The sequence below is a fragment of the Myotis daubentonii genome, chromosome 10 (genome assembly GCF_963259705.1).
Source record: "Myotis daubentonii chromosome 10, mMyoDau2.1, whole genome shotgun sequence".
NCBI classification, from domain to species: Eukaryota; Metazoa; Chordata; class Mammalia; order Chiroptera; family Vespertilionidae; genus Myotis; species Myotis daubentonii.
The window spans coordinates 16224942-16348573 of record NC_081849.1 but is presented as its reverse complement, the minus strand read 5'-3'; the positions used below and the strand labels follow the sequence as shown (position 1 = coordinate 16348573).

Genomic DNA, 123632 nt, shown 5'->3' with positions numbered 1-123632 from the left:
CCATTGTAAGCTGGTGAAAGGAGTCCAAATCTGTGAATTTTGAATAGAGGCTGGGTTTGGATAAACTTTAACAAGAAAGTATTCTAGGGGGTTTCTCTGAGGGTGCTGCTTTGGGAAATCCTTTAAGCCAGTGGTTCTCAACCTTGGCTGCACATGAAAATCACCCGAGAATGTTTTTAAAATCCTGATTTCTGGGCCTCATCCTCCGGAAATTCTGTTTCTTTGTTAGGGGGTGGGGTCACAACATTAGTAACAAAGAAACAGAATTTCCGGAGGATGGGGCCCAGAAATTAGGATTTTAAAAAGATTCCCGGGTGATTCTAATGTGCAGCCAAGGTTGAGAACCACTGCTTTAAGCAATAGTATGGTGTGCACAGGTGAATGTAGTATAGGATGTAAGCTTATGGCTTGGGAGGGAGATAATGTGGTCTGAGTTTTCTTAGGGTTTTGCTGCTGCCAGGAGGTTCCTGCTTCAGTGGTTGCCTGAATGACTTAAAGGTGCTTGCTGTATAGCGCCACAGAAGTAGCGGGCCGAGAGCTGGGCTGTTTTAGCACTGAATAGGAGAGAGGATGGTAGCATCGGTTCCTTTCTACACCCCACAGCTCAAACAAAGTTCTGACTGTGTTCCATGTTCTCCCCGCCTCCATTTGGCCACGTGCTCCAGAGGAGAGCTGCTCCAGGCACAGGGAGTATCACCTGATTGTTTTAGACCAGTCACAACAGACCCATACTCCTTGCCAGTAATTGGCGCATACCTGAGTATGTAGGTGATGGGGTTCCAGCTAATGAATCATAAGGAATAGCCTGCTGTAATACTTCTGGGAAAAGTTTCCTTGATTCTATGAGAGATCCACAGAAAGGATGAGTTTCTTCTAGAAGAAGTAGCAGCCGGATGCAATGGCTGGGTTTGCACAGCCATCTTGTGATCAGGAGGAGGTAGCCCAAGGACATTAGCTGACACATTGCGTATATCAGAAGAGCAAAGTAGAGAAAGACCGATTCCCTCATGCTATTGTTGAATGGGTGAATTGTTACTTTGGAACTATTGTTATGTAAAATAATGTATTTATTTATATCCTTATTGTTGTGGCACTTTGAGTTGAATTTTCTAGGGTTGCCTGAATTAGCCAATAAAAATCTAGGATGTGCAGTTAAATTTGAATTTCCAATAAATATAAATAAATTTTTAGTACATGTGTGTCCAATGTGGTACTTTTCCCATGCAATATTTGGGACATCTTGTATCAAAACAGTACTTGTTGTTTATCTGAATTTCTAATGTTACTGGGAATCCTGTATTTTGTTTGCCAACCTTAAGCCTGTAGTTGAGAGAAGTCTGCCTAATTCAGTGATAAAAGACTTTTCTCAGATCCCATTGGGTGTACACTTTGAGAAATAAAAGGTAAAATTAGATTTACCAATCATAGTTTGAGTATACATATTTAAAATCCAGCCTCATATTCTCAAGAACTAATAAATATTCCTTAGAATATTTTTTCTTTTTGAGGTTTGTCAATGACTCCCCACCCAGATTTGAAATATTATTTTAATGCAGGTTAACATAGCAAGGAGTCAGGCACATCTTATAATCTGTGTCTTTACTTGCTATCTGTATGACCCTGGAGAAATCAAGTGAATCTCAGTATCTCACTGTGCGTTTATGATAAATAAACAAGGTACATTATGAGAAGCATCTAGCATGTCAGACACATATTACTTGCTCAAAACACATTATGCCTTGTTTCTGCATTGATTGTGGAGAAGTGTCTTCAGTGTACTGTAATGGGTATTACACTGAGAAAAAAATAGAAACTCATTCATTCTACCAAATCCCTATGCTGCTCCTCCCCTCTGCACAACTTGAGCAGAGTGAGTGGAATAACATATGGACAAATCAGTTGCCTCGTGGAGTGAGGAACTTATATTACCTTAGTGCATAGCTGAGTTTTATTTCTGACTCTGGGACTGACACATCTGAGATTGTTCCTAAGTAGTAACTGTTATCATCTAAACTGAAAGGAATAGTTTTGCCTTTTCTTGGAGGATAGGGACCCATCTTATTCTCAGTATCTTAGTATTCTTAGTAGGTGCCCCACAGTCAAAGGGTATTTAATGGAGCGCACTTAGCTACAGAATTGAATTTCTGCCTCAGGGGCAATGAATAGACCACACAGTCTTCCTAATGTGTTAGTCTACATTCAGATTGTCATGCCCATGTCGGGATTTTTCTACCCTCCTTTTTGTGTACAGAAAAAGATGTTATTCTCACAGAATAAACTATGAGCCCATAAAATGACAGCTGTGATGGCAAGTCGTACTGTGCTTCTGTAATTCTGGCGAAGACAGGAATTGGAGAGGGAGGGCAGAGCAGCTGCCCTCAAGGAGTTGAAGGGCTGCAGATGGGAGAAGGATTGCTCAAGCTCTGGACTCCAAAAGGCAGAACTCGAGTTGAGGGGCAGGAGTTGAAGGGAGGCGTGGTCAGGTTGAAAGAATCATGGCTGCCCAGTCCTGCAGTGTCCCCAATGTGGTGCCATCTCCTCTACTGAAATTTTGACTCATACCAGTATACTCTGATATCGGTTTATCAGGAATATTATAGCAGAAACTGGAGCTCTGTTTTCTTAACTTGTAAAATGAGGATATTAATTTTAATTTATCAACTCACAAGTGAAGGATTGGCTCCAGCTAAACCTGAAGAGACCCCTTTGCTAGTTTTCTGGCATCTGTAAGGCGTTAGTTGCAGTGATTTTCAGCCTTTGCTGCAGATTAGAATTAACTTGGGAACTCTGAAAATCCTGGATGTCTAGATCACATCTGCAGAGACGCTGGCTTGACTGGTGTGGGGTATGGCTTAAGTGTTAGAATTTTTTCAGAACTTCCCAAGTGACTCTAATAGACTGCAGTTTTGAGAACCACTGAACTCACGTGCTGTTAGAGAGTATGATTCTGAATTTTAGTTTGGGATCTGATTTAACTATAGATATAATGTTGAGCAACTCCTTTAACTTCTATGGTTCCATGTTATTTATTTACTAAAAAAGGGGGGGCATACATACTTCCAAAGCAACTTCCTCTAAAATTGTATTATTTAGAGCCCTTAAGAGTTTATGAATTATGCCCGGCTGGTTTGGCTTAGTGGTTGAGTGTTGACCTATGAACCAGGAGGTCATGGTTGGATTCTCAGTCAGGGCACATGGCCAGGTTTCAGACTTGATCCCCAGTGGGGGACATGCAGGAAGCAGCCGATCAATGATTGTCTCATCATTGATGTTTTTATCGCTCTCTCCCTTCCTCTCTGAAATGAATAAAAAATATATTAAAAAGTTTATGAATTATGGAAGGCACTGGCTGCGTCCCAGAATTAGAAGAGGATCTCTGTTCAGTGCCATGGGAGTTTTTGTGCTCTTTTTGTCAGTTTTGATGCTAGTCATAGACTGCTAATGTGGGGGTGTTTCTATCTCTGAGGAACGGGCGGTTTCAATAGTGTTCAGGTGATGGGCTGTCTCGGCAGCTCTCTCATTTGAGCGGAAACTGATGGCGGATAAAAGTGGGTTTCTTTGCTCTTCTCCATGTTTCCAGAAGATACTTTGCTGCTAGAGTCAGAGTCACCTAACGGATGCCTGGACACTTTTCTTGGTGTTTTGTGTAGATGGCTGTCTTTGAGCTCTTTGGGGCTTGCTGCCTCACATTCAGCTTAGTGAAAGATTGTGCTAACTCTAACCCAGAACACGGGTTCTCCTGTAGTCGTGATTTTATTTCTACCCAAATGAGTGTATGTCTCATTGTCACTTTGGTTGTGCAGCAACTGACCATCGACAGACAATGACACAGGATTCTATCCACCTCACCCCCCGCCCTTAGAGCAATGTAAGTAGGATCCCCATTATTAGGTTTTCTCAAAGATGTTACTTGCAAAACAAAAAGACAACCTACGGGATAGGAGAACATATTCGCCAATGATATTTCTGGTAAGGGGTTAATTTCCAAAATTTATAAGGAAGTCATTCAACTCAACACCAAAAAGCAAACAATCCAATTTAAAAATTGGCCAAATGACCTGAATAGACACTTCTCCAAAGAGGACATACAGATGGCCAATAGACATACAAAAAGATGCTCAACATCACTAATCATCAGAGAAATGCAAATTAAAACCTCAAAGATACGTCACCTCACATCTGTCACAATGGCTACCATCAATAAATCAATAACAGTAAGTGTGGGTGAGGATGTGAAGAGAAGAGAACCCTTGTGTACTGTTCGTTGGTGGAAATGCAAATTGGTGCAGCCACTATGGACAACATATGAAGTGTCCTCAAAACATTAAAAATGAAACTGCCTTAGGACCCAACAATTCGACTTCTGGGGATATATCCGAAGAAAATTGAAACATGAATTCAAAAGAATATGTGCTCCCCTAGGTTCATTGCAGTGTTATTTACAATAGCCAAGATATGAAGCAACTCAAGTGCCATCAGCAGACAAATAGATAAAAAGTGGTGGTATATCTGGACAATGGAATATTACTCAGCCATAAAAAAGATGGAAATCTTACCATTTGTGACAGCATGGATGGCCCTAGAGAGTATTGTGCTAAGTGAAATAAGTCAGTCAGAGGAAGACAAATACCATATCACATTGTAACGACCATGTAAGGTGCCTGGTAGATCCTGAAAATATGAAGGGGGGAGCACTTTGTGAAGTGTGATTGTCTGACCACTGTGCTGTGCACCTGAAACTAATACAAAATAGCATTGCATATAAACTGTTATAAAATAAAATATAATAAGATGTGTAACTGCCATTCTCCAGCACATGTCCTCAATTCGCTGAGATTTTGCTTCCTGATAATTGCTGTCAGTTTGGCTCAAATAAATTCCTCTATTTCTCTAAAAAATGTTTTTTTAAAAAATTTCTGGGAATTCAGATTTGTTAGTGTCAGATTTATTTGCCACACAATGTGCATAAAAATAATTATAGAAATGTGGGCTATCACGAGGCATAAAATATCAGATTTTTAGATGGAGATATGATGGAGTGATTTTTATGTGTGAAACTTCTTACTCCCCAAAGAAACTTTTAAGAAGAAGGATAGTTTCCCATTACTATTTTAATACTCCCTGAATCTCTAGCTTAAAAAAAAAAATCCAAGTCCATTAGTATGTACACAATTCAAGGTAAATCACCCACTTAAAACTCCATCTTATTGGGAGAAAACCTTGAAGTCTTTGGATTACCTGTGAAAGAGTTAAAAATATTTTCTTCCTATGCTGGATGTCAGACCTGGACACGTTTACTCCTGTTTCCTAGTGCATGTGCATTATGGAAGTAGGAAAGAACTGGTTGTGTGTGTGTGTGTGTGTGTGTGTGTGTGTGTGTGTGTGTGTGTGTGTGTGTGGTTTAACCTGGGAGGCAACAAAGCAATCAAAAGGATCACAGGGCACCACGTTAGTGACAAATCACAGGAGGCTGTTCCCAAAAGGTTGTGAAAACTGGTTTCTCCTTGCAGGAATTGGGTTGGTCCACTCTTTCACCCCCCTTCTCAAACACAAATATTTTCATATAATAAGAGCCTGCTTCCCTATGGCTATAGCCTCCCCTCCCCTCCTCCGGCACCACCATTTTCAAGGGGCTCACTGCGTGGACGTCCCCCAAATCCCTGGCTTTGGCTCCTGGACGGTGTCTCGCAGAGGTGAGGCGTCCCTTAAGGGGCTCACTCGGGGTGACGGGACAAGCAACACCCACTAGGATCCGACCCGGGCCGGCGGCCGGAGCATGCGCCGAGGGTTTGTGCAGCCAGCCCTGGCTGCCGCCGCTGCCTCGTCCGGACTTGGCGAGGACTTGGGAGGGACAGCGGCGCTGGGAGGTGGCTTAGCAGAGACTTTCCAGCAACTGCTGCCCAGGACTCTTTTTTTTTTTTTTTTCTTTTTCCCAGGAGGCGGCGACGGCGGCGGCGGGCGGAGAGGAAGAGAGGGAAGCGTCTCCAGCTCCAGCCGATGCAGCCCTTCGGCTCCGCGGGGGGAGCGCCCCTGCCCCGATGAGCCCCCTCGGTGCGTCCCCGACAGACGAGCGGCGGGAGCGCGGAGCGCGGCCGGGCGCGGCCGGTGAGTGGCCGCCCGTCTGCCGTCCTTCCTGCCCGCGGTCCCGCCAGCGCGCCGGCAGCTGCCCGGGCGCCGGGTGCGAAAGTACTTAGGGGGCTGCGCTGGCGGGTCCCCGGGCCGCGCTGCCCCCCGCGCCCGGCCGGGGGCGCGCGCACGCGGTGGCGGGCGGGGGGCCGCGCGGCTTTGTGCTCCCTCGGCGGCTGGGAGCGCGGGGTCGCGGCCGCGGCCGGGGCCGGGGGAGGGGACGGGAGTGACGAACCCGGTGCCTGCACAGCTGCGCGGGCCCCGATTCCCCTGCGCCCTGCCCCGCCCCCGCCCCCGGCTGGTCCATCACTCCGGCCGAGACAGCGTTTCTCACGTTCCCCGCCAGAAACTCCAGTCGCCGGGCGGAATCCCCACTCGGCGCTGCGCCCCCTTCGGGGCCGCGCGTTCCCACTGGAGCTGCGGGATGGGGCGGGAGGTGCGGAGTTTGGGGCCCCAGGAATTGTCCTAACGAGAGGTACCTTCCCACCCTCCGACCCGCCGGCGGCGCCTGGGATGACTCCTGCGGGCAGTTTGGGTTTGAGCGGACCTGTCCCCCGGGAGGGGCGCGGAGGGAGGGAGGTTTTCCCGAGCGTCTCATCAGAATCCCGCAGACAGCGCCGCGGGTCCCCTGGGAACCGGGGTTGACTCTGCGCCTTCATTCGTCCGGGAGTCACCCCTTTTCTCTGCTCAGCAGGTGGTATCTGCAGGCGGTTGGGACTTGGCGGAGGGGGTAGGTTACTATCAGAACTTTCACAAGTGCTTGTTGAGGAAGCGGTGTCTGGAATGAACCTGACTCCGGACCCAGCCGAGGGCTGGCAGAGAAGGGATGCGCTGGGGGTGCGGAGCGCGGGGGTCAGTCCTGTTCTCCCCTGCCCGCTGCAGGTCGCTGCTGTCTTGCCCTTGGGGATAGGATGTGGTGAGAGAATGGGGCTGCTCCCTCCCGGGGGTCACCATGGCCAGAGAAGACTCCGTCAGGTGCCTGCGCTGTCTGCTCTACGCCCTCAACCTGCTCTTTTGGGTAAGTCAGTGCCAGGGCACCGCCAGGTGGAGATGGCTGGACGGGGTTTCCTGCCCACAGCCGCCACAGAATGCGCCCAAGGGCATGGCGACGCATGAATTCATTTCACGGGATCACACCCTCTGTTTTGCAGAGAAGTACATTTTGACCTTAAAATGTCTTTGATCTAGCTCAAGTTCCATTTCAAAAAAGAAATCCACCCTGGATACTCAGTGGCAGTAAAATTAGACGTGAAGTTAATCTGGGGATATAAATAAATGCACGTGCCTGTGCTTGTAGATAAGAAAATGATGACCTGCTACTTAGGGAGCTGCTTGTTTTCAGGAATTTCAGATAACTGTGCAAGCCACGAATTGTTTCCCTATGTCATCCTAGCCTAAAAGCCTGGTTGTGGCTAGCCAGTCTTACTTACATTCTAAAGGCTTGGCGGATTTTTCCAGAAGATTCCAATCAGTCTGAAAAGGTGGTTTTTCATGTAAGGGTTCCTAAATTGGGGAAGTTTAAAGGAATTTTGTGTATCCTTTTGGAAAATCCCATACCCATTTAATAAAATAAAATACACTAACTGTAACCAGCTCATGGAAATCTTTATGCCCCATGAGCTAGTGACTTTTTATGCTTTGCACTCAGACACAAATTTTCATTTAGTGTTACTCATATTCACATTATTATTTATAAAACTTTTGAGGAGAATATAAAAATTAAAACTTTGCTGTTTTAGGAAACGATCATGCTTAAGCAGGTACATTTTGGGGCAATTTTGTATTCTATGAATAACATATTCAAAAGGTTCTGTTGGAAACTGTCATGTGTAACTTATTTATTTGGCTGACTGGCTGTCACTGACCAGCCTTTCTTCATAGAGCTATTACATGTGGTCTCTAGAGCATGACATTTTTGTTGAACTATTCCTTATGGATGGCTCTATTTTAAGGTGACAAATCAAGCCTTACTTCAGTGAGTAATCTGAAAGATAGCTAAACTGATAACTTTCCCCCCTCAACATGAAAATTAAAGCATTGAGTAGTTAAACTCACCACTTGAAACTGTACAATTCCTACTTAATCTTATTGCGGTTTTTCAGTCTAAAAATGTATAATTTTAAGTGGCTCATTAAGTTACCATTGTCTTTAAAATGTTAATAATTATCACTCCCATTTGCTAGCTTTTCACTTTTCTCCTTTGTACTTGTTAATAATAGAATCATCACACTGTTATATCTAAAAAGGTATTTAAGGGTGACCAGGTTGAACTTCCTCACTTTGTGGATGAGAAAACTTAAGTGGAGGTTATTAACTAGCCAAAGGTAAAATAGCCCAAAGATGACAGTGCCAGGAGCAAGACTCAGCTTTCTTTCCTCTACACCAAGCATGTCAAACATAATTATTAATAACGAACTGCAACGTTCGCTAATGACTGGTTACTATAATGGTGTTGCATTCAGTTCCCTTACACACCTACGCGCAGGCGCACCATTTCTCTCCACTAATACTAGCAGCGAATATTTTAGCAGCCGATTGCCACGGCATTAGTCTTGTACTGACTTGTTTGTGGTGCGCAACAAGAAATATTTCGCTTTCGGAGAACAAGTTTTTTTTGTGGCCCACATAAACTTAAACCTTGTTTATTTGGCCCTTGTCAGCCTTTGAGTTAACTGCTTACCTTTACATGGATGAGTATGGGTTTTTAACCTTGGAATTAGTAGGGGTTTTTGGTGTTGTTGTTGAACAAAGAATAAATGCTTTGGAAATTTTCTCCATAATTTGTATTACCTGGGGGAAAAGCCCAAATCATTTAACAAAAATATGGCTCTTTTGAGTAATGAAGTTTTCTTGAAAATACCTGTTCCTTAAACTCCTGTAGCGCTCCTAGTGTCCCCAAAGCAGGGGTTCTCAAACTTTTTAAACAGGGGGCCAGTTCACTGTCCCTCAGACCGTTGGAGGGCCGGACTATAGTTTAAAAAAAAACTATGAACAAATTCCTATGCACACTGCACATATCTTATTTTGAAGTAAAAAAAAAACAAAATGGGAACAAATACAATATTTGTATTTGCATGTGGCTCGCAGGCCGTAGTTTGAGGACCCCTGCTCTAAAGAATGTGAAATGTTGTCTTTGTTTTTATTCTATACTTCAGCTTTCTCACTTTGTGTGTGTTTTTATTATTGAGATTGCTTCCTCCTTTCTCCAGCCCTCCTTGTCTCTCAAAAATCACTTTCCTCCACCAAAATAATCCATGCGAACTGTCTAGTGTGGGTCCTTCTGTTTTTCTTTATTTCATACAAAGATATATTTACTCATACATGTCCATGTATTCCCATTCATGAACATTCAGATGTACATTCTTGATATTTTATTAATTTTTTTTTTCTCTTGGGTTAGAATTGCTGTCAGAGGATATGTAACAACAGCAGCAAAAGAGCTAATCCTATATAATAAAAGGCTAATATGCAAATCAACCGAACAGCTGAATGACCGGTAGCTATGATGCGCACTGACCACCAGGAGGCAGACGCTCAATGCAGAAGCTGTCCCCTGGTGGTCAGTGTGCTCCCATAGGGGAGAACGCTGCTCAACCAGAAGCCAGGCTCTCAGTTGGCAAGCGCAGCGGCGGCTTAGAGAGCTGGCCTAAGATCTCAGTCGGACATCCCCCAAGGGCTCCCAGACTGTGAGAGGGCACAGGCCGGGCTGAGAGGCCTCCCCCCGCCCCCCCGCCCAAGTGCACAAATTTCATGCATTGGGCCTCTAGTATCAGTATAAGTTCTTATGTTTGCTAGGCACATTTATGCCTCAATTTCCTAGTCTGAAATAGGAATGATAGTTTCTGTTTTTTAGAGTTATTGTGAGGATTAGAGTTACTATATGTAAAGTGCTTGAACAGTGATACTTAAGTACTATCTCTATCTCTGTAGCAGTAGTAGTACTTACAGTTGTTACTACTGGCACTATTACAATACTGATCTCCTGTAAGTAGATTACCAGGAGGTGGGTTGCTGAGTCAAAGGAATCTTATAGTAGTAATGGTGGTAATTGTAATTGTGATTAACACTGCTGCTAGTGTTAGCACTATGACACGCCTTAGATGTAGCAGTCCTGTCCTGGGAACCCAGCGCCTAGGAATAAGAGCACTACTACACCCCATTATGTGGATGAAGATATTTGTTGCCATCTTGTTGGTTATGGTATATATATATATATATATATATATATATATATATATATATATATATATATTATATATATATATATATATACTAGAGGCCCGGTGCACAAAAATTTGTGCACTCGGGGTTGGGAGAGGAGGTCCCTCAGCCTGGCCTGTGCCCTCTCACAGTCTGGGACCCATCAGGAGATAAGGACCTGCTGGTTTAGGCCTGCTCCCGGGTGGCAGAGGGCAGGCCTAATCCTAGGTGTAACCCCTGGTCGGGCTCAGAGCAGGGCCCATTGGGGAGTTGGGGCCCCGCCTCCTGTCATGCACAGAGCAGGGCGGATTGGGAGGTTGCCATGCCACCCTCAGTCATGCTCAGGGTAGGGCCGATTGGGGGGTTGGGGCACCACCCCCTGTCACACTCAAGGCAGGGTCCATAGGGAGGTTGCAGCGCCACTCCTGTCATGCACAGAGCAGGGCCAATCAGAGGGTTGGGGCTCCGCACCCTGTCACACTGATCCCGGTGCTGGGAAGCCTCGCTGCTCCGCTGATCCCAGGGCCAGGACGCCTCTCGGCTCCCCTGATCCCTGGCCCGGAGGCCTCTCCGCTCCGCTGATCACCGGGGTGGGAGGCCTCTCGGCTCCGCTGATCACCGGGGCCGGGAGGCCTCTCGGCTCCGCTGATCACCGGGGCCGGGAGGCCTCTCGGCTCCGCTGATCACCGGGGCCGGGAGGCCTCTCGGCTCCGCTGATCACCGGGGCCGGGAGGCCTCTCGGCTCCGCTGATCACCGGGGCCGGGAGGCCTCTCGGCTCCGCTGATCACCGGGGCCGGGAGGCCTCTCGGCTCCGCTGATCACCGGGGCCGGGAGGCCTCTCGGCTCCGCTGATCACCGGGGCCGGGAGGCCTCTCGGCTCCGCTGATCACCGGGGCCGGGAGGCCTCTCGGCTGATCACCAGGCCGGGAGGCCTCTCGACTCCGCTGATCACCGGGGCCGGGAGGCCTCTCGGCTGATCACCGGGCCGGGAGGCCTCTCGACTCCGCTGATCACCGGGGCCGGGAGGCCTCTCGGCTGATCACCGGGCCGGGAGGCCTCTCGACTCCGCTGATCACCGGGGCCGGGAGGCCTCTCGACTCCGCTGATCACCGGGGCCGGGAGGCCTCTCGACTCCGCTGATCCCAGGCCCTGAGGCCTCTCTGCCCTGCTGCTTCAGGGCTGTTTGGCTTCGCTCTGCTTGGAGCCTGAGTATGCAAATTAACCGCCATCTTTTAGCTTCTATAATTGAAACATTGTATCTTTTGGAGTTGTTGCTTCAGGAGCTCAGAGCCCCGCAGCTGCGGGGATCCTTGACTTTCTCCATCGCTGGGGCAACCAAGCCTCCTATTCTCAGCTGCCTGGCTGCCAGCTGCCATCTTGGCTGACAGTTAATTTGCATATCTCACTGATTAGCCAATGAAAAAGGTATCGGTTGTACGCCAATTACCATTTTTCTCTTTTATTAGTATAGGATATATATATATATATATATATATATATATATATATATATTTTATTTTTTTACAGAGAGGAAGGGAGAGGGATAGAGAGTTAGAAACATCGATGAGAGAGAAACATCGATCAGCTGCCTCTTGCACACCCACCCTGTGGATGTGCCTGCAACCAAGGTACATGCCCTTAACCGGAATCGAACCTGGGACCCTTGAGTCCACAGGCCGATGCTCTATCCACTGAGCCAAACCGGTCAGGGCTGATTATGGTACTTTTTAATTTTTGCCATTCTGAAAAGTTTAAAGCAGTGATGATCAACCTTTTTCATCTCATGGCACACATAAACTAATTATTAAAATCCTGCAACACACCAAAAACTATGATATATTTTTTGCCTATCTGACAAAACATAGGTATAGTTTTGATTCATTCACACCGGATGCCTATTGTGTTGGCTGTTGTCATTTTTAAATTTGACAATCTAAGGGAAAAGACGTCAGTGTCCTTGAATAAATAGTAAGGTATTGCATGCTTTAAAAATTCTTGAAGCACATAGGTTGAAAATCACTGGTTTAAAGTTTTATCTCACTGTTACTTTACTTTTTACTTCCTCCACCATCAGTGAGCAGAGCATCAATTTACATATACATACATATTTATATATATATATTACTTCATTTCATAATTAATATTAAATATTTTATATTTAAATTTCAGTTTGCGCTATTTTTCATTTCATTTATGTTATCTGTTGCTGCATTAAAAACAAAATTTTCTGTGTTTTTAATAGAATTTTTCTGTAGAATTTTATGCATTCTTTCATGTTCTGTTCTTTTAAAGCACTTGCCTTTTTTGTGTTGGTTAAAGATTTCTTTTTACATACTCATTTTAAGATTGCTGTATACAATTAAAAATAACTATGGGAGTTTTGTTGGAATTGTATGAAATGTATCGGCCAGCTTTGGGTTAATTGCCCTTATTCTCTCAATGTTAAATTTGTGTCTGCTGATCCTTGATTTCCTATCGCTACTGAAACAGAAGCAAGCAGTTTTCTGCCTTGGGCTGGGCACATACCTGGCCATCCTTACACCACTCTCTCCTCTCATTCTCATCACAGCTAGGGAAGATAGTTTTTTGTTTTTGTTTTTTTGCTAGGGGAAGTTACTCAGAGGAGTTCTGTAACTTGCTAGTAGATAACAGAACAGGGATGCAAAGTTCCAATTTTTTTTCTCTCCAAGTGCCAGGGGAGTTGTACTTCTGGACACAGTGGGGAATTTATTTGCAGCAAAGAAGTAAACAGCCTTAGTCGGAAGGGATTAGCTGTCCACTGCTCACTCCAAGTCCTCTACGTGCGGACAATCACCTGGGCCTCGTGTGTTAAAAGCAGATTCTGATTCAGTGTGTGTGGAGTTAGGTCTGAGATTCTGCATTTCTAAAAAGCTCCTTTGTGATGCTGAGGCTGCTGGTGTGAGGGCCACATTTTGAGGAGTGAGGCTTTGTCCTTGCCTTTGGTTCTCATTGGAACTGGAAGTAGAACAAACCAGTGCGGCTTATGAATCCCACTTCTTAACCCAGACTTCACATCCTGAGTATGGATTGGACAATGGTTCTTCCCTCTTGATCAAGAGCTATAGTCTTTTGCTCTCAATTGGCATTTTAAATGGACTTTTTCCAGCCTGTATCTTCTATACTGGTACCCTCCCCACTTCTCTACCCCACAAGGATTTTAGAGAGAGAGAAAAAAGGAATCTTAATTGGGAAAACACTGGGAACCTATATACAATTTTGTTTTGCTGTTCTCATAGTTGAAAATCACACTGAGTGATTTTTTTTTTTTTTTAGTAAAAAAAAAGGTACATCTTAAGTACTTAATTTTTGGAGGCGTGAGGCATAGACAAATCTAAGAGGAAATAATCCCCAGCACATTTCGGACTGAAAATGCACTGCGTTCACATTGCTATGTGTCCAGGCACCTTGCTTTGCCCTCTGTGGAGCGGCTTTCCCTCTTTACACAGAAGCATGGTCCCCCTACAGCTGCACAGGGTTTGCCAGACACATACTGGGCCTTGTAGGTTTGTCAGGAGTGTGTAGTGGGTTTGTAATGGGACACGGTGCACGGGAGGAAACCACCCCTAAAATCTCTTTTGAGACCATGATTCACAATCTGGCCAAGATGAAGCAAGGAACTGGATTTTCTTTACTTTACATTTATCCTATTTTTACTATTTAGGTGGCATATGATTGAAGTAAATGAAAACTTTTCTCCATTTTAAAGACAACTTCTGTGGATTTATGATCTGAGTGCCAATGAATATTTTCTGCTATTACAAATATGGACAAATATGGTTCTCTTTGAAAGTTCCTGAAATTGGTGAACATGGAATATTCCTCAAATATGTTTATTATTTTCTAAAAGTATAATCATATTTGTAGTTTTTAAAAAATTTTTAATTGATTTCAGAGAGGAAGGGAGAGAGATGGAAGCATCAATAATGATCAAGAATTATTGATCAGCTGCCTCCTGCATGCCTCCTACTGGAGATTAAGCCCGCAGCCTGGGCATGTGCCCCTGACCAGAATCAAACCTGGGACCCTTTAGTCCACAGGCCAACACTCTATCCACTGAGCCAAACCAGTAGTTTTTTTTTTTACACAGCAATATGTATATTTATTTATTTATTTATTTAAAAAAAATTTTTTTTTATTGCTTAAAGTATTACAAAGGGTATTACATATGTGTCCATTTTTCCCCCCCGCCCTAGACAGTACCCTAGCCTCCCCTATCCCCCAGTGTCTTATGTCCATTGGTTATGCTTATATGCATGCATACAAGTCCTTTGGTTGATCTCTTACCCCCCTACCTCCTGCCCCCCAACCCTCCCCGGCCTTCCCGCTGCAGTTTGACAATCTGTTTGAGGCAACTCTGCCTCTGTATCTATTATTGTTCAAAAGTTTATAATGGTCTCTATTATCCATGAATGAGTGAGATCATGTGGTATTTTTCCTTCATTGACTGGCTTATTTCACTTAGCATAATGCTCTCCAGTTCCATCCATGCCGTTGCAAATGGTAAGAGTTCCTTCCTTTATAGAGCAGCATAGTATTTCATCGTGTAGATGTACCACAGTTTTCTAATCCATTCATCTACTGATGGGCACTTAGGCTGTTTCCAGATCTTAGCTATGGTGAATTGTGCTGCTATGAACATAGGGGTGCATATATCCTTTCTGATTGGTCAAACCAGTAGTTTTAAGCTCCTATTTCTTGTTAGTAGGTAAGAGCCATTGTTTAATAGCAATGGCTCTTAAACTTCCTTGATGAAAAGAAACATATAAAAGAGAGACTAGAAAGTAGACAGGGCATCTAGTTCATGCTTTTTTGTCTTATAGATATTCTTTTTAAAAAATATATATATTTTATTGATTTTAGAGAAGAAGGGAGGAGAGAGAGATAGAAACACCAATGATGAGAGAGAATCATTGATTGGCTACCTCCTGCATGCCCCACACTGGGGATCGAGCCTGCAAATTGGGCATGTGCTCTGACTGGGAATCTAACCGTGACCTCCTGATTCATAGGTCGACACTTAACCACTGAGCTATGCTGGCCTAGCTAGTTCACACTTCTGGAATATATGAAAGGTAGGTGAAACAAACAAAATGATGTTCTGTCCCCCCTTCTTATGCCCCTCATAACCCCTCCCCCATCTGTAGTGAGCCTTGGGTGTTTGACCCATGCATACCCTAAAGGGGTTCTTGGTGAGTGGACGTTTGCATCCCCACAGCACTTATATGTAGTCACATTCAAGTATTGCTTGCTAAATGAATGCCCCCAACTTTACTCTATGCAGGCTTCCAGTTTCCTTTAACTCTTCCTAAAGAGTAGTGGAGAGCCCTCAAACAAATATTAGTGCTTTATAAAAATAGACTTTAAATAAACTTTAGTCTCAGGGGCAAAGCTGATTATATATATACTAGAGGCCCGGTGCACAAAAATTCATGCACTCGGGTGGGGTGGTCCTTCAGCCCGGCCTGTGGCCACTAGCAGTCTGGGAGCCCTCAGGGGATGTCCGACTAAGCCGCAATCTGGCCTCCCTCTGTGGGAGGCAACTGGAAGGGCAGATCAGGGGACAGAGCTGGCCAGCGAACAGCTGGCCCCGTCCCCTGCTGCTGCAGCCACTGCCACCACCACCACCACCACCACCACCACCACCACCACCATCACCACCACCACCACTGGTGGCCTCCCTCTGTGGGAGGTGACAGGCGGGTGATCTGGGGATGGTGCCCCCCCATCGCCCCTTCCCCGTTGCCCCCTCCCTCTGCCTGCTGGCATGTGCCTTGGCTGGTCTGGTGCCGCCACCTGCTTGCCAGACAGTTGTTCCACCAGTTGGGTTGATTTGCATATTATGCTCTTATTATATAGGATATATATATATTATAGTGTGCTCAGCAGGGCAATGATGGGCAAACCGAATGCTTCTTAAGGAATGTCTTTTGAGGAGAAGGACAGGGAGGATTCTTTGGAGCACAGACTGGGGTGGTAGCCCCTCACTCATTTGTTCCCTCTGACAATAATCACAAGCTGGGCCATTGAGGAAGTGAAGGTGGAGTTTACTCAAATTGGTCTGCACAGGAACTGCGGTGCAGAATGAGGCATCTGACCCTTCTGTGACCTGCAGTCTCTATAGGGTGATCATGTAACTTGTCCTGGGAACCAGGGAAGGGAAGGGGATGTTCCTACTCATAATTACGACAGGACAACAGAGGCTTCCAGCCTGGCCAGAGTAGGCCGGACGGTCTCCCCATCTACAGGGCAGCATGATGATCTATAAAAATTATTAGTCAAAGCAGCTCCAGGGTGCTATTGATTTGTTCAGCTCCAATTAATAGATGTCGACGCTCAAATCATACCCACAAGTAATCTCCGGAATTCATTTCGGATATAATTTACAGGGCCTTTTCCCCCACAGCATTCTCAGATGGTGTTACCTCTTTGCTCTCTTTCTGCTGCTCATCCCTTGGTGGAAGGGAAACTGATTAGGTACCGACTGACCAAAAGGCAGAGGGAGGCAGGCAAGAAACAGACACATTACCGGGAAGTACTGGCATTGGGCTGCCAGCCCCCAAATCATCAAGACCTGACTTACCTTTATGCCGGGAGCCGGTCCATGCTTGCTGTTTCAAGGGACCTGGCATATATGGCATACTTTTCTTAATATGTTTGCTCACCTTCTTGGCACTATGTGTTTTAACCAAGGTCACCTCTGAGAAAGGTTGTTTCCCCAGGTAGGGATTTTCCCCTGAAGTTAGGGAGGGAATAAAACCCCTTAACTAAGTGCCAGACAGGTAATTAATCACTTTAACTACGAACAATCATGCTTAAGCTACATAATCTTTACTCCCTGGAATGGAGATAAGAAACGCCCTAACCTTTGGAATAGAGATTGATGGGATTGAATCAACTGGTATAAATACAGATGTAACAAGACAGAAAGAGACAGAGCTTAGAACAGAATTCAGAAGACAGAACCTACACGGAGCCTGGAGACAGAAGAACTTCGCTGGAGAGAACATGGCAAAAGATCCTGGACTGAACCTGACTATAGAACATGGCAAGAGAACCTGACTAGAACATGGTGACTGAACCTGGCTGGAGATCTCGGACAGAACCTGGCTGGAGATCCTAAGCAGAACCTCTCTGGAGATCGAGACCAGAACTTGGCTGGAGATCCTGGCTAGGCTGCTGATCAACTGAACGCTGTCTCCGTGTCATTCCTTCTTCGCCGACTCTGTCCACGCCTTTGGGGACCCCTGGACCTGCTGGGGTTGGACCCCAGCACCTTTACATTTCAATAAATAACTATTTGAGGTCTTTTTTTTTTTTTTTTTTTAAGAAAAAAGGGAGTTTAAAAGCCTCTAGTGACTAGAGCGGCCGTGGGCAAACTACAGCCCGCAGGCCGAAATGAATAAAACTAAAAAAAAAAAAAAAAAAAAAAAAAAAAAGACCGTACCCTTTTATGTAATGATGTTTACTTTGAATTTATATTAGTTCACACAAACACTCCATCCATGCTTTTGTTCCGGCCCTCCGGTCCAGTTTAAGAACCCATTGTGGCCCTCGAGTCAAAAAGTTTGCCCACCCCTGGGCTAGGCCATCTTCTCCTTTTTAAGACGAGCAAGCAGCAGTTCAGAGCGTTTGTGTCGCTTCTCCAAGCTCTCTGCAGACAGAGCTGTAACTAGTCCCCATCGCTTTTGCATTCTGCTCCTTTCTAATGATCTGACAGAAAAGGAAAAGTTCAAGGAGGTGGTTTCAGACATCCGTCAGCCTGGACCAGAAATGATTGGTGTCACTGTCACCTTATACGAGACTATATATATTTTTTTATGGCAGACAGTGGGAGGATTTAAAAATCTGTTTTTTGACTGTGATCTTACTATTTGGTGGAAACTATAGATATACATTTCATAATAAATCTAGGGAATATGAATACACATAAAATTCTGATTTAGAAAACAACTTGATTCAGTACTTGTTTTTACATAATTAGATTCAAACAGAACCAGAATATATCTCCTACATGGGAAATTTCATACTTACAAATATTTATTGAGAGCTAGCATTTTCTAAATGTTTTGCAAGACAGAATGTGGCAAATGTCCTGCCAAGGAGTATATTAAATATAGCTTTTTAGAGTAATATTTGTATTATTTGCTAAATATTCCTTTGAACTACAAATAATATTTTGCAATATGGGAGAAAATGCAAGGAGCTATAAGTCTAGTTACATAGGGTAACTACAGTGTTTCTAGTAATTTAATCATGAAACAGTTTAAGAATTATTTTAGTTTAATTTGGAAAACTAGTAGAAAATACTATGATTAGTAAGGAGTCCGGAATTAGCTGCATAATTTGTTTTTCTGGATTTAACACATCAGGATTACTTGTCAAGGTGAATGCGTCTCATTATAACTTAGCTTGCTATGGCTTGCACTATCTTTGTTGTTACTGTTATTATTTTCTCAACCCTAGTGAATAAAATCACTCTTTGAGGATGAAACTGCTCTTAGACATTTAATGTGGATGGAAATAATGTCACCATAAAAAGCAATTTATTCTCAGAGTTGCTTGTTTACTATAAAATAAGGCTTTGGGTTGATGTCATTTATGCTGATTAATGTTCTGTGCACAGCTACGGTGCTTGGGCAACTGCTGTGAGAAATACAGTGGGGCCAAGTAGGACACAAGGTTTGTAGTTTAAAGGACACTTGAGAACACTAAGCCAGCTTCTGACCTGATATGTAAATCTTCGATCTTAGAATTCAGCAAGCATCTCTCTACTGGAAAACTTCCAGTGATAGGAAGCTTCATTTTGCTTAAAGTGTCTCCTAATTTCGCTAAAATTCCCTGAGAGCTTGTTTAGCGGTTGAAATCATCTCCCTTTACTTTTTTCTCATTCACTCATCTAATATGTATTAGGCCGCACTATGGGGCCGGGCCCTCTTGCTATGTGATGGAGCTGTAAGTAGTGGTCTGTGTCCTCTAGGGGAGTCAGGTGGGTAAAGATAGGAAGCTAGATAGCTGCTCTGGGAAGTCTGAACTAGCACCCTGACCGGGGAGAACGTCTTCACACTCTAGCTGATATCTGAGCTGGTCTTTCAGGCTGGAAAGGCTGGGGCAGGATAGCATTGCAGGCAGAGAAAACTGGGCAAAGACATGGAGGCTTTGGAGATGTGCATGGTGCATCTTACACATGTGTGAGCAGTTTTTTTTTTTTTGGTCATCTGTGTGCAGAATGTGTGTGGGTAGGAGCTGGCAGGAAACAGGTTCAAGAGATAAGTCAAAGGGTGACTGAAGCTTAAACTTTATTCTCTACGAGAGCATTGGGGGAAGTAGAAATGAGAGTTGGGGAGGAGCTACAAGGGGCAGTATTAGGGCTTTAAAGCAGAAGAACTTGATCTCTGTTTTATAAAGCTAATGGAAGGGTGAATTTGAGGTGCAATCTGTGAGCTGTAGAGTTCTCTTGGAAGGTGATTGTAATTGCCTGGCAAGGGATTGAGGGCCTGAACTAGGCAGAAGTGGCAGGAAAGAGGGAGGGATTCACCAGAGGCATCCCGGGAACCATCGGTAGGACTTGCAGGTAATTAGTTGTAGGACTGAGGAAGAAGGAGAAACCTCTTCCTCAGGCTGCCTGCCCAGCTGTCAGTTTATGCGATTGAAGCATCGATTATACCATTTACTGAGGTAGGAAAAATGGTGGGAGGTGCATGTAGGTTTTCAGAGGAATGGAAATTAGTTCCGTTTTAGAGATGTCAAAAGTGAGAATGGCCCCGGGAGTGCTATAGGTAGCTATGCCACCCTGCTTCTGCCCTTACCCACTTGGTAGACTTTCAAATATATGATGATTTCATTTCTGGACTGATTTTGCAATTGACTTGTCTCTTAAGCTGACGGAGAAAGACTCAGAGAAAGCCCTGAGGTCAAAAGTGACTTGAGATAGATTAAATGACAACCCAAAGCTCTATAGTGAAAAGGAGAAGAGCTGGAATTCAAACCAAGGTGATTTTTGTTTGTTTGTTTGTTTGTTTTAGATAATGGCTTCTCATTGTCCTTATGGTCAAGTTCATACGCCTTGAAATGACTTCTGTGATCTGATCCTGATCTCTGCCTGGCTTTCTGTTCTTAACCAGGTGCCAATTTCCCTTCCTTGAACATATCATGATGCCTTCTACCCTGGGACCTTTCTGTTTTTTGTTTTTTTTTACTGGGATGTTCTTTTTAGCCTTCCTCTCCCCAATGAACTTGATAATTATCCTCAGACCTCAGGTCTCTTAGACAAGTTCCCTTTGACCCCTTGGAATAGGCCAGAAACCCCAAAAGGAGTTCTTAAAGCAACTTGTATCATGCCTCCCCAGTACTTATCACAGTTTGCAGTTATGCATTTATATCTCTGATAAGTTCATTGATATATGTGTGTCCTCTTCACTTAGCAAATTTCACCGTAGAATAGTGTTGGCATCTGTTATTTTGCCCGTCAGCATATCTCCACCACATCACACAGGACCTGGCAAAGAACAGCTGATCAACACATACTTTTCTAGATGGAAGAATGACTTCAAAATCCATGGTCTTAACCATTCTGTCCAAATATTTTGGAATATTCCATTTATAATAAATACACTTTTTTGTTATAAATAGAAGAACTGTATATTAACAACCACTGACCATATATTATACAGAATGAAGACGCTGATAATTTTTTGACACCTTAGAGCTGTAATACTGAAAATTTGGCCTGAACTAGCCTGTAAAATATTAGAGGGTAGGGAAACCAAGGCCAGAATAATAAAGAGAGGAGAATTACTGATAACTATAAGAGAATATGAGGAAATTAAATGAAATAGCACATTATAGAATTTTTTGTTGCCATGAAACTTACAAGGTGTTTAAAGGCCCACACATATAGCCAAGTGGAGAGAGAACGCATAGCCTCAGAGGGAATTAGGTAGTCCACAGTCCTCGGTTAGCCCTGTGTGTTTCAAGAGGTTGTATTATTATTTAGCGATGGTAAGGCCAACATGTCAGGAGATGACTGGCATTGAAAAGGTAGTTCATTATACTCACAGATCCCAAGAGAGTACATATCTCATCATAGTGGGCTGAGATGGGGAAGCACAGGGATCCACCACAAGGCAGAGAGGTGGCGGGATCAGGCCAGTGCTTCTATTGTGGCTTCTTTGAGAAGGACCAGGCAAGGCAGGGTAAGCAGGTTTTGGATTGGCCACTTGGAATAATTTCAGCGTTTTGGAAGTAGGGACTGCCTCTAGTCGTCTGGCACTGGATCTTGCAGTGGTTAGGGCAGGTGTAGAGTAGCCCAGACCGAGGGAGCTCATAAGGGAAGGGGCTTTGGATGGTTTAGTTTGTATTTCAAAATGAAAAGCTTGTCCCAGGAGGACTCTTCCCCAAGGTGGTGGACAGCAGGTGGCCGAGACACGCTAACTCAGGCATATTATCAGTTTCTCAGACTAAGGCATGTCCAGCATAAGCATGCAGAACAGATGTCAAAGCATCAAGTTGACAGAAGCTAGGAGCATGGTTAATACACTGTGGCTGATTCACTGAGTAGCCTTTGTTAGGTTTGCAATCTGTTCTTCATTCCCAACAGAAATGAGGAGGGTACTAACTGGCCGAATTCTCCTCTGAACTGGTGTCCCAAGGCTCCTAACCTGTGTTGGGCCATAGGCCCCTGAGCTCCTGTTCACCAATGAATATAGTTTAGACATGTGGACTGAGCGTGACCATTGTACACTGCCCCCCCTCCTCTCCCTTCTCCTCACCCCTTTTGAAAAGGAAGCTTGAGCAGGCAGGTCTCCTCACTGTCTGTGGAATTTCTCACGCTTGTCTCTAATTGGGAAGGTAATTACTGTGGGTAAAACCCCAAAGGCCTGGATTTGAATCCCAGCCCTGCTACTTAGTCTGTAAGACCTTGAACAGGCTACCTCACTTTTGTGTGTCTCATGGTACTTTTACAGTCTGTAATCACCTGATTTGTATGTTTATTTTTGTGCCCCACAAGAGGCTCCTTAAAGTCTGGCGTCTTGCTTGTCTTACTTATTGTTGGGTCTCTGAATCTAGCACAGACAGCACAAAGCAGGCAGTATGCGCTGAGTAAATATTTGCAGCTGAGTGAAGGACAAGTGAATTCACTAATGGATTTTCCAAGCAGGTGTCCATACGTCACTGTCCAAGAGGCACAGGGCTCTACATGTGATACTCACCTAGAGCCTTTTTCCAGAAACCATGTTTCATGGCCACGGCTTGAATCAGCACAGACACATTCCATCTTGTATTTTCATCATTTCTTTTAGCATTTAAGGCTAAATCTATAACACATAATGGTAATTGATATATTTATAATGTGCCAGAAATTATTAAAAATCAAATGAAGTAGAATTTCACTATACTGTGCTTTAAGAGCCAAATATAAGGTACATTTTAGAAATATTTCCATCAAAATAGGAAAGACCTTCAGAACTGAAGGGTTGACTTCAGCTTTTGGATTGTTTATTTAACCATTCGGCATCTATCTCTAAAAGATAAGGATCTATTTTATAAAAAAAACACACCTCAATACCATTACTGTACCTAAAATAAAAAACAAGAATTTCTTCATATTTTCAAATATCTAGTCATCTTAAAATATCCCCTGTTGTCTCATAAATGTCTCTTTGTTATTGATTTGTTTGAATAAGAATTCATACCAGGTCAACATGTTGCATTGAGTAACCTCTTAAATCTCTTTTAATTTCTAATGGTCCCCCCCCACCCTTGGCCAATTTTTAAAATTAAATAAATCAGATCATTTGTCCTGTAAATTTCTCATATTCTCGATTTTGCTGGTTGCAAAATCATGGTGGCATTTAACGAATTTAAATCTATTCCCTGTATTTCCTATAAACTTATACATCTAGGGGCTTGATTAGATTCAGGTTTGACTTTTTGGTAAAAATACTTCACAGGTATCTCGGTGTACTTCTCATTGCATTGTGTTGGGAAACATATCTGATTGTCTCTTTTTGTGATACTAAGATTGATCAGTGGGGTCTGCCTGCTCTCTCTATTCTAAACTTTCGCGTAATGCAGTGGTTCTTAGCCCTGACTACATGTTAGAACATCTGTGGAGTGTTTACACATTTCTGGTGCCCAGCCCCGACTCTCAACAATTAATTGGTCCAGGGTAGATCAGGCTCCGTAATTTTTTTTAGAGTCCTAGGTGATTTTGATGTACAGACTGGATTCAGAACTACTATCCTGATCATTTTGGCCTCTATTGAGGATCCTTGCCTAGAAATTCATTATTTCAGAAGGAGTTGATAAATAGTGATACTTTGTCATGCTTTCTTCACATATTACCAGAAATTCGTCTGTAAAAGCTTTCATTAAGTCTTTGGTTCTTTAGTTTTTATAGAAAAGGTTGGATAAATATTGGATTCTTAACAGTTTTCTGAATAATGATTTGAGTATCCAACATTCTACAAAGGTGACCAGTGAGTTTTGTTTAAGTGTGATTATGAATTTACACAATTTTAGCATATTTGATGTTTCAAACTATTGTGTTGATTATTGTTATTATTGCTATTATTTTGATGCCCACATTGCTTGAAATTTAGCCAGTGGAAGCTCTTCCAAGTTAGCTCCTTGGACTTTTATTTTTTGATAACATCAATAGTATTTTATTGCTTCCTTGCTTTTACATTTGACATATTTTAGGCCTATCTTGTGCATTTCATAATTTAATTGTCCTGTGGCCTCTTGATCTTGTGCAATTCCCCTTCTGGACCTGGAATCAGTCATTAAATAGTTTAGCTATGTGTGTCCTATTTGGTGACTTTCTATTTAGTGGCTATGTCATGATTACAAAATGGAATGGCAGATATATAAAGTAAAAGTAAATCTCAACAGGAAATTAGGGAAAAGCATAATGGTTATGTAAGGTAATATCCTTATTTTTTTTTAATTTTTTTACTGTTAATCTGGCAGAGAATGTTGCATGAATTCTTTGTAACCTTTGTAATTTTTCTTTCCAGTTAATGTCCATCAGCGTGTTGGCAGTTTCTGCTTGGATGAGGGACTACCTGAATAATGTTCTGACTTTAACTGCAGAAACAAGGTAGGCTTTACAAGTAATGATTGATGTCTTTGATAAGGTTTCCTCAGGCGCTAGTTTCTAGGTAACTTTGCCCTCAGCTGTTTAGAGGGTATTGCTGCTAAGTTCATTTGGGAAGTTTTCCCTGCCCGTGGCAACCTTTGTTACTGTTGTCTGCATTTTCCTAGCATTCTCATTAAGGCCCTGAGAGATCATTCCTGTCTTCCTGACAGTGTGTCAGCTCTGTCATATTTGCATATAAAGGACAGCAGAGCCACTTTTTTTCTACAAAAATCATCCCCAACCTTGTTGCCTTCGTATTCCTGAGCTCAGGAAAACCAAACCCACTCAATGCCATTTCTTCTCAAATTTCAAAGGTTGGTCCGCTAACCTCGAGCAAATTACTCAACTTCTCCTAGCCGCAAAAATTTATTTTTCATCTCTGAATGGGGAATGTAATATATTCCACTCTGAAATGTCCTAAGGATTCACTAAGATATTTTTGTAAAGTCCTTAACACAATGGAGTGTTGTTAGGGTAATTTTTGTTATTCCCATTATTCTTCCTATTATGGCTGTAGTCAATGATTTTTCCCCCCCATAATTTTCTAGCAAAAATCATCTCTCCCCCTTCCTTTTTCTTTTAAATGGAGCCCCAGATCCATGAGGAGGAGGGAGAAGACTCCTCAGCTGGGAAAGATCGAAGGGTACAGTGTGATCCCCCAGGCTGAGGCTTCAGAGCTCACAGTAGATGGACTGCTTGTTAAGGATCTCTAGCTCATCGTATCTTTTAAATGAGTTGAAGTCGGAATGTACCACTTGTATAAAAAAACTAAAACAAAACAAAGCAAAAATAAAACCAGCAAGCACATTGCTGAGATAGCACCGTGATTTTGAAAATAGCAATGCAGCTGTTGTCTTTGCGCATGATGATTTAAAGGTTATTAAGGCAAATCACAGTTGGGTCTTGTACCATGTCTTGGGTGCCTTGTCATCACATTTTCTTTGTAATGTGACACATGCTTGTTCTTTCTCAGGGTAGAGGAGGCCGTCATCTTGACTTACTTTCCCGTGGTTCATCCAGTCATGATTGCCGTTTGCTGTTTCCTCATCATCGTGGGGATGCTAGGATACTGCGGAACAGTGAAGAGAAATCTGTTGCTTCTTGCCTGGGTATGGTGTTTCTATCTTCTCTTTATTGTGGTTAAAAAGACCAACCGGTAACGGACTATTTTTTCATCAGTGCCCAAGACTCTGTGCTTAGGGAACTGTGACAGCAGTGCTCTTACCCGGGGTAATTGTTCCACAGCCTGTGCGGAGGGAAGCTTTTTCCAGGAGAGATGACTTGAACCCAAGTCTTTGCATTACTCAAACGATGCGGAATGGAAATATGTGCTCTACTTAATTGTTTCACTCAGGCTATGTGCCGACCTTCTCATTCAAAATTATGAGTTTTCTCTAGAGTCGTGGACCTTATGACCACTCTGACAGGTCCCTGAGACGTCAGAATGGAATGCGCTTTCTTTCTCTCTTCTTTTTAAAACCGATCTGCCATATAAGCTTGTGTGGAAGTTCAGGTGGTCAGGTAGTGGACGGACATTACCGTCCTGGCACTGCCTTTACATGAGTTAGCACATGTAAGTGAGTCTCAGTGTCTATGATCTTAGTGGTTTTTTATTTTTAAATCTGAAAGTCTTTTCTAGATTATTTCTTTAAGTCCCTTCAGCACTCAAATTCTGTGGTCCCAAAATTTGTGCTTAAACTTTTAATGAAAAAATTAGCAAACTCTCTTTCAACATTAAAAATCTGAGTCAATTAAAAGTACAGCTTGTATAAAAATTAAATAAATTTTTTTTGCTAATCCTCACTTGAAGATACATTTCCTCTTTGCTTTTGAGACAGAGTGGAAGGGAGGGAGGGATGGGGATAGGGAGAGGAAGAGGGAGAGAGAGAGAGAGATACATTGATGTGAGAGAGACACATCAACAGGTTGCCTCCCACATGTGCCCTTGACTGGAAATCGAACCTGAGATTCTTCGGTACATGGGCCAACACTCTAACCACTGAACACACTGGCCAGTGCTGTAAAGATTTTTTGAAGTGCATTGAGTGTATAAAATATTACATGTTAGTGGCACCAGGTATTGCGGCTGCTAATATAATTGCAGATATATCAGATGCCCCCCAGACTTAATTCATTGAGTATATTCATTTCTGTGCAGTAGTTTTCAAGACTAGTTACGCATTAATTCCTTGTAGGGAACATAATAAATCCTGTGTGCTGATATGCTGGATGTCCGGGCAGAAAAGAAGGCCCTGATTTGTAGCGTTTGCGGGTTTCTGTGAGGTAAATACTCCCAGCATGGTGGATTTTAGGTCACCAACATGGTTTCACTGAACGCAGAACTGGGGAGAGATGAGTGCAGATTGGCTCTGAGGAGCCAGCTGGGCACACCAGTGCTTGATTGGGTCCCTCCCGAGCCCATTGAGCAGAGCCTTAGTGAGAAGCTGCACGGAGCCGCTGAGTTTCCCAGGGACAGCCTGTGCTACCGTATTTCTTGGCTTCTCGGAGGAAACCTCTTCGGGCCCACGGTTAGAAAACAGAATATGCCGCAGACAGTACCCCACACCCAGAGGAGGGGAACGTGCCCGGGGGCTCACTTCTCCCCACAGTGCTGGGAAGCATGGGGGAGGCTTTGGAACCTTATTTTGCCCTTTAAGATATTTGGATAGTAATTTAAACATAAACGAAAGGACTTACTTTAAATGAAACTGATAGTTTAAAGCATGGGTGAAGTATTTTAAATGGAAAAAACTCAGAATCCTTATTTATTTATTTGTTTGTTTGTTAATCTTCACCTGAAGATATTTTTCCATTGTTTTTTTTTGGTGTTTTTTTGTGTGTTTTTTTTTACTGAGGGAGGAGGGAGTGAGGGAGCGAGAGAGGGAGGTGGGGGGAAGAGAGAGATGTAAACATCAATGTGAGAGACACATTAATTGGTTGCCTCCCAACTCAGCCCAGGGATCCGAACCTGCAACCCTTCAGTGCGTGGTCTGACACTCTAACCACTGAGCACACTGGCCAGGGCTCCGAATCCTTTTTAAACCCATACTCTCACAATGATGATTTATTTACACCAATTTAAGTGTGACCGCTATTCTCCCCTCCCCCCAGCTCGTATGACTGGATGGTCCCTGGACAGTGGGCTGGTGTGGGTGGCATAGCATATTTCATGAACCTAAAGGCTTTAGGAAAACATTTCAAAACCACTTATACATCACATTAGTCTACTCAAATGCTGGTAAGTCAAGTGGACAAGAAGAGTGTAATTTGGTCTCTACTTGAGGCAGGATGAGTCATAAAGACTTGTGCCCGAGAGGCTAGTGTGTGAGGCTGGAAAGAGCCTTACGATGCAAAGGTGGTGTGTTGACTGAGGTTCTAAGGGCCATTCACTTGTTCATTTATGCATTCTTCAAATATTTATTGAGAATATAGGCACTACTAATCTCTGCCAGTGCATATGATGGACAAACAGTCCCACTATTCAATGGTAAGATCTTGAATAGGGTTTTCACCAGGTGCTCTGAGGTGGAGCGGAAGACCTCCAAGCTCAGCCTCAAGGGCTCAGTACCTGCTCCAGGAGGTTGATCGGCCTAAATTGATATGTTTTATCCCACTCTCTTTACTTGGCTCACTCCTTTTCAGTGTAGCTTTTGGTGCATTGCCGTTCAGTGTGTGCACGGTGGATGCTCCTTCCCATGGACTGCCTGGGGGCATTTCATTCCCATCGGGCTGCTTATCTTATCAAAGCTGGCTTCCAGGCCTTAGTTTGTCTAGACCCAACACAGCTTTTCCCTTGCTAAGGAATGATCGGTGATCTCAATTCCCAGTTACCTGCCACCCAAAGCCAATCTGCCTCTGATCTGCTGCTCAGGTATTCTTCCCTGGTTTCCTCTCCAGAGCCTCCTCCTCTAAGCACTTGCCAAGTCCTGTAAGTTCTGGATCTACCACCCAGGAACCTGTCCCCTCTTCTCTACTCTTATTCGTAATGCCCAGATTCAGGCTCTCCTGACTTCTACTGACACAGTGCAGAGCCCCTAACGGAACTCCTGCCTCTGTTTCCTTCTGACTTACCCCAGACTAATGCCACCAGGTTAATATAGTGCAACAGTAGTCTTGTTACCCCTCTGTTCTGAAACCTTGAGGGAGTTCCGGTTGGGTAATGAAGTATTTAGTGATGCCTCGATCTTGCCTCAGTTTCGTCTGTAATCCAGTCTTTATCCTCCATCTTTAGCTTGCTTACCTACTTTATTATTCTCTGGTCAAACTGTATCTTCTGAGCCTTGAACAAACTCTTTGCTCCATTGTTCCCTGCTGTTATTCTTGCTGTCCCCTTAGCTGGGAATTTCTTCTTAATACTTTTGTTTTAATACTTCCAGTCCATGAAGACTTGTCTAACATCCTATCTCCAGAAATCATAATAATGACAAAGATGATGGTGATAATTAAAGTAGTGAACATTTCTCAGGTGCTTACAGATGCTGCAGAGGTTTACCTGAATGTTGTATATGAAGAATTTTACATGAATTAATCAGTGTTGTCCTCTCCAAAATTCTAATGAGATAGACACTATTTTTATTACCATACGATAGATAAGGAAATGAGGCACAGATTGGTAAAGTGATTTGCCTAAGTTTGCATAGCTAGGAAATGGAGAACCTGGTATGCAAACATGGCAATCCAGTTCCAACAACATATTTGTAACAATATCACTCCTTTATTCTATAATTGCTCCCTTTTCCTATGTGCTTATAAACATATCTGACAGTGTATAAAACATTTTCCCTATGATCTTTCATTTTAAACCTGACAATAATAATCTAATAAAGATAATTATAAATGAGATTCAGAGAAGTTCCAAGGTCACAGAGCAATAATGGTAGAGTTTTGATTCAGGCGTTAATGTTTCTGACTCCCAAGCCCATTCTCATTGGGCCTTTACTGATGTCTCTAATAGATGCTCCTCAACCTTTGTGGTCCAGTGCATTTCCCTTTTTATAAATTTCATTTTTTTTATAACCAGATCAAACTCCCAGACTACAAACAACTTGATAATACAAACCATTCACCTTGCCTATTGCTTTTTAAAAAATACATTTTTATTGATTTCAGAGAGGAAGGGAGAGGGAGAGAGAGATAGAAACATCAGTGATGAGAAACATTGATCAGCTGTCTCCTGCATGCCCCCTACTGGGGATCGAGCTCACAACCTGGGCATGTGCCCTTGACCGGAATCCAACCTGGGATCCTTTAGTCCATGGCCTGACACTCTATTCACTGAGCCAAACCAGCTAGGGCTTGCCTATTGCTTTAATAAGTGTTCACTAAATTGAATAATGGACAAAATTAGAACAGTGGGAGTAGGAGTGACTACACATCAGGTGGGGGATGGTGCCTGGAAGGCAGTGAGGAGAGTGAGAATTTAAAGGAGGAGCCTGGCAGCTAGGTAGGGTTAGACCACGAAGGGAATGGCTTGTTAAGGGAGCGCAACAAAAATATGACATGATGTTGTTGCTCTTTGGCAAATATTTGCAAGGCAGCTCTCATGGTTTCTTCCTTTGTGCCCTTTAGCTTTCATCCTAAGTTAGAAAAAATTAAGGAAGATCCTTATTTTAATGTATTTTTCAAATTAAAGAAAAAGTTTCTTTAGAAAGCCGTAGAGGTAGAAGAAGTGAGCTGTGGAAGAAGTGAGCCAGCTGAGCTGCATGGGTTCAGGGAACAAGTTACAGAGGAAAAAGAAGGGATCTTGGAGCTTAGGAGAAAGGCAAGGAAGATGGACTTGAGGGGAAGGGAGTGGGGAAAGGCATGGTTTATTCCATAGAGCAGTGGTTCTCAACCTGTGGGTCACGACCTTTTTGGGGGTCGAATGACCCTTTCATAAGGGTTGCCTAAGACCATCGGAAAACACATATATAATTACATATTGTTTTTGTGATTAATCACTATGCTTTAATTATGTTCAATTTGTAACAATGAAAATACATCCTGCATATCAGATATTTACATTTTGATTCATAACAGTAGCAAAATTACAATTATGAAGTAGCAACGCAAATAATTTTATGGATTTTATGGTTGGGGGTCACCACAACATGAGGAACTGTATTAAAGGGTCGCGGCATTAGGAAGGTTGAGAACCACTGTCTTAGATGATCCCTGAAAAAGGAGCTGGCAACTGGGCTATGGTGGTGTTCCAGCAGAAATCAAAATGCCATTATTCCCCAGAGTGATCAAGAAAAAGTGAGAAAACCTCAAAACAAGCTTTATAACCAGCCTGCCTGTCCACCCACCGTCACTCCCAAAAAACAACTCTTCAGGCTCAGAGGGGACACCCATAGGAAAACACTTCCAGTGAACCTTGGTCATGAATTTGACCATCTGTTGAATTATAGGTACAATTTAAAAATAACCTAACTTAAGGTTCCCAAATAATGTTTAGGATATCCATTTAAACTTGAATCCCAGATAAAGAAAGAAGAATATTTTAGTGTAAGTATATCCCATGCAATATTAAGCTGTAATGTACTAAAACATTCTTCATTGTTAATCTGCAACTCAAATTTAAATGAGCATCCTGTATTTTTATTTGCTGAATTTGGCAACCCTACTCTGACTACATTTGTTCTTAATAAATGTGAAACTGTCATAGGAGAGAAACGTTTTTATACTTATATGAAGAGATTGGGAATAATTAAATTCTAATTATATTGGGAAAGCAATCCAAAAATGACTAGGAAAACAAACTTGATTATACCGTGACTTTCAAAGTAATTTCAGTAGCAGAAATTCCTTCTCTTTAAAAGAGAAATCGAAGCTAAATGGGAATTGGTTTTAAGCCTATATGGGTACTTCTCAAGGCTTTTAGCTGTAGACCAAATGAAATTCATTTATTATTGCAGTTCTACCTTGCTGTTCACATAGGCAGTAGGGGAGCTGGGCCAGCTCAGGGGGATTGTAAACAGATTGAACAGACATGGTTACAATATTGACAACAGCTGAATGCCGCTGTCAGGAGATGTCCTTTGTCAGAGATGCTAATGTATGCTCAGCTGCCAGCAAACCACAACTAGCCAAGCACTGGTCAAAAATGAAGTTGGAGGCATGTCACATGTTTCAGAGCAATACTTTGTGGTTTAAAGGTAAACATTTCCTCTCCCCCCCCCCCAATTTTATTTTCAGGAGAATTTTCATATGGCCATTGATTGTATGGAAGCTTTTCTAAAGCTTTCTTATACTAGTAATATATGGTGATTGAACCAGATTTGAAATGATTTCTCTTAAAGGAAATCAAATCAATTTTTTTGTTGTTAATCCTCACCCCAGGATATTTTTACATTGATTTCTAGAGAGAGTGGGAGGAGGGGGAGAGACAAAGAGAGAGAAACATTGATGTGAGAGAGAGACATCGATTGGTTGCCTCCCACACGCCCACCCTGACCAGGGCCAGGCAGGGATCAAGCCTGCAACTGAGGTACATGCCCTTGACTGGAATCCAAGCCAGGACCCTTCATTCGAGGGCCAGTGCTCTATCCACTGAGCCAAACTGGCTAGGGCAAAATCAAATTAATTTTTAATGATCATGGAGAAATTTCCATCCTCAATATTTTTGTTGTTTAAAAGCCTATATAATAAAGAGCTAATATGCTAATTAGACCAAACAACAGAATGACCGCCTGGAGACGACCTTCCGGAAGAAGGGGGGTGGGGCCTGCAAGGGCCGAGCCCCTTGCATGAATTTTGTGCGTGGACCTCTAGTCATAATATAAAACTGGGTAATCTTTCTAAATAGTAATTTTTCTACAAGCTCTGTTTAAGGTCTTTTCATAAGTAGTTATACATTTTGTATATATAGTTAAAATTAAACTATTACATTTAATATCTTTATTATTTTCTATTTTTAATATTGGTTGATGGTTAGCAACCTTCTTTATTTTTTAAATATATTTTTATTGATTTCAGAGAGGAAGGGAGAAGGAAAAAGATATAGAAACATCAATGATGAGAGAGAATCATTGATCAGCTGCCTCCTGGACACCCCACACTGGGGATAGAGCCTGCAACCCGGGCATGTGCCTTGACTGGGAATCAAACTGTTACTTCCTGGTTCATAGGACGATGCTCAACCACTGAGCCATGCCAGCCGGGCTTAGCAACTTTATTTCTAAATCAAGGTCCATCGTATCATTGGCTGCTTGTTCAGCATGTGCCCAGTGTTTTAACCTTGTTTTCTGAGAAAATACTTTTAGGACGTATTTCACAGATGAAGGGAAGTAGGATGCCCAAGGATACATAGCTGCTAGTTGCTATAGTTACTATCAGTAATGTGCAAACACTGTCTTATGCTCAAAGCCCGTGCATGTTTCACCCACCACACTGCTATGATTAATTATTTCTGTACGACTTAGACTTTGTTTATAATTCCAAGGCAATTAGTAGTCATTTAACTTTTAAAATATAATCTTTTAATGCCCTTATTATAAGAGGAACTCTAAAAGTTCTGCCCTGGTTCTCTCTCATCCTGTCAAGGAATAAATGGTTTTTCCTTTCCTGTCTACATTCTTCCCTCCCATTCCCCTTCTTTTCCTCCCCCCTCCCCGCCCCCTTAAACATTTATTGAGTACACAGTCTGTGTTAGACACTGGGGGGGCAAAGATGAAAGGGGAGAATGCAAAGGAAATAACAAAGGAAAATACAATATTAAAGTAATAAATAGATTGCTGTGGGAACACAAAATAAGAAGCAATTGGAGGCTTCTGGCAGGTTTTTATAGGACAGTTACTTGAGCCAGAGACTGAAAATGTGTAAGAGCTTTCAGGTAGAGAAGGAAAGGGGCTTTAGAGCAACATGATTATGTGCAAAGACATAAAGACGTGGAGGAGTAAAGGAACTTGGCAGGTTTAGGCCAAACTTAGGAATTCAGTGTAGCTGTGGTGTCGGTGCACAGTGAGAAGTAGTCCAATTGTGAAGGCTTTCCTAAGAGAGTGTGATGTTATGTGTGGGTGTTTCCGGCAGCGGATGAGATGATAACGTTTAGGGCAGGAGGCAGTGGGAAGCCCTGTTAGAGGTCACACCATAGTTATCAGAAGCCATGGATGGAACTAAGATTTGGGGGAACTGAGAAGGACAGCTGAATTCTGCAGACCTTGCTAGAATAGAAATATGGAGAAAGAATTGCATATGATAGTAATGTTGGTGACAGTGAAAAAGGCACCAGCTGTCAGACTGGATCTTGGTTCAGCAATCTCAGTACTTGGGTTCTGGCTAAGAAAGACTTCAAAGGCAAGACTCAAACTATAAGAGAAAGTTTATTTAGAAAGTCAAAGAGGTAGAAGTGAGCTGTAGAAGAAATGAACTCAGGAAACAAGTTACAAAGGCAAAAGAAGGGCCCTTGGAGCGGAGGAGAAACAGAGAGGCCAGGGAAATGTGCCTGAGAGGAAGGTGTGGGTGTGCTCCAGAGGGGACCGCGGTGGGTCTGGAGGCTATTTACCTGGAGGTCTCAGGGGAGGGTCTCAGTAGAATATTCATCAGCTTTCCAGATGTGCCCTTTCAGGGTCCTCGTCTGCACTTGATTGTCACACCTGGTCTGCACTGATGGTCACACCAGGTCATTAGTTGATGAAGCTGGTCCTGATGTCAGCCAAGGCATCACTTGTCTGGTTTTGCTGCTTTTCTGAATCCGGGGCTGAAACACAACTGAGGTGTAGATGTTATCTCTAGGGCAGGGGTGGGCAAACTTTTTGACTTGAGGGCCACAATGGGTTCTTAAACTGGACCGGAGGGCTGGAACAAAAGCATGGATGGAGTGTTTGTGTGAACTAATATAAATTCAAAGTAAACATCATTACATAAAAGGGTACGGTCTTTTTTTTTTTTTTTTTTTTTTTAGTTTTATTCATTTCAAATGGCAGGATCCGGCCCGCGGGCCGTAGTTTGCCCACGGCTGCTCTAGGGGTAAATGCTTAAGGCAGTGGTGGCGCAAGGGCCTGCATGGGAGTCCCATGAGGCCACTCTTCAATCCCTTGTTTCTCTTCCCAAGGAATTTACCGAATGACTAGCAACATGCCCTGGGAGGAAAGGTCAGGGGAGGGTCTGAACTGCATGACCAGGGATATGAAAGGTCAAGGTCCAAACTGCATGACCAGGGATATGAAAGGTCAAGGTCCAAACTGCATGACCAGGGATGTGCTAGTGGAGGAAAGATTACCCTGGGGGTGAATTCCTGTTTTCCCAGTTTTGCCTGTTGCTAGGCACCCTGGGCTTTCTGCCCTGGTGACCTTCTATACCTGACCCAACGTCCTTTCTCTGCACATACCTGTCTAACTGCCTACCATGGTAATGTTTATATTACTTGACATCTGGAAATAAAGTATTCAATATTTATGCATTTTTTAATATAACAGAAACATATCCTTTTAATGTTGACTAGAATTTTCTAAAAACCACAGTTGTTAACTATCGTTGTCAAACTCACAAAAACCTCAAGCAGAGGAGTCTGAAGGTGATTTCGGCATTCCTGGATAAAGAAGCCGTTTGTATATTTCATTTCTGTAGGCACTAGAGCCTCAACCGAGCTCCTGGACCACACCTGCTGCTTCAGTGGTGTTTGTTCGAATGCGTCTAATTACGCCCTTGAAAAGCATGTGCGCTGAGGTCTTTAACAGTAAATATCATGCCAGTAACCTGGACCCAGGACAACCGTGTGAAATTTGTGGCCTTAGTGTTGGGTCTTTGTGACAGGACTTGAGTGCTCATGAGACTTTTTGCCTACTTCAGAATTTGAAGTATGAATGGGTCAGGTATTTGTGTTTCTGTCATTTGCATAATGTGGTGTACTCTGTCGTAGGAAGCATTTTAAGCTTTATTACATAGTGTTTCTTCATGTACTCATTTGCGATAACTTTGGTTACATGTAAGCCATGTTCATCTATATCCATTGACTGGGTGACGGTCCTGAGTCCATGCAGAGTTCAAAGCCAGGTAGTTCTCTATCAGCACATGCTATTGAAAGGCTGTCCAGCCATGAAAGCTGCTCACCAGTTCAAATGCTACCTGGAGGCAAATCTAGCAATTGGGCACTGTTTTTGTATTCTCATCTGCTTCCACATTGTCGGTCTATTGACTCCCTTGGTCAAACACAGAACATAAACATTCGTTTAAAATCATAGAGTTGTCTAGATGACTCAGGATCCAGTGTCCCTAAATGAACAGAGTTAAAATAAGAGGACAGATAACACATGTAAAAGAAGAGAGAATTAAGTTATTTAGGCCCATGTGGAAAGTAACTTTCAGAGAAATATTTTAGAAAAATGATGTTTAATATTTATGTGCAGTGTCTAATGAAGTTGATGACTAAACAGTAGCTTGTGAGTTAAAGTTAAACTTTATTTGCATGACATTTTACAAATTTAATAACCTTACATTTTCAAAACTGTCATCCATATAGCTTTTCCCTTTTTAAGATAAACAATAACAGGCCCTGGTTCTGTACTCAGATTCAGATGCATATATCAACACTAATAAAAGAGAAAAATGGTAATTGGCGTACGAGCTACCCTTTTCATTGGCTAATCAGGGCTATATGCAAATTAACTGCCAACTAAGATTGGCAGTTAACTGCCAACAAGATGGCGGTTAATTTGCATATGTAGGCACAATGCAGGGAGGCGAAAGGGAAAGCAGGAAGAAGCCCCCTGCCACTGACAGTGATCAGAAACCCAGGGGGGAGCTAAGAGCTGGGGGGCTGGGCAAAGGCGGCCCTGGGGCCGCCTTTGCCCTGCCCCCCAGCCATGATTGGAGAATCAGGCGCCTTTTCCGCCCTGGCCAGTGATAGCAGGAAGTTGGGGTGGAGCCAGCAATGGGAGCTGGGCACGGTTGAAGCTGGCAGTCCCAGGAGCTAGGAGTCCCTTGCCTGGGCCTAAAGTGAAGCCCACGATCGCGGGGCCACTGCAGCTGCAGGTCCCCGCTGCCCCAGCCGGACGCCTAGGCCAGAGGTGTCAGGCCTGGGCAAGGGGCCGATCCTGCGATTGGAGGGTGATGGGGGTCAACGCCTGAGGGCTCCCAGTATGTGAGAGGGGGCAGGTGGGGCTGAGGGACACTCCCCCCCCCACCCAGTGCACGAATTTCGTGCACTGGATCCCTAGTATATATATATATATATATATATATATATATATATATATATATATATATTAGCTCAGATGACAGAAACACTAATTTAAATTTTATTTAAAATGTATAAACAATGTAGTTGTATCACTTAGTATTCTTGTTAAGCAATGCATTTGAATTTTAAAATAAGTGTTTATTTACAAATTTTCTTTAGGTTACCATTGTTTTAGTTTCAAAACTTTAAAATGTGAAAACTGAAAATTTCCTTAAAATGATTACAACTAGCAAGACATTTTAGAAACATTGCCTTTAAAAATATAGGAATTTTATCAGGTGATACTTGCCAATGAAATTATTATTTTTAATTAAGTACAAATATGATTTTTTGGTGTTTATTATATGAAAGAAGAATTTAAATGTTTTAAAATCCCAAGTTCTGTGCAGGGTTTGCACAGCTAGCCGAAGACATGGACTAGTAACTTTTAAATGAGACCGTGAGAGGTTTGCCTTTTATAATGAAAATATTTTAATTTTAAAAGTCTTCTCAGGGTTATTGAAGTTACTTTAAATGAACTCTAAGGAACAATAGCCTTGCTCCGGAGAGAACCTTTAATGAAGGGACAGGAGACGTGTTTGAGCTGAGATGTGAGGGGGGAGGGCAGAGTGCAGAAGGTTGGTGCCTTGTGGTAGGGAGTAGGGCGTGGCTCACAGAAGAGCCCTGCTGGGTGAGCAAGGTGCTTTTGAGGAATTGAAAGGCTAGTGGAGGAAAATTAGTGATAATACTCGGAAGCTCAGGGTGTGTTTGGAGAAGGGCATGTGTAGGTCAAAGGTAGATGTGTGCCAAGTGAGCAGGGCTGACAGTTGGCTCTGTGACCGAGGGCCAGATAGGGAGAGTCTTAGTATTGTGCATATGTACTCTGCCGTTTGAAGTGTTGTGAGCTGAAGAGTGATGTGATCTTCTTTTGCTATGTACCCCTAGGACAGTGGTTCTCAACCTTCTGGCCCTTTAAATACAGTTCCTCATGTTGTGACCCAACCATAAAATTATTTTCGTTGCTACTTCATAACTGTAATGTTGCTACTGTTATGAATCGTAATGTAAATATCCGATACGCAGGGTGTTCTTAGGCGACTCCTGTGAAAGGGTCGTTCGACCGCCAAAGGGGTCGCAACCCACAGGTTGAGAACCGCTGCCCTAGTAGCTGTGTCTGTTCCTGCTTGCTCCTGAGCCTTTTGCTTATTTATCTTGGAGAAAATAGCTACCTGGTCTTGCCACTCTGGGCTAAGGTGCCTTCCCATTTGGAGAACCGTTTTAGGTTGTTTTTTTAAAATATATTTTTATTGATTTCAGAAAGGAAAGGAGAAGGAGAGAGAGAGATAGAAACATTAATGATAAGAGATAATAATTGATCAGCTGCCTCTTGCACGCCCCACACTGGGGATCAAGCCCGCAACCCGGGCATGTGCTCTGACCAGGAATCGAACCTGGGGCCCTTCAGTCCACAGGCGAACGCTCTATCCACTGAGCCAAACTGGTTAGTGCGGAGAACCTTTTTTTTTTTTTTTAATAATAATAGAAGAGAGAATTGAAGACATACTTTTATTCTCTAACAATGTGCCTTTTCTGATGAAGGAATAAAGGTACTCAGGTGGGGAAGTCTAATGTTTTAGAATGTTTTCCAAATGTACATTATAAATGCAATTCTGTTGACTTGGGTGTGTTTAGTTCAGGTTTCAGAGCAAAAAATATTATTATCAAGCTAAAGTAGTCATGGGAGACTGGCTGCTGGACTAAGATGCCCTTAGAGAAACAAGCCAGCGTCAGACTCTTGCGGAAGGGCAAGGACAGGAGCAGTTCATTGGAACGCTGCAGCAATTTCCAGACTCTCTCTCTCTGTGTGTGTGTGTGTGTGTGTGTGTGTGTGTGTGTGTGTGTGTGTGTGTCGGGGGGAGGCCCATAAACAATTCATTAGTATCAGAGGATCGTTAGAGAACTGCTTAACTTGATTGAGAACAAACTGATAGTGGATGTGGTGCCTTCAAGACATCATTGATCTGTTTACAAAAGCAGGTCTTCAAGGGCCTCTACTTCTCAACAACATTATAACTCAGATATTTGTTGTAGCAAAAGTGCATTTCTTTAAAGTCATTTCGTGATCTATTCTGTTGAATTCAAAATGTTTCTTCTATCAATTAGCCTGAATTACTGATGTTTGGGTGAAGCAGGTGAGAATTTAATGCTTTTATCATTATTCGCACAAGTTGTTCTTTCTCTGAACATTAAGCATAACTGTGAATCAGGTTGTGCTCTTATACTTTCTTCTTTTAAGAAGAAAATTCATTTTTTGGTTCAGGGAGAAAGTGTTTTTGCTTGAATCGATTTATCAAAATGACAAAAAAAAAGAGAATAAATATTTGTATGCATGGATTTTTAAAATTTAAAGGAAATATTTTTCCTTTAATTTGTTCAACTAACAGGTGTGTGGTTATCCTGGAGAATATGCAAACATAAGTTCAAATGTAGATCTTGTCTGAAAAATAAAGGCAAAATAAAAGAACATGATTTAGAAGAAGATAGTTTTAGAGACACAGAGCCATAGATAGATGCAAAAGTTATTGGCAGGTATTAAAGAATGAGCTCCTGATCTAACTAATAAAACATCTTTTAGCCCTAGCAGGTTTGGCTCAGTGGATAGAGTGTTGGCCTGTGGACTAAGGGGTTCCAGGTTCGATTCCAGTCAAGGGCACATGCCTGGGCTTGATCCCCAGTAGGGGCATGCAGGAGGCAGCCATCAATGATTCTCTCTCATCATTGATGTTTCTGACTCTCTCTCCCTCTCCTTTCCTCTCTGAAATCAATAAATATATATATTTAAAAAAACCCAAAGCATCATCTTTTAAAATTGTCAATTTCCTAACATTTTTGTCTTTTAAAAGGTGGCATAACGGTGCCTGCCGTAAACTCCTGGCCTCTTTTGTTTGGAAGGGATCTGGCCATATTTGTCCGGGTCTGAGTGAGAGACATGATCTGGATCAGAATTAAGTCTGGTGTTACTCTGGCAGTGTTTCTAGGGTATTTCCAAGGTTCCTTTCTATTGGCACTTTCCTGCCCAGGTTCTGGTGATGAAGATCCCTGTCTTGCATTCTGAGGAATGGCCCAATAATATGTAGAGACAGCCTCTTCAGAGACTGGTAGCGGCTTGTAAATCTTTTGAGCTGGGGCTAAGCATGCAGACCTAGCTTACAAAGCAACAGAGATTATGCAGTGACCTGTCTAATGTGTCCAGCTACTTTATTGCCTCAGTCTTAATGCTTTATCTCCTGTGATAAAGACCACGGACTCTGGCGACTCGGAGCACTTGACCAAGCCCCTCACAACCTGGTGTAACACAGTTCTCTGTCGAAAGGTTTGAGCAGCACATGAAGCAGTCACATAGTCACGTGAGCTTCCCCAGCATCTTTGATCAAGAAGTTGGCTCAGCAATAACCAGTGGAAATAAAATTGAAAAGGGGAGTAAATTAAGACACATTTTAGACATAGTCGTCTGTATTTATTCAAATATAAGCATGAACAACGGACCACAGCAGACCAGTACTTTCTTCCTTTAGCTTGACTTGTTGCATGGGCTCAGGAATTACAAGGCTTTGTTTCTTCAAAAACTGGTTCATAGTTCTAGCTTTTTCTCAGTTAGACGGATATTTAATGTTGCCTTTTCTTTTTAAACTGTGTATACTGGCCTTGAGAAAGTACCAAGCCTGTGTCTGCTCTGACATCATTTCAAGAGGAGACTAAAACAGAGGCATGTGTAGGTGTGTTTTAAGCAGCGAGGGCTCTTGGACTGTTAGTTTAGTCCCAGTGGATTCTTAACAGAATGTCGGCTGTTCCATTATCTTGTACAAATATTTGGCACTGGAATTCTCTTATTTACTAACTATAAGTAATACAATATTTTTAAACCCCCAATCACTGGGAAAGGCAAAATAAACAACTGACATAGACCTACTTAGCACTGAAAGCTTGCAGGGTTTAGTGTTTGACAGGGGAGAGCCTGGAGTTTACCATTTATCACTTAGTGAGTGCAGGCCTTTCATCAAACTTTTTGTTTATCAAAAGTGTTGGTTATGTAGCATGTAGCTAGGAGTCAAAAGGCACCATGTTTTAAAAATACTAAAATATACAGTAAAGTATGTTATATTTTGAAATAGTTTTTATTTGGGGGAGTTGAATCTCAGACTACTAATTTTCAAGGATAAGCTAATCTGACTTCTGCAGTTTCAAAATATGTTGAATGTTAGTTATGAAAAAAGGATCTATGTTTTTAGTTATAAATTAAGAGAGTAGCAGGTTAAAACCACCTTCTAGTATTTATAGTTTTTACGCTTCTGCCAGTGAAATATGTTCTCAGTGAGGCAGTTCTGTGACACTTGGTTGATTATCTTCTTGCTTACACAGAAAAACATGTGAATGTTCAAGAAAGACGTTACATCTTTGTTTTAATATAAAAATTCTTTCCTAGCTGGCATTTATATAGAAAAACAGTTTAAAAATAACTGTTTTGTCTATTTGTGGGAGGAAACTGGATAGAATGAGGCTCAGTTTAAGGCTTACTAAATAAGAGTATTTTTTCTTATATTTGTCCACTGTTTACTAAGTTTAATATTCTCAACAAATGTACACCCTCAGTAAACTAAGTGGCTTTTTAAGGGCAGATTTATTTATTTTTGTTTCCTTTAGATTGATGTTAGAAATGAAAATTTAAAAATAATCTATCTTCCCAAAAGTGAAAATTATTTGAAATATTTTTTGCAAAATCAAATATTACTTTCTTAGAAATGTTTTTAATGTCAATTAGTAACAGTAAAGAAGTGAAAATGTAAAAAGAAAATAAATCACTTTAACTTATTAGTGCTTTTATCAAAGTTCAGTTTAATAAACTGGTAAGCACTCATTGGCTACATGGTACTATATACTTCATTAAAAATACTGTAAAATGCCCCTGGCTGGCATGGCTCAGTGTTTGAGCATTGACCTATGAACCAGGAGGTCAACCATTCGATTCCTGGGATTTTCCGGTTGCAGGCTCGATCCCCAGTGTGGGGTGTGCCAGAGACAGCCGATCAATGATTCTCTCTAATCATTGATGTTTATTTTTCTCTCTCTCCCACTCCTTCCTCTCTGAAATCAATAAAAATATATTTTATAAAAACCTAAAATGTGAATAAGAACAAAAATTAATTTTTTAATCAATGTTAATAGAAGCTGTTCTGACTCAATATAAGTTCAAAATCTAAGAACAAAAGATGGAATTGTTGATATAATTTATTGAGGATTCTGACATAGCAATTAAAGCAGCATTTGTGCCTTTATCTAGCCATATTAGGAGGAAGGAAAAAATAAAGGAATATTTTTGGCCATCCTTAAATTTTTGATATTATTGGAAGTTTTTCTTTTTTTTCTCCTGGAAAATATCAAAGATGGGAATATAGGGGTTTTAGGTCATTCCTCCTTAGTTCAAAGACAAGAAAGGTTTTGTATATACATGCGTGAACATGTATTGCATGTGTGCCCAGAAGATGGGGGTGTACGTGATGAATTGTGAGGTATTGTTAACACCACCACCAACATCCCTAACATAATATGTGCTATGTGCTAGCCAATATTATGTGCGCTCTAATGTATTGACTCATTAACTTCTCCCAACTATCCTGTGAAGTTGGCACTTTGTTGTCCTTATTTTATGGATAGGACACAGGAAGGTGAAGGGGTTGGTGAGCTATGAAGTGGTAGAGCTGGAATCCAAATCCCAGATGTTTGGTTCCCAAACCTGTGCTCTGAACAACTTAGTGTTCTGTTGTCTCTCAATTATGGATGGAAGCACCTAGCTCCGCTTTCTCTTGTAACAAAATAGAATTTATGATATTTTGTTTTAATTTTTTATTTATTATTTTTTTTAATAATTTTTATTTCTTAAAGTATTCCTTTTCCCCCCCTTTGACATTCCCCGGCCTCCCCTACCCACCAGTTTCTTGTGTCCATTGGTTATTCTTATATGCATGCATGTAAGTCCTTCGGTTGATCTCTTAACCCTGGCCCCCCAAACCCTCCCCAGGCTTCCCACTGTAGTTTGACAGTCTGTTCAATGCTGCTCTGCCTCTGCATCTCTATTTTTGTTCGTCAGTTTATATTGGACTTTGTTATCCATTTCAACCTCACCAGGGCCGTCCCAACCTCACTGGGGCCATCCAGACCTCACTGGGGCTGTCTCTACCTCACCGGGGCCGTTTCAACCTCACCGGGGCCGTCCCGACCTCACCGGGGCAACACGAAGTTTGGCATTCTGTCTTTTTTGGGCGGCTCTTTGCTGGACAAAATCTCCAGGCGTTCTTGGTGGCTGAATATCTGTATGCTTGCTTGGATTTCGTTTTCTACTAAGTGCACAGACTGCCTGTCTGCCGTCTCCCAGCGTCCCATGTGAGACTGGAACCAGTGGACGTGCTTGTGCGTTTGCTGGTACAGCGGTTCCATGTCGCCGGCCCAGCCGGGTCCGGCTCCGGCTTCCTCTGAACCCGATTCTGCTTCTTGATTGTGTCCCTTTTGGATGCGAGGAGTTGAAATCTGCAGTTTGTTGGGTTGGGCTCTGTACTTGGTGTCTCTGCACATCCTACTCAGTCTCAATGCTCTTCTTTCTTTCCTTCCAGTTGTAGAGCTTCCACTGGGCCATCTTTCCCATGGTTTCATATGATAGCTGCTTGTCCTATAGTTGGTAGTTTCGATGTTGTTGTGGGAGGCAGCTCGCACAGGTCTACACCCTACACCGCCATCTTGGTTCTCCTCTTTATGATATTTTTGTAATATATTTTGAGTAAAGTATATAATATATGTAAATCTCTTGCACAATAAATTATTTGGGCATCCATACCTGTGTGTATTCACTTGTACACACAATTGAATTTACATTTATATACATACTAGAGCAGCCGTGGGCAAACTATAGCCCGCGGGCCGGATCCTGCCATTTGAAATGAATAAAACTAAAAAAAAAAAAAGACCGTACCCTTTTATGTAATGATGTTTACTTTGAATTTATATTAGTTCATACAAACACTCCATCCATGCTTTTGTTCCGGCCCTCTGGTCCAGTTTAAGAACCCATTGTGGCCCTTGAGTCAAAAAGTTTGCCCACCCCTGTACTAGAGGCTTGGTGCACAGGATTCGTGCACTGGTGGGGCGCGTGGCCTGTGGGAATCGGCCTGCTGTGGGAGCGCAGTGACCACCAGGGGGAAACTCCTGTGTTGAGTGTCTGCCCCCTGGTGGTCAGTGTGCATCATAGCGACTGGTCAACAGGTCGTTCTGCCATTCGGTTGCTGGGCTTTTACTAGTATTATATAGGATAAGTATATTGATATTTTACATAACTTTAAATTTTATATAGTCACTAGAGTCCCGGTGCACAAAAATTTGTGCACTTGGGGGGGTCCCTCAGCCCGGCCTGTGCCCTCTCGCAGTTTGGGACCCCTCTGGGGATGTCCACCTGCCGGCTTAGGCCCACTCCCTGGGGGGAACGGGCCTAAGCTGGCAGTCAGATATCCCTCTGGCAGCCCGGGAGCCCTTGGGGATGTCCACTTGCCAGTGGGGAGAAGGCCTAAGCTGCAGTCGGACATCCTTAGCGCTGCTAGGAGGCTGGAGAGACTCCTGCCACCACCGCTGTGCTGGCAGCCATCAGCCTGGCTTGTGGCTGAGCACACTGACCACTCGGGGAAGCTCCTGCATTGAGCGTCTGCCCCCTGGTGGTCAGTGTGTGTCATAATGACCAGTCATTCCCAGTCGTTCTGCTGTTATGGTCAATTTGCATATTACCCTTTTATTATATAGGATAATGCTTGATTACATACAGATGGGGCAAAAGTAGGTTAACAATTGTGAATATATGAAATGTAGAGTTTATTCTTGTATTATTATTTATTTACTAGGGGCCCGGTGCACGAAATTCATGCACTGGGTGTGTGTGTGGGGGGAGTGTCCCTCAGCCCAGCCTGCCCGCTCTCACATACTGGGAGCCCTCAGGCGTTGACCCCCATCACCCTCCAATCGCAGGATTGGCCCCTTGCCCAGGCGTGACACCTCTGGCCTAGGCCTCCAGCCCGGGCAGCGGGGATCCGCAGCTGCAGTGGCCCCACAATCGTGGGCTTCGCTTTAGGCCCAGGCAAGGGACCCCTAGCTCCTGGGACTGCCAGCTTCGACCGTGCCCAGCTCCCATTGCTGGCTCCACCCCTACTTCCTGCTATCACTGGCCAGGGCGGAAAAGGCGCCTGATTCTCCGATCATGGCTGGGGGGCCGCCTTTGCCCTGCCCCCCAGCTCTTAGCTCCCCCCTGGGTTTCTGATCACTGTCAGTGGCAGGGGGCTTCTTCCTGCTTTCCCTTTCACCTCCCTGCATTGTGCCTACATATGCAAATTAACCGCCATCTTGTTGGCAGTTAATTTGCATATAGCCCTGATTAGCCAATGAAAAGGGTAGCTCGTACGCCAATTACCATTTTTCTCTTTTATTAGTGTTGATTACTAGTGGCCCGGTGCATGGAATTTGTGCACAGGGGGAGGGGGTTGTCCCTCAGCCTGGCCTGCACCCTCTCCAATCTGGGACCCCTTGGGGATGTCCAACTGTCGGTTTAGGCCCGATCCCCGACTGTTGGTTAAATCGGCAGTCAGACATCCCTCTCACAATCTGGGACTGCTGGCTCCTAACCGCTTGTCTGCCTGCCTGCCTGATTGCCCCTAAGAGCTTTTACCTGCCAGCTTGACCACCCCCTAACTGCTCCCCTGCTGGCTTGATTGATGCCTAACTACCCCCCTGCTGGCCTGATTGCCCCTAACTGCTCTTCCCTGCCAGCCCAATCACACTCAACTGCCCTCCCATGCCAGCCTGATTGCCCCCAACTGCCCTCCCCTGCTGGCCCGGTCGCCCCTAACTGCCCTCCCCTGCTGGCCATCTTGTGGCAGCCATCTTGTGATGACCTCGTGTGTGATGCCACCTAGGCTTTTATTATATAAGATTGTATTATTTTCCATACAAACAACAATAACCTTACTTTTGCCTCACCCTTGATCATACAGATCTCTTTTCCGCAAATAAATTTCAGGTCTTCATCATTGCACAACACTGCCTGTAAGATAAAATTCTAAGTTCAAATTTTTAAAAAAATATGTTTTTATTGATTTTCAGAGAAAGGAAGGGAGGGAGAGAGATAGAACATCAACAATGAGAGAGAATTATCGATCGTAAGCTTCATAATTTTGTGATTTAAATTAACTATCCTGGGAAATAATTCACCCCACAGTGATTTGAGCAGACTGTATGTGTGGTTTTAATAAGCAACATTGCAGGAGAGATCCAAATTTCCAAACAGGGTCTGGTGAAAGAGACCTCTGGGATGGTCTATAAATTACAGTTAAATATACACTTGTTTATTTCATTATACCACTCCTATTTTGAGCTTCTAAAAGAACGTTTAGCCAAAGGATGATGGTTTCTAAGCATATAGTTTCCAGTTGTCATCCACCCACTTTAGTCCTAATAATCATGAAGCATAATTGGGCTACTTACAATTTTTAGCCATTTTTGAATAACTTTTTCTACGTAAAACATATATAACTTCCTTTGGCTGCCAACCTTTTTTCTTTGGTGTGAAGGCATCAGGGAGGCTATTGTTTGTTTTAGTATTTTTTGTTTCACTTTTATCAGAGTGCTTCATACACATAATTTAGAGTTAATTTCATTCTAAAAATCTTATGAAAAATACTAGTCCTTCACCCCTAACAGTACCACTCCTAAGACACAGCCACTTTCAATTTTTATTTTAGCAGATTCCCTCTAAAGCACATATTTATGTAACTCTTCTCATTCAATTAATTTTCAGTTTTAAGCACTATGTGCTGACTTCACATGAAGATGAAGAACTGGCCTCCTTCCTGCCTTTATTCCCCCCCCCCGCCCCAGGCATACTTCTTATCTCACCTCAACACGGACAATTCATAATTTTGTTCGGATCAGTGTTTACATCATCATGACTATGTCAATGCTGTTCACAGCTGGGCTAGGCAAAGGACTGGTTATAATTTTTTTCTGAAATAATACTTTCTTTTTCTTGGTATTAACATTCCTGTTTTCTATGTATTTCTGTTTAACTAAACTCTTAAACTCCCCCAGTGTAAGTCTCATCCTTATATTTTCATATATTTGGGGCATTTTATTGATGATTTTTTAAAGAGCTCCCTCTCCCAGAGCGTTTTAGACCTGTTCCCGTCTAGACCTGCTGAAGAGTTGCTGCATGGGCTATTCCTTTACTACCTCGGGCTGCAAAGGGACACTAGAAGGTTACTGGCAGGATCTTGGCTCAGCAACCTCTGTGCTTGAGTTCAGGCTAAGAAAGAATTGAAAGTCAAGACTCAAACTATAACAGAAAGCTTATTTAGAGAGACACAGAGGTAGAAAAAGTGAGTCATTGAAGAAATGGGCTTAGAAAAAAAGTTACAAAGGCAAAAGAAAGGCCCTTGGAGCTTCGGAGAAACAGAGAGGCCAGGAAAACGGGCCTGGGGGAGGGTGTGGAGAAAGATGTGGGCATGGTCCTGTGTCTTGAAGCTATTTACCTGGAGGTCTCAGGGGGAGGGTCTCAGTAGAATATTCATCAGCTTTCCAGATGTGTCCTTTCAGGGTCCTGGCCTGCAGGGATGGTCACGCCAGAGCAGCAAGCAGGTCATTAGTTGATGAAGCTGGTCCTGATGTCAGCCCAGGCATCACTTGTCTGGTTTTACTGCTTTTTCTCTGCCAGTATGACTGAGGTGTAGAAACGTCTACACCCTAGGGATTAATGCTGAAGGTGTAATGGCAAAAATCAGGTCATCGAGAAGCTACAAATCATACGCACTCGCACTCGGAGGTTCAGAAAAGGACGGTTTATTCGCACTGGGGCTGGCCCAGCGGAGTCATCTCCAAAGGCTGAGTTCCGGACAGTGGGGTTTGGCCTTATATACTGCTAGGCTCTTTGTCTCCCAGATACAGCACACATACACATTCGAGACATTCATTCTAGGCTACATGCTAAGCTTCTGGGTATTTCTTGGGCTTTCCACACCCGGCACAGTTCACGCTGAAGGCCTGTTGCCTAGGCTACAGACGGAGGACTGGGTTCCTTATTTGCGCCTAGACAGTGGTCGGCAAACTCATTAGTCAACAGAGCCAAATATCAATAGTACAATGATTGAAATTTCTTTTGAGAGCCAAATTTTTTAAACTTACACTATATAGGGAGGTACATTGTTATTAACTTAATTAGGGTACTCCCAAGGCTTAGGGAGAGCCACACTCAAGTTGCCAAAGAGCCGCAGTTTGCCGACCACGGGCCTAGGGGAAAGTTCTGGACCAAGGAGAAAGAGTGCTAGGTGCGTGTGCACGTAGATCTCCCCTGCTTCTCACTGTCAATCTGCCAAGAAGCGAGCCAACTGCGGGCATGGTTACGGTGGTGCAGCCAAGAGGGGGATTTATCTGCTCTCGACTTGCCTTCTCAAAGGGAGTGGTGCAAAGGCCTGCATGGGAGTCCCATGAGGCCAATCTTCAGTCCCTTGTTCCTCTTCCAATAGATTTTCCGAGTGACTAGCAACATGCCCTGGGAGGAAAGGTCAGGGGAGGGTCCGAACTGCATGACCAGCGATATGAAAGGTCAGGGTCCAAACTGCCTGACCAGGGGTGTACTAGTGGAGGAAAGTTACCCTGGGGGTGAATTCTTGTTTTCCCAGTTTTGCTTGTTGCTAGGCTCCTGGTGCTTTTGCCCTGGTGACCTCTGCAAGTGGCCTATCCTCCTTGCTCTGCTCCTGTCAGTAGAGCTGCCCATCACACTATTATTCTGGGATTTTCTTTTGGCCTCATTCCTATTTTAGGTCCCAGGTTTCCTGGTATCGAAGCCATTATCCTTCTCTGTTTAGTCTCTCATTTTAGGGAGACATCTTCCAGTAGTTTCCTGAAAAAGCAAATAGAGGAGATAGATTTTTTTTAAAAAAGCCTGTATGCCCAAGAATGGCTTTAGATAGCCTTATGTGTTCATATTGATGGCTATAGAATTACAGGTCAGAAATCATTTTTTTCCCTCAGAATACTGAAGAACCTCTTTCACTGTCTTTTAACTTCCAATATTTTGGTTGAGAAACCCAATGCTATTTTATATTTTAGTATGATTTGAGTTTTGAACCTCTGTGGAAAAGGTATGTAAATTTGAACTTCAATTCTCCGTACTTTATCCTCCATTGTACCTTCTGTCCCCAATCCTGAGACTCGGTTTTACAGTTCCCATAAGACAATGACCCCTCCAACTTCTATGTTGGTGGGGGTGGGTAGTCACTCAGTTGCATAGCATGGGGAGGGACCTGCGGGTTCTAACTTCTTCCAAAACAGATTTTCAATAAGTCATCCTCTTTTTAGCCATACCTTCCAGAAGTATCTGGGATTGCCAAAACCTGAGCATTTGAGGGCTGTGTAGTGTGAATAAGGTTGTTCCAAACTTTCCCCACTACTGGTTAAGCATTCAGCTTTTGAAGGACTGCTGAACAATTTGCTAGTTTTCCATCTTCTTTGCACCTTCCAAAATATATTTGCTGTTGTTCTTTTCCTTTATCTCTGGGTTATACCTTTTAAATATGTTTTTATTGATTTCATAGAGAGGAAGGGAAATGGAGTGTGAGAGAAACATCAATGATGAGAGAGAATCATGAATCAGCTGCCTCGTGCACACCCCCTACTGGGGATCGATCCCACAACCCAGGCATGTACCTCTACTGGGAATCAAACTGTGACCTCCTGGTTTATGGGTTGATGCCCAACCACTGAGCCACACCGGCCTGGCAGGTTTATACCTTTTAAAATATCACTTTATTGTTTTTCCAGTGAAATTTCAAGAGGGAGAGGGATAAGTGCAGATGTTTAATCTGCTTTCTCTGTTAGAAAATCCTGGGGAGTGGGAGTGACAGGGAACCCAACCATTTTGATAAATAAACTTTTCTTTAAGAAAGGACTTCCAAATAGAAAAAAAGATTTACTATTTTGTCTGTACACATATAATGAGATGAAACATTCAAAGGGGGGATGAATTTCCTTTATTTCTATTGGGGGATGAATTTACCTACAAGTCACAAGGGGCTTAAATGGGAAAGTGAGATTTTTATGCCCCTCTCTTTCTCCTCAAATACTTTCAGGGGACAAAGACACTGGTAGCCTTTGCCATTCTTGCCACTCTTTGGTCAACTTTAGTTTAAAATAACAGACAAGTTGATTTCAATATTTTAATAAAAGAAGTTGGATTCCACACCCTCCACACCCTTCCTGCTTTAGTTTCCCAATAAAGATGTTTTGAAAAATACCAGCTATGTTTGCTCTGGACAGGGATTTCCCTTGTGCTTCAGTGAGAATGACGCTGATAGTCTTAGGTGGAGATAAAGAGTTTCTTCACCACCTCCAAGCCTAGTTACATCTATTCAGGAAATGTGCATTGGGTGTGTGCCCTATGTCAGGCAGTGAGGTAAGCATTTAAAGCATTATATGACACCTCTTGTCCTCATGGAGTTTATATTCTAACAGATACTGTGATCTGGTTAATAACGGTTATCTTTAGGTAGTGCTCACCCTGCGTGAGACAGCACCTGACCTGCCTGAATCCGTAGCACAACACTGCAAGGCAATTTTAGCATTCTCATTTTACATGGAGGAAGCAGAGGCTTCGTGGTTTGCTCAAGGCCATCCAATTGGTATGTAAGGAGCCAGAATCTGAAGCCAGGTCTCTTTTATTTCAGAGCCCGTGTTCTTCCATTTGTGTAGTTAAAAAAAAATCAACAAAGCAATTTCACATACGGTGTTTTATAAAATCTATTATCTAACCCAGTGAGGGCACTCTTTTTATTTTTATTTTTTATCCTTACCTGAGGATACGTTTTTATTGATTTGAGAGAGAAAAAAGGGAGGGACAGAGTCAGAGAGAGAGAGAAAGAAAGAAACATCAATCATTGCCTCCCTCCCATAAGCATCCCAACTAGGGATTGAACCCGCCACCTTTTGGTGTATGGGATGAAGATCCAACTAACTGAACCACTTGGCCAGAGTAAGGGCCCTCACATTTTAACTAAAAGTAATTATCCTCAGCTTGAGAGATTCGATGAAAAACAATCACAAATTAATTACATCATTTTGGGGCTGTGTCCTATTATCAGCTTGCCTGACTTGATTACATTTATTTATTTATTTATTTATTTATTTATTTATTTATTTGTTTATTTATTTATTTATTTATTTTGCTTAAAGTATTACAAAGGGTATTACATATGTATCCATTTTATCCCCCCGCCCTAGACAGTCCCCTAGCCTCCCCTATCCCCCAGTGTCTTATGTCCATTGGTTATGCTTATATGCATGCATACAAGTCCTTTAGTTGATCTCTTACCCCCCTACCTCCTGCCCCTCAACCCTCCCCGGCCTTCCTGCTGCAGTTTGACAATCTGTTTGAGGCAGCTCTGCCTCTGTATCTATTATTGTTCAAAAGTTTATAATGGTCTCTATTGTCCATGAATGAGTGAGATCATGTGGTATTTTTCCTTTATTGACTGGCTTATTTCACTTAGCATAATGCTCTCCAGTTCCATCCATGACGTTGCAAATGGTAAGAGTTCCTTCCTTTTTACAGCAGCATAGTATTCCATCGTGTAGATGTACCACAGTTTTCTAATCCATTCATCTACTGATGGGCACTTAGGCTGTTTCCAGATCTTAGCTATGGTGAATTGTGCTGCTATGAACATAGGGGTGCATATATCCTTTCTGATTGGTGTTTCCGGTTTCTTGGGATATATTCCTAGAAGTGGGATCACAGGGTCAAATGGGAGTTCCATTTTCAGTTTTTTAAGGAAACTCCATACTGTCTTCCATAGTGGCTGCACCAGTCTGCATTCCCACTAGAAGTGCACAAGTGTTCCTTTTTCTCCACATCCTCTCCAGCACTTGTCGTTTGTTGATTTGTTGATGATAGCCAGTCTGGCAGGTGTGAGATGGTACCTCATTGCTGTTTTGATTTGCATCTCTCGGATGATTAGTGACTTTGAGCATGTTTTCATATGTCTCTTGGCTTTCTGAATGTCCTCTTTTGAAAGGTGTCTATTTAGGTCCTTTGCCCATTTTTTGATTGGATTGTTTATCTTCCTTTTGTTAAGTTGTATGAGTTCCCTATAAATTTTGGAGATTAGGCCCTTTTCAGATATGACATTGGCAAATATGTTTTCCCACACAGTGGGTTTTCTCGTTGTTTTGTTGATGGTTTCTTTTGCTGTGCAGAAGCTTTTTATTTTGATGTAGTCCCATTTGTTCATTTTTTCTTTAGTTTCAAGTGCCCTAGGAGCTGTATCAGTGAAGAAATTGCTTCGGCATATGTCTGAGATTTTGTTGCCTTTGGATTCTTCTAGAATTTTTATGGTTTCCCGTCGTACATTTAAGTCCTTTATCCATTTTGAGTTTATTTTTGTGTATGGTGTAAGTTGGTGGTCTAGTTTCATTTTCTTGCATATATCTGTCCAATTTTCCCAACACCATTTATTGAAGAGACTATCTTGGCTCCATTGTATGTTCTTGCCTCCTTTGTCAAATATTAATTGAGCATATTGGTTTGGGCCAATTTCTGGGCTCTCTATTCTATTCCATTGATCTATATGCCTATTCTTGTGCCAGTACCAGGCAGTTTTGAGAACAGTGGCTTTGTAATACAACTTGATATCTGGTATTGAGATCCCACCTACTTTGTTCTTTTTCAGGATTGTTGCAGCTATTCGGGGTCTTTTTTTATTCCAGATGAATTTTTGGAAAGTTCGTTCTAGATCTCTGAAGTATGCCGTTGGTATTTTAATGGGAAGTGCGTTGAATTTATAGATTGCTTTGGGTAGTATGGACATTTTGATGATGTTGATTCTACCAATCCATGAACACGGTATGTTCTTCCCTCTGTTTATGTCTTCCTCTATATCTTTTTTCAACATCCTGTAGTTTTCTGAGTAGAGGTCTTTTACCTCTTTAGTTAAGTTTATTCCTAGGTAGCTTAATTTTTTTGGTGCAATGGTAAACGGGATTGTTTTTATAATCTCTCTTTCTGAAAGTTCACTATTGGTGTATAGAAATGCCTCAGATTTCTTGGGGTTAATTTTGTATCCTGCTACATTGCCAAATTCATGTATTAAGTCTAGTAGCTTTTTGATGGAATCTCTAGGGTTTTGTATGTATAATATCATGTCATCTGCAAATAAGGACAGTTTTACTTCCTCTTTTCCAATTTGGATGCCTTTTATTTCTTCTTCTTGCCGAATTGCAATGGCTAACACTTCCAGTACTATGTTGAACAGGAGTGGTGAGAGGGGGCATCCCTGTCTTGTTCCTGTTCTTAGGGGAAATGGTGTTAGTTTTTGTCCGTTGAGTATGATGTTGGCTGTGGGCTTGTCATATATGGCTTTTATTATGTTGAGGTATGATCCTTCTACTCCCACCTTGCTGAGAGTTTTTATCAAAATTGGGTGTTGAATTTTGTCAAATGCTTTTTCTGCATCAATTGATATGACCATGTGGTTTTTTTCTTTCAATTTGTTTATGTGATGTATCACGTTTATTGATTTGCGGATATTGTACCATCCTTGCATCCCTGGGATAAATCCTATTTGGTCATGGTGTATGATCTTTCTGATGTACTGCTGGATCCAATTTGCTAAGATTTTGTTGAGGATTTTGGCATCTATGTTCATGAGGGATATTGGCCTGTAATTCTCTTTCATTGTGTTGTCTTTACCTGGTTTTGGTATTAGGGTGATGCTGGCTTCATAGAATGAGCTTGGAAGTGTTCCTTCCTCTTGAATTTTTTATAGTAGTCTGAGGAGGATAGGTTTTAGTTCTTCCTTGAATGTTTGGTAAAACTCCCCTGTGAAGCCGTCTGGTCCTGGGCTTTTGTTTGCTGGAAGCTTTTTGATGACTGCTTCAATTTCTTCCATAATTATTGGCCTGTTGAGATTTTTAGATTCTTCCTGATTGAGTTTTGGAATGTTGTATTTTTTTAGGAATTTGTCCATTTCCTCCAGGTTGTCTAGTTTGTTGGAGTAGAGCTGTCCATAGTATTTTTTAACAATCATTTGTATTTCTGTGGGGTCTGTTGTTATTTCGCCTCTATCGTTTCTGATTTTATTTATTTGGGTCCTCTCTCTCTGCTGCTTGGTGAGTCTGGCTAGAGGTTTGTCAATCTTGTTTATCCTTTCAAAGAACCAGCTCTTGGTTTCATTGATTTTCTGTATTGTTTTTTTGGTCTCTATGTCATTTATTTCTGCTCTAATCTTTATTATCTCCTTCCTTCTGCTCACTCTGGGGTTTTCTTGTTGCTCTCTTTCTAATTCTTTGAGTTGTAGAGTTAGATGATTTACTACCATTTTTTCTTGTTTTTTGAGGTAGGCCTGTAGAGCTATAAACTTCCCTCTCAGGACTGCTTTCATTGTGTCCCATAGGTTTTGGATTGTTGTGTTTTCATTGTCATTAGTTTCCAGGATGTTTTTAATTTCTTCTTTGATCTCATTGGTAACCCAATCAATATTTAATAGCATGCTATTCAGCTTCCAGGTGTTTGAGTATTTTGGGTTGTTTTTATTGTAGTTTATTTCTACAATTATGCCATCGTGGTCTGCGAAGACGCTTTTTATGATTTCAATCTTCTTGAATTTGGAGATACTTTGCTTGTGACCCAATATATGGTCTATTTTTGAATATGTCTTATGAGCATTTGAGTAGAATGTATATTCCCTGGCTTTGGGGTGAAGTGTTCTGAAGATGTCTATTAAGTCCATCTGATTTAGTGAGTCATTTAGGATTGCTGTACCTTTGCTGATTGTTTGTTTAGAGGGCTTATCCAGTGCTGTCAGTGGTGTATTAAAGTCTCCTACTATGATTGTATTGTTGTCGATCTCTCCTTTGATATCTTCCAGGAGTTTTTTAATGAATTTGGGTGCTCCTGCATTGGGTGCATATATGTTTACCAGGGTTATATCTTCTTGTTGTATTGATCCCTTTAGTATTATGAAGTGGCTTTCCTTATCTCTTGTTATGGCCTTCACTTTGAGGTCTATTTTGTCCGATATAAGTATTGCTACCCCAGCTTTCTTTTCCTTTCCATTTGCCTGAAAGATATTTTTCCATCCTTTCACTTTCAGTCTGTGTGAGTCCCTTCTAATGAGGTGGGTTTCTTGTAGACAGCAGATGTATGGGTCATGTTTTTTTATCCATTCAGCCACTCGATGTCTTTTGTTTGGAGCATTTAGTCCGTTTACGTTTAAAGTTATTATTGAAAGGTACTTGTTTGTAGCCATTTCTTTTTTTGTGTGGCTGTTTTCTACATTTTTTTTTTTTAATGAACATTATGTTTAGGAATAAAACTTCTTTGTATAACACAAATTTTACTTTAATTACAGTAGGAGAACTTAGCTATTTTAAGGAACTCTGTATTGAATAATATTTAAAGCAAATAAAATAGTTTATCATGCAAATAATTGCATTCTCATTTCCTTGTCTCAGCACACACTTTCCCAGTCTTCATTTGTTTAAAATGTTTAGATAATAGTAACCCAGGAAATATGGGGAGAATCTGTATATTGTTTCTTTTCTTTAGCCTTGTAAATTGTCTTAAATGCTTAAAGGCATACTAATTTATCATAGTATAATCCACATGAAAGACACATAATAAAACAGAGGCAATATTTAAAATAGAAGTGTGTAAGCAGAAGTCAAGGGGAGTCAAATGTTAACCAGAAACTCTCTTTAGAGAAACTCAAGGAAATCTGAAAAAACATTTTTTTCAGTTGGTGAGCTGACCATTATTTCCACTGACATGTATTGAATACCTGCGGTGTGACAGCTACTGTTAGACGCTGGGGATGAAATGATGTTTAAGGATAGGCTCTCTGCCAGTCAGAACTGGTGGTCTGGCAGATCAGCGAGCGCTGAGACTTGTGGGGGAGGCAGCCAGCTGGCTTAAACGCTGAAGCCTCTGAGGATTGATGTGCAGCCGACAGAGAAACCCTGATACATGGAAGATGGAATAAAGTAAAATGGTAAAGAACAGGAGATGAAATACTGGGAAATAATGATGAGGAAGAAACTGGGGCACACTGCTGGAAATTAAGGCTATGTCAGGGAGAAATGGACAAGTCAATATTGGATTGTGTTTCACAAACTAGTTCAGAATAGTGTTGAAATAATACTTCACAACTTTGAAATTTAAAAGTTTTCAGCCCTAGTGGGTTTGATAGAGCGTCAGCCCACAGACCGAAGGGTCCCAGATTCGATTCTGGTCAAGGACACATACCTTGGTTGCAGGCTCCTCCCTGGCCCAGGTCCTGGTTAGGGCTCATGCAGGAGGCAATCAATCGAGTGATATTTCTCTCTGTCTTTTCCTTTCTCTTCCACGCTCTCTTTAAAAAATAAAATCAATGGAAAAATATCCTTGGTTGAGGATTACATTTTTTCAAAGCACTTTCCCATTTATCAAATCAACCTTGATAGCAGTAAAAAAAAAGCTTTATTTTTAATTTCACTATACAGACGAACAAACTGATGCCAGAGCAGTATAATGATTTTGCCAGAAGGTCACAGAATGTTTCAGAGCTGTATTTGAACTTTAGTCTGTTGATTCTGAATTCAGAGCTCTTTACACCATTCTAGAAAGATAGCATTAAGGAGAAGAAAGAAGAGACTAGATCTTCAAACTAGGTTGGTACAGATCATCTCATGAAACCACGCGTGCTGGGAAAGTAAGAAACACGAGAGACACGTGCTGACACTGTTACCAGAGATGTGTATACATGTTCCCAATACTGCTGAGGACAGCAGATGGTTGTAGTGAAATATGACACAGAAGTACTCTTCCAACCATAACAAAGCTGAGCAGAGTTCTTGCTTAATTCTTGGTTAGTTTTGTTTTATTGAAACGATGGATTAGTACCGTGCCTAACAGATGCCTCAATTAGATCCAGCCCTTAAACTAATTAATGGCAGAGTGATTCTTTGCGCAAAAACCAACATGAGGATGCCTTTATCTAGGACTCAGAGCTCACTGAGAAAGAAAATGCAGCCCTAGCTGAGTAGCTCAGTTGGTTAGAGCGCCATCTTGATACGCCAAGGTTGCAGGTTCATTCAATCCCCGGTCAGGGCTCACTCAGGCAAGAGTCAACCAATGAATGCATAAATAAGTAGAACAACAGGCTAATGTTTTTCTCTCTCCCTCCCCCTTCCTCTCTCTCTAATCAAACAAACAAAGAAACAAGAAAATGTAAGAATAAATGCAGTTGATCTGCGTATGCTATAGTAAAAGTTTCCCTTGGAATTAGAAGATGGGGTGTTTGAGACGAATGCAGTGGCAATGAAGCAGAGACCGCTGACCATGAAGCTGCAGCATCATTTACCAAAAAAAAAAATATTTTCTTTGAATTACATTTTAGATTTAATTTGTTGTAAGGTCAAGTAAATCTGTGCCCTGTACCTCTCCCATCCCCTCTGTGCTCCAGGTACCTCTGAGTTCTTAATTGACTAGCTCACCCTGTAAGGTGGCCTTGCTTTTGATATTGCCTCTACCTGGTTGCTTTTCCACACACTTTCACAGTATCACCTTCTCCTTGCCATCACGGATCCACCTTAAAGATTCCCTGCATGAAGAGGCCTCTCCGATCACCCAGCCGCAGGGAGCTCCCGGTCCCTGGCCACCGTAGCCATCTGCTCTGTTTTCATTTATGCTTCTATTGAACACCTGTGTTGTGATGAGGGACACAATAAAGCTCTGGTCCTTAAGGGAGCTGTCACTCCAGTGACAGGAAATAATCAATAATCATCACAACCTGGTACCCCCATTCTGACCCCGCACCAGAAGCAGAGTGGAAGATTCGAGAACAGTGGCGCTGTTTTCTTTCTGCTGCAGTTAGTGCAGAGAACCTTCAGAGAACCCATTCTTTCTCACACTTCTACTACTTACTTCTGTAAAGTTATCTGCACAACCGGAGAGGTGACAAGTTATACCATAGAGAACATGGCTGGCAACGTCTCCAAAATTTACTATGCACATTCTTGAGCAACTCGCGTTGTCTACTTTTTGCATTAATTTTCTCATTTGTAAAATGAGATAGACCTATCCATTTCACAAGGTTTTTGAATGAATTAATTATGAAAGTATTTGAGCCCTAGCTAGTTTGGCTCAATGGATAGAGCATTGGCCTGTGGACTGAAGGATCCTGGGTTGGATTCTGGTCAGGGGCATGCACCTTGGTTGCAGGCTCGATCCCCGGCCCTGGTCAGGGCGCATGCGGGAGGCAACCAATAGATGTGTCTCTTTCACATCCATGTTCCTCTCTCTCTGTCTCCGCTGCTCCCTTCCACTCTCTCTAGAAATCAATGGAAAAATATCCTTGGGTGAGGATTAACCAAAAAAAAATTATGAAAGTATTTGATACATAGAGCACTAGGTGGGTATTAAGTGCTGTCTGCAGATGTCTCTAAGTTGCTGAAATTTTCCCCATCTGTTCTCCAGGGAGCTTCCCAGATGTGTGCCTCTTTTCTTTCATCGGATAAACAGCACAGTAATATTTAGCGCGTCTCAGATGACCATATTTTACTTTGATTCTACTCTAACAGCATTCATTTTCTGTTTTTCTACAGTACTTTGGAAGTTTACTTGTCATTTTCTGTGTAGAACTGGCTTGTGGTGTTTGGACATACGAGCAGGAAATTATGGTGAGTTCAAAATGGGATACAATCACAACCTGAAACTTTATCCAGGTCAGCCTTAGAGAGCAGAGCCTTTGGAGTAACTTAGGCACATGACTAGTGACTTGAATATTTATACTACGTATATGATAACATGCAGTCCCAGTACTTCTGAAAAGTAACACTGCCTTTTCTGTGTCTGAAGCGTAGTTCCAAACCCTAATTTGTAATATTTCATTTGGTGTACTATGATACGTGTTTTTAATTCCATGGATTGCTTAAACATGGATATAATAGGCTTAAAATAATATATGTTTTAAAGTAGTTTTACCAACTTTTGAGTATGCAGTTTGGGAAGATTCTTATTTGCAACAAGATTTAAGAAAGCGTGACAATCTTCCGAAAGCCTTATAAAAAGCTGTCCATCCATCACTGGGAGGCATGCATCCCCTGTTGGCCCCACGCTGAGCCATCGTCCACTTCAAGAAGCGCATTTGAAGAGTTGCGGTGTGTTTCCTCCAGCCTGGAAACACTCTCACAGTTGGACACTTGGCTACATGGAAACAGCTCTTCAGTTTTTCCCTCTTTTACTTTTGCAATTGAAACCACGGGACCAACGTTTATAGTTATGTTAGAATGGATGCGAATAAGTTCCTCAGATGTTAGCAGTCATGTTTGATTTACCATGTGCACTTCACTCCTGCTCACGTAGCCCATTATTACTTAGTTAATGTTTGTTCACTTTATTCTGGACGTTGGTGGGTTTACACCTCTGCATGCCAGTGATCGCTGGCTGTTTTCATGATGGCGAGCCAGATTTCCCCACTGTAAGTGTCAGGGTAATTCCAGTAAGATGATGCTTTTCCACATGTCGTCCTTGGACTGTCTAGCAGGAGTCGCCCAGGGTGATTCTCAACAATCAATACGCATTCTAGGGCTCGAGGCCAGGTCTGCTAAATCAGAATAGAGGGGAAAGCAGAGGGAGAAGGGACAGAGGACTGGGCATGCGCATTTGTGACAGGTTCCCCAGCTGAGTCTTCGACTCTTTAAAATGTAAGAGTTCTCTTTTTTTAAAAAATATATTTCTTTATTGATTTCAGAGAGGAAGGGAGAGGGAGAGAAAGATAGAAACATTAATGATGAGAGAGAATCATCGATCGGCCACCTCCTGCATGCCTCCCACCGGGGATTGAGCCCACAACCCGGGCACATGCCCTTGGCCAGAATTGAACCCGGGACCCCTCAGTCCGCAGGCCGACACTATCCACTGAGCAAAACCGGCCAGGGCAAAATGTAAGCGTTCTTAAGCAGAGAGGCTCATCATTCTGTATTTGTTTCAGAGCGGCATTTCGGCAGCTGTGTGAGAAAATGGAAGTTGCTTATGGTACTGATGCAGTTATTAAAGATTTTATGCTGAATCTGCTGTGACACTGTTTTGATTACTAAGTGGTAATTGCAGACTAGTGGGTTCTCTGCATACTCCAATTTACATGTAAATGATGTTTTGACACTGCCTCTACCTGAACCCCTCTGGAAAGCCCTCTGAAGCGTCCCCAGTGTGTGACAACTCTCAGCAAGGAGAGAGGATTTATAATTATTTATTTCTCTATAAAAAAATTGGAAAGTTGGGCGGGTTCTAAGTAATTTAATGTAAACCTAACTTTCTGAAAACGAAATCTATTAAATAGGAATACTCGTGCTATCTTTGAGAATCACATTTTCACTTCTTCCCCTAGAAACTTTGCATATGTAGGAGGGGTGAAAAATTAGTTGTTTGCAGGGGTTCAGTTTCTGTGTTTCTTTGATAAAGAGATGGTCTCTTAATTTTTTTCAGTTTTTAATAAATGCATGTGTCTCTTTGACATTCAAGCAAAATATAGAAAATTGCATAATTAATTATTGATGCCCTCAACTCAGCTTTTGATTGTGTTCTTTTGGATAATTAAAGGGTTTTTAGAGATCAGTTTACTTTCTGTAAAAAATGGTTTCTACGGTGTTTATGTCATACTAATGTTGGTAAATCTCCTACGTTAAAACAGTTTGAAATGAATTAGTTTAATGTATTAGCCTGGAAATATTTTGATTCTAACATAATTCTAAGAAACTTGAGTTCATTGAAAGGAATTTATCCTTACTGTGTAGATACTGTCTTCTATTCTGTTAAAGGGCCATCTGCAAGTAAATTTTAAGTATCACAGTGGTACTAGGTTGGTGTAGAGTAGACTGATATCTCAGTTGATGGCGTACCTCACGGTTTTGCTTATGGTAATCTTCCCCATTGATCTATCCTTCACCAGGATAGAGCAAGGCCTGTTTAAAAGTAAACAACTTTAACATATTTTTAACTTGTTTTTTCACTAACAGCAGTGTGCGTGAAAAGTGCCCTTACAGTTTACTAGCTGCCCAATCACGCAGAGCCCAGCCTGTGCGTAGACGGCTTTGTGCTCTTAGCTGCTCCATGCAAGGAGCCAGCAAATGAGTGTTTTCCTTAAGGACTAGATCACATTTATTCCAGAACCTCGGTGATCCTCTCTGTTTCTTGACACGTTTGGTCTGAAGACTGACTGTGGCCAAAAGGGAGAAACAACTTGTTTTTATTTTGGAAATTAATATTAAAATTAAGACTGTCCTAATCACCAAACCAACAGATTTGACATCAGACGGTCTGTTTCTCCATTCTTTTTCCATACATTGTCACCTCTTATCCACTATTTCTTCTCTCAAAAAACACACACAAACAAAACACAACAAACCTGTCAATGGTATTATGTCAGATACATTTCTGGAGAATTCATTTCACTTTCAGGTATTTTATGCTCAAAAGGATAGGAGACAATAATAATTTATAGTGAGTAGCTTGAGCTTTGCTGAAACCCCATGGACACTGAGCCCGTTGTGTGGGAACAGTGTTGTGTGCCCACGTGTTGGGTGTTTTCTTTCGCACTGTGCATTTCCAAGTAATCACAAAGACAATTAACAAAGGGGGGAAAATGAAGAATGTCTGTGGTCAGGAATTTTAAACCACCCCTATTGATATCATTCTTTTCTACATAAGATTTCCAAATGATCCAATTCTTGAGTCAGTGTCAAGCTTGCTTGTCTAAGCCTGGTCTGCATGACACCATAGGTCAGATGCGGATGTCTGTCCAGCTCCCGAGAGCTACCTTAGTACTGCACATGCCATGAGACTGGGATTTGTATGCCTCATTTCCGCCCGGGGCACAGTTGGTAACAGACTGTTGCGCTGACTAGATTTCTGGTCAGGTGTTGTGTTGTGTACCGGAAGCTCTGGCACGATTAAACATTCTGTCAAGGGACACGGTGCTAGGCGACTTGAGAACAGAAGCACAGACAACGCTTCGATTTGGGAACTGATCTTTCTAGAATGCCAGCATGCCTCTGAAATCCAAATTTTGAAAAGGGGTTCACAAACTTATCCCAGAGTGAGGCTTGAGTTGATCTCTTTTTCTTCTTGATTCTTCCTCCTTTATGTTAATGTCATAATCTGGAGTCTCTTCAAAAACAGCAATTTTCTGAAGTGAAATGAAAAGGCATTGCTCTGCAGGGATGGTTTGTTGTGAGGAGCTCTTCAGGTGTGTCTGTAGAACACACCGTGTACTTGTCTCGTCATCTCCTTGAGCTCAATATTGGCATTAACTGATTTTGCATTACTTTGCTTTATATGACACTAGAGGCCCGGTGCACAAATTTGTGCACCAGTGGAGTCCCTCAGCCTGGCCTGCAGGATAGGGCTGAAACTGGCTCTCCAACATCCCCCGAGGGGTCCCGGATTGTGAGAAGGTGCAGGTCAGGCTGAGGGACCCCACTGGTGCACGATCAGGGCTGGGGAGGGACGTGGGAGGTTGGCCAGCCAGGGAGGGACTGCGGGAGGGCTACAGGGTGTGTCTGGCCCATCTTGCTCTGTCCCAATGGGCCGGATCCCAGCAGGAAGCTAACCTACCAGTTAGAGCATCTGCCCCCTGGTGGTCAGTGCACGTCATAGCGAGCAGTTGAGTGGCCTTAGCATATCATTAGCATACTACTAGTATGCTTTGATTGGTTGAACGGCCAACTGGACAACCAGACACTTAGCATATTAGGCCTTTATTATATAGGATACCTCTACATTTAGTACAAAAACCTACACACAGAGATAGTTCAGTAAGTATTTAGTAGCTCTGAGTTAACATAGGCTACAACAAATATAAAGTACTGGTCAATTACAGTACATTCCAGGTATGTGTGAATATGTGTATGAAACTATGAGTGACTGAGTTTGTGAATCTGTGAGTGTATGTGTGTCTGAGTGTGTGTTGCTGTGTTACAGTTGTTGATATTTTGTTTTTTATCTTCAGCTTCCAGTACAGTGGTCAGACATGGTCACTTTGAAAGCCAGAATGACAAATTATGGCTTACCTAGATACCGCTGGCTTACTCACGCTTGGAATTTTTTTCAGAGAGAGGTAAGTGCTACCATTTCTGAGGTAAAGGGTATAGATTAAATGGCATGCTTTCAAAACAAATGTTCAAAGCTTTGGCCTTGGTCACTTTCTCTGAAAAGTTAAGCCTGTGATTTAGTTATGATTGGTGTGATTCTTTATTGAGAAATACCTTAAGAAAAGCCAGGCTCTGCTTTCCTTCCTACATATACCATTTGCTCTGCATTTCACATGCTTCTCTATAGTTTCAAATTTTTTAAAAAGCCTTTTCACTAAGCTACTGTGAAGTTTCCTTTTCATGAGTCAATAAATATCCACATTGTATTTGAATAGATCATTTTTCATTACTTTTAGAGGTATTTGTATTTTAAACATCATTTAAAATTTTAAATGATCATTCTCACTTGAGAATTAGGAGTCAATATTTTGTTAAAGGCATGAGCTTCCTAGTCAGAAAATTCTGGCTTTACTGCTTACTATTTCATGAGCTTCTATAATTTACTTAACTTTCTGAAGCTTCAATCTCTCATGTAAAGTGGGGATAATAAAATATCTCAAGTTCTTGAGAAGATTAAATAAGTTTGATCTTATTTAGCTTATGGTTATTAACAATAACATTGCAAAGTATAGTGACTTTTAGCTTTTCTTACCTAACTTCCACATAGCACTACGTGCAAGCATCTGCACACATGGGGACTATATTTAGATGTTTAAAGTCTGGTGACTTGAAGTTAATCATTGATCTCGCTTCAAATCAAGCTTCTCTTCCCAGCAGTTTCCCTGTGATGGGAGTGACATTTCCAGATGACCAAGTATATCCATTTCCTTTCATTTTATTTAGAGCTGGGCCACAAAGGACTTGAGGGCCAGTGTCTTCCACGATAGATAGCCAGCTCTCTGCTCCGTTACTCTGGCTTGAATATGGGCAGAAGTTCAAGTCTAAGATAATCTCCAAATCTGGCTCTTTGTGTTCCAGCTGTTGAGATGGTGAACATTATCATTGTAACACAGATTTCCTGTTTATTTAAATGCGTCCTGACTTTGTTTGTTTACTGTTCATTTGTACTAAAAACAACATGTAAGGAAAATAAGTAAAACGTTTAGGGAATTTATAGGAAGCTGTGTTCAGCGACTGCCCTGGGTAGAAGGTGTCCAGAGCTCTTTATTTTTTATTTTTTGGGTTTGTGATGTAGACCATGATAATCCAGGTTAAAAAACAAAGCACTTTTCTTTTTCTTAAATGGTAGGAAAAGGAGTTCCACTTAGATAGCGAATGTACGACCATTGCAAATTTTAGATTTGTTGCATGCTAAATTTCCTCCTCCGGATCATAGGCCTATTTCACCCCAGAGGAGGTGGTGAAGACCTCTGGGTATCCTAAAAGATTAAAAAAAACACCCCTGTCTTAGTTTTCTAGGGCTGTGGCTATAACCAAGTACCACAGGCTGGGGGGCTCAAACAACGGAAATGCGGTGTCTCACATTTCTGGAGGCTCAGAGTCTGCGATCAGCGCATGCGTGGTTGGTTTCTTCCAAGGCCTCTGCCCTGGGCTTGCAGATGGCTGTCTCCTAGTGGCTTCATGTGGGCCTCCCTCTGTATGTGTTTGCCTTTAAATGTCATCTCCTTAGAAGGACATCAGGCATATATATGGGTTTAGGGGCCACCTGATGACCTTAATTCAATTACCTCTGCAAAGACACTGCCTTCAAAAATGGTCACGTTTGGGAGATGAGAACTTCAACATGAACTTCAGGTGGCATACAATTCAGCCCATAACATTCCTTTTGAACAAAATAAATAGTAGAACCAGGAGGGACCTGTCAGCCCCAGTTTTCCTGCCTCTTTCAGTGCTGTTCTGTGCACGTCCTTCAGCTTCGGGGACTCTCAAACCCCAGTGATGCTTATTAAATACCTTATAAAAAACACCCCTGCCTTTTAAAAATGTGTTTATTTATTTTAACATAGTGGTTGGAGAATAGGCTTTGGAATTAATCGGTTCTGCCACCTGTTAGCCTGTGACCTTGGCAAGTTACTTGGGCCATCCGAACCTCAGTTTCTTTATATATAAAATGGTGACGGAATTTTTTTGACTTTGATACAATGTTGGCAAGAGTGACCCTGCCTCACACTGTGGTTCTGAAGGAGGCAGGAAAACTACAGGGAGATGTACCACAGTCATACGTGGCATCATAATGGGTTTGCTTAAGGGAGTTTTCAGGAAAAAGTTTCAATTCAGTATCTTCTGCTAAGGATGAAAAACAACTGTGCAGAAAGGAAAAATATCTCAGTGACATTAAAATTTTAAAAGTTTGGCACCGAAGGCGATATGCTTAAGTAATTTGGAAGAAGCAGTTTCTGCGGAGCACCTCATTTCCTGACAAGGCCTGATGAACGGGCTGCCCTATTGTGGATGGGGTTAGAATGTGCCAAGAGCTATTCTTCTGTCATCAACCAGAAAAAACACATGTCGTTAGGAAATGAGGGAGGCGCGTTCTCTCTTAGTGCAAGAATTTTTAAAAGACTGACTTGGAACTCTTGTTAAGTCGTGTATGATTTTTAGAAAGTAAAGTCTTTTGACTACCTACGATTTTTATGGAGTCTTAATGACTTGAAATATGTGATGTCACATGATGTTTGACTTAATCTGTGATGCCTCTGATATATTATTCATGGCTTTGAGACCAAGTTTATAAAAGGAAATGACTAAAAATATGTTAAAGTTTCTTGGAAAATTTTCGTGTGACTCATAGCATTCAGTAATTCATCATTTGTAATACTCTAAAGGTGATTTTTGCTTTTAAAAATTATATATGTAGACAAATGAAAAAGTATATAGTCATTTTCAGGATTTTCCTTGTTTCATTTTACTTGAGAAGTCCAGAATTCTTCACAGTGGATTTTAGTTGAACTGTGAAATGGTGGGTTGTGGTATTTTATGGCACAGTGTGAATCCTGGGCACGGATGGATCTGTTGGGCTACATAATTTACAGAGCCAGTCACTCTTGGCAGAGTCCTTCTCAGAAACTGCCCATAGTGCTTGTTTTTCACTCTATGAAGAGTAACCCCCTCTCTACCCAAGAGCAAAACATTATCATAGTTAATTATTCTGAACCCAATCTACATCCATCCTTAAGCAGTGCATCTAAACCTTGGCCAGAAAAAGTTTTTGCAAAACCTTGGTGAAATGAGACAAAAAGAAAAGGAAAAAGAAACAATAACTTTTCTTAAATCTAACTTTATTTAAGCTAAAGGAATATCATTTCTTCTGTGATTTATGTGATAAAATATGATCATTTATTTCAAGAATCTTATTTGGATGGATAAAAATTTATTGGCCAAACTTATGTTTACATCTCAAACACTTTTGGAGATTTTTTGGGGTTAATGAACCCAAGTCTGGTAATCTTTGTGAGGGGAGCTTTGGTCAACAAACATTTCTCTGGAGATTACAGAAACTTTTTTTTTTATAAAATATATTTTATTGATTTTTTACAGAGAGGAAGGGAGAGAGATAGAGAGTTAGAAACATCGGTGAGAGAGAAACATCGATCTGCTGCCTCCTGCACATCTCCCACTGGGGATGTGCTCGCAACCCAGGTACATGCCCTTGACCGGAATCGAACCTGGGACCTTTCAGTCCGCAGGCCGACGCTCTATCCACTGAGCCAAACCGGTTTCGGCAGAAACTTTTAATATAATATTTGAATTTTTAAGCATATACATGTAGATTGATTAGCTACTCTTCAGTGTCTGCCTAATGATAAGTATAAGATTTGAGGTATTTGTTTTGTTAGTTGTGCATATGAACTCTGTTGCTCTAAGATCACTTGTGGAGGATCTAAGGGTGGGAGAGGGGGAGGGGGACTCAGTCCTGCCTGGTCTGTTTTCAGGTGTTAATGGGCATTAGTGCTCAGAATTGTTCCATTGGGGACTCCTTTACGACAATTCTGTCATCCGCCGAGAATGTACACCTATCATTAAGTGATGAAGAATAATGTTCTCTTTGGCTACAAAAATTTAAGAAATCTGCTGTTTAACCTCCTATAAATAAAGAAAATATTTGTGTAGTGTCTGAGCCTGACCAGTATTCTTTTACAGTTCAAGTGCTGCGGAGTGGTGTACTTCACCGACTGGCTGGAAATGACAGAGATGGACTGGCCCCCAGATTCCTGCTGCGTTAGGGAATTCCCAGGATGTTCCAAACAGGCCCACCAGGAAGATCTCAGCGACCTGTATCAAGAGGTAAGGCCGTAGGTGTTTAGCTTATCAAGGAGAAAAGTTTTCTTATAATGACAAGTATAGGACCCACAACATGCCAGTGAAACTTTCCTCTTCTGTACAAATATAAAGGCCCTTGAAATTTTTGCTCTGGTATGTGGAAAAACAGGATAAAGGTAAAAATTAATATACAAATCTGAACACTGATCACATGTTAACAAAGAGCATTGGGAAGGTCTAGGTTTTAGAATTAATTGGATTTTAAAATGTGTTGTCTAAGAATCAAATTCTCTTGCCCCTTCCTCTGGGTCCTTTGAAAACAGATGCAGGCAGAGGGTGTAGCTGACTCTGGAGGTCAGGAAAACACACTTTGGAGTTCCTGAGCGGAATATGGTATAGGACCTCCACGTAGATTAAAATGTGTAGGGGAAAACCCCACTCTCCTCTTCCCTTCCCCCTGCTGGATAGTGAACAGTGATGGGAGTTTTAGTTAGCTGTTTGAATGGAGTTAGATGCTCACTGGAATTAAAATCAATTGTCCTCTGCCCAAGAAACTTGCAAACTTGTGTTTTCTGGAAGAATTTATCTGAATAATCTCTTATTCCTTGTTAGCAGAAGTTTTCCTATCACTTCACTTTTAGTGGCGATTTTCAAATGTTTTTAGCCACAGAATTTTTTCTTCCACTTAAAATCTAGAACTACACTATCCCGTACAGCAGCCAAGAGCTACGTGTGGCCACTTGAATGAAAATGAAATCAAATACAATTTTCATCTCCTCTCCTGCGCTAGCTCAGCAGCCTCTCCGAGTTAGCTCTTCCTGTGGTGGACAAAGCAGATGGAAGGCATTTCCATCCTTCCCGAAAGTTTTACTGCAGCCTCCATCTAGAGTGGAAGCTCAGAATGGAAGGGAAGTTGCTCAGCTGAGGGGCCAGAATCATTTTCCAGATACATCTCCGGGCAAGCACCTGGGTACACAAAGCACTGTTGCCAACCTCTGGCTTAATAGACACACTCATGATACCACACACACACACACACACACACACACACACACACACACACACACATACACACTATGCTATAAAGATTGAAACTGTAAAAAAAATCATATCAGGATTTATAAAACATGCCTTTTTATGTGTTTCAAGATCATGACCTTAGGAGGTTAGGCATTTTTTCCTAGAAATACTCACATTGTTCAAAACATCTTTTAGCCAGTCTGCCAACGTCAATTGTAGAGATGCACAGGAGTCAGCTCCATCAATTTATAGTGTAAAGGAACAATATTTGAAAAAGATCCTGGAATACTTATATACAAATGATCTTTTACATCCGTGTCTTAGATGTGAGTAACTTTGGGCTGTTAAAAAAATCATCTCAGAGGACAGGACCCTGCCCCATTGAAGGATACCCAAAGTAAAGTGCTTTGGGCTCCACAGGCACATACAAGGAAGAGCGCCAAGTGTTTTTTAAAGAGATTCACAATTTTATTAATTTCCTAAGGCTACTTAAACAGCAGGTACTTGTTGTCTCCCCGTTCTGAGGGCTGTAAATCTGAGGTGGAGGTGAGGCAGGGTTGGTTCCTTCTGAGGGGTGTGAGGAAGAACCGGTCCCATGCTTCTCCCTCACCTTCTGTGGTTGGCTGGCCATCATGGCGCTCCTTGGCTTGCAGAAGCTTCGCCTGCTCTCTGCCTTCACCTTCCCACGGAGTTCCTCTGGTTTGTGTCCGTCTCAAAATTTCCCTTTTTAGAAGGATGCTAGTCACTCACTCTTCTCCCGTCTGACCTCATCTTAACTGATCACACCTGCAACAACTCTATGTCTAAGTAAGATCCGATCTGAGTTAGTGGGGATTAGGACCTCAGCATAATCATTCGGAGGGGACACAGTTCAACTCATAACAAGAATTGTTGAAACAGCTGAATGACTCAGGTTGTTTATTTTAAAAGATAACCAAAATACTTTTAGTCATGCCTCATACTACTGAGAGGCATTGTGTTTGGATATTATCATTTGAAGCATATTACATTTTGGCTTTGAATAAAAAAGAATATCCAAGGTCTTGTATATTGAACAAAGAATTGTTGGGTCAGTGTCGCCGAGTTCCTCGGTGGTTGTGCTGTATCTTGTGCTCTGGGTGAAAGCTGAATATTGGCTGGTGTCTGTAGCAGGGATGGCGAGCTAACAAGTGCAACAAAGTCCTGCTTGTTCCATAAAACAGAAGCAGTGCTGAACATTTCTAAGATAATATTAAACGCAGGCATAAATGTGGACATTCAAACACATGACCACACCACTAGATTTAAAAACACACACACAGATGATTACAGTATAGGTACAAGTGTAAACATGTGAACTGAAACCTATGAACTTACCCTGTGTAAACTTCATTCATTTGTCCGTTTTTAGGAGTGGCAAGTCAGTATGGGAAATTATTGGACTATACCCCCATGTATAGTAATATATACTTTCTTCAGTGATTAATACTGATAATATGATTATAACTAATACTAGAGGCCTGGTGCACGAATTCGTGCATGGGTGGGATCCCTAGGCCTGGCCTGTGATCAGAGTCGTTCAGGGCCATCTCGCCCAGTCCCAATTGGGGCTGGGCCGATCAGGGCCTGCTGGCAGGGGGCAGAGACAGGGGTAGGGACTGTGGGAGGTTGGCCGGCCAGGGGGAGGGGCTGGGGGAGGTTGGCCAGTTGCAGGAGGTTGGCTGTGGGAGCGCACTGACCACCAGGGGGCAGCTCCTGCATTGAGCATCTGCACCTTGGTGGTCATCAGTGCACGTCATAGTGACCAGTCAACTGGTCATTCTGGTCGTTTGGTCTTAATGGTCGCTTAGGCATATATATATATATATATACACACACACATATACATACACAGTGGGGCCTTGACTTACGAGTATCACAACTAACGAGTTTTTCGAGATATGAGCCGTCTCTCGGCCGATATTTTGCTTTGAGTTGCGAGCTAAACTTCGGGTTATGAGCCAGCTTCAGATACCCCACTGCTAGTTGGCGCAGCGAAGTCACAGTGAACACCACAATATCAGCCCAGCATCACGTGTCTCACTCGTTCACTTTTTGCTTTGACATACGAGTAATTTGAGTTACAAGCTCCATCACGGAACGAATTAAACTCCTAAGTCAAGGCCCCACTGTATGTGTATGTATGTGTGTGTGTGTGTGTGTGTGTGTGTGTGTGTGTGTGTGTATATTTTGACCATGAGAATAGCAAAACATGAATCAATTTTCCAGATGTTCCCACAAAGTCTTTATTTCAGTTTTACTATATTTAGTTGAAAAGCATGCAGTTAACATTTAATAAAATTTTCTTGTAAAAATACAATTCAATTTTACTAGCTTATCTTAATGATCTCCACTAGTAATATTTATAATGGAATTCTTTACTTTTAGGATGTTGATAATTGCTTGTTCCATGGATTTTAAGCTGGAAAGAAGCCACACTGTTGTGCCTGGGCAAATTTGATGGCCCAGATTATTCAAAAAGTTTTTCATGTTTTTCATATTTTCAGTAGCAAGCTGGCATTGTCAGTTATGAGATATTTCTTTAGACAGAATTCCAGCAGAGATGGAGGTTCACGATGTCAGAGTAATCTGCTTTTGCACTTCTAATTAATAACAGATGTTGATATTGGTAATGTTACAGTGCATCATTATATGCATAGTTGACTTGCCAATGTGAATCACTGAGTAGCTTTATGGCGCAAGTACAATTAAGTCCATCATTAAAAAGAAGACTTAATTCCACTTTGCCCTGGAATGCATGTTTCCTAATTGCAGAGTGCCCAGGGATCATCCACCTGGAAGATGAGGGATCTAGAAAGAAGAACAAGTTGACAGAGGGACAGTTGGAGGTCTTTGGAATGTTTATTCTGAAGTAGTGAGTACTAAAGGGAGGTATTTCAGATGTCTTCAAGTATTTCAAAGTTCATCAGTCAGAACAGGAACTGGACTTACCCATTGTTGCTCCCAGGGTCAGAGTCACAGGAAGGAACTTTTAAGTCAGTGGAAGGAAGAGCTTGTTCATCAAAATCTGTCCAATTGTGATACAGGTTCTCTTCTAAAATAGTGAGTGTCTTATCGCAAAAAAATATTAAAGTCAAGGTCATTGGTGTTAGAATGGGTTTTTAAATTAAGAGTGAATCTGGACTGGATGAACTTCAAGGTCGCTTTTATCTTTCATATTCTGTAAGCTCAGAGATAAGAACCGACTTTCTTCCTGCGATTTCTGTTCAGAGGTCTGAAATCAAGGAAATAAATCATTCTCAACCATCTGGTGGCCTGCTTGGTCCCTGACCCAATAATATTTTTATGTCACATTTAAAACCTGTGAAAAATGACAGAGCAGAAATAGAGCAATAGTTGCACATTTTAGGAACAATTTCATCAGAGTTATTGTTCGGTCTGGCACACAACTCCTTAAATATCTGCATTGAGTAAAACACATGTCTAAAAGTATACATTTAAAATTCACAATTGAAAATATCTCTGACCATCCGTTTGGTTCCATTGCATTCTTTCATTCAAAATATTTTGTGGTTACCGAGTGGGATCCAGGTGCTGAAGATAGAGTGGAGAATGCTGCAGACAGAAATCTCTCCTCTTGTATAACATATATTCTAGTTAGGAACATGAACAACTAACAAGAAAAAAAGCAATAAAAATAATTTCAGGTGGTGTTAAGCACTTTGAAGATTCCAAACAGGGTCATGTGCTTGAGAATTTCTTTATTGATGAAGGAACTACTTAAGATAGGACAGGTAGGATCTAGGCTCTCTTAGGAGGTGACATTTGAACTGAGACCAATTGATGAGAGGGGTCCAGCCATGCAAATATCAGCTGAAGAGGATATCTTTTTAAATATGTTTTTTAAAATTGATTTTTAGAGAGAGAGAGAGAAAGGGAGAGGGCGAGAGATAGAAACATCAGTGATGAGAGATAATCCTTGATTGGCTGCCTCCTGCACACCCCCTACTGGGGATCGAGCCTGCAACCCTTGCATGTGCCTTGACCAGGGATTGAACCGTGACCTCCTGGTTCATAGGTCAATGCTCAACCACTGAGCCCCACTAGCCAGGCTCAAATACTCTTAATAATTTCTTTTGTGACAAATAATTGGAACCAAACCCTTTCTGCCTCTTTAGATGGTTGTTTATTTCTTCTCTGTGTAACAGGAAACATGCACAGACAGGAAGCTGGAGAGGGCAGGGTGTGTAGATGTGAGCAGAGGTGATCTTTCTGGCTTGTGGGACAAAGAACCTGGATGATGACAAGGATGTACAGATCTTCAGTGCTCACGGTAGTGAATGAGTATGGAGGGGTGCTCCCCCACATTGAAGGTGGGACAGCTCATGGTGAACCATGTGGGGTGGGCTATTAGAGGCTTTCATTCTCTCAGTTATGTGTTACCTGCTCCGTGAGTTGAGAGCAGTTTTGAGGTTTTATACCTACCCATCTCTTTTGTACCTAGTGGTTGTTGTTTTATAATCTACATACATTTTTTTAAAAAATGTTCTGGGCAGTATCTCAGCCCTTGGCACTTTTTGTTAACACTCTTCTTTTGCTAACATCTTTGACCAATGAGTAAAGTGAGTCAAGCTGTATGTCTATTTTGCCTAATAGAAATAACTTTTATTTTATCCTTTTCTCACACAACATCTGAGACATGTAAGAAGTTTCCTCAGCACTTCGGAGCCAGAGGGAGAGACTTGACAGTGTTGTGGATGAAAAGGAGATGGTGGGAGTGGGGATTGATCATTTTTTCTCCCAGGTAACCCTACTCGTAAGTTACTGGTGGCATTCTTCTTAGAACCAAGTAAATTACCACACTGGGAACAAACAGTTAGGGGGGTAGGTGCTGAAAGACAAGTCCAAGGCAGAAAGTCAGAGGTAGCAGCTTAGGCCCCAGGCCAGGTCCTGGCCAATGAGGCTAACCTAAAGTGAGTCCAATCTGCATAGAAATGAGTCTCACATCAGTGTTAGAATAAGAGATAGGAATGATCTTGAATTGGGACACAAGAAGGAGCCTGGCATAGGATAGGCAGTCCTTCATTATCATTGTGTGTATGCGTGAGATAAGCACTGAGAGCACATACAGAAGGTAGAAATTCATGGGGCTTCCAGTCTTTTTAAAATATATTTTTATTGATTTCAGAGAAGAAGGGAGAGGGAGAGAGAGATAGAAACATCAATGATGAGCGAGAATCATTGATTGGCTGCCTCCTGCACGCCCCCAACTGGGGATCGAGCCTGAAACCCAGGCATGTGCCCTTGACCGGTATCGAACCTGGGACCCTGAAGTCCATAGGCCGACGCTCTATCCCCTGAGCCAAACCAGCTGGGGCTGGGCTTCCAATCTTAAAAGATAAGCAGTCATTGCCAAAGGCAGCAAATATTTGGGTGGCATGAGGCTGAAAAGGCCATTCCAAGCAAAGAGGCAGCGATGCAGTGAGAGCTGGAAGGCAGACAACACAGCACAGCGGGACTGCGGGCATGAGGAGGGCCATGCAGGCATGGCTGGACAGATGGGCACTGGACTATGCAGAGCCCTGGATACCTGATAACGCATGCGTGTTCCACAGAGGTCTGCGAATGGTTGCGAAATAAAGAAGGCGAGCATGTTTGCAAAATGGAAGCATTATTATGAAAGGAATGCTGAGGGCAGAGTAGTCCTGGGATTCTGACTTACTCATAATGAAGCCCCATTCTCAGATAAACACACACAGAAGCTCCTGCCCGGATGGTAAAAGGTAGGCTGCTCTCCGGCCGGCCCAGTGGTGATTTAGGTGGAATATCCCCAAGAAGTTCCTTCCCAGGGTTCTTTTATCTGGAGTCAAAGACACTCCCTCCTGCCTCTCTGCTGACTTCATTATCTCCTCAGCAACTGCTGGCAGGGGTCAGCTGGACTCTGACAGGTGATATCTGCTTTAGCATTCAAAGCTTTGCAGGGCCAGTTCGGGCCAGGAGGGTGGATCCCTTTTATCTCTAGGCTTTGCTTGATCTAATCAGGCCTTGAACTATCCTGCCAACTTTGCTTCAGGTTACAAATGCATTCTTATTGCCTTTCATTCTCTTCCTCAACTTAATTCAATTGTGAGTTTCTTGTTACCTATTCACTATTCAAACACTCCCCCCCCCCCATGCTCTATTTGTAGAGACTTTGTAGATTTTGCCTTTAGAATTTACTGATGTGAAAGCCATTAGAATAGGTTTGACCTAGGAAGTACCTCACAAAGTATAACAATTTTAGATTTGTGCTTAAAAATCGTTGTAGAGGCAGAGAATGGGTTGAGGTGCGAATTGGGTCTTGCTTGAGGCAAAGGAGTCTGTAGGAAACTGTTGCAGGTCACTCATATGAGTGACTGTAAAGGCTGAGATTCCCGTTGTGCCATTCAGGATGGACAGGAGGGAATGAGAGTGAAGGATATGAAAGAAGGAGGGTGAACAGGACTAGGTGATGAGTTGGCTGTGGGGAGTGAGTGACAGGGACACTGCAAGGACACTTGACTTTGACTTGGGCCTGAATAGATGTAGAAACCATTTTTTGATGGGGGTCAGGGGAAGGTTGACTTCGATTACTCCACTTTGGAAATGCTGGGTTTTAAGGGTCCTGTCCATGTACTCCTAGTAGGAAATATGAAGCTTAGAAGACAGAACTCAGCCAGAGATACGGACTTTGTATGTATCAATTAGGGAAAGAGTTAACTCAAAATACAATAGCTTGAATAAGGTGGGAGTCTATTTCTCTCTCGTAGACCATTCAGCGGACCCAATCTATCAGGCAGCTCTGCTGCACAAGTTCATGCAGGGGCCCAGGATGGTGAGACACCTCGCCTTTTTTAAATACCTCCCTTCCAAAGTTGCTCCTGTTTTTCTCCAGTTCCAGTCAGTGGGGAAAGGAGGAAGTGGGAAGGAACACAACCCATGCGTCAAGCTCTACATTCCTCACCTCTGCTCACCTTCCACTGGGGAGGGCTCACATGGCTGTGCCTCACTGCAACGAAGGCTGGGGAATGTGGTCTCGGCTAGTAGTCGGTGTTCCATAGACTACCAGTGGTTGGCAAACTGCGGCTCGCGAGCCACATGCGGCTCTTTGGCCCCTTGAGTGTGGCTCTTCCACAAAATACCACGTGTGGGCGCGCACATGCAGTGCGATTGAAACTTCGTGGTCCATGCGCAGAAGTCAGTATTTTGTGGAAGAGCCACACTCAAGGGGCCAAAGAGCCGCATGTGGCTCGCGAGCCGCAGTTTGCCCACCAGTGGACTACATGAACCACCATAAAGAGGTGGAGAACAGACTGGGGTGAGTTGGGGCCCTAACAGGTTACGGGTATTTTCAGTGCATAGAGGCGATTGAATGCATGGGAGTAGAGAAGGCCACGGGGAGAGGTGAGGTGATGTGTGCAGACAAGGCCAGAAGTTGGGGGATGGCAGCACTTAACAGCAGAGGAGGAGTCACCAACTGCAGGAAAGAAGAAATGGGAAGCAGTGTCCTGGGAGCCAAAGGAGAAGAGGTTTTTAGGAATGAGTGTTGTTCAGCAGTTAAGACTAGTCTCCCAGACTCTTTGGGTTAAATCGTTGATCTGCTTCTTACTAGCTATGGGACCTTGGGCAAGTTGTTAATCTTCCTGTGCTTCATTTTTCTCACCTTTTTTGGTGAGATCCAACCTGAAAAAAAGAGGATGCCAGAGTACTTATCTCATAGGGTGGGTTGGAAAGTTATGCGAATTAACGTATTAAAAACCCTTGGAACAGTGCCTGTGTGTAACATGTGTTTATAGTAATAGCTGAGAGTTAAAGTAAATCAGAAAGTACACATTGCATTTTTTCAAATACGATACATATTTAATAGATCTATGAGCAAGTTTTTACATGCATTATCTCCTTTAAGCCTTAACACAATTCTTTGAAGGTTGCAGTATTGTTATCTCCATTTTACAGATGAGAAAAATGAGGCCCAAAGAGGGTAAGTGACCTAGCTAGTCATAGAGCTAGTCAGTGATTTAGCTCAGATCTAATTGATTCCAAAATTTTGAGATGTGAAATACTGGTAAGGAGCAAGCTGAGCTTTTATAGATTTTTTTCCCCCACTTCTAAAGCTCACTCGTATCTATTAAGTGAGATAATAATAGTACCTACCTCCTTAGAGTCTTGCAAAGAGTAAATCAAGCTACTTAATGAGAAACCCTTAGCAAACCACGTGGCACATAATAAATACAAATCTTCAAAGCATAGTAGTAGCTAATGACAATAAACAGTAATTTATTAACAACTTAGTGAAGTCAATAGAAAAATTAGCTGCCTCTGATTGGAGTTTACACTAGCCAAATTGCCCCTGGTTGTGCCTGCGAAACCCAGAAAGGATGTGTTTTCTGGTTATGTATATTTGGGCTGGCTGAAGCTAGAATTTTAGATCCAGGTTTTGGGGACTTCATGTGTCTCCCACTTTGCTTGTTGCAACACCTTCCCACTTCTTATAGTTAAACATTTAGGTGGACGAAAGGTCCAGTGAAAGACAATGTGAATGAGCAGCTTGGGAAGGCTCTTCTGCTTGATCTGGCTTCCCATTTCTTCTTTCCTACAGTTGGTGACTCCTCCCCTGCTGTTAGTGTTGCCATCCCCCAACTTTTGTCCTTGAAGCACCTGCTGGGCTTCCCGAGTCTAGTCTATGACCACATTTTTTGTTTGTTTGTTTGCTTGTTTTCCGTAAAAATGAAAAATGTTTGGCAAATGTAGTCTTTTCAATTCGATGGTTCTGCCTATCTAATGGAGATATATTGAGGATTAAACAAGACATGAGGGTCTGCCATTATTAAGAAACTAGAGGCCCGATGCACAACATTCGGGGAGAGGGCCTAAGCTGGCAGGCGGACATCCCCCGAGGGGTCCTTAACGCTGCTGCAGAGGTGGGAGAGGGTCCCATCACCACCACTGTGTTCGCCAGGTGTGAGCCTGGCTTCTGGCTAAGCGACGCTCCGCCTGTGGGAGTGCACTGACCACCAAGGGGCAACTCCTGCTTTGAGCGTCTGCCCCCTGGTGGTCAGTGAACATCATAGCGACCGTTCTGCCATTTGGATGATTTGCATATTAGCTTTTTATTATATAGGATAAGACTTTCTCTAATGCATTTTCTGTGCATGGGTTTGGTTAACTTTCTTCTTAAGGGAACAGAAAGTCCTGTAATGAATTTTATTACTTGCTGTTGAACTTTTCTTTAAAGGATTCATTTATTTCCCTGCAAAGCTTACGGTTATCGGTGGAGAACTTGTGACCCAACCTGTTTAAAGCTCATGAACTGCTATCATTCATTTTTTAATTTTAGAAGCACTAGAGCAGAGATTATATATTTGTGCCTGATGATTAACATAGTCCTTTCAAACTTGAAAGTTGTGTTTATTATCAAAAATCCATTATGAAAATATCGTACTGGTAGGTATGGCACCTGGATTTTATTTATACTTTATTTCATAAGCCCAGGAGATCTGTCTAACTCTTTGCCATGGCCTGGGAAAGCCATTGGTGCTTTTCTAATTTTAGAAACTCATTTTGGAGATAGATTAGAGAATAATTTCAAGTGTATCATTTCCTCAAGTGAAATGAGGCATCTGACATTCCTTCAAATAGATTCCAGGAAATGTAGGGATTAATAATTTTTCTCTGATAAAAAGGTAATGTTATTATTTACAGTTAATAGTTGATCAGAATTTTAATATTGTAGCAAGTAAAGTAGGTTAGCCAATATGTCTTATTCATAGCTTTGATGTCTGAGGTTATTAATGTAAGGCTAGCATAACTTTATTTGGGAAGAAAACATATTCAAGGTAAATCAACTCAGAGCATTTTATTTTGAGAAAAGAAAATAAGTAAAATTCATTTCTTTCCTATTCTGATTAAAACAACTTTTATGAAATAGAATGCAGTTTTGAACTCTAACATTTCTATTTTCTCTTTTTGAATCACTTAACAGAAATGTTAATTTATTGTAACTAAATATCTATGAATAGTACAATAGATTATATGGAATGACATCTATATTTGTTTCTTCTCTAGACTTAGTGTCTTGCTTTTCAATGAAAGTGTCAGAATTTGCATGGAGAAGTGTAAATGTTATGCATGATTATTTGATTGGCTTAAAAAAGTTCACAATTGTGTTCAGATTGAATTATTTCAATGGGGATGATGCAGAAAGGACCATAAACTCACAGTTGTTTCTATTAAGAATTTAGAGAGTGGCTGAGGAGGACAGTTATTTATGCAAAGAAATTTGGGAAAATACTGTCTTATCAAGAAGAGGGATATTGGAAAGTTAACATTTAACATTAAGTAATTGTGTAATGAACCACTAATAATGAGCAATACACTGCAAGTTTCTACAATGCCTTCTAAGTCATTAAATATTAAATTGTGTCAGTATAGAGAGATTTGTGCTTTTATTTATATACAGTGGGGCCTTGACTTACGAATTTAATTCGTTCCGAGACTGAGCTCGTTAAGGAGCTCATTAACTCAAATTACTCTATCAACTCAATGCAAAAAATTGGCCGAGAGACAGCTGGTATCTCAAAAAACTCGTTAGTTGGGACACTTGTAAATCAAGGCCCCACTGTACTAGTTTTTTATTATACACTAGAGGCCTGGTACATGGATTCGTGCACTGGTGGGGTCCCTCGGTCTGGCCTGCAGGGATTGGGCTGAAACCAGCAGTCCAATATCCCCCCCAGAGGGCACAGGCTAGGCCGAGGTACCCCACCAGTGCAAGAATCTGTGCACCGGGCCTCTAGTATGCATATAAGATCTTTGGTTAATCTCTTCCTGCCCTCTCCCCTCCCCCCTTCCCTCTGAGATTCATCAGTCTGTTCCATGTTTCCATGCCTGTGCATTGAGTGTCTGTTCCCTGGTGGTCAGTGTGCATCATAGCTGCTGGTCGAATAGTCACTTAGGCTTATATACATATAGATTTACAACGTGTATCTTTTTATTGAACAAAGGGTTTAATGCAGTACACAACAAGAATGATGCAATGAATTAATAATAAAATATAAATAACATTGGAATTTCAGGGTTAAGAACAGAATAATTAGACATGCTTACTATGAGGACAGATGGGGCATACTTGCCCCTCAGCTTTCTGAAAGCTCAGATGCAAAGGAGACATCATCATTTGCATGATTTAATGCTAGAATAGAATATTTTACATTTTCAAAGGCAACAAAACTCGAAAGTATTTTTTCAAGTGAGATTTAAAAAAATTTAAATTCTACTCTGAATTATCTAGGAAAATATCTTCAATATTATTTTTCACTAATTTTATTGCGCAGTTTCTTATGGTGTTTTTAAATACACATTGATGGAGAATAATATACAAGGCATAGGCTAATATATTCCAGTGTAGCAGATTTTGATAGTCTGGCTTGACACTTGGATGTAATTTAAAAATATAGAGAGATGTCAGTTGATTTCATTTTTTAAATAATCTGTAGATAACTTTTTTTCTGATGGAGAAGCATAAATTTTAATTAATGAATTCTGACGACAAGCATAAGTACTTAAATTTCATCTTGTTTTGAGGGGTTATCTATGTATTGTGTAAACTGAGGAAGTGATAAGACTGACACATTTTTATAGAAGTTGACGAAGTGATCTAGGATCTTTGCTTTGAATAGACAACCCTGGCCCACCTCAGCATGGACACAGTATTCAGGTCCCGGTTATCAGGAAGAGACCAGGTCCTGCCCATGTGCCGTGTGATTCAGTGCCATGCCACTCGCCTGGGCACCTGAAAAGCTTTTTGTGTGGAATCCAGACCCATTGATAAGACCTTAGTTGTTTTAATATTGTATTGCATTTTCTAGTTTTTTAAAGTTAAAAATCAGTGTTCTTTCCAAAGAAACATTGATAAAACCAGGCAACCCAGAAAGAGATCATCAGGATGATGAAGTGTATATATTTGGAAAAGTTGGAGGCAGCAGGAATACGTAGTCTAGAGAAGAGGATGGTTAGAGGGAATGTGACAGCTCATCAGGCATAGCTCTCTACCTTCTGGAAAAGGCATTGTCTGAGAGCAGAGCTGCATCTTATCGAGAGACAGGTTCCAACAAGGAAATGCTTGTGAAGGACTACTGTTTTTCGCTCAGCTGGTGTGGCTTAGAGCTTGAGTGTTGATCTATGAACCGGGAGGTCACTGGTTCAATTCCCAGTCAGGGCACATGGCTGAGTTATGGGAATGATTCTCTCTCATCATTGATGTTTCTCTGCCTCTCCCTTCCTCTCTAAAATCAATAATACACACACACACATATATATATATATATTTAAAAAACTACTATTTTACAAAGTGTGGACAGAGCTGTCTAGTGAGGCCCCGAGTTCCTTTCATTAGAAGCATTTTCCTTTTTTAAAATTCTTTATTGTTTAAAGTATTACATATGTCTCCTTTTTCCTTCATTGACCTCTCCCCGGCCAACCACACATCCCAACACATGCTCTCACCCCTCCCCGCTACTGTCTGTGTCCATGGGTTCTGCTTATATGCATGCATACAAGTCCTTTAGTTGACGTCTTACCCACCCCCCTCCCCTGCCTTCCATCTGAGGTTGGATGGTCTGTTCAACATCGAAGCATTTTCTTTGATGTATCTTTGTCTGTGTATGAGACATATTTTCTTGTTTCTTTGCACCTCTTGTGATTTTTTATTTGTTTTTCTTGTAGAAAACTGGACATTTTAAATAATATAATGTGGCAACTCTGTAAATCAGGTTTGCTACCTCCTCCTGAAAGTTTGTGGTTTATTGTTGTTGCTATTTGTTCATTAATGACTTTCCTGAATTAATTTTGTAAGTTCTGTATTCTTTGTCATGTGTGGCCCCTACAGTCTCTGCTCTGTTAGCTTCGTGGTCAGTTAATGAATGAACAGAGATTTCCTTAGATGCCTAGAACCAGTGAGTCTCCCAGCCTTTGCTAAGGGTACACAAAGCCTCAGGTTAGCCAGAGGTGAGATCTTAGTGCCTTCCTAGGTCTTCCTTAGCATGTGCACAGTCCTAGGTATGAGCACAGCCCTACTCATGTGTGTAACTTCCTAGATCCCCACCAATGTGTCGGGGTTTTGCTAAGGCCCCTATGGGCTTCTTTTTGCTCCAGATTTTCCTTTTAAACTTTTTGACTCACCCATTGTGTGCACCACTTCATGCAGCCTCAGAGTTCAACAGTTGCCTCTGATTGCTTTTGACAAACATGGGGGTAAAGGGACCCTGGTTGATTTGAATATCAGGTGCAAATAAGGACAGCCTTGCAAGTAAGGCCTTCCAGGGAACCACCAGATAGAACAAACAATGGCGATTCTCTGGTAATGGGGTTTTGAAGTAGCTCCACGCCTATTTTGTTATCTCTGGTGGTTTCTAGGCCACTGGTTTTTAATTTGTGTGTGTTTAAGAAACACCTTTAATGGATTTTTAGAGAGAGAGGTCAGGAGAGGGTGAGAGAGGGAGAAACATCGATGTGAGAGTGAAACATTAACCAGCTGCCTCCTGCACATCCCCCACCAGCATTCAAGCCCACAACCCGGGCATGTGCCCCGACCCGGAATCAAATGGGCACCCTTACAGTGCACGGAAGGATGCCCAACCAACTGACCACAAATCTACAGCAGAGCTGGGGAGGGTCGGGATGGGAATAGGGTAAATTAAGATGCCACAAAGCTTACTGTTCTTACTGGAATCAGGTGAGTTTCTTACATAAATGCTTCTCAGATTGTTGCAAGCCTTCGATGAATTTCCAGAGTTATAAAAGCATTTATTCTGATTTTTTAAAAAATTAATTTTGAAAGAGGAAGAGAGAGAGAGAGAGAGAGAGAGAGAGAGAGAGAGAGAGAGAGAGATTTGTTGCCTCCTGAATATGCCCCGAGTGGGGATTCGAACCTGCCACCCTTTGGTGTATGGGATAATGCTCTAATGAACTGAGCCACACCTGCCAGGGCTATTTTGACAATTTTTACTAGTGCTTTTTATTGTTTTATAGAGGAAAGATTATTCGGAGTTTCTTTCCTCTGCCTATTTTGCTGAGTCATTCTAGAAGTGCTTTTTTAGCCATATTTTTAAAGTTAAAAAGTTGAACTCATTGACTTCCAAGGTCCCCTCTCACTCTAGAAAATTCAGTGTTAACTAATATATCACATTTTCAAACCATTCTAGATTATATAATTTACTGTACCTTTTTTATAAATATGATTGTTTAAAATAAAGTTGAAACAGATGTTCCTTAATGCTCAAAATATGAAACACAATAGACTATAGTTTATTCTCAATTTCTGCTTATTTTATTGACAGATTTTTAAAAATAAGTATTATCTTTTCTACCTACTGCACTTTTACCATGTACCAAACCCCATTCTAAGTGTTTAAATATATTTATTCATTTAATTCTCCCCAAGTCTCAAACAGTAGGCTCTATTACTATGTATGTTTTCAGATGAGAAAACTGGAACACGAATAGATTAAGTAACTTGCCAAAGTCACATAATTTATAAGTAGCAGAGCAGGGATTTGAAATTCAGAATTCAGGCTCTGCAGTCCATGATCTTAAACATTCTATCCTGTGTCACAAAGGGATGCTTGTTGGAATGCCACATAAACATAATGTGAATGGGTTCTGATAGACAAGCTGAGTGGAACTCTTTTGGAAAATATTTGAACATTGGTGAATTGTATTTGTGAGATCTATTTTAGTTTTCCAGAGTGTCTGTGTGTGTATGCATATTTGTATTATCAAATAGGTAAGATGGCCAGATAAGTGATATTATACTGATGTTAAGTAATATTAAATTATAAATATTTTAATTTAATTTTGGTTAAATTGATAAAACTTGGATAATCCTTTGCTGTTAATTTGCATTACATTATGTACCAGAAAAAGGTAGTTATTGAAATGTGTCTATGACTAGTTATACATGATTTTTTATTTATTGAGAATTATGACTTATTGGGGTACAATTACTGATCATTGTCTTTGGAAATCTAATAATGATGCATCATTCATTCCCCCCTCCAATATAATGCAGAAATTTAACAACTGACTCTTGCCTTCCTTGCTTTAGTTGATTTCTTTGTGTAATCTAGAGAAAAAAACAAGGAGGCAGTTATTTAAATAATTACCAATTTCTTTTTATTCAAGTAGCTGCCTTAATAGGGTAAGCACTGACTCACTTTTGCCCTAAACGTAGAGTAAAATCTTGAAAAGTCAAGGTTTGGTTGGGAGATAATTTTCCGTGTATCTCTTGCTTGTCTCGTGAGAGCAGAGTCACTGGCTGCTTATATTTTGTTTGGTTGTGCATAGCAAAGAGCCTTGATGACGAAGAAAGTGTGTCCCTCTGAAGAAAAGGGCACGTTTATTTACTGTTCAATATAATGATGATGATGTTTCTCTCCAATGCAAAGAACAAGTATTCTTCCTGCCCATTATAAAAGATTAGGGTTCCCAAAAGATTGGGGTTCCTGTCCCATAGTGCAACCCACTGTATGTGCAGGGGTCATCTCACTATCTTCATGTTGTTCTGGGGACTCGAGGAACTGGAACATACTCTGGCCATTGCTATTGCTGTGAGTGATAAAGTTCTTTTTCTCGTTCTTCTGCCAGCATTCATGAAACCTCGACAGGCAAATTTGTTAGCTTCCAAGTAGAGTAAAACCTCAGAATCTTCAACGTTTTTGAAATTTGTTAATTGTTATAAAATTCTTTTCCATATTTTAATTTTAATTTAGAATTAGCTTCCCTTTGGAAGAGTGAATTTTCACTTCTTTGCTGTGGATTCATTAGAGACATGGCAGGTAGCCTCTGCTTCGGTCACCTGCGAGGTGACTTAGGACAATTGTTAGTCACATTCTACCTCCTTTTGTTTGCCCCTCATCCCCCATTTTCCTTGCTTATGGATTTTTTCCCTCTTTTTATTCCTTCTCATCTCTTCTTTCTGAATTATCTTCCTTGACTACCATAGGTACTTGTTAGCCTTTTGAATTTAAACAAAAACAAAAATCTTGCTTATTTTTTTAAGTCAGATGTCAAATTCTTACCGGGTAGAACTAGAACTTTGTGCCATGTCAGGAAGTCCTCCACGTATACTTCTGCTGCAGGCAGTGGACTGAGGTGTGTGTGTGCATGTTGAAGGGAATAGATTGGTTTCTGCCCACCAGCATGCTTCAGCAGCAGACTGGGGAAGTAGTCCTGATCCCTGGGAAAAAGCTTCTGACCAAATGAACCATAATCAAACAGTGTATACAAATAATAATGATGATGAAACTTCAGTTTTGAAAAATTTGAGTCAGTCTGTGTCAGGAGTTGGCACTCTGTGGCCTGTGCCCCAAATCTGGACCACGGCTCATCCATTCATTTTCATATTGTCTGTGGCTGCTTTGGTGTTACAGTGGCCGAGATGAGTAGTTGGAACAGAAACCACATGGCCTACAAACCATAAAAGGTTTACTATCTGGCCCTTTACCAAAAAGAAAAAAAAAAGAAAGTTCGCCAACCCTTGCTCTCTAGATGTGTGTTTTAGCAGCAGCTCTCAATTTCAGGTTGTGAGGAAGACAGAAGAATCACTGGGCAGGCTTTTCAAAGAGTCCCCATCTCTGTCTCCCCTCTGGCTTTCTCACAGGTGTCCCTGGTTGAGAGTCACTGGTTTAAACTTTAGGATCTAGTTGTTTCGCCCCATTAACTGATACCGATTGTTTGTTTTCACCATTTTGGCCCTCTGTATCCCATCCGGAGTAATTTTGACTGTGTTATTTCTTTTACAGGGTTGTGGGAAGAAAATGTACTCCTTTTTGAGAGGAACCAAACAACTGCAGGTGCTACGGTTTCTGGGGATCTCCATTGGAGTGACACAAATCCTGGCCATGATTCTCACCATCACTTTGCTCTGGGCACTCTATTATGATAGGAGGGAGCCTGGGACAGACCAAATAATGTCCCTGAAGAATGACACGACTCAGCACCTGTCGTGTCACTCAGTGGAGCTGCTGAAACCAAGCCTGACGAGGATCTTCGAACACACCCCCATGGCAAACAGCTTCGATACACACTTCGAAATGGAGGAATTATAGAGGATGTCCAAGGAGGAAACCACCCAGTTATTTTATCTCACTTGTGAATTTTTGAGCACAGAGCTGTTTCAGAAATGCGTAGAAATAAAAATGCCATAAAGCAATGCCTAAGCAGGTGATTTTGAACTCTTTAAAATGAAGAGGGAAAAGCTCCATATGTTATGTTGCCACCTGGACAATAGCTGCTGCCCTTTACAATGCCAAGGACAGATCTAATATCCACGTTATAGCTCGTGTCAGATTTTTACTAAACATAGTTATGCTTTGAGGTTTACGCTTTGGTACAGACTGACCAACGTTTCTGCATGCCTACTATGGAGGGATTGGAGCTACAGTAAAGTTCGATTTACTTCTGTAAGCTCGCTAGTATATAAAGTGCCAGTTAATTGCTAACATAGGAAGTTAAACAATACTAATTATTTTTATTCTTTGGTGATATATATATTTTTTTGTGGGTAAAATAGATTAGACATAAGAAAAGTCTGAAGATTGGTGACTACCTAAATGTGATTTTTGCTAGTTACTAAAATATTCTTAACGACATCCAAGAGCAAACTCACACATTGTCTTAAGCTGATCAGGGATCTATGTGTATATGAGAACCTGTGTTAAGTCTGTATAATTGACTAGATTTCAGTTCTTATAATGTTAATAACAATTGTGAAAAGGATACATTTGTCCTGTATAACATCATTATTCTTAACCTTCCCTGTGAATAGAGTTTTAAAATTCTGTCTTGGTTTTTACAGTACATTACATTACATAACTGTTAATTTAAATACTGAACCACTAATTTTGAAAAATTGCGAGTGTGATACAAAAGGAGTCATTGTAATTCAGAATGCAGTCTGGTCCCTAAGGAGTATTAATAAGAAAATGCACACACAACTTAGTTCATTTAGCAAAGACCTGGATGCTATCTTTCTCCCAAACTAAGACTCTTTTTGACACTAAACACTTGTTAAAGAAGCTTATCTTTGCCTTCTCCAAACACGAAGTGACAGTATCCAAGTCTGAATATAATTCTTCAGAGAATAGTGTTCCCTTTCTCCAGGGAAATGCTGTGAGAATCATTAAGATAAGTGGCAACTTAACCAGAGAATTTCTTTGCTTTATTTCACTGATTAAGATAGTATGGTGAAATACACAGATTATTAAATTTTTTTACAAGAATAAATATATTTATTTAAAATGGGAAAAGTGCATTTTACTGTATTTTATCTATTATGTTTATTTCTCAGAAAATGGAAAGAAAATTAAAACTTGTCAATAAATATTTTCTAGAGAGTAATAATTTGTCTGTCTAATTTGTACACATTGTAAGCACTTTTACCACTCAAGAAGATTAGCAAAGGGAGAAAAATGTGAGAAGAAATGATTGAATACAGTAATAATGATTTTCAAACTCAAACTAATCTATAAGAATATGTATCTTCACTGAGAAAAGATAAAAGATGCCCATTTACTTTTCAAATTTGATTTTGAGCTAAATGATGATGCAACTGTTTGATATAATGTATAAAAGTACCCATTTATATTCATTTATATCCTCAATATTTTCATATCCAAGTTTTTAAAGTAATTTTAAGAGAAAAGTAGCCTAAGAAAAACAATATTTTAAATCAACAGCTAGATTTCATCTCTTTCATAGATTTAAATGAAAATAGTAAATAACTTGCTTAATCAGATTCAAAAGCAGCCCTTTTTATAATTTCCTTAGCACTCCAAATCCTCATAATTTTACCTAAAATACCCAAGTAACTGAAGCAGCTTTGAGTGTTAATTGAATTATTTGGATAGCAGTCAAATTTGGCTGCTTCTCTTTTGACATTACAGAAAGAACAAGCATATGTTTTATTGACCTTGGTAAAAACAAACAAACAAAACACATTTAAATTTGTAGATAAAAGTCAATTTTTACATCTTTAGACTTCAGATATTTTGATATATTGCTTGATTGAATACTCTTTAGAATAGTCAACATAAATTTAGACAATCATCTTATATTCTTATGCACTTGCTTAATGGGAACAAATGAAACATATAGCAGAGGTCTACAAAGGCCTCTATGGTAGCAGTGCACCTGGAATAACACTGGAAGGGACTTTAAAAAGTATATTTAAGCCCTAGCTGGTTTGGCTCAGTGGATAGAGGATCAGCCTGTGGACTGAAGGGTCCCAGGTTTGATTCTGGTCAAGGGCATGTACCTTGGTTGCAGGTTCCCTGGCCCTGGTTGCGTTATGTGCAGGGGGTAACCAATCAATGTTGTCTCTCTCACATCGATGTTTCTCTCTTTCTCTCCCTCTCCCTTCTACTCTCTCTAAAAATTAATGGAAAAATAGCCTCCACTGAGGATTAAGAACAACAAAAAAAGTGTATTTAAGATGGCAGGGCTCAGGGAGTTCACTGTTTGGGTCCATTGTAAACAACATTGTTAACTGGTTCTGTGGGAATTTTTAAAAGCTTTCTTTTGTGCAAATCACCATTTTTTTTAAGTAACATGTAAGAAGATTATTTTTACTCAGTTTAAGAGTCAATTCAAAGTGCCCTGGAGATTCAGAGATTACAATAAGAGATGCTGTGTATCGTCTAGCTCTGTGAATTATAAAATCAATATGTACAAGAACATGCAGTCAGTGGGGCCATTCTTAGCAAGATGAGACGGAGGAGAGGAGAATTAAGGCAGTTAATGGAGGAAATGGCCTTCAGGCGGAGTCAGGAAGGAGGAGGGGAGCTTAGCTGGCTCACAGAGGACACATCATGGGCCACTACCCTGAAGTTAAAAAAGCACATGTTATTTGTGGGGCAGGACCTGTTGTTTACTGTGGTGAGAGTATAGAATGCTTGAAGAGATTATCATGGGAAAGGAAATGGGTGAAATTTAGGTGCTTAGACTTCATTCTATAAGTTCAATGGCGAGTCACAAGTATTTTCAGAAAGAGAAGCGATTTGTGTTTCAGAAATTGAACTGGGAGCCAGTTCAAGTGAGAATGTGGAGGCACGGAGACAGGTGGACATGGTACAACTCCCAGGGTGGGCCATTCTTTAGTTAGTTCTCTGAGGTTGTAGAGACTCCAGAGCTGGGCTGGCTAGATTGCTGTTGCTGTGGCCTGGAGAGAGAGAAGGACCCTCGCCAGCATAATGGGAGTCAGAAACAGTGCACGAAGCAGGTGACACCGAGTGAATCTCCACCATTAGGCAGCAGGTGAATCTTGGAGAATGTCGCATGAGAAATAAAAGAACGGACATTTCTAGATTTCATACCTGGTAAATTGGCAATGGCATTACCCTAGACAAAAGATGAGTGGGAACGGCGGTGTGGGAGGGTGATTAATGTGGTTTGGACACACTGAGTTGGACATGCCTGCAGGCCATGCAGATGGAGATGTCTGCAGGCAGCTGTAACCTTCCAGTCTGGAGCTCCAGAGAGCTCAGTGTGGAGCCTGTGAATTTTTGTGCATTGCCTTCTGAACTCAGGAAGCCTGACAGAAAATGGGCCGCGAACCAAATCTTCTGTGAGGAGAATCTTAAGCAGGATGCTGCAAGAACTTCCTATTGTCTGAACTCCCACTCCTGCGGATGAGTCAACGGAGGTAAAAAAAAAAAAAAGACTGCACCACTGAAACTTCTGTGGCAAAAGGAGCCACCTCCCTTTTTCTGTTAATCCTCACCCAAGGATATATTTTTTCTCTATTGATTTTTTAGAAAGAGTGTAAGGGAGGGAAGGAGAGGGAAGGAGAGTGAGAAAGGTCGATGGTCTGGGAGAACCTGCAATCCTTGGCCTGGAATTGAACCTGAGACCCTTTGGCAACCACTTGGCAACGCCAGCCAGGGCGGGAGCCACCTCCCTTTAAAACAACACCGCCAACTGCTGTTGGCTTCACCCAGCTCCCCTTCCTGTTATCATATTGTGATTTAGTTCTTATTTCCTCATATCCAAGCACCCTGTAGAGACATGGATGGGAAAGTTTTGATATCATCTTGAGAGTGCATCTATTTTCTATTCTAATACGTTCTTGTGAACCTTCTTTATTGCAGGCATTTATGTAAGCCTACTAGGCACTGGCCATAGGGCACTAGGTGTTTTACACATATTTTTTCTGCTCTTTACAACTGTTGTGCAACCTGTAGGCATCACTAACCCCATCTTACACATGAACAAAAGGGACTTAGCGAGACTGAGGAAATATATTCAACAGGTGGAGTGCTCTGCGTCAGTTCCTCCCCACTTTGTGACGTGGCATCTTCGTCAGCCTGTGGGGAGGCTCAGCTGATCCTTCGTAGAAAAGCCAGCTCCTTCTACACCGGAACCAATGTCTCTAGGTTTGATTTGTCTCCAAAGTCTGTTACTTCTTCCCCCAAGACAGCTCTTTGATCTAATTTCATCCTTCCTATTTTCCCAGAACAAGTCCTAATTATCTAAAACTTTGAAGCCATACATTGCTCTTTCCCCCTTGTCTCCTCCCAATGATCTATCTTGCATATATACACACACAGTGAAATTAATTTCTTTAATCAACTTTATGGAGGACATATATATATCGTCTATTTTAAGTATCAGTTTTCCTTGTTCACCTCATTCCAAATGACACACTCTACTTGCTTTTTCCAGGCAGCAGGCTGGGGAAGGGAAAGTGAGAGGGGAGGAGGCGCGTGCCCCCCTTTAGGGATGTCCCCAGAAGCACACATCACTTCCTTCGCATGGCACAGCTATGGGAGGGGTATACTCTTTGTTCTGACACCATGTATCCAGTTAACCAGTCAGTTCTGTGCCCACAACAAAAGGGGGAAAGGCATATTTGTGTCAACTAGCAATCTCTGCCATATTTCTCAATACCTGCATAATAAAATCTACTTAAATTCATTTTTCAAAACCCAAATTTCAATACTTCCCTGCCAGATGGGCCAACCATAGTCTACTTATTGCCTCTAACACACTGCATATCCTGCGCCTCCTTGATTTTGCTCACATGGTGGTTCATCTTGCACTCAGCCTTCAGGTCTCAGCTCAGCAGTCACTTCCTACATGAAGCTTTCCCTGACTACCCCACCCACAGCATTCCTTCCTACTCTGAGTTCAGCATTTATTTATTGCTAGTTTGGTTCTTATATTTTCTATTTTATAATATTATATCATGTTATCCTTGACTTTTTTATTTTATAATATTATTTTTATTTTCTCTTTGTTTTTATGTCTGGTCTCTCTTGAGAACTAGTATTATATTGTTTTTTTTTAATCCCACTCAACATTTTGCATAAGACTAGGTAATGTTTCTTATGTATCAGTTGCATATTTATTTACTATGTGCATAACTTAATAGATGCATGAATTATGAGTCAGTTTAATGAATCAAAAGCCATTGTTCAACCTTGGCTGGGTGGCTCAGTTGGTTGGAACATCTTCTCATACACCAAAGGTTGCAGGTTTGATTCCCACTCAGGTACATGCCTAGGTTGCAGATTCAATCACTGGTCGGGATATAGAAAGGAGGCAACCACTTGATGTTTCTCTCTTACATTGATGTTTCTCTGTCTCTGTCTCTTCTCTTCCTTCTTTTCTCTCTAAAATCAATAAATATATCCTCAAGTGAGGACAAAAAAAGTCACTGTCCAAAGTAATTCCAATAAGGAGAAACTGCACTAAAGGAGGTTATCTGTTCTTGACTAGGATAGAGGACACTGGGTTATTGTAGGCTAAGTACTCATCTATATATATAAAAGCCTAAGTGAGCGAACAACTGAATGACCAGTCAACCGGTTGCTATGATGTGCACTGACCACCAGGAGACAGATGCTTAACGCACAGGATCAGGCTCCATTCTGTCTGGATTGGGCCTGTGGGGATCGGGCCGAAACTGACTATCTGACATCCCCTGAGCAGTCCTGGTTGCGAGAGGGCACAGGCCAGGCAAGGGACCCCACCAGTGCACGAATCTGTGCACTGGGCCTCTAGTTTAGCTATAAATGGATATAGATTGGATCTACAGAATGTGTTTAAAGCTCAGTACAGTTTAATAAATGTCTGAGTGAACTATTAAATTGTAGTTATGGTCTAATAACATAATAGTATCTTAGATTTATAAAATGCTTTCATGCCTAACTCCAAATCCTTAAACTTTTAAATCTACATTTGTTGACCTGGGAGTGTACAGAGTAAAAACTGAATTCACATTGCTGAGAAACTCACTCCTCAAAATTTCCTTTTTGCATGGCTTTAGGGTCAATTATTCCGATGAGAGCCACTTTTCTGATGTTCAGAAGACTTAGTCCTCACTTCTTCCTTTGGCATTTGTAGACTGACTTCTCACATTGGTGGCCTCATGCCTGTGAACAATCACTTCTAGATTTCTGGCCACCTCCTAGACTGACATTTTTTTAATCCTCATCAAGGCTATGTTCTTTCTTTGTTTGTTCATTTATTTTTATTGATTTTAGAGGGAGAAGAAGGGGTACAGAGAAAGAGAAACATCAATCGGTTGCCTCCTGTATGCTCCCTGAGAGGGGATTGAATGTACAACCTGGGTATGTGCCCTGAGCTGGAATTGAATTCAAAATCTTTTGATGTATGGCATGACACTCCAAGCCACTGAGCCACTTGGCCAGGGCTGGACTGACTTTTGCTTCCTCTAGCCCTAAAGTTGTGTACAACTCTAATTCCCTGTGTTATTGGAGTCTTTCTAGATAGGAGTCTTCTTTCCTCATGAACCCTGAGACATAAACACATGCTGTGATGGTGATGAGCAATGACTAAGAATGAGCTATATTATTTTGTGTGTTGGAGAACAAATAGAACCAGTGAAAGACACAGAGAAGGAATGGTCAGAAACATTTTAAAAAATGAACACACTAAAGAGAAGCCATTTAAAAGGAAATTGTAAGGAAAGAAAATGTTTATCAGTTCAGTGACAAAATGAAGAAAAGGAGATGCACCCTGAGTAAAGATAGTATTTGTTAAGGGAAAAGATGACTTGCAGGAATTCTATTTCAGTGTAAGGATATTCCCACACATGTGCTTCCAGGGTCAGTTAGAATGATGTTACCAATTAGTGGACCAACATAATGTCTGGTGGGATGGTAAGGTAATCAAGGTCCCTGGACATTGGATATCACAGCGAGGCAGAGAGACTTCAAAGTCCTGAGTTAATACCGGAAATCCAATATTGTCCCTGCTACACACGCGTGAATTGCTTCTCTGATCTTTAGTAATTGAGCTAGAGAAAAAGCATTGGCCAGATTTAATAGTGACATATTGTTAACTACCTCTTGAACAACTGTGCAAGTGGCAATACTACCTGATTATATTTATGGTAATCACATAATTCTACAAAACCCATCTTTATTTGGCATAGACCTCATAGGGAATTAAATGGGAGAATTGATAGAAATCCCCACCCCTTATCTGTCAAGTTTGATAATGGCACTAATCGCTCAAATATTATTGGTGATTTTTTACTTTTGAAGGGAGGAACTATTCTAGCCAATTTCGTTTGACCCTTCCTGCTCCATAATCAAAGAGCTAAAATGGGTAGATTTCCTTTTGAATAAGGTATGATTTGCATTTAGAAACCGTGTAGCTAAGCACAGGCGAGTTCACAGAGCCATTCAGTTTACCCTGAGATGGATTCTGATTTTTGCATTCCTTTTCTGCATTATAATAAAGAATTTCTGAATTCTCAACCCCATCGAATGTAGGTAATTGGCTTCCATAAGTTCCTACTCTGACTACTAGTCCACACTGACATATAGGACCTCCTGGATTAGTGTTAGCTCTGAGCCAGTTCAATAAGCTCTGGAATAGCTGAAACAAACGGACAAAATATTAACATTTGTTGGATGCTGGTGGTGAGAACATGAATGTTTCCTTATTCTTCCCACTTTTCATAATATTTCATATTAAAATATTTAAAAATCTCAAACAATTGAGGTGAAGCCAAGAGTTACAAGTACACATGTTTGCAGTACAAGTCGCATTGGAAAATGTTTGCTACAGTTTGGAAATAAGGGCCCTTACAATGAACTGATTACAAGAAAAAAATTAACTTCTTAGAAGACAAAGTCAGAAATAGATGAAATGTATGTTCTAATTTAATTTTTTTATGAAAAGGTGCTAATTCTGCCTGTTTCTTTGACTAATTATGTGGATCAATCTTGGCATCATGATGTTTTTGTGCATTTCTTCCTAAAGACCAGCAGCTCCCCTAAGAATGTTGTTCTTCTATACAAAAGGTTAGAGGAGGAAGCCAAAAAAAAGAAAGAAAAAAAAAGCAAGCAAGAAAAAAAAACAACACTAAGTCTGAAGCAACAGTTATCACAATAAACATCCATCAGCACATGCATTTTTTGTTTATATACATTTTATCTGAAAGGCTTTTCTCAAAGTGTGGGCTTTATTAGTAAGTGGTTTTTAATTTAATGTATTTACTTTAAAATTGTATTTTATTGTTGACATTATTAGATGCCCCCCATTTTATCCCCACTTTGCCCCCCCTCTACCTTAGAACCCACCCTCCCCTCCCTCTGGCCCCCACCATATTGTTGTCTGTGCACATGGAATATGCATATATGTTCTTTGGATAATATCTTCACCTTCTTTCATCCCATGGACCCCACTCACCTGCCCGCTAGCATTTGATAGACTGTACCATGTATCCATATTTCAGGTTCTATTTTGTCAGTTCATTTTGTTCATTAGATTTCACATAAAAGTGAGATCATGTGATATTTGTCTTCCTCTGACAGGCTTATTTATCTTGGCATTATAACTTCCAGGTACATGCATGCTGTCGCAAAAGGTAAAAGTAGCCACATAGTATTCTATTGTGTAAATATATCACAGATTTTAAATATATATATATATATTTTTTTTTCTATTGACTTCAGAGAGGAAAGGAGAGTGAGAGAGAGATAGAAACATCAAAGATGAGAGAGACTCATTGATTGGCTGCCTCCTGCACACCCCGTACTGGGGATCGAACCCACAACCCATGTATGTGCCCTGACCAGGAACCAAAGTGTGACCTACTGGTTCATAGATCGATGCTCAACCTCTGAGCCATGCCTGCCAGGCATATCACAGTATTTTTATCTACTCATCTACGATGGGCAGTTGGGCTGTTTCCAGATCTTGGATATAGTAAACAATGCTGTGAACAGAGGGGTGCATATATTCTTTCTGATTGGTGTTTTGGGATTCTTAGGATATATTCTGAGAGGTGGGATCACTGGGCCAGTTGGCAGTTACATTTTTAATTTTTTGAGGAAACTGTTCTCCACAGTGGCTGCACCAGTCTGCATTCCCATCAACAGTGCACTGGGGTTCCCTTTTCTCCACATCCTCGCCAGCACTTATTGTTTGTTGATTTATTGATGGTAGTCATTCTGGCAGAAGTGTGTCATTTTAATTTGCCTCTCTCTGATATTAGTGACTGAGTATTTTTTCATATGTCTATTGGCCAACTGTATGTCCTCTTTGGAGAAGTATTCAGGTATGTTTCCCACTTTTAATTGGATTATTTGTCTTCCTGGTGTTGAGTTGCATGAGTTCTTTATATATTTTGGAAATTAACCCTTTGTCAGATGTATAATTGGCAATTATGTTTTTTCAAACAGTGGGTTTTCTTTTCATTTTGTTGATGATTTCTTTTGCTGTGCAGAAGCTTTTTAGTTTGATGTAGTCCCATTTATTTATTTTTTCTTTATTTCCCTTGCCCTAGGAGATATACCTGCAAAAAATGTTGCTATGAGAGATGTCTGACGTTTTGCTGCCTATGTTCTTCTAGGATTTTTATGGTTTCATGACTTGCATTTAAGTCTTTCATCCATTTTGAGTTTACTTGTGTGTGGTATAAGTTGTTAGTCGAATTTCATCTTTTTGCATGTGTCTGTCCAGTTTTCCCAGCACCATTTGTTACAAAGACTTTCTTGACTCCATCATATGCTCTGGCCTCCTTTTAAAAATATTAATAGAAGCATAGGTTGATTTCCGGACTCTCTGTTCTGTTCCACTGATCCATATGCTTGTGTTCATGCCAGTTCCAGTCTGTTTTTATTACAATGGCCTTATAGTATAGTTTGATATATGGTATTGTGACCCCTCCTACTTTGTTCTTCTTTCTCAAGATTGCTAAGGCTATTCAGGGCCTCTTTTGGTTTCATATAAATTTATGGAATATTTTCCCTAGATCTGTGAAATATGTCATTGGTATTTTAACAGCGATTGAAGTGATTCTATAGATTGCTTTGGGGATGGACATTTTAATGGTGTTTATTCTTCCAATTCATGAACATGCTATATGTTTCCACTTACTTGTATCTTCCTCAGATTCTTTCTTCAATGTCCTATCGCTTTCTGAGAACAGGTCTTTTACCTCCTTGGTTAAATGTATTCCTAGGTACATTTTATTATCGTTGTTGCAATAATAAATGGGAATTATTTTTTAGTTTCTCTTTCTAATATTTCATTTTTGGTGTATAAAAATGCCATCAATTTCTGGATATTGATTTTTGTATCTTGCTACTTTGATGAATTCATTTATTAGATCTTGCAGTTTTCTGGTGGAGTGTTTTGGGTTTTCTATATACAATATTGTAGCATCTGCAAATAATGAGCTTTATTTCCCCATTTCCAATTTGGAGGCCTTTCATTTCTTCTTATTTTCTGATCCCTGTGGCTAGAACTTCAGTACTATGTTGAATCAGAGTGGTGAAATGGGCATCCTGTCTTGTTTCTGATCTTAAAGGAAACACTTTTAGTTTTTGCCCGTTGTATATGATGTTGGCTGTAAGTTTTTCATCTATGGCCTTCATTATGTTGAGTTATAGTCCCTCTAGTCCCACTTTGCTGAGGGTTTTTTATCATAAATGGTGCTGAATTTTATTGAATGCTTTTTCTGCATCTATTACTATGACTGTGATTATTATCTTTCATTTTGTATGTGATGAATCACATTTATTGATTTGCAAATATTGTACCAACTTTGCATCAACGGAATCAATACCATTTGGTCAGAGTGTATGATCTTTTTACTATATTGATGGATCTGGTTTGCTAATATTTTGTAGAGGATTTTAGCATCTGTGTTCATCAGAAATATTGGCCTATAATTTCCTTTCTTTGTAGTGTCTTAATCTGGTTTTGGAATTAGGATAATGTTGGCTTCATAAAAAAATCTTGAAAGTTTTCCTTCCTCTTGAATTTTTTTGGGATAGTTTGAGGAGAGTAAGTATTAGTTCTTCATTGAATGTCTAGTGAAACTCACCTGTGAAACTATTCGGTCCAGGACATATGTTTGCTGGGAGATTTTTTATTACTGTTTTTAATTTCATTAGTTGTTATTGGTCTATTAAGGTTTTCTGATTCTTCCTGATTCAGTTTTGGGAGATTGTATGTTTCTATGGATTTGTCCGTTTCACTCATGTTGTCCAATTTGTTGGCATATAGTTGTTCATAATATTTTCTTACAGTCCTTTCTATTTCTGTGATGTCAGTTGTTACTTCGACTCTTTCATTTCTGATTTTATTTATTTGGCTCATTTCTCCTTATTTCTTGATGAGTCTGGTTAAATGTTTATCAATCCTGTTTATATTTCCAAAGAAGAAGCTCTTGGTTTCATTGTTCTATTGCATTATTTTTTTTAGTCTCAAGGTCATTAATTTCTCTTCTGATCTTTATTATTTCTTTCCTTCTCCTTCCTCTGGGCCTTTCCTGTTGTGCTTCCTCTATTTTTGGTAGTTGTAGGGTTAGATGGTTTATTTGAAATTTTTCTTACTTCCTGAGGTTGGCCTGTAATTAATGCTATGAACTTCCCTTTCAGGACTGCTTTTGCTGTTTCCCATAGATCCTGGATTCTTCTGTGTTTCTTTTCATTTGTTTCTGGGTAATTTTTTATTTTTTCCTTGATCTCATTGGTAACCCATTAATTGTTTAATAACATGCTATTTAGCTTCCATGTGTTTGAATGTTTTCGAGTTTATTGTAGTTTATTTCTAATTTCATGCCATTGTGATCTGAGAAGATGATTGGTATGATTTCAATATTATTTATTTGTAGATGAAGGGACAGAATGGAACTGATAGTAAAAGAACAGAACAGAACTGATAGTAAAAGAACAGCACGGAACTGATAACTGTGTCCCTAACTCCTCCTGCCCGGAAAGCCACAGAATGTATCAGTTACTCAGCCTGCCCTTATCTCAGCCAATGGGATAGCAAGGGAAACTAGCCCCCGGCCCTCACTCAACCAACCGGAATCAACCAAGTGCCTCCACCCCTCTCCCCAAGCCCTATAAATTCTTTGTTCTCTTGGGACTCGGAGCTCTCTCTCGCATCCAGTAATGGAGGTTGAGGGGGACCAAGCGCGGGCTTGAATAAATGACTCTATGCTTTTGCATCGGACTCGGCTCCCTGGTGGTCTGTCTTGGGGGATCTTGAAATCTGGGCATAACATTTGGGGGTTCGTCCGGGATCCCCAAGACCCACGAGGAACCCCGATCCGGAGAGTCTGACTGACCGCGGCAAGTGTCTATGTGTCGTCTGTTCTGTCCTATGCGAGCTCACTTCTGAAATCTGGCCTGATAAGATCTAAGTGGACGCACTGGCGGATCTCGGGCAGGAGGAGTCAGGGGACGCCTTGAACCTCCATCTGGAGGGGTGTAAAAGCCCCTCACGAGGGGAGTGGATTCCCCTCAAACCTCTTTGTTTGTTTGGTGTCTTAGATGTCTTTGTTTCTTTGGTGTCTGTGTTCTTTTGTTTAATTTTGTGGACTCACTGGACGGATGCTATGGACAGACTCAAACTACTCCTTTAAGCATTATGGTTGATCATTTTAAAGAGGTTAAGGGAAGGGCTAACAGCCTCAGTGTAGAAGTGAAGAAGGGTCAATGGCAGACTTTCTGTTCTAGCGAGTGGCCGGCTCTCAATGCCGGGTGGCCGCCGGAGGGGACTTTCGACCTCCCCACCATCCGCTGGGTCAGAGAAGTCGTATCTCGGCCGAAGGGGGGTCATCCCAATCAGCTCCCTTACATTATTACTTGGCAGGACCTCGTGGAGGACCCTCCCTCCTGGCTCAAGCCCTTCCTGGCTCCACGCCCTCTGGAGCCGGCACCCATACTTGCCTTGCAGGTCCTGTTCACAACGGAGGAGAGAGAGAGAATCCTGAATGAAGCCCGGAAGGTGGTTCCCGGTGTAGATGGGAATCCAACTACCAACCGGGCCCAGATAGATGTCTCTTTCCCCTTAACTAGGCCTGAATGGGACTTCAACACGGCAGAAGGTAAGGAGAGGCCCAAAATCTACTGCCAGACTCTGATGGGGGGGGTCTCTGTATGGCTTCTAGGAAGCCTACCAATTTGACCAAGGTAGGGAACGTACAACAGGAAAGGGATGAGTCTCCAGCTGCCTTTCTAGAACGGATCATGGAGGCATATCGCACCTATACCCCCATGGATCCGGAAGCTCCTGAAAATAAGGCGGCTGTGGTCATGAGCTTTATAAAACAGTCAGCCACAGACATTAGAAAGAAACTGCAGAGGATAGATAAATTAGGGGAAAAAAGTTTTCGGGACTTGTTGGAGGTGGCTGTAGAGGTGTATAACAATCGAGAATCTCCTGAGGATAGGCAAGCCCGCGCCATGGTGGCTGCCAGTGACAAGCAGACCTGAAACCTGGCCAAGATTCTGCTAGCCACCACCACGGAGAACCCTGAGGAGCGGACCCGCCACCTTCGCCAGCTTGCCGATGACCAAGAAGGAGGTAAGGGGACCGTCGGGGGCGGGAAGAAGAAGCTGCAATGGGAACCAGTGTGCTTACTGCAAAGAGTAGGACACTGGATCCGGGAATGCCCAAAGGCCGGTAAAAAAGGAAACAAGGCGGATCGGGTGGAGGTCTTGGAGCTGGGAGGACTGAGTGATTAGGGGAGTCGGGGTTCGGATCCCCTCCCCGAGCCCAGGGTAACTCTTAGAGTGGAGGGGACGCCTATTAACTTCCTTGTCGACACTGGGGCACAACATTCGGTCCTACGCACACTTCAAGGGAAGCTAGCCAGCAAGAAGTCCTGGGTGCAAGGGGCAACTGGAATAAGCCAGTATTCATGGACTACCCGAAGAACAGTAGATCTAGGAACGGGCCGGGTATCCCATTCCTTCATGGTAATACTGGAGTGCCCCTACCCCCTATTAGGACGGGACTTGCTGACCAAGATCGGAGCCCAAATAACTTTCAGACAAGGGGGGCCCCAGGTCACTGATGGCAAAAGCCATCCCATCCAGGTTCTGACTCTGAGACTGGAGGATGAATATCGCCTCCACCAGGGGGCGCCCCAGGAGAGAACAATATGGACAGATGGCTACAAGAATTCCCCACCGCCTGGGCAGAGATGGGGGGAGTAGGACTGGCCGCTCACAGGGCCCCAACCCTGGTAGAGTTAAAACCAGGGGAAAGTCCGATAAGAGTCAAACAGTATCCAATGCCCCAGGAGGCCCGGAAGGGGATTCAGCCTCATATCCAAAGACTGCGAAGCCTAGGGATACTGGTTCCATGCCAATCTGCCTGGAACACCCCCCTCCTGCCAGTCAGAAAGCCCCACACGAATGACTACCGACCAGTCCAGGAACTCCGAGAAGTAAATAAAAGAGTCATGGATATACACCCAACCGTTCCTAACCCATACACTCTCCTAAGCTCTTTAGCACCTTCTAGAGTCTGGTACACTGTATTGGATTTGAAGGATGCTTTTTTCAGCCTGCCGCTCGCGCCTCAAAGCCAACCCCTGTTCGCCTTCGAATGGCACGATCCAGAGGAAGGCTACAGTGGACAATTAACCTGGACGCGGTTACCCCAAGGGTTCAAGAATTCGCCCACCATCTTTGACGAGGCACTGTACGAGGACCTCGGTGAGTACAGGAGAGAACACCCCAGTCTCACCCTCCTTCAGTATGTAGATGACATCCTGGTTGCTGCAGACACTGCCAAGGACTGTGAGCAGGGGACCAAAGACTTGTTGGCCACCCTAGGGACCTTAGGGTACCGGGCCTCTGCGAAGAAAGCTCAGATATGCCAAGAGAGGGTGAGTTACCTGGGGTACATACTAGAGGGCAGACAGCGGCGATTGTCGGACGCTAGGAAAGAGACAGTCCTGAAAATCCCTATTCCCACCACCCGGAGGGAAGTAAGGGAATTCCTAGGATCCGCTGGCTATGGCCGCCTCTGGATCCGAAGATTTGCTGAGGTCGCCAGGCCCCTATATGAAGCTACCAAGGAGGGAAAGGCCTTTAAATGGACTGAGACAGAGGAAATTGCCTTTAATCAGATAAAGAGAGCTCTTTTGGCTGCTCCAGCCCTAGGCCTGCCGGACATTACAAAACCCTTCCGCCTCTTTGTAGACGAGCGCAAGGAAATAGCAAAAGGGTTTTAACTCAGGCTTTAGGCCCCTGGAGCTGCCCGGTAGCGTATTTGTCTAAAAAGCTGGACCCCGTAGCCGCAGGCTGGCTGCCGTGCCTAAGAATCATTGCGGCAACCGCACTCTTAGTCAAGGATGCCGACAAATTGACCCTGGGACAGGAAATCTGGTTAACAACCCCGCATGCCATTGAGGGAGTCCTAAAACAGCCTCCTGACCGATGGATGAGCAATGCACGCATGACCCACTATCAGAGCTTACTGCTCAACCCTCCTAGAATGCGGTTCCATCCCAGCGCGGCTCTCAACCCCGCTACCCTGCTGCCTGACCCCGACCTAGATGCCACGCTGCATGACTGTGCGGGGATCCTGGAGCAGGTACATGGACTTCAGAAGGACTTGACCGACTGGCCCCTCCCTGATGCAGAGGCCACCTGGTTCACGGATGGAAGCAGCTTCGTGTGGGACTGGTGCAGGTACGCGGGTGCAGCAGTGGTCACCGACACAAACACTGTGTGGGCAGAAGCACTGCCCCTGGGACATCAGCCCAGCGAGCAGAACTCATTGCTCTCACCAAGGCACTGACACTGGGGGCGGGGAAGCGGCTCAACGTTTACACAGACAGCCGTTATGCATTTGCTACGGCTCATGTTCAAGGGGCGATTTACCAGGAAAGAGGGCTATTGACAGCAGAGGGACGAACAGTGAAAAACAAACAGGGGATTCTCGACCTGCTTGCGGCCCTATGGTTTCCCACAAAGCTAGCCATTATCCACTGTCAAGTGCACCAGAAGGCAGATGACCCAGTAGCAAGAGGTAACCAAAAGGCTGATCAGCCCGCCAAGGCAGCGGCCTTCACCTCGGTCCCTGCAATGGCCGAGACCCTGGGACCCAGTTCTACCAGACCAGCCTAAATACTCTCAGGAAGAGCTGCAGCAGATCAGAAAGCTCCCCCTCGCTAAGGAGGTGAAGGGATGGTAGTATACCTCAGATGAGAAACTCATACTACCGGACTGGCTTGGGCTCACAGTATTAGAACGTATGCATCGGTCCACCCACTTGGGAGCCCGGAAGTTAAAGGACTTAATTCAGCATGCCAAAATCAAAATCCACCAACATGACTCCAAAATCAATCAAATTATAACCTCCTGTAAGACCTGCCAACTCACAAACGCAAGAGCTGGATCAGGTGGACAAGGAACCAGGCTCAGAGGCACCAAACCAGGAGCACACTGGGAGGTTGATTTCACTGAAGTCAAACCAGGGAAGTATGGTTATAAATATCTTTTAGTGTTCATAGACACCTTCTCTGGCTGGGTAGAGGCATACCCAACCAAGCATGAGACAGCCCAGATGGTGGCCAAGAAGCTGCTGGAAGACATCTTACCCAGGTATGGTTTTCCTGCTATGATAGGCTTCGACAACGGGCCAGCCTTTATTTCGCAGGTAACACAGGCAGTAGCCAAAGTCATAGGGGCGGATTGGAAATTACATTGTGCTTACAGGCCCCAAAGTTCAGGGCAGGTAGAAAGAATGAATAGAACTCTAAAAGAGACCCTTACCAAATTAACCATGGAGACTGGCGGGGACTGGGTGGCTCTCCTTCCCTATGCCCTTTACCGGGTGAGGAACTCCCCTTACACCCTGGGTTTTACTCCCTATGAGATCATGTTTGGCAGGCCACCCCCTATCATTCCTAAGCTTAAAGCTGAGCTTCTCGCTGACTTTGAGAACCAAGAAATATCTTTTCTCCTAGGAGGACTCCAGAGGGCACATGAGGACATTTGGCCGTGCATTCGTGCCATCTACGAGGCTGGCCCGACCCCAACGCCTCATCAGTACAGAACGGGAGACTGGGTGTTCCTCAAGAGGCACCGCCGGGAGACCCTTGAGCCATGCTGGAAGGGCCCCTATGTCGTAGTGCTGACTACACCCACCGCTCTCAAGGTAGACGGCATCGCGACTTGGATCCACCACTCCCATGCTCGCCCAGCCGACCCCTCTGCAATCCGGGAGGACTTCATCACACAATGGAGCATCGACCAAGACCAGCGCAACCCGCTCAAGCTCAAGCTGCGGTGCGCTCGACCTGCCTGATGCTGGTAACCTTGCTCGCGGTCACCCCTGCCACCGGGAGCCCACACGCACCCTATAATGTTACTTGGCAAATTATAGACACCAAATCAGGGGTGGTTCTCAGCCAGGCTTCTCAAATCCATCCCAAAGACACTTGGTTCCCGAGTTGTGGGTTGATCTCCTGACTCTCCTTCCCAAACTAACAGCCCATGTAGCCTGTAAAACTGCTTGGATAGGCAACCGACCTACTGACTCAAAACCATTAAGGACACTCAATTTCTACGTTTGCCCCGAGCCCTCGCGAACTCGACCCTGGGAAAAGAACCCCTGCGGGGGTGCTGGAGACTATTTCTGTGCTTCCTGGTCATGTGTCTCAACTGGACACATTTGGTGGGAGGCCCCAAAGAAGGGTGACCTGATCACCGTTGGACGACCAGCTGCTCCACCTTGTCCCCGTTTTGGCCGGGTCTACTGCAACCCTGTGCGCATTACCTTCACGGAAGAGGGGAGAAAGGTTACCGGATGGGACACCGGGAAAACTTGGGGACTCCCAATCTATCAGTGCAGAGAATTTGGAATGCTGTACGCTACTGATTACTCTGCAGTGTTATTCACCCTCCGGGTCCAAAACACTCCCCTCCACCATTACACCCTTTTGAGAGTAGGGCCCAACCAGATACTGGCTCCCCGGCCTCGGCCTACCGTGCCCCGAGTGCCCACGCCCGGAGGAACCTGGACCCCAGCATCACAGCCCCTCACCCCACTTACACCTACCACGGGGAACCAGGCCCTGGGACATACCTTACCATCTGAGGTAGACCCCCTTTGGAACATGGTCATTGGAGCGTATTATGTGTTGAACACCTCGAGGCCCGACCTAACCAAGTCTTGTTGGCTCTGTCTAGACGTCAGGCCACCATATTATGAGGGAATCGCGATGGAAGGCAATTATACAACGGCCTCGACTGCCAGTTCCTGCAGGTGGCAGCAAACTGCTGCAAGGCTAACCCTCCAGGCGGTAATAGGGCAAGGAAATTGCATAGGCAACGTACCCTTTAAACAGTCACATCACTGTAACAAAACTCTGGCTACCCCTGGGGTGGCAGCATACCTCTTACCCCCTGAGAATGCATGGTGGGCCTGTTCCAGTGGCCTCGCTCCTTGCATCCACTCCTCAGTCCTTAAATCCCAAAAGGAAGGCTTCTGCATGCTTGTGCAGTTAATCCCCAAGTTGATATACCACTCAGAAGGAGAAGTACTTAACAAATTAAATGCCATTAACCCCCGAAGTAAAAGGGAGCCTGTTACTGCCCTAACTATGGCAGCCATCTTGGGGCTAGGACTAGCAGGAGCAGGAACCAGAATATCCTCGCTTGTAATACAAGACAAAAACTATGGAGCCCTAAGAGCAGCCATTAACTTAGACATAGAAAAAATTGAAAAATCCATCACTCATCTGCAAGAATCCCTCACTTCCTTGTCTGAAGTGGTGCTCCAAAACAGAAGGGGATTGGACTTATTATTCATGCAGCAGGGGGGTTTATGTGCAGCTTTAGGAGAGGACTGTTGCTTTTATGTTGACCATTCAGGAGTTGTTGAAGAATCCATGGCCCTCATTAGGGAAGGACTACAGAAGCGAAAGCTAGAGAGAGAGCAATCTCAGTCTTGGTATGAATCATTGTTCAACTGGTCCCCATGGTTAACTACTCTTATTTCCGCCCTCATCGGACCCCTTGTGATCCTCCTAATGTTGCTAACTTTTGGCCCCTGCATTATTAACAAGCTAGTTCAATTTGTTAAGGAACACATAGGGGTAGTTCAATTAATGGTCTTACAAGCCCAGTACAGGCCTCTAATGACGGAAGGTGAAATAAAAATGCAGTCCGTCCATGATTGAGCCGGAAGTTCCAAGACAAGGGGGGAATGAAGGGTCAGAACGGAACTGATAGTAAAAGAACAGCACGGAACTGATAGCTGTGTCCCTAACTCCTCCTGCCCGGAAAGCCACAGAATGTATCAGTTACTCAGCCTGCCCTTATCTCAGCCAATGGGAAAGCAAGGGAAACTAGCCCCCGGCCCTCACTCAACCAACCGGAATCAACCAAGTGCCTCCACCCCTCTCCCCAAGCCCTATAAATTCTTTGTTCTCTTGGGACTCGGGGCTCTCTCTCGCATCGGACTCGGCTCCCTGGTGGTCTGTCTTGAGGGATCTTGAAATCTGGGCATAACAGTAGAGACTTGTTTTGTGTCCTAACATGTGGTCTATATTAGAGGATGTTCCATGTACACTTGAGACGAATGTATATTCTGCTGCTATGGGATGAAATAAATGTTCCCTAATATCAATTACTGGTATATCCATCATATCTAGTATGTCATTTAAGGTTGTTGTTTTCTGGTTGATTTTTTTTTTGGAATGTTTATCTGGTGATAACAGTGGGGTGTTAAAATCCACTACTATGATTGTATTGCTCTTGATTTCTCCCTTAAAGTCCACCATAAATTTTTAATATATTTAGGCTCTTCCATATTCCAATATATTATGTGCATATACTGGTACATGTATAAGGGTTATATCCCCTTGTTGGATTGATACCTTTGGTATCATATAGTGACCTTCTTTGTCTCTTTTATAACCTTTGTTTTGAAATCTATTTGGTCAGAAATAAGTATTGCTACCCAGCTATTTTTTGTTTCTATTTGCATGAAATATTTCCCCCCATGCTGTCTCTTTCAGCCTGTTGTGAGTCTTTTGTTCTGAGGCAGGTCTCTTGTAGATAGCATACATATAGGTCATATTTTCTTATCCATTCAGCTACACTGTGTCTTTTGACTGGAGCATTTAATCCATTTACATTTAAGATTATTATTGAGAGGTGCTTATTTACTGTCCTTTTTTTCTTTATACCTATGTTCCTCTCTCTCTCTCTATTTCTTCTTCTTAGAGCAGTCCCATTAGCATTTCTTTCATTGCAGCTTTGGTGGTATTGAACTCCTTTATCCTTCTTTTATCTGGGATGCTTTTTATTTCACCTTTGATTTTAAATGATAGTGTTGCTGGATAGAGTAATCTTCATTTCAGTCCTTGCTTTCCATTCCCTTGAATACTTCATGCCAATTCCTTCTGATTGGAAGTGTTTCCATTGAGAACTCTGCTGACAGTCTTATGGAAACTCCCTTGGAGGTAACCAACTGTCTCTTTCTTGCTGCTTTTAAGATTCCCTTTTTGTCTTTAATATTTTCCAGTTTAATTATGATGTGTCTTAGTGTATGTTTCTTTGTTTTCATCTTGATTTGGACTCTCTGTGCTTCCTGAACTTGAGTGACTTTTTCTTCCACCAGGTTAGAGAAGTTTTCTGTCATTATTTCTTCAAACATTTTCTCTATCCCTTGCATGCTTTCTTCTTCTGGTGCCCCTATTATGTGGATGTTATGTTTCATGTTTCCTAAAAGTTCCCTCAAACTACCCCATGCTTTTTAATTCTTTTTTCTTGTTGCTGCTGTGATTGGGTGATTTTTTTTTTCTACCTTGTTTTCCATATTGCTGATTTGATCCTCTGCTTCATGGAACCTACTGTTTATTCCTTTCAGTGTATTCTCTATAATCACTATGGCAGTCTTTATTTTCATTTGATTATTTTTCACTAGATACCCAATGAACAAAATTCGTGCAAGAGTAAGCCATCCTTCCCCTGGCTGCCGACACCAGCTTCCCTCTGGCACCCAGGACCCAGGCTTCCCTCTGGCCCCCAGGACCTGGGCTTCCCTCTAGCTGCCAGAAGGCACCTGAGACCCGCGCTTCCCTCGCAGCCCCAGCTTCATTAGGAAGGTTGCCTGGAAGGACATCTGGTCTAATTAGCATATTACTCTTTTATTATTGTAGGTGGTTTCTATGTCATTTTTCATGCTGCAGGGCATCCTTATAACCATTACTTTAAGCTCCATTACTTTTGCCTCCATTTCTTTTAGTTTTTTTTTCTGAAGATTCCTCCTGTTCTTTCCTTTGGGGCCTATTTCTTTTTCCACATTTTAGCTACACCTTTGTGTTTGTTTCTATGTTGCTATGACTTCCAGTATTGGTGGGGTGGCCTTCTGCAGTAGTTGTCCTGTGGGACTCAGTGGTGCATCTCTTTGATCTCCTAGGTTGGGTGCTCTCGGAATGTCTCTTGTGTTGCTTATTTTCCCCTCCTGTTATAATTGGGTTTTAATTGCTCTTGACCCATTCGTGGGTATGATTGACCCTTAGGCTGGCTGACTGAGGCTCAACACTAATCACTGTGTGCAAGCTGCTGGGCAGGTGCAGTCTTAAGGTGTGTTGTTGAGCTCAGTGACACAGTCATCCAGATCACCCGTGCTCCGTGCTCTAGGAATGTTTCTTGTGAGTTAGGTGCACCCTCTGTTCTAGTTGCATCTTGATCAATGCGGTTGGCCCTTTCATGAGTGGAGCTGACCCTTCAAGCTGGGTGGCTATAAGGGTAAACCTCGATCACCATGTATAAGATGCTCTGCCGGGTTGTCCCCATAAGGTAGAGTTGTTCCTAGCAAAGTCTAGTGCCTGCCGGAAAGTTCCTTTGAGTGTGTCACTTGTGTGACTGGTTTGGTTGAGCTCTGGTGTGGTCTGAAGTCTACTATTGGTTGTGTTGGTTCTGGGTCCACTTGAGTGGGGTTCAGGTACTGGTTGCTGTGAGATGTTCTGTGTAACTCGTTTGGAGCTACCTATCTGGAAGTACCATGCTGTTCACTGTTTGTGTCTGTGTCTACTGGACCTGGGTATGCATAGGAGAGGCCAATCCATGTATATGGGTTGGCTTCCTAGAGCTCTTACCTGGGGTCAGATGAATAAAGACCAAGGCTCACTGAGGTTGGCATCTACCTGTTGGATACTCCACTCTTTCTCAAGGTCGCCTGGATTTCCTCCAGAGTCCAATGCAGAAAGGCTGTAGAATGGGCCCAAGCTGGCCATGCCCCACTAACTCTTTCAGAGGGCTCAAGCTCTGTTGGTAAGGGTTACCAGTTCAGGCTAGTGGGTACCCTAGTTTGGGGCAAGAGTGGTCTGGCACTCAATGGGGAGAATGTGGCCCCTACTCCAGAGCCATAACATTCAGTCTCTGTCAGTCACTAACTTTAGCTTCCCTGGGAGGAGCGCATTGCATGCTCAGGTTGGGTGAGGCCAACTGTCCTACCTACAGGAGCAAGCTTGGCAGGATGGGCCAGGGCCACTGGACTTGGGAAAGCAGATTGAGAAAACCCTCTTTGTGGGGAGGGGGGGGCGGTGGCCCCAACTATGCTGTGGAAGAGGGGCAAGCGGGACTCTTCCTTTTAGCTCTGCAGCCATGCCTGATCAAATCCTGGACTGGAGCTCTCTGAGGTAGATGCACTCTGAGTGCCCCAGCTCTGAGCAGAGCCTCCTCCCCCTCAAATCTGAGCTCAGCAAGACAGGGCTAGCAGGGCTTCTGAAAACAGATCACGGCTGTCTTCCACTGATGGGGGCACTAGCCTGCTTGAGGGGAGAATGCGGCATGCCTCCAGGAGAAAGCTGCATGCCTCCTTCCCCTAGCTCAGCAGCCACTCCTTCAGAGACCCTGATGGAGCGCATTCCAAAGCTCCCAAGCTCCTAGCTATGCTCCCAGCTCCTGTGAGTTGACCCTTAAGGAGAGACCTGGGATTCTAGCAGACTCCCTCCTCTTTCCAGCAGGCAAAAATCACAGCTGATTTTTGCTGCCAGATGTTTTGCAGGCTCTTCTTCCTGATCCTGGTGCTCTAGTTTTGGGGGGGGTCCCAGGGAGGAGTTGAGACCCCACTTAACTCAGGGAGGACTTTTGCAACCACAGTATCCTCCCAGCTTCTCAGCTGCTGCACTTGGGTTCAGGGATCGGCCTTCTCTGCGTCTCCACCCATCTTACTAGTCTATGTGTAGCTTCTTTTTTAAAGCCTCAGATAAAATACTCCTGTTCAAGTGCCCTTTGGTTGTTTATTTAGGTTGATTGCTCTAAATTTTAGCTGTAAATCCAATTTGGCACTGGGAGGTGGTATGTGTTGCTTTCACCTACTTTGTAGCCATCCTGACAGTCCAGTAAGTGATTTTTTAAATGATCATCTGCTTACAGGTGACTGCTATGATTAGTATGATTCTTTTTAATGATTTAAACAGAGAGAAATGAGAGTAGAAACTGAAGCTGAAAATGCTTGCTAACTTGACTTGGATTCCGCAGCTATTCCCTAAGATTTTCTGCCTTTAATTCAGATAAAACAGCTCATACCAATAATTGCCCAAGAGGAGAAAGAACACTTATACTAGTAAAACGTAGAATAGAAAACTAGCTGCATCAGATGTATGGGACTGTGCTTTGGAGTGAAATGTGCTGAGCTCATACAGAATATAAACAGTTTGAGAGGGAACACTCAGGGTCACCTGAATAAATGTATTCTGCCCTCCAACAAACCACTGACCTCCATCCTGCTTTCCCCATCAACATATTAATAACAGATGGAGTAGACAGGGATGGCCATAGTGATCATCTTAAGACTTGTAGCTTAAAGAGGCTTTTACATGCTTTATATTATTCAACCCTCTGTCCATCTGTGAGCTAGGCAGCAACTCATTTAGAAATGCAGACATTGAGGCTCAAAAGGTGTCACAGCTAGGAGGTGGTAGAACCTGGGTGTCTGCCTTTCCTTTATATCTCACGACTCTTCATTCTCCTTACCCTCTCTGTGTTCTCTGGATCTTGACCTTCTAACTTCAGGGAGATTGGGGAGGGTTTGAAGTAATTCCGTTGGGAAATCCTTTGTGAAAACCCACAGTGTATTGACACTTACCTCTAGGGCTGTGTTTTATCACCAGAAATACTAATTGAGGGAGGCAGTGCTTTGACCAAAATAGCTGAAGGCAGAAGATGTTAAACACATGGACCCATGCCATAAAGTTGCATTTCTCTGTGGAGAAAAAAAAAAGATATCATTTCTGGTTTCCCCAAATACATTTAGCAGATTTGATTTTGCCCCCCTTAGGAGTAAAGCAATTAGAACATTGGATGGGGAAGATTTTCACACACAGTTACATAGCGTTTTCTGTCTCCATTCTGGTCCAAGTTACCCATTGCTCCCTAATTACCCCCAAAAGTTAGTGGCTTAAAACAACAAACACTGTTTCACAGTTTCTGAGAGCACCACATGGCTGGTGGCTCTGGTTCGGGGTCTCTAATGAAGATATTGGCTTTCCATTGGGGCTCTTACTATATCTCCATATGGGTCACCTACTAAGAGCAGCCAGCTTGCCTCAGAACAATTGATCCCAGACAGTGGGAAGGCGCATCCAAGACAAAAGCTGCAGTCTTTTTACAATATTGAAGTGTTAGCCCATCTATCATTCTTACAGACTCAGTTAACCAGGAGTGATTCATTAATGAGGCTTACAGGGGTGGTGGTAGGGGATGAGGGAGAGAGGGGATTCAGCTCCACTTCTTGGAGGGAGGAGTAGCAAAGAATTTGTGGATATACCTTTAATACCACCCAAGGCCTTGCCCAAATTCTTAGCTTTTGTAGGAGGAAGCACATAAAATAAATGTTTCCTTTTCAGATGTTTCACATACTAGTAAAACAGATAAAAACTGGTAAAGAAAAATCCCTCTGTTGCGATATCTCATCTTTTACTGATATTTTCTACTATTTTCTTTGCTGCCCTTTCTCTTCTGTTTGCCTTAAAATGTTGGAGGATCCATGGCTGTTCAGGGTTTCTTATTTATGTGTATGCTCGCCTTACTAACATACTCTAGGACCACCTCCATTCTCACAATTTTTATATGACTGTCTTCATCCCTGACCTCCCCCTGAAATCCCAGATTTATAAGTATATCCAGCTGCTCTTTTTAAAAATATTTTTATTGATTTCAGAGAGGAAGGAAGAGGAAGAGATAGATAGAAACATCAATGATGAGAATCATTGATTGGCTGCCTCCTGCACACCCTCTACTGGGGATGGAGCCCAAAATTTAGGCATATGCCCTGACCGCAATTGGACCCATAGCCTCTTAGTTCATAGGTTGACATTCAACCACACTGACCAAGCTCCAGCTTCTCTTTGCCATCTCCACACAGATTACACGAATTTAAAATGTACCATGGCTAACAACTCTGGATTTCCCCTGCTTCTTTCCCAGTCTTTTCTTTTTAATAAATCCACCCAGTTGTTTAAGCGCCTCTTTATCTTACGTCTAATCTCACAGCAAGTCTGTCAGCACTTCCTTCAATATCTTTCCTGGACCTACGAAACTTTCTCCATCTCCACTGTTCCCACTCTAGTTCAAGCTACCCCCTTCTCATTTGGACCACAGCAGTTGCCTCCTCATGGGTTTTCTGCCTTCTTCTCTGGCTGTTGTACGCATTTGCCATTGTTCAACCATGATAGTATTTTGCAAATGAAATCAGTTCCTGTCACTCCTCTGTTTAAAACTCTTTATGGTTTTCTAATTCACTTAGAATAATAAACCCAAACTCCTTGCTCTGACTTAGAATTTTTTACATACACTGAGTGGCCAGATTATTATGACCACCTGATGTTTGTAGGCAAATTAGCTATAATTTCGCGCTGAAGTTGCTAGAGGGCCAGACCATTATAAATAAGGAAACAGGTTGTTTACCACGACAGTAGAAGTGATGTAAAACAACGCGATTTAACAGCCTTTGAACGTGGGATATACATACACTGAGTGGCCAGGTTATTATGACCACCCCATCAGTACTTTGTTGGGCCACCTTTTGCCTTCAATACTGCGGTGATTCTTCTTGGCATTGACTCCACGAGATATTGAAAAGTGATGCAAGCAATCTGACACCATGCCTGATGAATAGCACTGTCCAGTTCTGTGAGATTTGATGGTTGTGGAACCAGCTGCCTGATGGCTCTTTTAACTTTGACCCACAAATGCTCAATTAGATTGAGATCTGGTGATTGTGGGGGCCACCTAAGCAAGGTAAAGTCTTCCTCATGTTCTTGAAACCACTCCTGCACAATACGAGCACCGTGGCATGGAGCATTGTCTTGTTGGAAGAAGCCATCTCCATTGGGATACGCCATCAACATGATAGGATGAACCTGATCAGCAATGATACTTAGGAATGTTGTGCAATTCAGACATTGGTCCACACGAATTAAAGGGCCTAAATTGTGCCAGGAAAACATGCCCCAAACCATAACACTGACCCCACCAGATTGAAGGGTTGTACTCATGCATGTGGGGTGCATGCTTTCATGCTGTTTCTGCCAAATTCTCAGTCTGCCATCTGCATGATGCAACTGGAAACGTGATTCATCGGACCACATGACTTTTTCCAATGCTCGACTGTCCAATCCTTGTGTTCCTGTGTGAATTGGAGATGTTTTATCTTGGTAACTGCAGACAGCAAAGGTGTTCAAACAGGCCTTTGGTTTCCATATCCCACATGATGCAGTGTACGGCTAATTGGCCTACAAACGTCAGGTGGTCATAATAATCTTGCCACTCAGTGTGTGTGTGTGTGTGTGTGTGTATGTATATCCCACGTTCAAAGGCTGTTAAATCGGGTTGTTTACCCATATCTTCAGAAAAAAATCACTTCTACTGTCGTGGTAAACAACCTGCTTCCCTATTTATAACGGTCTGGCCCTCTAGCAACCTCAGCGCTAAATTATAGCTAATTTGCCTACAAACGTCAGGTGGTCATAATAATCTGGCCACTCAGTGTATATTCTTGTTCCTGTCCACTACATTGTAGCCACTACATTGCCTCTCTCTTATCTCTTTCACACACACACAAGTAATATGATTTGGTAAAATAAAAATAAAATCTAAATTGGAATTTAAATCTTACTTCAATTGTAACTAAAAAATTAGAATATGTAGCTCTTTGCCCCATCTACAAAGAGGAAAAAGACCATTCTCAGCAATCAGAAAATGTCAACATCACTTTGACAGGGTACACCGTTACTGTGAAGGGCCCCACAGACACCCTGCAGAGGGAATTCAATCACATCAGTGTAGAACTCAGTCTCTGAGGAAAGGAGAATAAGAGGTTCTTGGTTGGCAAATGGTGGAAAAATAGGAAGGAACTGGCCACGGTTCACAATACCTGCAGGCATGTACAGAACATGGTCAAGGTGTTACACTGAGCTTCTGTTACAAGATGAGGTCTGTGTACGCTCACTTCCCCATCAATGCGTTGTTCAGGAGAATGGTTCTCTTGTTGAAATCATACATTTCTTTGTTGAAGAACACATCCGCAGGGTTCAGGTGAGGTCAGGCATTGCTTGTTCAGTATTTCAAGCCCAGAAATACTGATAAAGATGAGTTAGTTCTTGAAAGAAGGGACATTGAACTTATTAAATTCAGGACTTTTATTCAGCAAGGATATCAGAACAATTTTGGATGGTATTTATGTTTCTGAAAAAGGAACAGTTGAGCAGGCTGATGGATAAGATCTAAGTTGTCCAGCTATAGAAACAACATGATACCGGATGATTCCTCAGACTTATTTATGATATTTTAAAGATGCAATAAAATTTGAGTATTGATTTATCCCATAAAAGTGTGGGAGATTTTCTATTTGTGTAGACTGTAAAAAAATCATAACTAGATTTGGGACCAATAAGCTGGGCACACCAATAGGAAACTCTGATTCAGTGAATAATGGATGGGATCATACATTTCGTGAGTGATGAGAAGATAAATAAAGATGGCAATCTGTGTTATTAAAAAAGTGTATTCGATGTAAAAAAAAACCCAACACAGTACTTAGGTATATTAGCACACACTGTGTGCACATGTGTATCTGTGTTTTGTGCGTTTACATGCATAGGTGTGTTTATGTGCATGCTGTGGATAATATATGCGTGTCTCAATGCATTAGTATGCATCTGGGTATCTGCACGTGTGTAGCTGTGTGCCTCTGTGTATAAAGGGCCCTCCTGATTGATAGGTAGATTGGCCAGAGCAGAATAGACAGCTCCCTCGAGCATACTCAGGGACTACAGGCATCTTCTCTCTCAATATTAATGTATCTCTAGAGATTCATTAGGTCTAAGTGGTCTATTTTCAATTGCAAATATCCTGGGAGTTGCATCCCTCATCTGTATCTTCCTGTGAGTTATGATAATTAGGTTGTGTTCCTCCTAACACTTGCTGACAACCATCAGAGATCTGAACCAATGCAAGGGTCTCAGGAAAGAAAACCTAGGGACCCTTGGGTGGTGGGTGGGTGGCTTGAAGGCTGAGATGACATCTCCTGAATGATCCCCCTGGATCACAGGGATTCCTTCTCACCCATGGGATTGGCAACACCGGGGAATGAGGGAATACAGAAAGGAATTCAGAGGAAGCCGATGAAAAAGTCAGTTGTTTCCCTATTTTGCTGAGTGCCACACATGCCTGGTCCCGTTCTGTGCTTCTGAGGTTCCCAGGTGCTCTTTAGAGTTAGGCCACTCCTCCTTTTATTCAGAACTGTGGGGGGCTAGTTGGTTCCCAGGTGACAAGCGAACCCTTGGTGAGCACAAGCAGAAGACAGCAAGGGAGCACACTCGGTGGCTATTCCATGCTCAGCCACACAGAACACCTTTCAGAGAGGGGCCACTGGCCCTCCCCACTCAGGGCTTCTCCCTTCTTCTGCACTATAATTCCATGCCTTTCTTTTTTTCTTTCTTTCTTTCTTTCTTTCTTTCTTTCTTTCTTTCTTTCTTTCTTTCTTTCTTTCTTTCTTTCTTTCTTTCTTTCTTTCTTCCTTCCTTCCTTCCTTCCTTCCTTCCTTCCTTCCTTCCTTCCTTCCTTCCTTCCTTCTTCTTTTCTTTTTTCTTTTCTTTTTTTGATTTGTTAATCTGAACCTGAAGATACTTTTCCACTGAATTTAGAAAGAATGGAAGAGAGAGGGAGACAGAGAGAAACATCAATGTGAGAGAAACACATCAATTGGTTGCCTCCTGCATGAGCCCCGACCAGGACCTGGGCCAGGGAGGAGCCTGCAATCAAGGTATGCGCCCTTGACCAGAATCAAACCCAGGACCCTTTGGTCCACAGACTGACGCTCTATCCACTGAGACAAACAGGCTAGGACCATGTCTTCCTTTCTTTCACTATTTACATTCTTCCTCTCTTTCCTGCAACTCCAGCTTTTCCTTTCCCATTTGGCAGATGGGACATTCTATATTATATCCCATCAAGTTGAGAAAATAAAAATCCCACCTCCTTTCACACATAGTCCCTTAGGAATTTCATCTCAAAGCTGTCCTTCAGCATCAAGAAGCTCAGGAATGTTTTCTACCCTTTGAGCCTCTAATTAGGTCTAGGTTTTGTGCTCACTACATCATGTCATGTGCTTTTGCTCAGTTGAACAACACCCACTCTGGTGCCAGATGGTCCCCCCATTTTCAGTCCGTGCCTTACCCTACAGCATGCCTTGAGTTGAGCCTTCCCTTGACTTGACATACTTCCACAGTCTCCTGGCTACTCTGTCTCAGACTTCTTTTTAGCTCCTCCTGGGTATTTCCAGGAATCCGTCTCTTATGCTGCACGTTATTGCTTTCCCTTGGATTTCATACCTCCTACATGATGTTGATTCCCAAAAGGAAAAATTCTCGAATCGTTTTCTGTGCTGTGTACCCCTGGATCTAACTGTTAACTTAATGACCAAAGAGAGAGACCTCATGGGTGGGTACATTTTCAGAGCCAGAGTCAGCACCTGGGGTTCAAGCCACCTTTTGCAAATTATTTTTGGTGCGACTTTAGGTAAGTTATGTGACATTTCTATGTTTGTGGAAAAAATGACCCTATCTATAAACTAGAAAAGCTAGTAGTAAATGCTTTATAGGGCTTTTCTGATGAAAAATGAGTTAATACATTTAAAGCTCTTCAAAACTGTGGCTGGCCCAGTTAAATGTTTAATAACTATTAATACTAAACAGTTAATAAATATCTACTAATTTTTATTATTATTTCTTTATTTGCACCCCCCCCCTGGGTGATTCATGACATATTCAAAGCAGAATTCCTGATCATTCCAGCAAATGACACTTTCTTCCACTCAGAAATTAACAGCTTTCCTAGAATTTTCTCATGCTGATACCAATTACTACCAACTCTCCTTGACTTTAACTCCAAAATGTCCCTTAAGTTGTCTAGTTTCTCAGGTGCTGCTCTAAATCTGCCATATCTTGTCTCTCTCACTGGAGTCACTGAACTGGTTTCCTAATTGGTCTCCTTGCTTCCTCTCGTGTCCTTTCCCCCAATAATTTTTCAGCACAGCAACTAGAGTCCTTGAAAAGCATAAAATGGATCATGTCACTCCTCAGCACAAAATTCTTCCTGGTTTCCCACTGGACTGAGGATAAAGTCCAAAATCCTTGAGTGCAGGGGTCTATAAGTTCATGCATGTCCTTTGCCATGCCCACTTTCCATTTAATAGTCACTCCCCTCTCACTCACTCAGGCTCAGCTATACAAGCCTTTGAACAGGTTTGCACATGTTACCAGAGCGTTTCTGTCTTGTGAATTATAGTTTTGTTTCTAATGTCTGCTGCCTGCAATGTTTTTTCCTAATTTTTGGATAATTCCCACTTCTCATTTAGGACCAAATAAATGCCAGTTCCTCAAACATAACTTTTCTGTACCTTAAATCTTAATGAGAATGCCTCTGTTATCTCTTTTGTAATAGCCCATTATTTTCCATTGCCACAATTTGCAATTACATATTATCTATATGTTTATTTGCTTAATGATAGCGTTTTCAATGATGCAAACACTACAATGATAAGAAATTATATTTGTCTTTTCCACTGTTTTATTTCAAGTGTCTAGCAGAGCAGTGCCTAATCAATATTCGTTGAATTAATAAAGTGAATTAATGAACTCTGGCTTATAAAAATAATTAGAAGTGCCCGGCCAGAGTGGCTTAGTTGGTAGAACATCATCCTGTGCACTGAAAGGTTGCTGGTTAGATTCCTGGTCAGGACACATACTGAAGGCAACCAACCAATTGATGTCTCCTCCTCCCCCTCCTTCTTATTCTTCTCTCCCCCACCCCCACTTCCCCTCTCTAAGCATGTCCTCAGAATAAAAAAAATACTTTGTGGTCATTTTAATGATAAAAAAACACAATAATACAGATGTCAGAAAGACAGAAGATGCTCCTAAACTTGTATTTAAGTGGTGAAAGCCAGAATTATGTGTTGTATGCAGGTTTAATAATGAGAGAGTCTGTTATAGGGGGACGAGTTCAACTTTGTTGTCAGACCTGGGTTTGAATTGCATCTTCATCACTTACCAGTGTTGTGGCTGGGGCAAGTTACTTAACTCCCCTTGACTTCGGTTCCCTCGCTTGGGAAATGGTTATCCTAATACCAGCAGAAAATTGCGAGTGAGCAAATGGCTCCTGTTGGTTGCTTAGTGAATAAATGTTTGCTGACATTTTTACTGAAAGACCTTTATTTTTGCCACTTAACTATGAAAGGGAAAGATACAGGAACCAACAATGATAAACTATTCATTATTTTAAAACAACTAGAAAAATTTGGCCCCTGAATCACACAAAGGCCTGAAATAACAGATAGTAGGAGAAAAAAAATTAAAACCCATGAATTTTACTGAAATCAAGTAGATTGGTCCTTTACATTCACAGAGAAAATCTATGGGTGCTTCCCAGGCCTGGAATGCTCTTTGCGTGGCTGGCTCTTCCTTCTACAGTTCTCGTGTGTCTTTACTTGGAGGCCTTTTCTTCAATACCATATGAATACTCCCACCACCCCATCACCATTTCATTGCTGATCTGAGCAACTATACTGTTTTTCCAGAATGTACCTCACTCTAAATTAGGTTCCTTAACTTTCTACCTGTTTTGGGTCCAAGTCATCAAGGACATTATAGGTAGCGAAGGATGACAGTACATGGCACACCGAAACATGCCTCTTCGCTGTCATGATTATTTTGATCTGTAGGCACTTGAAAAACAGCAAATAAAGGGACAGACTTTCTCTGAACCCACTTACTTGCCTAAACATACGTCCTTGAAAGGAACTCAATGGTCATAAGTCCCCTCCCAAGGAATTATATCAACTCTTGTCATAAGAGAGGGGATGAGAAGTGAACACCACACCCAGAGAAACTTTGCCACGTAATATCATAACTCGCATCTAGTTTCCCATACCATTGCCTGTGTCCATGGGTTACGCTTATCTATTCTTTGGTTAATCCCTTCCTGTCCTCTGCCCCCCTAACCTCTCCATCCCTTCCCACTGAGGGCTGTTATTCTGTCCATGCATCCATACCTCTGGACCTATTTTGTTTGTCTATTTATTTTGTTCTTAAGATCATGTGGTATTTGTCTTTTTTTAACTGGCTTATTTCAGTTAGCATAATAATTCCCAGGTCCCATCCGTGCGCCAACAACTTTCCTGAGTTGCATGTCACACTGTTTCATATCCTGGAAGCATCTAACATTCCCTTTGAGGGGAAGACGTTGCTTCCAGGTCTCTACATGGTGTCATGTACAGTGATTGACTTGGACTGGAGAGTGTGGGCCTGTGGATATCTCGGTGATCCGTATAAATTACAAGTCCAAAGAGAGAGAGAGAGATCTAACCACTTGAAAAGCAGGGAGAAGAATAGCACAGAAGCTCATAGATACATTTAGAAGACAAGACTTTGAAATGCTTGGTGTCTTTTTTACTTTCATAGTAATAAAATAGAAGCATAGTTTGCTTTTCACAATCCCACTAACAGAAATGATTACCTTAATGTTTGATACAGATTTAGCTAAGAAGTGGATTATTATTGTTTTTTTAAACTATGGGTTGCTTTACTCAAAAGTAACCTAAGAAGGCACAGATTCTCAATACATTTGCAAGTGAATAAGCAATGAGTTTCTCTTCCAGGTGTGCACTCAAAATCACTGCTATCTCATTTCTTCCCTGAACCAGCTAATGCAGGTTTCAGCACTCTCAGTCTTTAAGCTTTAGAAAAAAGACAATGCTGTTTGGTAATCCTAAGAATGCTACTTTTCATAGTTCTTTTTGGGAAGATTCGCTTAAAAAGCCTACCCATAGCTATAATGTAATTTTTTACAGTCAACAACAACAAAAAAAACCCCACCAGAAAATATAATGGTTACTGGCAAGAAAGAGTTTCCTTCCACATTTCATTAAAATGCATCAGTTAATAAGATGAATGGACTTTACATTCTGCCTGTCTCATTGTGTGTGTGTATATATGCTTAATATCTTCCTCCCTCATTTTCTCTCCTTTTTATCTGAGACATAAAAGAATTTCATAAGAAAACGACTACATCAATTATATGGTAATCTGTGATTTAAAAATAGAAATGTATGTGCAAGAAAGATCCTAAGCACTGATATTTTTATAGCAATATTTTAAATTACTTTATATGTTTCTATTATGAGAAGTGCACTGCATGCTTAAGTTAATTTATTATTATTAATTTTGGCTTCCTCTTATATTACAAAAAACATTTGTTGAGACTGTGCTCTTATAATACATTTAGGGCATCAAATATATTTTCTCTGTTATAAGAAGAAGTGGAGAAGGGAAGTACAACTGATTAAAAAGAAACCATAGTCATTCTAAAGTTCATTTGTATTTAAATGTTGATATGCTCAGGGATTATTATAGAAATGTATTCATCAGAGGTGCTCAGACACATAAAGTGAGGCATTAATACTCTCACTTTTTGACTTATGGACTTATCCCTATTCTCCTAACTTGACTTTATTATAATCATTTTAGCATTCAGTCTAACTTCCAAGTTCAGATACTTACACTTTGAGGCTAGAGGTGATGAGGGAAATGTCGAATTAATTTCAGATAATTCTACAGAATTTATAATTCATATCTCATAGTAAATACAGTGTAATCAAACTAAGTTCTCAGAACTTTGCCAATGAATTGAATTATAGATAACTTAGCTAAAGAAACTGACGGGATGTTCAATTCTGTCCAGTCTTTCAAGCTCTGTATTTTTCAAAGGATATATACCTTCAGGCTCCTCCAGTCACTCATGGTTCCATTTCTTTCTTAGTCTTTCATTAGTGGCTTGTGAATTTTGTTTTAGATACTAGTAAGGCTCTTGAGTATTAAATAAGCTCCTCCTTTGCAAATTATAGTGTGATTTTTATATTAGAGTTTACCTGCTGTATACTCCTACTTTGGAAAATAACAGAAATGAGAATTTTTATTCTTTATAAAACAACTTGAAGACGCTTTATGTCATTGAGGATAATATTTAGAAGTTATCATCATGTTCTATAGGATTTTACAATGATAAACCATAAATAATATTAAATTTTTGATACATTTCTTTTAAATCATAATTGCACCTTAATTTTTTATGTAAAAGAAGTTTTGGACACAACATTAATAATTGTGATAAACAAACACATTTACCTTTTGAGAAGTAAGAAAGGAAACATTGAGGTGAAAGGTAAAAAGATATTATTAATAGGCCAGTGCTACATGGAACATAAAACAAGCAAACGATGAAACACAAAGAAGAAGTTTTATGACAAGTAGTTATACCCCAAGTACCATTTTAAAAGGTACATTAAATTTTTTACAGTTCTGTGTAAATCAAATGTCTGTGTTTATACCTTTATAGAAGCTTTCCATTTTATTAAGAGCAAATAAAAAATATCAACAACTTACAGAAAAATTTTGGAATTTTTTGTGAGGGTGAAAAAAATCTAAAATATAAAAAAAAATTATTGTCGCATGAAGGGAGGGCGGGGAGGTTGGGGGTTAATGGGAAATGAGGACACAGTTGTAATACCTTAACCAATAAAGAAATTAAAAAAATTATTGTCTCATATTAATTTGGGATACTGAATTATGCCATTGCGTTGCCTATCTGAATTTTCTTTTGCATGTTATGAAATGCCATTGCTGTGCTCCAGAATTTTTGTCTGCAATAATTTGAGGAAGATACAAAAGATAATTAAGAGTGGTAATTGTGGTTTTGACCCAATTCCAAAATATTTCTCTTCAGTTAGAATGAGCTCCAGGATTGGACTATGGGTCAACTCTGTGTCTTGGCAATTACTGCAGTCCTGACCAACTGCTTCCACATCTTGGCAGGCCTTGTTCACAAAAGGAGACAAGTGAGAGAGGGTGGGAGCTCTCACACTGGAAAATGAACTCCGTGAGTATGCTGTGCTGATATGGAGTTGCTGGGGAAAAAGAAACTTTGTCAATTAGAATGGCAATCTATTTGTCAATCAGGCTCCATTTTATTTTAATTCACCAATAGTCAATCAGAAATAGGCTATTCATGGCATATTTTTGGAGATAAAAAAATTTAGACCAAAGAAAATGGGAAGAAAAATTGATTGTCCTTGATAATGGCCTTGCAACCAACAGAGCATGACTATAACCCAGCTTCCTCCTGCACCCCCCCCCCCATTTCCTCCCACTTCTGTTTAACTCTAAAAGAATAAATAGCATCAATATTTCTACAAAGGAGAACACCATCACAGAAATATATGATTTCTGTGGAAGACATTTCCACATGATTTAGAAGTGCCACCACCAATTTAATTTTAAAAAATTAAATTTTCTTTTTCCTTTTCTTGTTTTTTTTTTTTTGTTAATCTGAACCTGAGGATGCTTTTCCACTGAATTTAGAAAGAATGGAAGAGAGAGGGAAAGACAGAGAGAAACATTGATTTCTGATTTAATTGTAAAAAATGTATTTTTTTTTTCTGAATTAGGAGAATTCATTGTACAGCGTTAAAGGGTTGGTCTCTGAGGAAACGCAGCTAATGGAATGATACGTATACTAAAGTGGTTAGCGCAGTTCCTGGGCATATATTTAGGATCCAGTAAAAGTTAGCAGTCATGGTTATTGTTGTTGTTGAAACAGAGCGCTGGTTCTGCTTCCTTAATGCAGAGTGGTGGTGGGTAATGCAATCTTTCTTTCACAGAGACAGTCCTGCCCGGGGGCTCCCTCTGTCCTCAAGGTGACCTCAAGGTGAGCTCGGCGTGTCAGCATTTTGAAAAACCTTAACTTAACTCTGGTGCCGTGTCACATATAGAAATTTTTTGATATTTGCAACCATAGTAAAACGAAGACTTATATTTTTGATATTTATTTTATATATTTAAATGCCATTTAACAAAGAAAAATCAACCAAAAAAATGAGTTCGTGTGTCACCTCTGACACGCGTGTCATAGGTTCGCCATCACTGACCTAGACTCTTCAGGATACAGAACTCCAGTGACAGAAGTGTGGCCACCAGAGCCCTTTGTGAAGGGAAAGTTCCTTCAATATGGAAGATCAGCGCCCAGGCAGAAAATATGGACGAATCCAGAACTGACCAATCAAACCCTCCTCGACTGGAATTCCTTCCTGCTTTTTCTTACCTCTCTGCTCTATACCTTAATGGGCCAAGTTCCAAAAGAACTCCAATCAGAATTTGCTCGGCCAGCTCTACCACAAGCCACCTTGTTCTCCTTAACCCTTAAAACTTGTCCAGACCCCAGAAGATGTAGCAGTGCCTTCCGTCTCCAGGGTGTGGACTCAGCAAAAAAAGCTGACTTTTCTAAAAGCCAATGTCATAATTTTGTCTCCCATGGGCATCAACCGTTGCGCAGTAACAGTGTTATCTTTTCATGGTTGCTGTAATCACTATTATTTAGTGTTCACTGTGAATCTGTGGGAGAAAGAAACCGTATATTGAAAGGCTGCATTAGGACTTTACAATCCAGATTAAATCTTTTGTAACATTGTATGTGCATGACATTTTACTTCTGGAATTTTTATATCCAGTGCCTGTGATAAGGAAACGCGCAGCTTCATCTATCCGAGGTCAAGGTCCATGCTTCGCTGTTCCAATCCTCTGCCCCACGTCTCAGTACCAGTTCCCTATTCTGCTCTTTCAGGGTTTTGTCCTCTGTTGTACAGGGAACCTGGGAGATCTCAGAGCAATTCATTGGTGCTTGACTATTAAAACTGAATACGTTAAGGTAAGTAACTTTTGGTGTTACAATTTTTAGCTCTAACAAAGAAATTAACTTGATCCAATGAAAAAATGCTGGATAAATTAGCATAAAAATCCCATTGTGAAGTTCTGCCTCCTTTTCTGTTTTGTTCTGTGTTGGCTCGCTTTCTAATCTTTCTCCAAGCAGGTAGGCCAGGATATGGGTGTCCTTTGCTGCAACCCCTCCTCCAACAGGAGGACCATGGCCTGCAGAAAGAGAATTTTAATGATGTGAGGAGACTTTAGAAAGAACATTGAAGAATCCTATCTGGACGCAGCCTTTGCTGAAGAGAGGTCTTTGGGAGATTGAAGCAGCCAAAAGACTGTCAATATGCCGAAAGGAGAATGCTTGTAGGATAAGATTACAAACAGCAGTGTGAAGCAGAGAGTACTCTAAGCCAGTGGTCAGCAAACTGCGGCTCGCGAGCCACATGCGGCTCTTTGGCCCCTTGAGTGTGGCCACGAAGTTTCAATCACACTGTACGTGCATGCCCGCAAGTGCCCGCAAGTGGTATTTTGTGGCAGAGCCACACTCAAGGGGCCACCGTTTGCCGACCACTGCTCTCAGCTATTTTTCCTATATAACTGCCTGAGGAGGATTTACTCTGGAACTTTAAATCTCTATTTCTCTAGCACAGTGGTTCTCAACCTTCCTAATGCTGCGACCCTTTAATACAGTTCCTCATGTTGTGGTGACCCCCAATTTCATTGTTACAAGTTGAACATAATTAAAGCATAGTGATTAATCACAAAACAATCTGTAATTATATGTGTTTTCCGATGGTCTTAGGCGACCCCTGTGAAAGGGTCGTTCGACCCCCAAAGGGGTCGCGACCCACAGGTTGAGAACCGCTGCTCTACCACCTAATGCAATGTCTGGCACAACCTACATGCTCAAGGATTTGAGTCATTTATTGGTTTTCCATAGAATAACCAGAGGAAAAAATACTATGATTAGGGAAAGAGGGAGAATAAGCTAATAAAAGAA

The 123632-nt window shown here is 42.0% G+C and overlaps 1 protein-coding gene and 1 long non-coding RNA gene across 4 annotated transcripts in view; both read left to right on the top strand.

Moving 5' to 3' along the window:
- Nucleotides 1-5550: 5550 nt before the first annotated feature.
- TSPAN12 (tetraspanin 12) lies at nucleotides 5551-85273 on the top strand. Of its 3 annotated transcripts, none has more exons than XM_059711651.1 (9): nucleotides 5551-5693; nucleotides 5937-6051; nucleotides 7009-7144; nucleotides 24367-24449; nucleotides 25462-25597; nucleotides 58342-58416; nucleotides 62745-62852; nucleotides 66928-67071; nucleotides 84864-85273. In XM_059711651.1, exons 3-9 carry the CDS (start codon nucleotides 7079-7081, stop codon nucleotides 85167-85169), a joined length of 918 nt encoding a protein of 305 aa, XP_059567634.1. In that variant the 5' UTR covers nucleotides 5551-5693; nucleotides 5937-6051; nucleotides 7009-7078; the 3' UTR covers nucleotides 85170-85273. The 3 variants fall into 3 exon arrangements, with proteins under 3 accessions (XP_059567634.1, XP_059567632.1, XP_059567633.1); XM_059711649.1 differs by having other exon boundaries at nucleotides 5937-6105; XM_059711650.1 differs by lacking the exon at nucleotides 5551-5693 and having other exon boundaries at nucleotides 5821-6105.
- A 37247-nt stretch (nucleotides 85274-122520) lies between these two features.
- Nucleotides 122521-123632, top strand: part of LOC132242689 (uncharacterized) — a 54471-nt gene continuing 53359 nt past the window's right edge. Inside the window, exon 1 of the long non-coding RNA XR_009454695.1 lies at nucleotides 122521-122630. This is a non-coding gene — a long non-coding RNA (uncharacterized LOC132242689). The remainder of the gene's footprint in view (nucleotides 122631-123632) is intronic.

Coding starts and splice junctions, on each gene's coding strand:
- TSPAN12 (XM_059711651.1), top strand. CDS start 7,079: ATGGCCAGAGAAGACTCCGTCAGGTGCCTGCGCTGTCTGCTCTACGCC. Junction 24,450..25,461: donor ACTTTAACTGCAGAAACAAG/GTAGGCTTTACA, acceptor GTTCTTTCTCAG/GGTAGAGGAGGCCGTCATCT. Junction 62,853..66,927: donor GGAATTTTTTTCAGAGAGAG/GTAAGTGCTACC, acceptor ATTCTTTTACAG/TTCAAGTGCTGCGGAGTGGT.